Source organism: Agelaius phoeniceus, chromosome 3 (assembly GCF_051311805.1).
Source record: "Agelaius phoeniceus isolate bAgePho1 chromosome 3, bAgePho1.hap1, whole genome shotgun sequence".
Classification (NCBI taxonomy): domain Eukaryota; kingdom Metazoa; phylum Chordata; class Aves; order Passeriformes; family Icteridae; genus Agelaius; species Agelaius phoeniceus.
In genome coordinates this window covers 36,908,697-37,052,575 of record NC_135267.1, presented here as the reverse complement: position 1 = coordinate 37,052,575, position 143,879 = coordinate 36,908,697, and the positions used below count along the sequence as shown (strand labels likewise).

The window sequence follows — 143,879 nt, the reverse complement described above, 5'->3', positions numbered from 1 at the left end:
ATGTAGAAGTCAGGTTCTATTTAATTATTAAAGCCTCTGTGGAATAATAAGAAAATAGATTGATCAACCAGATATTTAACAGTGCACAGGCACTGGACAAAAAACATGCTCAATAAAATATATTTAACCCTCTGTAGGCACGTGCACACTTTCACATGCTGTAGCAAGCCCATAAGAGTGCACCTTCACAGCCTATTAAAAAAAGCATTTAATTTTCCAGCTTGTGCTGGCAATGGACTTTCTTGCCATTAGTGTTCAGTGCTTGGGCACTTCTGGGCAAGGAAATTAACAGTCAACAGGTCATAGCTCATACCCAGGCATGTAAATAAACTTTATACTTTTCATGTGTGTTTCTTACGGAAAAATGTACTTAACTTTGACCCACAGGAATTTATATTTAACTACATTTGTATCTTGAGGATCACAGGCAATTTCTTTTTTCTATCGTGTATGCAAAAGTATTAGGAATATTAATAAAGGTCACAGAATGATGTTTGTTAATTGATCTGTTACAGCTTTAGAAAGCAATTTTGTGCACAAAAATATAAAGAGACTAAAACTAGGATTTGCTTAATATACAGGATTCCATTTGCAGAAGTGTTCAGTTGAACTATATGAGTTTGTGTTTTGTTTTCTGAGGTTGACAATGAAGAAGCAGGTTACATTTTGGTCAGAGGTGAAGGGCTGTAAAATACATCTTTCTCCTTTTCCACAATACTACTTGATTCCTCTGAACTCAAGCATTCTAAAATTTTTATCTCATTATGATTAATTATATAACTGTAATTCCAAATAACATTATACTAATATTTATATGGAAAAGCAAAACAGCTGCTTTTGTTCAGAATTCAATTTGGCTCCTTTCCAGCAAACAAATTGAAAATTTTCAGTTTTCATTAAATTTTCCCTTTTCTTAGCTATTACTCATTTCAGCCTTTTTAATCAAAGACCTTCAGTTTCAGAATATTTTACTTAATTTCATTAAATCTTTTAATGTACATCTCATTTGACTAGATCTAAATAAATTGCTGAACTAACAAAAAGACTAGATATGTAAGGAAATTGTTTCCCTGAATTTAATTAGAGATACAGGCTTCCTCTGGACATCCTCCTCTCCACAAAGTACCTCCTGGAGTGACTTCACTCCACTTCTATGTTTTAAATGGCCAGATTTTACAGGATATTCAAGTCACACAATAATAGAGTCACAGTCTAAATGGGGGAAAGTAATTGGGCAATTGTTGTTCCAGATGCTTGTATAGAAATACATATTAAAAGAAATACAGATAAGGAATATTTAGCAATATTTCCTCTTATTTGTACCCAGAACTTGTTGCATCAGCTCAACAGCAGTAAATTCTTGCTTATTGCCTAGGTCTCCTCCATGCTGCTGTAACAGAGGATCACTGCAGTTCCTGAATAAGTGGGTTTCAACTATACCTTAGACTGTACACCCAGGACATGATTTAATTATCCTGCAGTATGAAAGTCAGTTTTAATACTTTTAAGAGTGTGGATTTCATAAATGTGAAGGCATTTAGATGTTCATTGGGACTTCCAAAAGCATCTAAGCATATGAAATTGTCAGGAGTTCAGTCCTCCTACACAACCTGCACAGCACCCATCTGCTTTGTTAGGCACTGAAATCCTTGTTAAAGTCTTACCCCTTGCTAAGGAAAACCATGGCCCAGAACTGATTTTTCAGCCATTCAATTGAAGGTAATTATTGTGCCAGTACTGTAGCTCACCCACCTTCCAAAGTACTGCTAGAGGTGAAAACTCCTTCCTGGATGAGCTTCCAGCCTGAACACTGAGAATGATGGTGAAGCATTAACATAACTTCAAATACCAGGCAGAAATAGCCCAAGCCCACTGGTGTTAGGCTGACCCTAGGCTTTCTAACTACTGATAAAACAGACTCTTCTCCTCTAAAAGACACTAGGACATATTTAATGAGGATGTTTTGGGTTTTCTTCCACTGCATAGGAGTTTTGTCCCAGTGAGAGCACTGACAGCTCTCTCAGCAGTAAGGCCTGAGCAAAGCTTGAGACTGACTGGTATTTGCAGATGGATTTAGCCAGGATGGCTGAAAGAGCCCCTGACCTGCTGCTCCCAGGGCAGAGCAGCAAGGTAACACTTGTGTTCCCCCTTGTGCAGAGCAGCAAGGAGCGTCACCCTGTGTATCAGCATGGCATAAAGTGCACACAGCTGGCACTGGTTCATCAGGCTGTGACTCCTGGCCTTTGGAGGTGCATGAGCATCCTGTTCAGCTTCTCCTCCAGGGACACCAGGCACTGCAGGAGGAGTGGTGCAAACAGTGGGAATGGCTGCAGCTACACCCACAGCTCTGCCTGTGAGCACAGGCAGCAAATGCAGCAGGAACACATGCAGGCAGGGATGCAACAATGACCAGACTTCAGAGATATGGCTAAGAGGTTTTTTAAAGCAGCATTTCTCAGAACAAGAAAAATGCCCAGAATGGGAATGAGTCTTAAAAGAGATATGGACAAGTTCTTTCTCCTGCTGTCCCCTGAAATGAAGAGCTGGTAAGGAACAGCTGTCCTCTGCAACCTAAACTAAGGATGAGGGACTTTTGGCTGCATTAATAAATTAAATAATGCTGGAGACCAATCCCTGGAAAACTTAAACGATTGGAGTGGCACTGCAATGTCCCCAGTGTCAAACTGGATCAGGAGACTTGTTAACAATTTAACTGAACAGATGACTGGGCTACAGTGCTTGTATCTGCCATAGCATTTTTTTATCAACTAGAAAAAACAGAGTCCTCACAAAATCCTCTACTGATGTTCCTCAGTGGGCACTAGTTCACAGGAGTTTTGCAGCTCCAAAATCCATTCTGTTCATGGTTTGGGAACTGTCTCTGGTGTTTGCTGTAGTCATACTTTCCTGGTTTCACACAAATTTCTGCAGACATTCAAACCTAAGCTGCAGGCACACTTGCTCAGTCTCTTGAAAAAGAACCCCACAACAAATTACAATCCCCTCCACACAGCAGGGCCTGTTATTACTTCACTAATCAAAGCAAGTACCATCAAAAGACCTGCAGAAAGGAAACTTGCATATATACGTCAAGCTTGTTCCAATTTTAAAAATCACTCATTGCCTAATTCATTAACCAGTAGGAAGGAGAAATGAAACGTTAAATTTAGCAGAGATGCTACTGCTAATTATTAACCACAGTCTCTCATTAAGCACTTGCCTATCATTCTAATATACAGTATGAACAAAAGAGGATAAAATATAGTCTATCATTAAATTGGAACCTAATGATATCCAATTGAACAAGCATGAGGTCATTTTCTCAGATCAACCAGTGGCTTTCTCTTGCTATTGTTAATTAACTGGGGCCTCGTTGTCTGGAAATAGTGTGCATTACTTCCATATCACATTCATTACTGTCACAAATAAGGACAGAAGTGTACTTCACACCTGAACAAGAAGCACTGCCACAGGATGTAGCTTCAATTGCTATCTTCTGTACTGCTTTATTTGATAAGGGACAATTATCTTTACAGGACAAAATCTCCCTGTGTGACTCAGGTTTGACTCTTCTCGTGGTCAAAAGAGTTGCTTTGTGTAGACATTACACAATTAACTGCTCTCTTTGCTGGGTTCCAAAGCAAAACTGTGCAACTCTTAATTGCCATACTAATCAACTCTGAAAGGCAGATCAATATCCCATTGCTCTGTCCTGGTAGCAAGTTAGTCATTTAGAAACCACCTATTCATGCTTGTGTTGAGGCCAATGTTTCTCATCAAAAATGATGAAATTGCTAAGGTAAATGCTGCCTGTGTGGAACTCAAGGTAATAGCTCACAGCAATATTTGTCACTCTTCCCAAGAAAATGCAGATTATAATGGCCTATGATTTTTTCTGTGAGGCTTGAATCAAGATGAATCCAATGGATAAGATCTTTTCTGTGGCTTTCTCAATTTTTCCATTTAGCTTTGCAAATCTGAAGTGGGTACTGGGGAAAAGAGAAACCTTGTGATCTGTGTGAGATTCTTTGGCCTAACTCAAAGAATTCCTAGGAAAGCATATTCAAATTTGAGCTTGCTTCTAAAAATACACAAATGGCAACTGCCTTCCTCTCAAATCCATTCTCATCTTCTACCATTTAGGAAATCAACTACAGATGAGCCCAACTGTGACAAACCATGTGAAAGTAAAAGCAGTGAGATTTAAATGATGTAATTATAGATGTTGGAAAGTTAGCTGCCTAGGTGTCAACTGCCATGGTCAATCCACAATCAAAAGGCAACTTCAAAGAGCAATTCATTTGACCAATCTCAGCCTGAGAGAAATTGCCTTCTGGAAAAGCCTAGTTTTATCCACTGACTACAAGAGTGTCTCTGCTAATTATCTTTGACTTAGCCACCTTTTTGACAGATAGTTGAGCTGTATGTCACCTTATGTGCCACCTTACATCTACCATTCACGAAATAAAGATATTACATATTGATAGTTTTCAATATGTTAGAATTCTGGGTTTCCAAGCCGCACAACTATTTTCTAGGCTGCCTCCAGTATTTCTGCCTTTGACAGGAACAAATGCCCCTTGATTTTCCTTTACTTTTCAGCTCCCCTGAAATGCAATGAATATTTGAATACGGGTTTCACAAGAGTTGGAGGGTTTATCAGGTAGCTTTTAAAAGCCCCTATCCTGCATTGCTTTGTTTTGCAGTTGTGAGCACACAGCAATTCCCTACAGCTAAGGGTTATCATTTCTCTTTGAACCAGAAGTTCATCTTAAGACATATCAAAATGGCTAAAAGAACACTTGAAGATGGTCTTTTCTGAAAGAGATTATTAATTTATTTTCTGATTTTCCGTGTTTGCTAAAATCTGCATTGCTCTTTTTGCTAATTCCTCATCTTTCCACCTGCCATTTAAGTTTGTGCCCTTGGCCTTCAGAACCAAACCTTCCTCTTTCTTGATCTTGCAAATAGGTCAAGGGGCTGGTTCTTTAGTGCTTTCTATCACTCTCATAGACTTCACTACAAGGAAGGCTTTGAAAACTTCTTTGAACAGTCAACATTTTCCCTGGTTATTGCTCCTCTCCTTTATTAGCAGAAAATTTCAAAATTTATTACCATTGCAACACCTTAATTTCTGTTAGATTTTGTGACTGTCTAATCAGCATTAGCAATTTAGTATAAGCTTGTCCAAAAGGTAACATTCATCTTGTGAGGACAGTTAAAGGACTAAAAATGAAAGAAATTGTCTTCAATTACATATTACATAAAGATTTGCTGTGAATGCTGCATTCCTAAATTAAGCTATTCCTACTCCTTTCCTCTAACAAGAAAGGCTGTCATAGACTCCCAGTCTGTTTCAATATTTTAATATTTTCCTGCAACACATTACAAAACAATACAACCCAGTGCCCACCAGAATCTTCCCTGCAGCTTTTGTCCCCCATCTCCCTCTGCCAAGCACTCAAATTTGTACCCCTTGTTGCCTGCTGCCTTCATCTGGCATGGTTTAACCTATAACCACTCACATCACTGCTGATCTCACCACAGATAGATCATGTTACTTGGCCATTGACTTTACCATGCCACCCAATGCCTTGGAAAGTAACTTATTGTCTCCAAAGTGGGATATTTGATTGTGGTTTTAACAAAAGACTATCAGTTTTTCAGCTATGCCTACTTTGGAATAACACTGTTCAGCTCCAGTCTGACCACATCTGTGAGTAGCAGTGTTCATGTATCAGGTCTGGAAAAAAGCATTAATAAAAGATGGCAACGATAAGAAAATTGAATAGCAGGATTATGCCACAGTCCAGACAGCCACGATACACAGAGCACCATCATAGTTCCAGAAAGCTTCAACCCATACAGACTAACACCAAACCACATCAGAAGACTTCAGGTATCTGCCCATACAGAGTAAGATCTCATCACTTCAGAAGGCAGCAAGTATCTGCCCTTCTTGTTCTTTAGCCCAACCTTTTATACCCCTCATGTTCATTCATTCCACCTGGTGCCCTCTGTTCCCTTTGGTGGTTGGTCAGTGCACCTGGGCACTCCATGGCTCATTGCTGTCAATGCTGTTCACCTGCTTCTCACAGCTGTAGCCCATCAGGGATGAGGATAGGCACAGCCCATTCCCAGTTACCACAAACTGTACCTACAGGATTATACAAGCAAACCTAGGTATTAAATCATGGGACAGAACTGAGCAGTAATGTCTTCATGGCTCTCAGTGCCTCTCTGCAGTAGGACAAGATTCCAGCTCCACTCACACCAGGGTCCTGTCTCTCTCCTTGGCCTCAGAGGCCCTGCTTGCAGTTGAACACTATGGCCATTGGGTATGTGCACACACAGGGAGGAATTTGTCTGGACTTATGCAGGTGGTCCTTCATCTGAATCAGTCAGCTGTGCTGCCATCATTAATGGCATGTAGAAGTTTTAGGCTGTGATTCATCTGATTTATTTAGATATCTGCTTTAAGATGACATGAATCACATCTTAAAACTGCCTGTCTCTCACCACAGAGCTGAGAGTGACAATGATTTAAATGTATATAGAGACAAACACCTAGAAGTAACATCCATACTAATGTTGTAAACAGTATCAGGGCCAGGTGGCAGGAGCAGCCCAGACAAACACTCCACCTCCAAGAAAGGATGATGATGTGTGACCTCTCCATGGGAAAAGTCTTGGATCCCTTCTCAGTTCTTCTCATGAGCTCTTTGGGGGACTGCTAATTGAATGAGACCAAAACCATGTCAATGACTTTTCTAGCAAGTTTACAGCACAAACAATCAAGTTCACAGTCCTTGGTCCATTGGCACTCTTGATTTAATGTATGTTCCCAGAGTGTCATTGCTACTTTTTAACAGAATCCTGATACCAGATACAGAATCCTGAATCCTTATAAGTTTCTCTCTCAGCTTTAAATGCTAAAACTGACTTGGGACCAGGAAATTTTGGTAGCTGTATTATTTCTCTCTTTTCTCAGGACACCTAGGAAATTTCAGGATCAACACCTTCTCACAGAGTGTATTGCTTTGTTGAACTGCTTTACTGTTAGACAAATCACAGTTTAGTATCACATGCCATCACCCGGTAACTTCAACAACTGCACTCATCTCCATCTGTTGTTTAATGTTTACTTAAGCCTGGAGGGAATGAGGTGCCCAAAGACACAGACACACAGTGGCAAAAAACATTACTTTGTGATGCTGTTTCCATCAAAAAATTTACTCAGCCCCCATCCACAGCAGTTCTTCGACCTGTTCTACAGGATGGGAACCAGAGCTTCCCTGCCCACACGAACCTGCTGTCTGCTTATCCTGCCCACCTACATATGAACCTTCCAGCCCCTTGTACAAGGAGGAAGAGCTCCAATAGGAGGGGTTCAGCACCCCCTCTTTTTCATCCCAGAACAATGTAGCTCAGTGCTTAGTTTCCATACATGCAACATAGGTCTGAAGCTGCTCAGTCAAAGAAGATAACAGAATAAATAAGCTCCCATATTCTGTTTTATTGCTTTGGTTAGACTGAGCTTTATTGGGCATCTATTAAATCTGCAGAATTACTGGGTCTTGTCAGGATATGGTATGAGACAAATAACTCTGCACAGCCCTGAAGAAAATAAGGTTATTCTGGTATGCAAAGAAGGAGTCCCAGCTCTTGCTGGAGCTGTTACAGAAAACTGAGCTGCCTGTGAAGCTCAAGCATCTCTGGCAACAACCCCATGAGAGTTTTGAAGATTTAAGTCTTTGATACCGAAGATACAGATTAAGTTGGGTTTATGCTCAAAGGTTCAGTCATTTGCCCAATAGAAAAAAATGTCATTTCTCATGGTGGTATAAAAGGCTGACAAGGATAAAAAGGCTGACCCTGAATCTTGATGATATAGTGATAACTGTGGGTTCTCTGTCTTCCAGCAAGTTACTTGGCTATGCTTTGAGGGTGGAGGTGATCTTGGGCCACTGGAATCCATTACAGAATCCCTAAAACAGTCTTTATAATGATTTTTCAATTTGTATAATCTGATGTTTTCAAGAAAGGCAATTTGAACATACTGAATATCTTGATGCAACCTGGTAGCAACATCATAGCAGATGTTTCACTGAAATTTGTAATTAATGCAGAGCTCAAACACCTTTAGTTCATACTTTAAGATTAAATTTTCTTTCCATAACCCCTGCAGTAATTCTTCAGGGGACTGTAATATCATCTGTATCATATTTTTAGAAAAATATTCCCCCAACTATTGCTAGGGAACAATTTAAATTTCTCTGTCCTGGATTTTAGTCTCAACTTTAAGGATTTCTTATCATCTGCAGCACAAGCTGCATGCACTTTTATACCACTTCTTCAAATATAAATAATCTTAAAATTCATCCACAAGAATGTGACCTCTGAATGTTTACCTGGCACAAACTCTAGAAAAAATTTTCCCTGTTGGGAAAAACTCAGACTGGGAATCATTCCCTTTCTGACAGAACAGAGCACCAAGTTCACAGCCTTTGTTATTTTGCGACCTCTCTATCCACGAGAAGTTCTCTTGTGCTGCCCTCTTGCTTGGCCTCAGGGAATTTAGCAGTGAAGAGTCAGGATTTAGCCTCTGCCCCACTAGAAACTACTCATTCTCCCTTCTTTGTGGCTTATTTCAGATGCAACCTCAGCCTATAGCAGCTTACAAGATTCTCACTGAACTGTCTTAGGAGGAACAAAAAGTAAGACAGGGGCATGGGGATGGAAACAGTGGTTGCAGCCAGGCTGCCATGCAGACTCCCACACCCATAGGGTGAGCATGATTCAAGCAGCTTTGACTCTTTCCCCTTTCAAGCAGGGAAATAATATGGTAATAGCTCTGTTCATATAAGCTTGTGATTCTAGAAGGTTACCCAGTTTTTTCCCCCTGATTGGTTGTCATTTGGTGTAGAGTTTTCCATATTCCTAATCATTGTTTCAGATTGAACCATTACCCTCAGATCCACCCCTCAACTGACCCTATATATGTAGCCTGGCTATCCTATTCTGGGTCTTTGGAATTAGTCCTATACTATTGCTGGGCTTCTCCTGTTTGTTGTTTTCGTCATTAAACCCTTTTATTTTTTGGACAATACCATTGCATCCATCCCTTTATTTATCACCACCTTAGTCCTGACTGACACGGTCTCAGGGTCATGGAGCCAAAGCCATGACAAGCTGCCTTTGCCCACCCAGCCCAGCTGGAGAGCTCTTCCTTGGTTCCTCACAGCATGAACAGGAAGAGGTTTTGAATGACATCTCTTTATTTCCTTATCTTCAGAGTTTGCTTTAATGAGATATGCAGATTAGCAAACCAAAGTTAATTATTTTCTGACACAAATTAGGGGAGATGAATCACTGATTACTAAAGCAACTTTGAGATGTCTCTTTGCATGGCTTATGTAAAACAAAGGGAAAAGTGACAACCACACAAAGCTCTGGTGACGTCTGTAACACCCTTGAGGAAGTAAGTAGGGGTAGATATTTCCACAAGTATATTTCACAGCCACCAAAATCATGGAATCATTTGGGTTGGAAGGGACCTTAAAGATCATCTAGTTTCAATGCCACTGCCATGGTCAGGGAACCTTTCACTAGACCAGGTTGCTCAAAGCTCCGTCCAGCCTGGCCTTGAGCACTTCCAGGGATGGGGCGTCCACAAAGACTCTAGGCAACCTGTTAGGGTGTCTTATAAAAAAAAAAAAAAAAAAAAAAAAAGGTGAGTTTCCCAATTCATCTGCCTGAAGGCTCAATATGGCATTCAACCAGGTTCTTCATACAATTTCTGATAGAAAAAACCTAAGTTTTTTCTCTCTTAACTATAAAGGCAGCCTAACATCCCATCATGGTTTAAATAACTGTTTGACATAGAAGTCAAGCAGACAGCTCCCATTCTAGACACCTTCTTTTCCACATTTGTCCCCTGGGCTTTTCTAATCACTCTGACAAATGGCTTTAAAAATACAGATTAAGTGTTCTTATGAAGAAGTTATTGGGTTTTGTGGAAGGAAAAGAGTCGCATGAAAATTTAGCTTTTCATCTTGTCTCCTGGCTCTAGAAGTCATGGATGAACTATACCCCCTGCAAAAAACAACTATGCTTGAACATACAGGACTCTATTTGTATTAATAAATTAAGCTAGAGGCATAGGCCTGACCAGTGGATTTTCTAGAGTGGCTACATCATTAGAATAATCCATGGCATAATTTTGTCTCAGGTCAACTAGCGCTTTCCTACACAATCCTCAGGTATGGTTTTGGAATTAATGTAAACCAGGGATTTTTGGAGTTAATACAAGACAGGGATCAATCAATAAACACTCAACATTTTTCAGAAGCTAAAGAGCTCCATAGTGTGGTAATGGCCAGATAAGGCCAGCTGGCTTCAAGGCCAAAAAGGGCTCCAGGTTTTGCTGAGTTTACCACTGGCAGTATAACTGCAGTATATCAATAACCCAAAGCAATGAAACCAAAAGATCCATGTTGTCCCCTTAACCATTCTTCTGAAATTGCAATGAACTTAATCCATTTGTTGGTAAAAGGAAAAAAACTGGCATCATATGTTTAAGGCCAAAAATATAACATAAAACTAACCATAATTTATTCCCCTTGGTGAAATCTAGACTCTGGATTTTGTGCTCACTGTTGGTGCCACTGTTTTCACATGCAGCAGTGTAAGGAAAGTCTTTGGGGACAGTTTTATTTAACTGAAATAATCTGGGCAGGTTACTGTGATATCAAAGAGTTGGGGTGTAACACCAGAGCTGCACTGGCTCAGAGGTTCAATCACAGGTTTTAACAATAGTCATACTTGTCCAATTTGTATCTTGCTTCCTGATAATGCATATTTGCACACTGACCTTTCACAAATCACACTGCCATGTGTGGCCAGCTGGTATGATTAAACTGTTTACTTCTCATGTGGCACCTCCAGATGCTAAAGACATAAATTTGAAATGCAGATGTTATAAGACAGGCCTTTAAATCCATCCACTCTGTCTACTGTATTGCTGCCTTCTCTGTGTGATTTCAGAAGCTTTACCAATGCAAGAGCTGTGAAAAACAGGCTTTTGCTCAGTGTACTGGAGCCTTGACATCTGAACAACCCCAATCGAAGCACAGTACATTTTGTGATACCTAAAATCAGAGTCAGCCTTTTCTCCTCTGCTCTGTGGAAAGGCTCTCAGGTGGCTGCTCACCTGAGAGCCCAACATAATAACTGCAAAGTTCTATGAAGTCCAAAGGTGAATATGTGCCAATAAACACAAAATCAGCATTTGTGAGCAACTGTGACATGCAGGTCTCAAGTAGTGAAATGTTCTGTAAGTTTCCTTCAAGACCATGCTTACATCAGTATCAGAAAAAGTCAGCAAAATCTTTACATCTTGTAGCCATGATATTTGCTGAAAAATCTTTTACTTATTATTTTTTCCCCTGAGAAGCTGAGAGGCTTCAGGAACAAAATGTAAACAATGGTTATCTGCTGCTGTGGAATGCAACAGGTGGAGCTTTGATTGGTCTCATGTGGTTGTTTCTAATTAATGGCCAATCACAGTCAGCTGGCTCGGACTCTCTGTCCGAGGGGCAAGCTTTTGTTATCATTCCATTCCTTTTCTATTCTTAGCTAGCCTTCTGATGAAATCCTTTCTTCTATTCTTTTAATATAGTTTTAATATAATTTATATCATAAAATAATAAATCAAGCCTTCTGAAACATGGAGTCAGATCCTCATCTCTTTCCTCATCCTAAGACCCCTGCAAACACCATCACAACATCTCACCCAAGTAACTCTCGTAAGCAGCAAAGAATGTTGTGGTCCTAAAACTTCACATTTCACAATAGGAATACAGACCAATTTTGATTGTTCCATATACATGAACTTTCAACTACTCAGTGTTGAGTCTCCTTCTGAACCTCTTAGCTTCCATTCAGGACCCATTAAACAAATGTCCTTCAACATTTAAGAAGCTGCTTGTTCTAATTTTAGCAATGTAGCAAGGACATGTTCTTGCATTCCCCTTCATTACCATATTGTCAGCCTCCCAAATTAACACTCAAGATCTTATTTCCATGTCACAGACAAAGGTGACAGGAGAATTTATAAGGTTTAATTTGAAATATTGCCCTGTTCCCTGCAATTAAGTTTATTTCTCTAAGTTGGATGAGAAGAAAAATGTCTTACTCTGCTACATCCATTTCTGTTATACGTGGTCATTCTGTACTAGCATTTGCCTCATTAAATTGAATGTCCCTATATGACACTGATGATGTTAAGATTTGGAACAGAAACTTTAGGATCCATCCCAGTAGAGAAAGATGATAAATGTCTGGATGCAGATGCACCATAATGCATGGAAGAAGCAGGGTGTAAGAATGGCATGTGTTGGCACCTAGATTAGCTCATCATCAAGTTCATAGCATATCTACCAACAGTTTCTGCATGTCTCACACCCAGTCTAGGTTAAAAAAGGAGAGCCTAAAATAAAGAACATCCTACATCAAGACTAAAACAAAGATTCAAGACATTACAAGATGATGGTAAGAAGATGAGGAACCGGGAATTTCATTTAAACATAAAAAAACCTTTTTTACCTGAAGGGGTGTTTAAAAATGGTAGTTGTGGAGTCTTCACTCTTGGAAATATTCAAAACCACACCTGGTATGGTCTAAAGCAAATTGCTTTGCTTACCCCTGCTTTGAGCAGGCGTATTAGAATTGATAATCTTCAGAGGTCCCTTCCAACCTCCACCATTCTGTGATTCTAACAGGGCTGGATCCTGAAACCCTCTTCTTAAGGAGACAAATAATCATGAGCAAATTCTCTGAATGAGATGCAATGGGATAGTGAAACGAGATCGAGGTCATCAGGTCATCATCAGCTTCTGTAGGTGCAAAAATGCTTATCTGAAATTATCAACCGGTCATCAAACTATGGAGAACCCAGGAAATTTGATGAGTACTCAGTAATCAGAGTCCTTTGTATATTTTTCCTCTACAATGCACATGGACCAGACTACCTTGCCTACCTGATCAACTTGATCATCTCAGATGCCTGAATGGTGGGTATGTGACTTGGAGACACATGTCTTAGTGCTTGAGATCATTCAGGTATGAGGGTGGAAGAAAATGAGATAACCTTTCCTTCCATATAACATCTGCCTCTGAGCTTTATAAAATTGTTTCTACAATGGTGCAGCATTATTTCCTACAGTGATGTGATGCAATATGTGGCAGTGTGAGTGACCTTTTTCTTCCACAGAAGCACTGTAAAATTCAGTGCACAAGATTTAATGTAACATTTCCTCATATGGGATAAATTAATACTGACCCAACTCCTGACCTTTGTTCATTTTTAAACTGCTTGTCTAAAAGATGTGGGCTAGTTCAGCTACGGGAAGCCCAAGGACCTTTGTTTCAACCCAGGTCAGCTCACACTATCAGAATTAACCCTTCTTGCCCCAGAGTTGACAGCTACATTAACTTATGAGTACTCAGTTAAAAAATACAACACACATTATGTCTAATTTTGCACATATGATTTTCCATTTTAATACTAGCAAACAGTGGAAATTGTCATGTCAATGCAGTAGCTCAAACTAACCTTGTTTCTGGCAGCTTCCATCAAAATCTTAAAGACTGTAAGACTCACTCCTGTTCAACTCCTTTTACTCTTCTTCTTCCTTGATCTCCAATATCAAGCGCACAACACTTTTATGAGCAGACTGTTTTGACAGTACCCACAGTACAATGATGAGATATGCTGCATGTCAAAGGCAAGCAGCACCATCTGCCAGCTCTTTCAGAGCACTGCAAGGAGCAGCAGGCTTGCACCAAACTCGGGCAATCCTGCAGTAGAAGTGGGTGAGAAAAGGAAAGATGATATTTCTCACACACTCCCCAATTCTCTATAAAATTATACAGTAAAGATAACTGTTACGTGCCATTGAATCAGTTCATGACTCAAACTAATCAAGATTTTTTTGAAATAGACCAAACTACAACATATTTTTCTGAACTTTGATTTGTTGCAATAAAAAAGCATTCAAAGTAATATGCTACTTTAATTTAAAGGCTTTGGGCAAAAAGTTTCCTAAGGTCCAAGATGGATATCTGGCAAAAGAGACCTGACCAAAGGCATTCATATATAACCAATATTCTCTTATCTTAGATGATCCTCTAATATTTCCCCCAGAGAATCTCTAAGATAGAGTGAAGGGGCTGTCTCTAGTCCACTCATTTATATTCTTTCACTCCATTTGCTCTCCATCCCCTTTCCAAACATGCATCTGAATTAATATGTCTCCCTGCACAGGGACAATTGGCTAGAGACTTTTCAAATGTTCTTTTTAAAGAAACTTTTGGGAAACAATGCTTTTTCTGGTAGTATACAAGCAGGTTAGTTATGAAAACAACCTCCTCCTCTGAGGAGGAGTTGATGCAAGACATGCTCCCTGATAAAAGATAAAAAAAAAAGATAAAAAGTAAAAACAAGATAGTTCTCCAGACCTCTAGCTTCCAAAAAATAAACACATGCCACAGCTCTGATCTCCTAGAAATACCCTTTCCTCAGACTGCTCTTCTGTACAGTAGCGGGAATTAGCTTTCTGATGGATGACATGTTTTAATTAGTGACAATAGCAGACTGAGTGAGGGGAAAGGAAGGTAAGTTAGTCTGTAGATTTGCAAGTTCTGGCACAGAAAACATGTAGCACAGCAAGATCTAAAATCCAAAAGGGTCCAAATACTAACACAAGGCAAACACATGCATTTTTAGATGCTTAATACAGATTTCATATACTTCTAAAAGCCATCAGTCGAGTCCAGACAGAGTACCAGCTGGTGTCTGGAGATAAGATGTTTTGACTTCTAGCTTGTCACTCATTTGTCACTCAAAGGAAAAACTGCAGAACTCACAAGATGACTAAGACAATATTTGAAAAATAAAGGGCATCACTCCAAAGACAGTATTCCACATGGTAAACCAACAAGTGTAGGCAGAGGATCAGCACTGAGTTGGTAGCTGGTTCTACTCATATAGTATAAATCAAGCTTGTGAAATACTAAATAAAACAGAGTAGCATAAAATATGCATCTGGGATGACCAGCTTCTGGCTCATCACACAACCTGCCTGGCCAGACGGGCCAGTGACAAGACAAAAGGGACCCCCTGTGGCTTTCAATCGTGGTTTCATGTTCCTTTGCAACCTTGCTCATGCTGAACCTCTCTTTCCATGGGAAATCTGCAAATTGCAATGTTACTAACACACAATTCAGTATATTTAAATGTTTTTGTACTAGAAAGACTCAAGTGAAACTGGCTGCTGTTACATTTTAGCATCTTTCCTGATAAGTTATGTATCTTCCACATCTTTGTCACATGCACAGGGCTGCCATGTAGACAGTTTCCTGCACTGTAATCCTCACTATCCCTACACTTACAAAGATGAAAATGTAGGAAATAAGGCTAAATACTGTTGTGGTGTGTTAGGTTGGTATGTTCCATTCCCCCCTGTTTTGTAATGGTTCTGCCCTGGTTATCCTCCCCTCCCAGTTTCTGTCAGTCTTCCTAGCTCCTCCCCAGTTGCCCTGACAGCGAATGTATCCCCTCCTGAACCCCTCCCCAGTCTCCCTGGAGACCAATGTATCTTCTTCCAAACCCCACCCCAGTTGCCTGCCAGTCACTCTGCACCCCTACCTTTTTCTCTGGAACATTCTAGCTAGGGCGTTGAGTGATTGGCTCAGGGGCCGGGGCCCCTCCCTTGGTTTGCCACTATTGGTATTCCTTCTAAGTCAATCTCTTGTATCCCACTCCCCCCTGGATTCCCATTTGTTCCTGAACGGTTCCCACCCCTACCTCCCACACCCTTTATAACCTGATGTGATCCCTCCCCGTATCCTCTTCGGTTCCTGGCCTTCCTTGGATTTACAGTAAACCCAGACAAGCCACAACTGAAGAGCACTCTCTTTTTCCTGCGGGCTGAAGCTCTATGTGGCCACGTCCTCGCTCAAGGCAGCACTGCTACTATAACGTAGGGTGCTGACCATAGGCGCTGTGCTTGACATCAAAGTCGGGATAGTGCCCCCCTGGCTGCAAGCGGTGCTGGCCCACTTGACGGGACATCTCTAGCCAACGCCGCTTCAAAATGCAAAATGGAATGTGCATAGGAGAAAGTCACAAGAGTCTTCACATGAGAAAAGCAATTTTTTTTCTCTTTTCCAATTTAAAACATGGATATATTCTCAGCTTCTTGATACTTATTAGCTTGATAATGAGTAACCCCACTATTTGCTTCTGGGGTTGTTTTATTTATTTTGCAAGTTCACCAAGTTTTGCAAATTCTCTGGAACTCAACGCACATGCGCACATTCACACAAGTCTGTTACAAATTCTTCTTGTCACAGATCCACCAACTGAAGTGAATTAGAGAAGCTAATTTGATCCCCATATCTAAGTGGTGTGAGAGAACAGCTGGCACTGTGCCACTGCAGAATCTGAAGGGCAGACCTGTCCTATCTCACTGATACAAATCTAACTACAGTACAAAGGGCTGCCATGCAGAATCAGACTCCTAAGCCTTCTCCACCACACAATTAGAGAAAATCATCTCACAAAAATCTATGCTATGCCAAAAAGATGGCATATTTTTCTGCAGAGCTTTTTCCCTCATCTCAGAGGATGTGAGGAATGAGCTAGGAAAAGGGAAAGGCAAATTTGCAAGCAAAAGAGCTCTGGGGGGAAAAGCGATTAATTTGTTTTCTTTTTTTTTTTTTTTTTTTTTTTTTGGTAATGCCTACAGTGTGGAGTTCCTATGACTCATAACTGGCTTTAAATTGGCAACAGCAGCAAAGGTTGTTACAGAATGGTAAACTGCAATCCTTGGCTGGACCTTAGACAAAGTGCCTGAGCCTTTCCTCCAGCTACACAGTCCCCATGGTATAGATCTTTCTGCAGCTCCAGGCTTTCTTTGGCAGCCCCTTTCCAACTCCACCCCAGCTGCAATCTCTGGGATGTCTTGGTATCTCAGCACCCAATACTAGGCTGAGCCACCAGCCATAGACCACTGTTATAGATGGATAATGAGATGATTGGCTCTCGCAATTAAAAGATAACAATTGTCACTTTGTCTAAGGTCCAGCCAAGGATTGCAGTTCAGTACAGAGACAAAAGACAAAGCTATACCTGTAAAAAGGCTGGAAGGTTTCTTTCCAACTAAACTAAAGACTGATGCCAGAAGTCACTTTGGAAGAGTGCCATCAGCCCTGCTCCCGGAGCTCTGGGCTTTCTCTCAACCCAACACTGAAGTAAAGCAGTGGCATTACCAGAGCTCATATCCAAAGAATTCTGATTGGGAAAGATCACTGGCCTATGGCTTACCTTATTGCTTGGGACAGGACTAGATCTGAGAGCCACAGACAACAGTAGGAGCAGAGCTGGAAGATGACAGAAAGGACTGCTAAAAGTATCTTCTTTGGATGTGGTGTAACTGGGAGAAGGTTTGAGCAATCCTGTCCAAGGGACACTCTAGGATTAGGTTTAGGGTCAGGTTAAGAGAAAAAGCCAGCACAAAACTACAGCTGTAGGGACCCAGGAGAGTATATTCCAAAGCAAACTAAGAGCTAATGCCCTAAATCTTCTCTAAGGAATATTCAGCCCAGAGGAAACTCTTAGCTTAGCGGCAGTGTGGTTTATTCTCACCAGAATTTTTTAAACCTCACTCACTTTTTGATTTAATAGTGACTAAAGAGGCTGCATACCACAGCACTGGTAACATCACTAGGAGATAACATCACAAGGAAGCAACATGAAGCACTGTTGATTAGGTTACAACACAGTAGAGGGTGTCATCTATAGGGGTTTTTGTTTTAATAATGTTTAGGTGCATTACAAAGCTCTTGTGTGTTTGTGTCCCTATTCACTGGCCCTGAGTGCAGGTTTTACTGACTGTCCCCATGCTCACAGTCACAGGCAATGGCAACTCAAGCTCAGTACTGATCAAGAGGAGCTTATAGAAAAATATTGCAAACTTCTTACAGAGTAATAGCCACTGCTGCTTTCTGTTGTATAAGAACTAGACCCAGTAGCATAACCTCAGTGACAAATAACCTTTCCTGCTGTCTTCTCTGTCAGTGCTGTCATAAATCTCTGTTGGATAATATGCACACAAAGCCACGCACACACATCTCCAAGTGTTCTGCTGAGATCCCCATGAGCTCAAGGCATCAGAGCTGCCACTAAAAGGAACATACTGTGCTCGGGTCTGCAAAGGGCACGTAGTCTTACACAGAGAAATGGCACAGTGGCACCTAGTGGTTATCACTGCGTTAGCTGATACCAAGCAATAATCCTTGATTCATTAGGGCCGTGCCCTGCACCAGTGCTCAGACAGGGAAATCTAAAAACTGTAGGGCTATAAAAGCTAAATTATAAAATACAAAAGCTAAAGGGCAGGGGAAATCTGGAGGTCTGTCTTTCTGCCTCCCTCTCTCCTGAAGAAAAGCCTCCAGGCATGACGGGCCAACCCCAGGCTCAGTCATTCTCAATAGCTCTTCCAACAAACAGCTTTTATGAACTTGTCCTTAACTTCTTCTCAACTCTCCTTCATCTGCTTCCACATATTGGAAGCAGATCATGTGGATATTTGTACTATACAGGTATTTGTCATCTATTTTCATTGTTTACTCATTACTAGGAAACAGGTCACTCCAGTTCTTTCTAAACCTCTGTCACCTTGATGCCCTTCTCTAAAATAATTTCAATTTATTGTTGGGATTTTGTTTAGCAAAGCAGTTCCATTTTTTTGTCACAGTGCAAATAAAGGCAAGCTTATCTATTATTCAGCTAATGAGGGAATTTATGTTGTCCATTAGCAACTCAGGCTAAGAAACTCCAGAAAAGCAAACAAGGTTGGTGGTAACTGCCCTACAGAAGCTTTTTTTTTCAATCCCATCCCCAAAATAATCAATTTCTTAATGAAAGCTAGATAAGCATTTGAAAAAATAAAACAGCAATAGGAAATCAGGCCAAATAATCAACAAGACTGTACCTTGGAAGAAAACTACTGACCAAGCTGAAAGGAGAGGAGCATGACAGGGCTGCAGAACCTTGTCCTATCAGCCAGTATCCCCAGGGATGCAGGTACCACTAGAGCTGCCTGGAGGTGCAGGGTCCCCCTTCCAGTCAGACTTGCTTCCACCAACCTGAAACAAACAAACAAACAAACAAACAAACTAGTAGAGATCTACATCGATAACACCTAATAAAATACCCCTTCACCACCACTCACAGTATTTTCCCCTTCTTTTTACAGTTTCCCTTGGTGTACATACACTGCTGTACTTTTCAACTCCCTCAATATCTGCTCTCTTAGTCTTGTTCCATCACTTCTCAAATATCCTTTAAAATCAATGCTTCTGAAAGCTTCACTAAAACACAGGCAAAGCCAGGCTGGCCTGTGTTTATTGGAGTTTAAGGCAAACCCTCCTGTTCAGGGGTAGAAGGGAACTAGTACAGCCCAAAGCAGCTAAATGAGGAAGGTTTCTATATTCAGTGACTTAGTAAAGCAAGACACCAGGAGGGGAAGCTGAGGTGGACTCACAAGCTATACATGAGATGTCTGAAAACACTGATTTCTGCTGAAACACGTATTTGTAATAAGATCATACAGCTTCAGCCTTTCAGGAACAATTAAAAAACATTTGACTGGTTTTAAACTTACTTACAGTCCCTCTAACACAATCTGACAGGAAGGTCTGTGGTGCTGGCTCTTAGATTTTCAATGGGCTGATGCTTTGACTTTCTTGAGCAGAGATGTTAAGTGTCCAAACAGATGCTGCAAACACATGCAGTGCTTGTCTAGCAGAGTTACAGTGATTTGATGTGTAGAACTACACATAGCCATTAAGCTTGTGTGGCAAAAGCTTACCTCAGCAGACAGCCTTGCACAGAAATAATTTGTCATGCAAAAGAAAGCATTAACTATGCTAGCAATGCTGTGTTCACTGTACAAGTAGGTGGCAAAGATGGGCCTTCACAGAGTCAGGAACACTGGAGGTGATCCTCAGAGCCACAGTTAAATCTGGGTGCTCAGCATCAAATTCAGAGTTTTAATATCTCCAGGGATGAAGGTTGCAAAATCTTTGTGTGCCAGTGCTCAGTCACTCTCAAAGCAAAAACTGTTTTCCCATCACATAACCATTTCCTTTGTTGGAATTTTTCTTGATTGAAACATTCTCCCTGGTCCTTTCTCAAGACATAGTGGGAACTCAGGCTGAGGACACTCTGAGGAGGCTCTCCTCGCCAAGGAGAACAATCTGTGCTCATGGGCATTCAGAGTGACTTCCAAGGCTTTTCTATACAACAGGTCAGCCTATATGTCATACATTCAAGTCACACCTACTTTCCTTAATGAAAGACAGCTATTCTTACTGTATTACAACAGATTTTTCTCCTTGGGACAAACGGTCAAATAAAACAAGGCAGTCATTACTCTGAAAAACATCAAGACACTTACTGGACTTCTGTAACATTAATTATCCACTATACTTGTCTTTTCTTGACAATCCCAGGGTGACTTCCAAAGTGACAGACAGCGTGGCCTGCCATACAACTACACATGACCTAGTCAGCCCTGAGATTCATGAAGAGACTGTAATTCTATGTTGAGTACATTCTATGTTTAGCTCAACTGGAGATGCTCCTAAAGGATCTTCTGAACTGCAACACAGTCCTCTGTGTTGCACCAAGCATCATGTTACTTCCTGAAAATCTTACTGGTTTAGTTGAAATGGTTTTGTATAATTTTTTTTCTTTTAATGCAGAATATTCTGGTAGATCTGCCAGAAGAGGCAAAGGATTTTATTTAGCTGCTGAAAACACTGTTTCTGTGCTGTCAAGCCTTGTTGGATACTTCAAGCTAGAAGGCTGGAGACTTGCTGTGTTTGTAAGTTGCTTGATCAAGTTGAAGAAAACAGGGAAATGGACCCAGAAGCAACTCTTTCTCTTTTTTCAGCAAAACAAGAATTTATTTTTCCATTCTGTTCCTATTCCCACTTTGGAAATGTAGGCACAGGAAGAATTGTCATTATGTACTCTTTGGGACAAATTTTGGGAAGTCCTCTCTCATGTAACTAACTGAATTTGAAAGCTTTTCATGCTTCTAAACTGAATGCTCATGCTTGCACCCTCTCTGATATTCTGGTATCTGAGACTTCTCCTCTTACAACATGCATTCTTTTGCTTCTCACAAGTTCAGCAGCATCCTCAGCACAGAGGCATCCTCAATAACCAACACCTTATTGACTATTTTCCTTTTGCCACTGAAATCTGAGGGCTCAGTCTATGCTAACTTAAGCATAGAAGTCAGAACTATTGGGGTCCTGCCAGACTCTTGCTTCTGAACCCTCCCCTTCCCTTGTGCAGATGTTTCAGGGAATTTAGATCGATTAAATTTAACTGCCAAATACAAAACCATGAGCTGTAAGCTGGGTCTCCCCACATTCCTACTGTCACTGCTTCCAGCAGCACCAGAATGAAATGGTGTCAACACTAGTAACACCTTCATCAAAAATGGCCAGTCCTCCCAAACTTCTTCATGGGCAACAGTAAAAATTGGTCTGGCAGCTATTAATGTTAGAAGTACTAAAAAAATATTATTTGCTGCTATTTTGAAGGAGTGGGTGCATCAGATCCCAGGAGAACAGAGGCTTCACAGCTCAAGGGAGGGACCTCTGACAGGTATCCTACATCAAACAATATTCTAGAAAATGCCACTAGAAATCCTTCTGATGCATCTTGCAATCTCGCTGTCCCATGAGGCCCAGACAAATGACAGGTGATTTTCCATGTCAGGGTGTGTCACTGTTCCCATCTCACTTGCTATCAGGATATAACCTAAGAGAGAAGCATCTGGCAAACGTGGTACCTTCTGTTATCAGGCATAAAGAATAAACCTCATACTGCAGCAGTCTGAGCTGTGGCTGCATGATCAGGTCAGACTGGGTGCCTCTAAAACTACTGGGTTTTCAATGCCATTTTGAGAGTACAGAAGTGATGACAGAATGGCTGTGAAAGAGGCTAATCCCAAATAAATTATGATACAAAGAAGTGGAATGACAGGTCCCCCTGGGAACCTGAATGACCATGATAGTAAAGAATTGGGAGAGAAAGGCATGGATTTGAATAGGTGAATGCTCCATTTAAGTAACAGAAGAGGACAGATGGCTGATTCTAGCCCTTTGCTAACTCCAAGTGACTAAAATTAAACATATGTTAATAACACAGAAGAAAATTCTGTGAATTTGCTTGTTCCTTCAGACAAAGCATGTTTTACTGTGAACTGCACTACAGAAATACTCAGCCCCATCTCAATTTGGAAGTCAGAAAGCAACCAGAACTTGTAAACTCAGAATGCCTCTGTGTTATACTCTTTAAACTCATCTGCCAAGGCAGGAACCAGGCAAGACCCCTGGAATACAAGATTATTTCTTACATTTATAATATTGATTATCTTGGTGTCCTATGTTCTTCAAACACAGCATTTCCTTTGTCTGGTAACCAATTTCAGGTTTGGTATCAGCTGGCTCCCCTGCACAACTCCATGAGGTGTCCCAGGCTCATACATGTATCCTCATCAGCCTGGAAAATCTGCCAAGCCCCTTCTAATCCTGTCCTTGCAAATATCTAGGGATCTTTAAATGTAGACTCAACAACCTGTCTCGTTAACCTCTGCAGACAAAGTATCTTTCCTCTATTCCCCTTTGTATGCACCATGAGTCACATGAGACTTTTGGGCACTAATACATCAAAGTTCATGCTGCAGTAGAGGAACAGCATCCAATTCTCTGTTGAGACTCCATTCAAGCACTGTCATCAGTGTGACAGTAAAGCCCCATGCGAGCTCATTACCACCCTTAATGCCTTCTTGTGTCTGAAGGCAACTCATTTATCACATAGCCGTTTCCTAACACACATCGTTTCCTTGTTTCCATTGTTATTTATCACTCGACTAATATTGGTGCAGGTTTTATTAGCACTATCCTATGTGTATTTTCAGAACACGCATAAAAAAATGTCAAACTCTTCCTGTAGAACCGTTTCCTGCAGAAACTCGCCAGGAATTTGACAGGGCAGTAAAAATCTATCTTAAAGGTTCTTATTCGGCAATAAGTACTTTAATACGTGCTTCTAGGTGCTATAGAAATGTTAAATACAACCATTCAACTTACTGTAACAGACACCCGTGGAAAAGAAATCACTCTTTTCCTTCTGCAATTCCTATTAGCCATTTTCCCCCCTCACCACCAATTCTCAATTTTCTCTGTTGATTTACACACCATGAAATGATTCCTTTATGATTTCTGGGTTTGAGAATTTTACCTGGAGCTAACGTCATGCTAATTGCTTAATAGTGCCATAAAATCTCATGTTTAGTTTTTTCACCATACCAGTGGAATGTATGAGACATTTTCGAGAAATACTCATTGATGGTCTGCAAAGTAGCTCCTGTTTGCTTTAGGAATCAGTAAAATGACAGACAGGTTTTGTTTTAAGATCTATAAAGTGCCACAAACCTGAACCTGCCTGCTCAGCAGCCTGCCTCTTTTACGGATGGAAATGCCAAGACATCAGTACTTTGTAGCCATTCTGATTAAAACGTTTATTCCGTGTATTTCTGTGTCCCCATTTCTGGAAAAACTTGAGGGTGAAAACGGCTGTCTGTTCTTACCGTGCTAACAATTTCATTCTCTCAAAAAACAGGACTGAACCCTACTGAAAAGTGCTATTTGTGAGCATGAAGCACTGGGGGTGTGGATGGGAATAAAATTTAGACAACTTCAGATCCAGCTGCTGAATAAATCTATTTCAATGGTATGTTAAGTTCAGCTACTATTACTACACTACAAAATTCACAGCTCACTTAATCGTGTAACCTAGCTCTACAAAAGTCTTCGTCTGGATCTGTGCCCAATATAAAGCCCCAAACCCTAGGGCCCACCTGCAGTCTTTGGGGGAAGAGGGGGGCGGAATAGCAGCCTTCAGTTGTTTCCAGTATTTTTGAACTGGGATGCTGATATTTCATACTGAAGAGCCACCTACATGCTATGCTGCTGGACTCAAGCCCTCCCCGCGTCTGTCGGATGCAGGCAGGTTACCCGGGTTTTAACAGCCCCTTTATCAGCATGCACCAGTCCCCTCCCCCTGCTTGTATTTCCTCAGACTGCAGCAGACTCAGCCGGGCTAATTTCTGCAGGCGAGCTTGCGACTTTAAAATGTTTTTTTTTTCAGATCTAGATCCCTGCCTTGGTTTTCACAGAGGCTGTAGCAAAGCAGCTCGGCCACCTAACAGGACAAATCCCTGGCCTGCCTTCCTTCTCCCTAAAGGCCTGCGCGGGTTCTGCCCAGGCCCGGGCACCCACCAGCGCTGAGGCGGGAGCGGCTGGGGGCGCTCTGAACAGGGCAAGACCCACGGAAACTGCTGGAAGCACACTGAGTGGGCTCGTCCCAGAGCACCAGAGCTGACCACAGCCATGCCGCCAGCAGCTCCGAGCCTCCAGCCCCTGCCCAGCTGCCGCCGCCGCCGCCGTCCTCCTCCCCCTCCGCCCCTCAGCGCCGCCCCAGCCCCCCCGCGCGCCGCGGCAGCTGGCGCGGCCGTTCCCCATTGGCTGCGGCGCTGCCCGGGCGCCGGCGCGGCCAATGCGCGGCGGCCACGGCGGGGCGCGTGGCGCGGGCGGGGCGGAGCACGCAGGCCGTGGCGGCGGCGGTGGTGGCCGAGAGAGCAGGGCAGCCATGGGGGTGCACGGCGCGGGCCGGCTGTGGTGGGGTAGGAGCCGCGAGGGCCTGGGGGGCGGTCTGAGGGGGTGGCGGGACACGGCGGGACGCGGCTTCCCTTTCCTCGTCTTCGTGGGCCCCGTCGCAGCGGGAGGGAGCAGGGCCCGAGGCTGTGCGGCCGCTCCGCGGGGCAGCGGGCGGAGCGGAGAGCCTCCTGAAAGGAGGTTGTAAGCCAGGTGGGGATCGGCCGCTTCTCCCAGGCAGCTTGCAGTAGGACTGGAGGATATAGTCTTAAGGTGCGCCAGGGGAGGTTTAGATTGGACATTAGGACGAATTACGAATTTTCTCACCCGTAGGGTGATTAGCTGTTAGAACGGGCTGCCCGGGGTGGTGGTGGAGTCACCGTCCCCGTGTTTAAGGGAAGACTGGACGCGACACTCAGTGCCCCGGTCTGTTTGGCATGGGGGGTGATCGGTCATGAGCTGGACCTGATCTCAGAGTGCTTTCCCAGCCCCACTGATTCTGTGGGGGCAGCGCTCGCAGTCGCGGTCCGGCTGTGGCCGGTCTGTGCCGCGGGGGCGGGGGATTGCTCGGTGCGTTAGAGAAGCACATGAAGAGAGAGCCTAAAGATACCAGCAGAAAAAAAAATTAAAACCCAAACAAAATCCAAGAAAAGAAAAGGATGGTTATCTCTCACCCTAATCAAAGATTTTCTTTGATTTGAGTGATTTGAGTAAGCGGCGGTGTCGTGCGTGCCTGGCTGCCCTGCCTTGCGATCTGGTGCTTTGAGGGCAACAAGAGAGCAGTGACCGAGGTCAAACGGAGGAGTCGATGAGGGCTGGTGTTCCCCGTCCCCTGGCCCTGCTGCCGCCTCTTGTGCGCCGGAGGGATCGGTGAACGATTCCCACTCGGGCCCTTCGAAGGAAACACCGAAGGTGCCGGGAACTCTGCTCGCCGAGCGCACGTGTGCGGGGATGTGGGGCCTCGGCACACCGAGCACTGCTGCAGGAGGGGGGAATTGTAGGAGGAACTTCGCAGAATCTTCATCATCATCCCGTGACAGAAGATTTTTTTTATAATATATCTCCTGACTTGCAACTTAACTGTTCAGTTAGGACTAGTAACACCAGCATGGAGCTGCCTTAGCTGGTTTATTGATGCTTTTGTCTGTGTTATTTGCTTACATTAGAAAACAACTTTTGTAGTCAGAGTATCTATTTATTTTTTCCTTAATAACAAGGACAGATTTGCATTTATCTGGCTTGATTCTTATAGGAAAATGATCTTTTTCTTTGCTGAAGTTGAATTAAACCTTGAATGTTTCACTATAGAAAGGAAAGTTATGCCATCAGTTCATGACTCATAGTTTAAAAAATGATGCAGTGATAGGGGACTAGGTGAATTCCACCATGTACTTTCTTTTGTGAGTTCTCTTTAGCAGGTACATTTACATAAGCCAGAATTTTCTCTCTTTCGAGGAACAGCTGAGTGAATTCTGTCTTTTGGATGTATTCTTCCAGAGATCACCCAAAAGGTGAAGCAAGAATATGCTGATTTCAGTTTAATGGTATTCTGTCTCGAGGAGGTTTTTTCTCTTGAGAGTGACTGTAACATTCAAGAAGCTTTATCCATCCTTTTTTTCTTACTCTACCCCAGCAGGAGCTGCTGCTGTAGGTCATGGTAACATGCTGTGACAGCTACAGATTGCCTTGGAAGTCAGTTTTTCAATGCTGATGAAGTGCTGCTTATGTATGGGTGTACTGAAGGGACATAGCCAATCTAACACACACATCTGGTGGTGGAAACCGATTTTGATCACCCCAAAAGAAAAGGGTTGGGTCCTCATGCTAGAAGAAACCATTAGGATGGGGTAGTGGTGCAGTGGAGAGGGGACTGGTTTATAGTGGCAATTCAGTCCTGATCTCTGCTTGAGTAACCTGGAAGATGTTACTTCTGCCAGCTTCACTCTCCTGCAGAATAGGGCTAATGACACTGGCTTTTGTTGGGTGGGACTGTTAAAGTGTAGGTGATGCTGTGCAGTCTGTATAACATGCTGTAGAGTTTCTGCATCATTGACCTGTTTTTCTCTCATGTTGAGTGTTGAGAGAGAATCTGCAGCTTCCCATTCAAGTTGTTAACCACTTGCAGCAAAGCTTTTTTATGTCTGGTTCTAACTTGAGTGAGCTCTCACTCTGTACAGTCTTTTCGTGGATTAAGAAAAGTTTTTTGCTGGGTGGATTTTGTTACAGAAACGCTTCTCATCTCTCAGTCTCCCTGACTAGGAATTATGAGGTTTTATGTACAAAGTCTCAAGCAATAGTAAGTTCCAGAAATTATCAGAAGTACGAAGCCATAAGAGAAAGCAATTTCCTTCTGTCTTTTAATGTTTTGGGTTTTTTTAGCATTCTCAGGATGCTTGAGTTGTTAACCAGAGAGATTTAGCTGTAATTCTCCAGTCTGTTCCTAAAGACATAAATCAATGGTAGACTAAGATCCTCATGAGCAAGAATGATGCACTACCAGTGCATCAAGTGCTGGTCCTAAAATCACCGTAACTGTACCAAGCCTAGTTGGGACAGTCCTGCATGATGTGATCCTATAAAAGATGTGTTTGAGTACCTGCTGTGCAAGAGGTTTGAACAATTGGCCTAGGAGTCTGTGCTGATGGTGGGGATCCCTGCAGAAGTTCTGGTGGTCTGGTGCCAGCAGGAGTTAGGGTAGGAGCTTTGACACAAGTCTCTCTGGAGAGCCATAGCAGGAGTGGTGTAACTCCAGCTAGCTTTAGGCACAGACCCTATTTTATATGATCCTGTGGAATCATGTTTTAAGCAAGGAGGGAGAGCATCTATCTTGCCTTAACTTCCTTTTTTATCGGGTCTAACTGGAATCCCTTCCCACCACTGCTGATTTGCAAAGATGGGGAGATGATTTAGCCATGGCAACAGGGGAGTCGTAAACGTTCAACAGGACTGCTGATGTCTTTGCTTTTCGTTGTAGGCACGGTGAGCTGCACTTTGTTCCTGGCAGTTAACAGTTTATATTCAGCCAGTGATGATGTGATAGAGCTCACACCAGCTAACTTCAACAAGGAGGTCATTCAGAGCGAGAGCCTGTGGCTTGTGGAGTTCTATGCCCCATGGTAAGAACTGCAGCTGTGTACTTTCTTGCTCGTACAGAGAAGCAGCACAGGAATCTGCTGCTGATAGCTCAAGGTTTCATTCAGTTGTTGGCAGCACAGTTGTCAGTTTGATGGCCTCACGACTAGCAAAATAGCTGTACTTGGGATTCCTCCTTTGAATTATATTCATGAGGGAAAAAGGCAGGAATTGGCATTTCAAGTTTGCAAATAAAACCTAGTAGCAAAACCTATGCCATTTTTCTACTTGATTCATTCTGGTTAAATTAGTATTAAAAATGACTGATTAAAGTGCAGTAGGTAAGTGAGAAAGTCCCTCACTTCTGTGTTTCTGATCCTAATTCTCATGTGAAAGCACAGATCTGAATTCACACTTCAAATTTCCAATTTCCATTTAAAAATACTGGCTTTGTACATCTTCATTTAGCATCCCTCTTTGTCTTCTTTCTGCTCAGGTCCAGAGTATGGCATCTCTATTCCATTTAAATTCTGGTGATACATATATTCCATCTTTGTACAAATCCTCTGTGATACTGCCCTCCAAAGCTCCACATTCTGGAGAAAATGGCCTTTTGTTGGGACAGCTTGACTCTGGACCAAGAGGTTTAGGGAAAGCCTTGCTGTGCCTCTTGTAGTGTTGCTGCAGTCTACATAATGTGGAGGTTTTTCTTCAGAAGTCTGAGTGATGATGTGATCTTGTGGCACAGGCTCTTTTCCTCTTCATGAGTAAATCCTCAGTCTCCTACAGTTTGCTGTGACTGTGAAATAGTTGTCAAATCTGAATGATATTTACCATTTTTTGTTTGTTTGTTTGTTCTTTTTAAAAGGTGTGGTCACTGTCAAAGGCTAACTCCTGAGTGGAAGAAAGCAGCAACAGCTTTAAAAGTAAGTTTAGCCTTTCAGATGTGCTTGTGGAAGTGTATTGAAGAGAATTTGGCTGTTTGACATCTGGATTGGGAATGTGGAGGGGTTTGGTCCTTACAGCCATTATCACTTTAATCATACTTGTCTAGACAGAAAAGTGTTATTCAGACACCTGAAAACTCGGAATTTTTGTTTTGTTTGTTGTATCCTTTTTAAAAAAAGGCATTGAATTGTTGAGGAAGAAAGTTCTGTCCCTGTGAATTCTCATTACTATTTTTGAGGACTGAAAACAGTCAGGACTGAAAACAGACTGAAAACTGTCTTTTTTAATTACAGAAAAATTAGTCATGTTGTGATTAGCTGAACCCTTGCCTATGTGAAATATGTATATTCTCCTTCATAGAAAACCAAACAAAAAACCCCAACTAAATAATGGCCCAAACAATTTAAAATTTATTTTGTCACGCTGAAGAAAGAAGTGGACATTTATAGTGTTCTGTAGTTTGAAGCTTGTGGGGTAAAATACCTCTCTTCTGTTGCAGTCCTAGTAACTGCCCCTTTCTCTTCCCTTCCCTTGTGCCCCCAGCAAGGGAAAGGTGTTAAATTGCTGTAGAAGTCTTGGGTGTCATTTTTTGGTTTTTTTCTGCAGGGTGTAGTGAAAGTGGGTGCAGTAGATGCAGATAAACATCAGTCCTTGGGTGGACAGTATGGAGTCAGAGGGTTTCCAACTATCAAGATATTTGGAGCCAACAAAAACAAAGCAGAGGATTATCAGGGTAAATGTGATGAATTTTTAGATGTTGCATGCCTAAAACCTTCCCTGAATGCAGTAATCATGGTAGCTGTTAATGCTGTGTTGAGTGGTTTTTCCTTCCTGTCTAGTGCTTGTAGTAATGGAGAGACAGATGGGTGGGAGTGGTTTGACCAAACTCTGTGTGTCTTATCATTGTCTAATAGTCCCACCTGCAGTTCATAGTTGTTGGATCTTGACAGGGAGTTTCAAGGAATTACTCCTTTCTTCCTGTTTATTTGGAGCTTGCCATAGAGTCACTCCTCATAAGAAAAGCCAGGTAATGAAAAGGTGTAGTGAAGTCTGTCTTGCTGCTTGTGTTTAAGTCAGATGTCCCACCACTAGTACTGTATCACTCATAGCCTAGTCCTGCTTTTCCTGAAAGACCATTAGGGTGAGGGAGGATTAAGTTTGTAATTAAGTTAGAGCATACCTTAAACTGGCCTTTTGATGGTTTGATCATTTATTTTGCTGCACTGCAGGTGGCAGGACAAGCGACGCTATTGTTGATGCTGCTCTAAGTGCTCTTCGGTCCCTGGTGAAAGAACGTCTCAGTGGCAGAAGTGGAGGATACAGTTCTGGAAGACAGGTATTTGAGGGAATGTGTGTTTGTTTTTCAGCTGGAGAGCTAGCTTGTACAGGACATCAGTGCTCCTACCTCAGTCACAGAATTGGAAGAGATGTCTGGAGTTAAATCTAGTCCAGGTGCCCTGCTCAGTGCAGGGCTAGCTAGAGCATATTGCTCAGATCCTGTCTCCTAAAGTTGTATCTCCAAGAACTGAGACCCCAAATGGACTGCGTTCTCTGGGCTACCTTTTCAGCGTTTGACCGTGTTCACAGTAGAAATCTTTTGTTTTAGGTTACAGAATCATAGAATGATATTTCCTATATTTCAACTTTGTTTCCTGTTGCAGCAAAGAGCCTGCCTTTGTTTTCTTTACTCTCCTGCGCACTCTCATCCACACATCAGATGCTCAAAGCCTTTAATCAGCTCTGACCATTGGCTGGACTTGCTCCAGTGTGTGCGTGCCTGTTCTGTGAGGGAGCCTAGAACTAGACACAGCACTCCAGGTGTTTCACATTGTGCTGAGCAGAAGATTACCTCCTCAGACCTTCTGGCAACTCTCTGCCTAGTGCAGCTCAGGAGGCTGTTGACCACCTTTGCCACAGGATTGCAGTGCTGGCTCATGTTCAGCTTGCCCACCAGGGCACTCAGGTTCCTCTTTGAAAAGTTGCTTTCCAGCCAGTCAGTTCTCAGTGCATACTGGTATAGGGGCCTGTTACTCTCTGGGTGCATCTTCCTTTGAACTTTGGGGTTCCTGTTAGCCCCATTCTCCAGGTTCAGGTACCATTTACCTAATCCTAATCTAAATTAGACAGATTAAGTTTTTTAACTTGGTAGTGTTTTTCTGAAGTTGGCTTGCTGGATTTCTTCCTGAAGGTAAATTGAAGAGCTTCTGGCTCCTACTGCTATTTCTGAGTTGTGGTGCAAATACATTCTCACATCCTTAGGGTGGCCACACAGAAGACCTGGGTGGACTGCCCTGTAGTGTGTATCACACTCCCACTTGTTTGTTTTGCCTGGAAACCAGGACTTGGTTCCAGATGGTGTTGGGCGTTGGAGAGCACTTTATTCATGGACAGATCAGTGCATGAAGAACTGAAAAAGTGTTCCCCCATCTTCTTGGTAGTCTGCTTGACCTGATTTCTCTTTTTTCAAGAGAAGGTTCATTTGCTGTGTCTTGAAAATGCTGCAGGGAGTAGGCTGTGTGTACTGTCAGTTCTAAAAAAGGAAAGTTATATGACCCAACACTGCCTGTTTTGTATCTTGCTCAAATAAAGATCGTTTGTTTGAATGTGACACACACACAGGAGTTGGCCTGTGTGGGAGACCAGTTTTGGTTACTTCTTATGTGAGGGTCTGTTTGTTTCTTACAGAGCCGGGAGAGTGGAGGTGGAGATAAGAAGGATGTGATTGAGCTGACTGATGACAGCTTTGATAAGAATGTCATAAATAGCGACGATGTATGGATGGTGGAGTTTTATGCCCCATGGTGTGGGCACTGCAAAAAGTAAATGAGGTTTTACTTTAACAATTCAGTTCCTGAATTTTGTGCAATACCCTTAATATCCCCTAAAAGAGACCTTGCATCTCAGGTATACCAGAAGTGAGTTTTTTGTAAGGTGATCCAACAAAAATTTGTGGGCTTCTGATCAGGACCCCTTTGTGCTGCTCTGGCTGCACTCCTCCTTAGCAGTAAAATTCCCAGTTATCAGTAGAAGTAAGATCTGGAAGTTATATTAAGCGTTTAATTCCTTCAGATGAAGGACATCAGTCTTGTTTGGATAACCTTCTTAGCTGTCATTTGCAGCAAGAGACTTTTTTTCTTTAGTAAAACATCCTGCATAATGTTGATGTGTGGTATACTTTTGCTAGCTCTGAGAGAGCTTAGGGCACTTGTACTCTCTGTTTTTCAGCCTGGAGCCAGAATGGGCAGCTGCTGCCACTGAAGTGAAGGAACAAACTAAAGGAAAAGTAAAGCTGGCTGCAGTAGATGCAACAGTCAATCAGATGCTGGCTGGCCGATATGGGGTGAGTGTGCTCTGCAGTGGTTACAATTTCCTTTCCATCTCTACCAAATCAGATTTCTCTTCAATCCTTACTGAACTGTTCCTTAGTCTGGTACTACTTAAATATTTGTGCCAAAAATAAGTGACAAATTCAGTTTGTTTCCCACAAATAATTAATGAATGATAAATAAATGGAGAAAGAGTAAAAGAATTATTCTGGATGTTGCTGAGGAGAAAGGCTATTTATTTCCATAACATCTTGTATAGCTTTATCATCTGGAGTGAGAGGTCTCTTTCTTGAGACTGTAGGCTGATTGGGCATCTCTGAAACCCTTGAAAACAGTTATCAGGGATCACTCTGACAATATCAGCTGCCCAGATCAGGTGTGTTGCTCACCAAAAGAGAGTGGATACTCTTGAATTTTTAGTACAGTCCACGGAGCTTACAGTGTGCTGCATAGTTTCCCTCTTAAGTGCACATGGCTGACAACATAGAGGGAGCACTGAGCAAGATTTACTGGAAGTGTAGCAGAAGGAGCTTAAGGTCCACTCACTGCCTTGTAGGCCTAGTGTTGTCCACCCCCAGATAAATCAGGAATTTAATGTTTAATAAATATCAAGGTAAAGATGGTCCTCATGGTGCTTAAACCTGCAGTGCTTGGTGCATCTAAATTGGGGTAAAACCATTGCTGGGTCATCAGGCCAAAACCCCAAACAGCATTTTATTGTACATTCACCTTGTTTTGAATTGTTACAAAGGTAGGAAGCTACAAAATTCAAATTGAGTCAGAACATGTGAGACTCGATACACGCAGATGTTGAATCTCCTCCCTTGCTCTTAGTTTAAAGGACATCAGACAAGCAGATAATTTCTACCATAAATATTCAGGTGTATTTGAGCTGATGGTTTAAACTTGTCTTGCAGATTCGTGGATTTCCCACCATTAAAATCTTCCAGAAAGGAGAAGACCCTGTTGATTATGATGGTGGGAGAACTAGATCTGATATCATTGCTCGTGCTCTGGATCTGTTTTCTGATAATGCACCACCACCTGAGCTCCTGGAGGTACCTATACTTCATTTTCTCAAATTTCTTTCCCATCATATTCTTGGCAGCAGTTTTTACTGGTCTATATGAACTCTAAAGAAAACTGCCTAAGTGTGGTGCTTCTGCACTGTTTTGCCCCAGAAAGTAAAGGATGACAAGCTTTGAGTAACAAAAGGCTGAATGCTCATTTCTACCATCAATTTGTTGTTGTCTGGAAGATGATCAGAATTGATACAGCGAAGGCATTGACAGGATGGTGCCACGGTGTCTGAATCTGCTCTTGAGGAATGAGTGAAAAAGTTGAGTTCTGTTCCCCATCTCTTTTCTTAAAATAAAAGGGCAGGGCCTTGCCATGTGCAAGCTGTCCATTAGGAGATGCATGATATGGGTAGTTTTGCTTGTTGTCCAAAAAACTCCACCTTCTGTCAGGCTTCTTTTTTCAGCTTGCTGTTGGTAGATTTGAAATGGTGATCATTCATCTCCAGTATGCATGCAAGTGAGGTTCAAAGTCTGCAGTGTGCAAAGTGAGGTGCACACAAGACAGTCAGTTGGGATGCAGGAAGGAAAAAACAAAAAAATATCTGTACTATTAGTAAAGATATTTTTATATGGTGCTTATTTAATCTTTTTTATCCTTCTTAATTTTTTATTTTGTATGCATTCTAATATTAATACATCAATACATGTTGATGTATGTGTATATGCATACAATTGATTTATATATATCAGAGGCTGCATGCTTAGAAATTTATTTACTGGTAGGATGCACAAAGGTTGGAGACCACTGTTGTAGGTCACTGGATCAATTCCTTTTTGAGGCAGATCCCACAAAACCAGTGTTGCTGTTACTGTTGCTTGAACATCCTCATCCACAGCAAAGGCTGCCTTCTGCTGGCTCTCTGTGCTCAGAGCATTCACATGGGCCTGGGGATGCTCTTTCCAGCCTTGGGCAAGAGCAGTGATTTTGAGCAAAAAGTGGCATCTGACTGTAAGCCTTTTTTGGTACTGCAGTTTCTTGTTGCTGCATGTCTCAACAGAAGACTTTGTGAACTCTTTGTAAATTACTCTTGTGCTGGGGGACTAGTGAAGTAGAAGAGACTTGTAAGCTTTTGTGTCAAGTTGTTTCACTGCTTACTGCCTTGCAGGATGGAGTTATTAGGCTGTTGGAGAGAAGTACAGTCACAACTGAAGAACCAGATCTTACTGTCATTGACTTTGTGCTGCTTTCTTCTAGATAATTAGTGAGGATATTCTGAAGAGTACCTGTGATGCTCATCAGCTCTGCATCATTTCTGTCCTGCCTCATATTCTTGACACAGGTACACATACAAGCAAGCAGACTTCTGTATGAATTTGTCACTTAAAGCATGTAGTTGTGTATTTTAACTTGTCCAATTCTGTTTAACAAACAGGGGCTTCAGGAAGAAATTCTTACCTGGATGTCATGTTAAAAATGGCTGAAAAATACAAAAAGAAAATGTGGGGGTAAGTGTTATTGTCCACTGGTCATCTTGGAAAAGATGTGCTCATTTCTGGGAGTAAATGGGATAAAATTTGGATGATACTTGTTTAGGCCACAGAAGGGGTTGTTCCCTGTTCAGGGTAGCATATCGTGGTATTTCACTAATTACTGGAGAAGGGAATGCTGTGACTTTAAAATAGCCCTTTTTAAAAAATTTTATCCACCTCTTAAATTCTGAATTTACAAGTGATATCTAAGCATTAATGAGATTAAGCATCTTTTACTCTTGTCCTGAACAGTCAAGTATTTTAGGGAGGTTTCTTTTACCATCTTTTGCTGGTCGGTGAGTGTGCCAGTGTGACTATTGGATTCTCAAAGATAGAAGTAAATTGCAGTTTATTAACATGTTTCATGGTCTCATAGAAACAGCCAGCAGGCTGTACCTCTACTCCTCCTTCTCTTAGGTGCAGGTTAGAAAGTCCTTTTAAACCTTCCCCTTAATACCAGGTAAAGTGTAGCTGTGTGTTCACATTGCTAACATAGTTCTTCCCCTGCACTGTGTTTAGTGGCTGTTCTTATCCAGCTTTTGGTGGGTGTGTGAGGGGGACTGGCCTAGAGGTGCTGCTGAGAGGGGGCTTTCTTCTGTTGTAAGGTTCAGGTTCAGGACTTTCCTTTTCCCTGCTGACTTTGAAAGTGTCAAGGGCAATACAAAACCCTGCTTGAAAATTATTGTGGTGCCTATCCTCATTATTAATTTTCTATTTCATCTTTTCCTCAAGGTGGCTGTGGACAGAAGCAGGTGCTCAATCAGATCTTGAGAGCTCTCTGGGGATTGGAGGCTTTGGGTATCCAGCAATGGCAGCTGTTAATGCTCGGAAGATGAAATTTGCCCTTCTGAAAGGATCATTCAGTGAGCAAGGGATTAATGAGTTTCTCAGGTATGAAATCTTTAAGTGACTTAAATCTTTCTGTATCTAGGGCTATGACTCTTTAGACTTACAAGCAGACTCTCCTGAACCACACAAGACTTGCATGGTTAAGGGAATTAAGATGAGAATTCTGTGGAGTCAGGGAATGTTTTCATTGGCAATTGCAATAAAGCAGTCATTACCTTTTTGTGGTGTGCAGAATTAAGTTGGCCATTTAGACTTAGATAGGTAGTTTTAGTACAATATTTGAAAACAGAAGTAGACTTTGATGTTGAAAAATTCTGTTTCTCTTAAGAAATAACTTAGTAATGAATTCCATTTAATTCAGATAGTGCATTCTGACTAGTCATTAGTAATTGGAAAGTCCCCAGTTTGGGAATCACAGTGGGTGCTGTTGAAGTTCTTGAGGTTGTATATGTTGCTGTTCATCTTTCTGATTCAGTTTGGTCCTCTCTTCCCCCTCCCAACTTTCCATTCTCCTGGCACTTGATAAATTGATTGGGAGAGTTGAAACAATCCATCCAAAAAGTCAATAACTCACTGCTCAGCACATGTCCTGTGAAACTGCCTCTTATGTAGCTGGTCAAGAGCCAGTGCTGAGAAGAATGGAATAGGGAAAGGAAATTAAGAGGATGACAGAAGGTGGCAGCAGCACTGAAACAGAGCAACTAAACTTCAACTGTTACTTTAGTGTGGTCAAAGTGGGAACTCTGCTTCCACATTATCCTGGTTTATGGCAGATTTGGGAGAAAAATCCTAAAGGGGTTCTTTTAGAAAGTAAATTTAAGCAGCCCCTCCCCCAACTCTTTTGGGAAAAGGTTTCCTTGGAGAGAGGTGGAAAAAACCTGTTTATTTAACAGGCAAAGCATTTACCAGCATGAAAAAAAAATTGAACCATATTTAACAATAAAAGCTCTTGCTGCTCTGAAGAGATGACTAACTCAAAGTCCTCCCTGGGTTGCAGTTTGGCTTACTCAGTGTCTTATCATCCCTCCAGTGCTGGAAATGCCATGGCCCAGGCCCAGCCTGGTGGGCCACAGATGTGAGCTGCTGGTTCTCTTCTGGGCTTTCAGTCCAGAGCAGGTTTAAACAGTTCCAAAAAAGATGAAAAACCACAGTCCAGGGAACTTCTCTGCCTTAGCTAGCTAAAAGCAAAGGAAAGTGCTCTCCCACTGTCTGTCTGTTCTGCAGACAACACTGTTCAGGAGAAGGATGTGGGGGAGTAAGTGCAGTTTCTGATAACAAACTGTGTGCTTCTTCTCTCTCTCCCTTTGCTCTTGGAACCACTTTTAAAGGTGCAAAACTTATTTCTGGCCTAAACAGACAAATGGGGATAGAAGCATTATGAAGTCACCTCAGGACACACATAAAGGACCAGCTGCCATAAATTATGCACGAGCCCTTGAGATCTTACATTAGAAGTGTTGTTTCCATGTTTGTCCTTGGAGAATGGCAGAGAAACAGCAAGAATTGCAAAAGCAAATACAACAGCCTCTCCCCACCTTGCCATAAGAAGCACATTTGAATGCAGTTCCTACTGGATTAATGGAATCAGTGCTATAGTCTTACCTGTGAGAGTGATCAGACTTTCTTCTTAATGCCAAAAAAAGAAATATTCTTAGGGCATCAGGTTAAAGTCAGGATACAGATGCAAGAAGAGAAATACCAGGTGGTTTGTACTAATGCACATGAAAGTGTCAGCCTTTGTGAAACATGACAAATTTTCTTTGTCTGTATAGTCCATCTTAGTGAGGCCTCTCCTGGGTGAGGCTGGATGGTGCTTCAAGGACACAACAGCCAATTTAACAGCTTATATTGCATTAGGTAATTGGTTTGGTATTGTCTTATCATGCAGCACTGCTTGCTAGAATAATCTCTTACTGCCAGTTCAGCTCAGGTATGCTGCCTACAGAAAGCAGTATAATCACAGCTGGTGTGGCTGGCCATTCCCTCAGCTGATGTAGGCAGCTTCTGCAATCTAATAAGCAGTCTCAGCAGTGTTGACTACAAGTAAGGAAATTGGCACTATGAAGAGCAGAAAAACTGTGAACTCTATTTGGGGAGGAATGCTAATTCAGTCCTACTTGCCTCTGAAAGATGCAAAGGGATTAGCTCCTCAGGATTTTAATGCTGGGCTTTTTGAGCAAGCCTAACTAGCAAGCTCAGGATGGAGTGTCTAAAACAAAGCTGGTTACCTTGAACCCTGTGGAACCTATGGAGGCTGTCTCCAGTAAAGAAAATCACTGGTGATTTTCACTAACATTTGCAGGTGACTTCCAGAACTGGAATTACAGGCTCCCCTTGGAGTTGCTTTAAGTGATAAACTGTTAAAGAGGCTGCATTGATCTGATTTTCACACTGCTGAACTATGAAAAAGTGTATCTCACAGATGTCTTTGAATCCACTTGTGAATTTTCAATGCTGCTTTAAGGACTCTGTCATTTTCTGCTTCTTGAAGTTTTTGCATCCAGACAGTTTAGATCTACTTAAAGAGATGAAATCTTGAACTTGTATTCCTCTTACCTGAAGCAGGCTCTGTTCCAGGTGGCTGGAGGTTGGAGGAATTCCTTAAATTTAACTTCTATTTGTTTTTTCTCAGGGAACTCTCCGTTGGTCGTGGTTCTACAGCACCAGTCGGTGGTGGAGCTTTCCCCAAAATTCATTCAGTTGAACCTTGGGATGGCAAAGATGGTGAGGTAAGAGATACTCCATTTCTGAAAGTGCTCAGCAATGGTGGTCAGGAGTGACAGATTAGAGTAACTAACAGCTGTCAGTGTGAAAGTTCCTGTTCGAACAAGATTGTAGCAAGTTGTGTTGATGGTTTCCCCTTATCTTAATCCTGCCAGCAGACCAGATGGTACATTGATCATCTGACATTGCAGCCCAGATGTTCCTCCTGCTGTTAGGATGTGATCTGAAAGCTGGATCACTTGAGGCAGAAATGTATTACCAGTGCTGACTAAGGGAGGTGGTAGTGCATGCATTCAAGACCCCCAGTGTTGTGGAGTTCTGAATATGCTGACCTTGCCATCAAGGTTTTAATGCCAGAAAGCTTGTTAGGTAAAGCCTGTGTAATAAATAACATGGTGACCAAGTCTGCCTTCTTAAGGTTCAATATTGGTGTAAAAACCAAAGTTACTGCAGTCCTTTGATCTACTTCAGATAGATAAAAACACAGCATCGGGTAGTAGTTTTGTTACATTGTTTATTTGTATAGCCTTCATCTGGAGTATTTTGATTAGTAAAAAAAACCAACCTCCTAGTCTAAACTCTGATCACTTGTCCTGTGCTTAGTGCACTTGGAGTTCTGTGAATGAAAGAAATGAGAGGAGAGAGCTTTACTCTCAGGATGAAGTGAGAATCGTTCCAACTCAGGGGTCTCCTGGCATTAAGCACTTCTAAACATGTACTTAAAACCTTCCCTTTTTAACAGCTTCCAGTTGAAGATGACATTGATCTCAGTGATGTGGATCTGGATGACTTGGGTAAAGATGAGCTGTGAGATCTTCAGGAAACTTCTTTTCTTGGGAGAGCCTGTGCAGCAGTTTGCAGCTTGGATCACAATCAGGCAGATATTTCAGTGGCCTTTTTCTGGAGAAGTAGCACATGACACACTGTGCTATTGGATACACTGCAGCAGTGGACTGTACGCATCTCAAGAAAACATTGCAGAAATTCTATGAATTATCATAACCAGTAAACTTGATTGTATTGTGTAACAAATATTTTGAGGACAACATGGATATTTCTTTGGAACATCTTGGGTTTTATTTTGTTGATAATGTGCTGTTTGAGTGTTACTGGAGGCTGTTAGTGTAACCAATTTTAACTGTAATTTTTTTCATGGAGGTGGAACCTGCTCAGCTTCTGTTTCAATTAAAGAATAAAATATTTTTTGACACACAGTGTTAGTCTTGTATAGAGTAAGAAAGGTGCACATAGTACAAGCAGTCCCATTTTGGATGACTCTTCAAAGTGAACTTTAGAATAGAGGTTTGTGCAGAGGGGAGTTCTAAACCACCTCCTTGCTGTGAGATCTTGACAGTTTGGCTAAAAAGCTTGATAAGATGGACAATCTTAGTTTAAATGCTCTTCAGTCTTCCTTTTCCTGTTCCTTCTCAGGGGCTTTCTCTTTCTTTGTGCCAGGCTTCATAAGATCATTATAACAATGGAAGTGGGGTTGCTGCTGCAATGAGAGATGCTGGGAGCTGTCAGTCTTTCCCCTGGATTAGTGATAAAGCTAATCTGTGTTTTAGGGCATAAGGATAAGGATTTCCAGGTGCTAACAGACAACCACCCTGGTGCTGTCTCCAGCAAATAAAGTAATATTTCTTCACTTCCCATCTGGCATTGTTTTGATCTGAAATTGCTATTTCCTTTGGAAGGGGAATCAGGACTGTGAATAGGGATATTTACTGCTGCTTTTTTAATAGAAATACCATTATTTTATTGCTCTCCATGTCTTGTGTATGGGTGTCTAGTGAAGTGACCCTGATGTGATCAGCTTGTTTATAAATAAGGAATGAAAGAGCTGAAAGATTCCCCTTCTTTCAAGGAAATAACGTAATGTGGGTATTTGTCATCTGGTGTCTGTAAGAGATTGCCCATAGTTCATCCTCGTGAAAGGCAGTGTCAGAACCATGGGCAGCCAGCAGTAACTGCTGATTCTGTGCAGGAGATGTGCTCCAACTCTTAAATCATCCCAGCAGATGAGCGGTAATGGAACTGCTCTAACTGAAATATCTTTGCAAAAACTAAACTCATGAGTACTTGGGACTGTACGTCATATTATGATAAGTTCCACAGCACTTTCCTCTTAGGCTTTTGGGTTTTTTTGTTAAATTAAAGGAACTTTGGGCTTTGCTCTGATGCTTTCTACTTTTTCTGTTTAGATTTTTTTAAGTTTGCTTTGTTAGAAAAAGAGGACTGTACACACCTAGTAGATCCATTAGCCACCATACTTTTTAATTTGTTTTATTCAAGTCCAGTAGATATTCCATCTTTGTAATTTACCAAAAAAATAAATACTACCATAGTACCTCTGCCTCTGAAATATGTTTTTGTAAAACTATGAATAAGAGATAACTTTTACTGTAGTCACTGTAAAAATTACTAGAAGTGGTAGGAAGATCATCCTGCTACAGTATTTGCATTTTAATTTGACTTTCAGGAGCTAAAGATTATTTTACAGTAACATGACAGTCTTGAAACTTAATAGATGAAGCTTGAGCAATTCTTCTTTAACTGCAGTCAAGAAGACTGAGGTCAATCTTGAAATAGACATAAGGATAGTATTCTTGATTGCTTAGTTGTAACCCAGGGATGTCCATGCCAGGCTGCAAAAGGAAGTAACCACTTTAGTTACCAGTAAACCTGCGCAGTTCCAAGCTCCAGGGGATTGCTTTTGTGCTCCTTTCCCACAGGTGCAATGGAGCTTTGTATGTGCCATGCTTAAGGTGAGGAATTCACCACTGAGAATCTGCTCTGCTTCTTGTTTCAGGTTGCCTAATGTAATTAACACTGAGAATTCATGCCTGTGCTGTTACGAACTTGTAGCATTTTTGCTACAGCAACTCATCTCTGTCTTCCCTTTGTGCATTGGGACCCATGCTTGCTGGTTTTAGGCTGTTTTGAAGGCCTGCTACCTCATTTATTGCTTTAGCCTAAATTCTTTTGAATTGTCATTCAAGATATGGGGAAGGAGAAAGCAAGTACTGCTGCTTGTTGAAGGCCTAGTTAATTATAAATGACAGCCTTTTACAGAGGACGGAGGTGTGACAGTCCTAGGTCTTAGTTCCAAATTAATTTTTCTTGCTTGTGTTGATCTGAATGTTTATAATAGATTTTAAGCTTTTTATGTAGGTGAACAGCCATAATTGAGCAGACCTGTTTTGTTCTGGTAGCTGTAAACATCAGATGCTTCAACAGAAAATATAAGCAATCTCTCTGCATCTGCATCATAATCTGAGCCTACCCACCTAATCCAATCCAGTCTGTAACCAGCTGGCATTAGAGCTGCATCCAGGACTCCTATCATTGCAAGATGGGAGCAGATGCATGCTCTAACCTCAGGACAGTGGAAGTGTTCATTCAGCTAAGCTGAGAGAAGCTACAGCATGTGCACTTGTGGTCCAAATACATACATCCATTATACTTGCTGCTGCAACTTCATCCAGGTGTTTGAAGACCACGTTCAGGACGTCTCTCAGGCGCTTCACAGACTTCCTGTTTGGCTGCAGCAGCATTGCTTGGAAATTCACAGGGAGGCCGTACCTTGGAACACAACATACCTGATCATCTGCTGGGAAGGGCCACAGCTGTCTGCTCGTGCCCTTCTCCCCTTCAGCCTCCAGACATGCCAGGTTGCGTGTTGCAGAAACAACACTGCCTCCTTATTGGAAAGCCTTTTCTTTTTGAAGCCAAAAGTCAACTAAACAGTGTCTTTCTGTTTTCCCCTTCCCTGTAAGTACCCCCAAAAAATCGTTTTTCACCAGATTTGTATGTCACCTTTTTTGTGTTTTGTGGACGTCTATATTGTCTGCTGTGAGCTTCTGGAATGGAGTGTGTAAGGCACACACCTCGAGCAAGATAAAACAAGGTGTGTAAGGGTTCTTCCTACAAAGGAACTGCACCAGGAAGAGAGCTGTACATTTTGACTTCCCCAGGAATCTCTGCCTGCACTCTGTGTGTACTCACCTCAGGACAGATTCAACAAAAACTCTCAAGGCTTTCACATGAATCCAAGCCACAAATGCTTCACTGAAGTTCACCTTCAGCCAGCGCAGTAAGGGGCCCTGTGAGACCAGAACAGTGCTGTGATCCCCTCGCTGAGTGAAGCAGCTCCATAGCCAGCACGGCCACTGAGGCCATCATGGACTGCTGGGATACTTCCCAGGCAGCCTGATAGTAGCTCCCAGTCTATCAGAAACTCAAGTGACCTTGGCCAAATCATTATTATTTTTAATTATAATAATTTTATTATTATCATTATATATGCCTCAGTTTTATGGGCTAAATGGAGCTCACCAGGTACAGTTGGAACCATAAAGCCATTTCTGAGAGAGGTATTTAGGCATCCTGGTAGCAAAGGCTGCCACTATGTGGGCCACCAACTCACAAGGTGGTACTTACATATTGTTGCTTCTTGTCAGAAGCTAATTTCATCAGCTCTTCCTTTTCACATTTCAGTTCCTTTTCATCATAATAAAATTCTCGAACCATGAACCTACAATTGAATGACATTTGCTCTCACAAGCCTTAGTCCAGGCAACGTGAAACTCCTTTCTTTTTTCCGAGGAGAAGCAAGTATGGGAAGTTGCTAGCCATTTAACAAGTTAAAGTATGGGGAGGGTAGGAGTTGAAATCACCCCCAGAAAGCCAGCAGAATGAGAGCAGAAAGGGCAATTCCAGGATCTGTAACTTGGAGCTTAAAGAACAGGATCACTCATTCTGCTACCACAGCTCCTTCCCACCCTGCCTTCTCAATGGCTTTAAGACCAACAGAAACACAAGCAGTCAAGAAGTCCTAAAACCAGTGATGGATTCAGCATCCTGCACACACAACAAGCCTCACCTGATCCTCGTCTCTTGCTAGCCTGCCCTGCCCAGCAGTCAGGGCTTCTTACCTGTTCTCCCTGGCTTTAGCCTTAAAGTCATCCATCACTTTTCTAAATAGGGTCACAGTGAAGAGTCCTCCCTCTGCATCCTCAGCAATCATTCTGTGGGAGGGAAATCCACTGCTGTGATTTGACATGGCAAATCCCTCAACCCTTTTTTACCTACCTCATCTTCCCCTTTTGCAATTCTTTCTATTTTCATTTATGATACTGAACAACACTCTGCTTTTTCAAAACCTCTGTGACAGAAATAGTGAACAACGGCTTTACTTACACTGGCTACTCTATCTCAATGTAAAACTCAATTGGTTTAGTTCCTGAGCCCACTGAATACACACACATCCTGCCTGTCTGATTTTTCTGTGTTTCCTGGTAACATTCCCCCACCTTTACATGCACTTGTGTTTATATCACAGGCAGTAGACAAGACAGCTTGTTTCTTTCTCTATGCTTTCTACCTTCTGCATTTCAGGTAATACCATGGTCAGCTTTTGTGCCCTGGACTGGATTTCATAGTCTGCATGAGCTGAGTAATGGAATATTTAAGTCCTAGGAAAGATTTTTTTACCCAAGGTGAAAGCATGAGTTAATATGGTTTTGCTAGTTCAAATGACAGTATGCTGAATTATTCTATGCTACAACAGGAAGCAATTAAAAATGCAGATTTAGTGTTTCATCTTTTTATAAAGTACTTTCCATAAAGCTCTATATGATTGCATATGTCTGAACTATACCTCAATTAATGTAATAAATTGCCTGTTTTACACAAAAACAAGCAACAGTCTGGTTGAAAGTAAAAACAAATAGATTACTGGAAAAGAAAAGCTAATTGTAAAAAAACCTGACCTTTCTTTCATCTGTACTTTCCTTCAACAAACTAATTTCTATTTGAATTGCAAATACATTAATGTGGAGCCTATGCATTTAGACTAGTGATTTCCTCTAGGATCCACCAGTTTGAGGGGCTGAAACAAGACAGGGATCTCAGAAACAAACACAGAGCTTAATTTGGAATTTCACTTACTTGGTGGAACGAGGTACTACCATATCTGAGAGTGATTCATAGGTCTTCTGCCACTGTACATAGCTTGACCTTTGAGCAACACAAAACAAAGCACAGTAAATAAATACCATATACTGGAAAGCAAATGTTGATATATGTAGTTAATTATGCTAATAACTTAGGGTAGAAGGGTTGAACTCTTTGTGCTTGGTTATGTCATTAAAATGCATTAAGCCTCTCCTTATCCTTTCCTCTCCTAGTCACCAGCTGAGGAGATGCTTCCCTTAATACTACAGCCTCAGTCTTCACTTTGGATCTTGGCTTGAGGAACGGTCAGTATCAGGAAACTGATGGTGGGAAGAATGTGGCATATACTTCCAGGCTGCCACACAGTGTCCCATGCTCCAGGACCCCTGCACAAGCTGCTCTGGTCCATGGGTAGGTGTGCTACATCTGCTATGTGCAATCCCAGAGCTGATCTGGTGCTAGACTGCACTCATGGTGAATGCCAGCCCAGTGAGAAAGGGAACAAGGGTATGGTAGGAGTTTGCAAAGAGAGAAATCTCTTTTTAGTGTGAATAAACTCACATAATGAAGTCAATAAACATACGTCAGATAGCTTTTTGTGACCTGTTTCTCAGAGACAGAAGAGTGATGGTGCTGTATGTGTGTGTTGGGACAGGGCTACATGGAGAGGAAAAGTTTTGTGTAGGGCTCTGAGGAGAACATGGTGTAACTTCCCCATTGTTAGCAGTCATCCTATGTATGGCCACTTAGAAGGGTACAGCCAGCAGAGAGAGGTTGTGAGTTGAACAGGTCTAATTCCTTTTAGAGACTGGCTAGGCTGCAGTCAAAATCTGGTTTTCTTTTAGCTCATACTATTCCTATCAGGAGACTGAGAATCCACTCGTAACCATGAAGAACCCTCGGGCCAATTGTCCCGCTCCAGCTTTGGCACAGTCTTTATCTCCCTCTTTTGTGCTAGCACCACTCTTGGCAGAAATTGTTCTTTCTTCTTTGCTAAGGGCTCCACCTGTCTCCCAGCAGGGCACTCATGAGCTGCCCCAACCTGACCAGGTGTGGTTGTGGTGTTTAGGCCTGGGACTCAGTGCCACCCACTGCTGCCTTACTTTGGCACCACGACGAGCAGCGTGATAAGATACTCAGAATTGAGAACAAAGTCTTCTTTGTGCACAATGTCTGCCAGGGTCCGGGTCAGCAGATTTCCCCTACGGTGAAGAAGACAAAGTAAAAATAACAGTAGCAGGAACTCAGCAGTGGAACATTGGGGTCATTGTGCTGTTGGTGGAGATGCTAATCTATACTGGGGTAGAAGAAGGCCCAGGAAGAGGTGGCTAAAGGACACAGCTACACTTCTTAAATAGCTGTTTTGTTATTTTTACTGCAACTAAAAGACTCAAAAAGTAACTAATACTAAAGGACACAATATTGGTGACTAGCAGGAAGCCAGTTTATGCCCTTTATGTAAAACACACCATTCTGCTGCTATTGTTTTTACAGTAAGGGTGTAAATACTTGGGAAGTGCACATCTGCTCCCAGTCATCACCACATCTTGTGGGAAGCACCTGCTCTCTCAGGAAGCCTGTTGAGCTGCTTGTGTGACTGTGCTGCAGGCAGAGTGAGCCATGTATGTACAGACCTAAGCCATCACAGCAACCTGGCATTCCTGGACTGCTGCGGACCAGCACGCTGAGACACTCCTGCTGAACAGCAGCGAGAGCAGCAGTCTCATGCACAGGTGGGACCTGCAGGAGGTCTCCACACACTGAGCCCACCTGATCACATTAATTCCTAGGACATGTAGATAGCCAGGGCTGGCTGTATGTGGCTGGAAAGCACCAGGTGTGAAAAGGAGCTGCCCTCCCTGTCACTGGGCAGGAGTGAAGAAGGACCTAAACTAATAGGTTTGGGTTTGAGGTTCCCTGGGCCAGTCTAAATATTAACTAACTGGCTGGTAACTTATTCAATGTTTTTCAACCCAAGCTATTTGGCACTGGTGGACACCAGAGTTGAGAGCATTTAAAGATGGATGGAATGATGACAAGGAGGATTGTTCCTGGTCATGAGGTCTCCATTCTTCTCCCTCTGTAAATTGCTGGAGCCCTGGCCAGCAGGCAGCCACCTGTGCCCTGTGCCCAATCCTGAGTAGGAACAATAGTATATACGAGCATGTGTTGGGTGAGGGCTTGCACAGCATCATCTAAGTTGTTTTAAATTTACTACTTACTGGATTTTACCATTCTCCCTAGTAATATCCTAGAAAAAAAACCCAGGTGTCACCACTGACACAGGCAAAGACCATAAGCAGATGAAGACAGGAGAGAGAACATTTGGGAAGCCTGAACAGTGCATTACCTGAACCAACAGAAGAAAAAAAAAGAAAACAAAAATATAAAAGTGGGATGCTAATGAGGTGCAGGATCAAGCAAAACAAAGCTGTTTCCTTTGGGAGCTTTGCAAATGCTGTTCAGAACATAGGGCACAGCTCCATGTGGCAAAGGAACCCACCAGTTGACACAGCTGATCTAATTTCTGACTCCCTGAAGTCCCATCAGAGCAAAACAGTTGACTTTTTCCAAGACTGCCTGCTCACAGTGTCAATGAAATCCTATTAGGAACTTCAGTCTCCCTGAGCTGATTTTGAGATATGCTGACCACACCAGCTACCACCTGTTCTCACTGGATCTCTAAATGCTGAGCATGTTCTGAAGCTGGAAAAGTTGTTCCCACCAGAACACAGCAATGGGTGTGAGCACACACTGCCCGCATTTCAGCCACACAACAGCATCCCCAATGCAAAATACTTACATCGTTTTCTTCTCCAGGTTTTGCAAATTTCCTTTAATGTTGTTGTACGCAGCCGATCGGGTCTTCAGGTCTGCTTCTATTTGAGTCACTTGCTAAAACGAAGTGAAAAAAGGGAGTCAATGCAGTGCTTGAGGCCTTGTTCTCACCTCTGTCCCACAACTACCACCTTAACACAGAGACACAGCTGCCAGCTCTCCTAAAACCACTGGCCTGTGGCCAAGACAGCCAGGGTCAGAGCTCCCCTGGGACAAAGGCCTCTGCAGAAAGTAGGGTTCAGTCAGCTGTTGCTGTTGGTGTGCTAGAGCTGTACCCAAGGGGCATGTTCATGGTTTTATTTGTTACCTACATTGAACAACAACACATCATGCCTTTCTGAATGAACTGACAGTGTAAATAATTCATTTAGCCTGAAGGCTTTTGATTTAATGTCAGACTAACAATTTCATGAAGAACACCTCTGTAGTGGAGAATATGGCAGTATGTAAAAAAAAAAAAGAAGAAAATGACAATGGAGGGGATTAAAGCGCACAAAACATCAATGTACTCTACTGAATCTGATAAAGGACCATATACTTACAGACTGAATAGATTTCAATATATGTATCATTATTTTAATTTTTACTGCAATAGTAATATCAACTGCTTCAGTACAAAGTGTGTGCTTCTGAGCTTGTTCCTGCCTAAACCAAAGGCAAAGGCTCCTCTCCCACCATGAGGGGAGGGATCACAACCAGTCAAAAGACACACTTCCCCATGCTGACATCTTAAAATCTGGAGTACAACTTACCTTTGCTAATGCTTCTGATATATTCTTCAGCGGCTGCTTTATGGGGTATTTGGCCATGTCCCACTCAAACCGTGTCAGGTAGCTAATGAGGTCAACTGAAAATAAAAAGAGATGCATGAAAGCAGATAGTGTACCAGATGGCAGGTCAAGCTTTGGGGAGTAGTCCCCAGCTATAGCTTAGGCATAGCTCTGATTAACTTTAGAGCATTAACCAGAAGCCCATTTCTCAATTCTTACAGAGATTTGATCTAGATCAAATATGCACAGATCCTATGCCCAATCTAATCAACTTCCTAAACATCTTCAAAAGTTAAAAGTTAAACCAAAAATCTTTTTTGCATTACACCTAACAGTACAGAGAAAGTGTAAAATTATCTGTATCAGTGGGACACAGCAGTGTACAGCTACTCTTCTGCACAGTAAAAACAGTTCTGTGTAATCTCAATCTAGATTTCTGCAATATGCCTGAATTTAATCCCAGCAACAGCTATCAGAAAAATACTTTGTGCCTGGGATCAGCAGTAATATTCAGGGTTGCTGAGAGCCTGATCAAAGGTACTAAGACCATAGCAGATGTCACTTCTCTGTGATTCAGTCAAGTGCTCACTAGAAATCAAACAAATGCAGGTGTGATGAGGAATTCCTCATTGACTTCGCACACAGAGGTCCCCATTTCACACAAAGCTAGAAGCTATTTATATAATAGATAAATCCAGTCTCAGCATCCAAGAACAGAAATTCACAGCAAGGACCTGTGCATGCAATCCCCAAAACAAAGCACCCTTGGACCACAGGGACCCACAGCATCTTTCCAGAATGAAGGGGAAATGAACACATACAACACCCAGCTCCTAGAACAAGGTTTTCCTGTTTCACTGTTTGAAGATCAAAAGCTCTTAATGTTAGGAAACATTAAGGCTTACATTATGGTACCAAATAAAAAATTCTCCTCCAGCAGCTCATGAAATCAAACAGCTCTTTGTCTGAGTCCTGAGAGCCTTTGGATGCTGAACTCACCACTACAGAGTGTTCTTGCAGACCTTTCTAGGATGGGGTAAAGTCATGCATCCTGCCACAATGAGAAGGGCTGGAACTGCCCCCCCAGAAAGTTAGGGAGACAAGGGGAAGGCAGCAGGCAGGGTCTCAAGGTCTAGACAAGGAGGCCAGAAGCATGTCACCTAAAGGGTGGGCTTCCTTCCAGACCAGGAGAGTAGATATGGAGAATGTCTGGGAAGTTGCTCTAAGGCGATAGGGAGCAAAACAAGGTCAAGGTGCCAAGTAAAAGGACATGCATGCTGGGGCACTTCAGTGTTCTTTGCTGCCTTGTTCAGAGAGTTAATTCAGTCCCACAGCAAGGTCTGAGCACAATTTCTTATGGGCTAGACTTTGAGGTTTAGGGGAAAACTTTTTGAACCAAGATGCCTGAGAAGGAATGTGAAAAACTGTGTAATTGCCATACTACCAGGCTGAGGGTACTCTGCAGTCTCATGTGATACTGAATACCCTTGGCAGGAGAGCACTATCCTTTCCATGGGCTTCTCTCACCCCACAACAGAGTCAGTTTACCCTATTAGATTTCCAAAGCATGGAAAATCTTATGTTAGGAGAAATAGGCTTCTTAGCAAGAGATAAACTGCCTGGAAGGCAGAGAGCACTTGCCATGGCAGTGTTCTCCCCCTCTTGCAAAACCACAGCTGTGTCAATGTCCCCCACATTCAATGGTCAAGAGTCATAGGGCAAAGAGCCAACCCTTCCTGCTAATACCCCATCAGGAATGAGCAAATTTTCCTGCACAGGGAAGGTGTAGAAAAGGGGCAAAACAGAAGAAGACTGGGAGAGCTATGACACAGCTGCTGCATGCACAGTTCTCTGTTGATGCTTGCTCGTGATCTCTGTGGGGAAGGCAGACAGGTCAAAAATACTTCAGCAACAAAGTTCACACAGCATTTTCAGCATAGGGTACACAAAGATTTCACCCTGCTGCCTTTCTTCTAAGCTTGTGTGCTCGGGCTTTGCAGACACAGGCTCTTTAAAGACAGACACTGACCGATTTATAGCTGATGAGATATAAAAGTTCCCTGAAGAACCTCACATGTCCTTTCTATCCTCACATTCCTTGAATCTCAGCAGCATCCAAATGTTGGGCAGTTGAGCACTGCATGAGTTCTCAGCCCAGTTTTTCAAGCTCACTCCTGAGTGAGCCTGCCAGTGGTAGCTGGCACTGGTGCAGGTTAGTTAAGCAGCCTGATCCTGGGGATGGAACAAACTACTGTGAACTGGCACAGCTGTGTTTAAAATGCCAAGCAGCCCCAGCACCCTGATGCTCCTGGAATGTCATCCCTCATTTATGGAACCTGTTGAGTCACTTCTAAAAGGCTTCACACAGCTGCCCACCCAGGAGAGATTATTCCTACCAGCTCACAGCTGCCCAGGGAACCCACAGCCTGCACGTCTCACAATCTAACTTACATACCAGCTCTAAAACACAATGTTAAATACTTCCTCTCCAAAACACTCAATTCTTCAAAATTGTTATGCTTCTCATTTTGCTTTGTTTTGGGCTCACTATAAGGAATGGCTCCACCACTTACCAAATTTTTTAATTCATTTAGGTTTAACATTTCCATAAATGGAAGAGAATTTGGTACGAATCTTTGAAGGACAGCTTTACTTACATTTCAAGAAAGGTTGTTTATGCTGTAATGATATATTAAAAGTTTCTATATTACACAAGCACACATTTCCCTCTATAAGAGGAAAATTTGCATGTGGTTGCTTTCAACTGTTATCCACTGGAAAGTTGAGTGTGTGTGTGCGCACACAAGTTCATGTAACTAAAAGTGCTGTATTTTCTACTATTTTGCATTTTTGTTCCTAAAAATCTAGCAAAAAACTTTTTAGACACATAGCCACTACCAAACTGCTATTGGGGTTATATACACGTGAGCTAAAGCCAGCGTTACTTAAAACAATCTTGGGATGGTCAAATAGTATGAAATAGGACTGTGCAACAAGAAATCATGTCTTATAATTTTGTTTCTGATTTCACAGCTGCAAGAAAGTGTTCACCTTTATAGTTCTTTTACTAATCAGAAAGGGAAGGAGGAAGAATTGGTCCAGTAAAGTTGCTGATGCTTATGAAGACTGACACTGGAATATATTAGGGGAATCCTCATATACTAAAGCTAACTTCATTTTTTAAGATGCCATCAGTAATCTTAAAAAGATTAATGCCCTAATTCAATATGATTTGTTTGGATGACCAAACCCAGGCAGAGAAATTAGTAAGACATGCGAGTAATTTCCATATCCTTCTAATAGAACACATGCAGAGCTGATAGGGAAAAATTGGTGTAAAAAGGGGAAACAAAGGAAATAAACGAAACCTGTTGTTTCTCAAGTCATAGGGATATCGTGATCAAGCTATGAGGTTGTTACTTGAGAAATCCATCGTAACCTGATCACTGTATCTCTACAACCAGACCAAGACTTGTGTCTAGCACTAATATACACAAATGCATGCATGTAACAACACCACAACCATCAGTCCTCAACATACTTTGGAGACATTTCATTTTATCCTTTAGCCCTGAAACACAGTAAATGGGATTATTGTATTTCTTGAACATTTGCAGCCATCAAGCATCAGTTTTATATCATTCAAGGACATTTCTAAAAGAACTTCCTCCCCATCCTTTATTAATACAGGTCTGAAGTACAACATTGCAGACAAAGGGAGATGGAGTGTACACTCTTACTTTATCCAAAAGCATCATGCTGTAAGTCTGTAATCAGTATGCATACCACATCCAATTTTGTTGTATTTTTCCAGAATAGCTGGGGAATGCAAATTACTGACAGATCACTGACAGTTGTCACACAACCATACAGAATGTGATTTAGGTGCCCTTAAGAAATCAAGCCCAGGCAGGGCACAGGAGTGTGCTAAGTCATGTTAGGAGTGAACAAGGATGTCTCTTACTTTTATCTTCACTCCAAAGTCAGCTTCTGCTGAGAAAAATAGGAGCAGGCTAGACACGTTCTTATAAAATGTTGCTGATGGTTGTCCTTTCTGAAGTGTGAGGGTTTCAATTCCACATATTCATATTCTGAAGCAAGCAAAAGCAGCATCAATGCATTTAAACCCCCACATTCACAGCACCTACCTCCATTGGCCAGAAGATTTTCCTGGACTTTGTCTTTTGAGTCCTCCATAACTTCTCCTATGTACTGGGCTATTTTCTTTATTACACTTAAGTGTAACAAAAGAAGCTTTGTTAGCGAAGAAACAAAATTATTAAAAAACAGTTTCACAGTGATCTAATAAACACAGAAATGCCCAAACAAAACATTTCTGAAGAAAGGCAGGTTAATTTGCAATTCAAATTATAATAAAAAATCTAGGACACAATGCAGAACTAAATGTCTTACCTCTAAATACACTGATCTCTGCAAAAACAGAGGTAATGTCATTTTGCCTGTGTTCTGGACTTAGAGAATATCAAGATTCAGTCTTCTGTACACTCATTTTATGCATAGGAGAAACCAGAAGGCAAGAATGGCAAGAAACTCATGTTTAAAACCCCCAAGGCAATGAAGGCAAAGGAGGCTACATAGAGACACTAAAGATCTGTTCCATAGGATGCTAAAGAAATCCTTAGAGCTCCCTGAGAAAAGGTTCTAGAAAATACTCAGGGGAAAATAGCAGTGTTATCTTGCTTGATGGGGAATTTTTTTCTTATTCCTTTTCTTTGCAGGACTCCTTCTCTCTTCTCTTTCAGCATGGTGGACAAGACACTCCTTTAAAGTGTAGGAGAGCTAGATTCAAATCCTTCCACCCAGGCCAGAGTAGTGATTTGTGCAGAGACACCCCCCCCCCCCCCCCCCCCACCCAGAGAACACAGTCTCCACTGTGCCATGTAGGAGGATATAACATAAGTATATAAAGGTAGTATAGAAAGTAATCTTACCCCCTAAAGAGTTGCAGCTGAGCCCCAATTATTAGAGATTGGGAACAGGCCTGATTTTACCAGGCCACAGCTGTAGCCAATCAGAAGAGTGTTATAAAAGAGTGGATCGGTTGGTTGAGGGGAGCTGGAGTCAGTTGGCTGCTGTGAGGACAAGGATGGGTTAGTGCCTAGAGGAGCTGCCTACAAGAAACATCAAGGAGGTATGCAACCTTTGCAATGTAATGATAATAGAACGCTTGCACTATAATGACAACAAATGGTGATCCTGACATGATTTGAGAAAAAGAGCTTAAATACTAAACTATGTGGCTCTGTAGATTCAGGGAAACAGGATTCAACTATATAACCCTGTAGATTTGGGGAAAGGACTTGAATACTAAACTATTGGTAAAAATGTATCAATTGCAGCTATTAGTATTTGTTAAATATGAGTATAAAAGATTTTGAAGATAAGTACTTTGTAAACTGAGAAAAGCTGCAAAACTGAACCAACACTCAGAAATATATATATTTGTACTATATATAATATGTTGTCTGAACATTTGTATAGCTCTTAGTTCTAAATGAAATATATGAATGTGTCATAATGTTAATTTATTTGAATATGTCTTTCTAGGAATGCTGCAACTCTGTAATTAAAAGAAAAAGGGAGACTTGTAGGGGGATGGAGCAAAAGTAAATAAAGGGAGTATAGAAAGTAACCTTACTCCCTAAAGAGTTGCAGCTGAGCCAATTATTAAGGATTAGGAGCAGGCCTGATGTTAACAGGCCACACCTGTAGCCAATCAGAAGAGTGTTATAAAAGAGTGGATTGGTGGGAACTGGAGTCAGTTGGCTGCTGTGAGGACAAGGAAGAGTCAGTGCCTGGAGGAGCTGCCTACAAGAGATACCAAGGAGGTATGGAACCCTTGCAATGTAATGACAATAGAACTCTTGCACTATAATGACAACAGTGCTACTTGTTCTTTGCTCATTTTAAGAAATGGATTAATCAAGTCCCTCTAGGAGTAGCTCCCTCTGTCTCTAGTCAAAGTACCTGTCTCATACAGGCTGCAAAACTTTCTGTTTAAGTATCCTTCTGCACTCAAAAATATTCACAGAATTTGGCCTGTGGTTCCCTAACTGTCCTAGGTTGACTGCACCTTGTAAAGAACCCAGAAGCTACAAGGTTACTGCCTGACCATTAAATTGGTGGAAACACAAAGTGGACATAATCCTTGGCCTTGTGACAGGGAGTGTAACAGCAGGCTTCATTTCCACTTTATTTCTCTTTCTTTCCTTACTAAGAGGAGACTACTACAGCTGCAGATGAGCTGGAGACTGAAAAGGCATCTACAGTGTTTGGACACTGTTATGTGGATGGACCATGTGGTGTTGTGACCAGTCCTGTGGTTTTCAAGAGCCGAAAAAGGACTTTGGGTAAGGTATATATACCAGGAAAGCATCAAAAAAGAGGATTTTTCTTTCATGTGCTGCAAAGCAGTTGCATCTATCTTTGTTACTGTGAAGAAACTTAGAGTTTTGGGAAAGGTTTTCCAGTCCTATGATAGCTAGGAAAAGTCTGAGACTGCTGATGCTGCCAAGAATGCAATACTCAAAATTTGTGCTGTTTGGGGTCAATTCAGTTGAAAGAAGAGAAGATCTTGTGGCTTCAATATATAAAGGGCTCCTATAAGAAAGTTGGACAGAGGCTTTTTACCAGTGCCTATAGTGACAGGACAAGAGGCAACAATTTTAAACTAAGAGAAGATTTAGACTGGACATAAATTCTTCACTATGAGGGTGATGAGGCATTGGCACAGGTTGCCCAGGGAAGTTGTGGATGCCCAGCCCCTGGAAGCATTCAAGGCCAGGTTGGATAGGGGTTTGAGCAACCTAGTTTAATGAAAGGTTTTCCTGCCTATGGCAGGGGGTTGGAACCAGAGGATCTTTAAAGTAGCCTTTCAACTCAAATCATTCTTCCCATGACCCTGGACAGAGGCAGTTCAGAGTGCCTGTAGGAGGAATCTATACTACTGTGCTCCAGTTCACTTCCCTTTCTCAGAGCTGCTGTATTGTTTCACCACCTGGCTGCAGCCCCATAGAGACCCAGCTGAGGCTTGTTAGGGTACAGCACCTGTTTCCCACACTCAGGCTGGGGGGGGGGGGGTTTGAGGGATCCAGGCAAAGCTTCCCTGACAATTGCAACCTTACCAAGCACTTCTGCAAATTTCAGCTTGTAGATAGAGCTGGGTTTTGTCTCCCAAAGAACATGTAACAAGACAGCAGTTGGTAAAACCAACAGCATAGCAGAGGTTAAAGACATTATGGAGAAAGCAGTTCACAGGGACATGTATAAACCAGGAGCTTCTCCAAAGGGCCTGAGCTGCTTTCATGACTCTTGAGTGCATCTGGTGGCTGACAGACAGGTGGGAGACAGCTCTGGCCTCTCTCCATGGATATGGGGGGGGACAGGTGTGTGCTCTCATGCACCTGACAGTCCTACCTGCCCAGGCAAGGCTTGGCTCCCTTCCCACCCACACATCCTGTGGTCCCTGCAGCAGGATACAGCCACACTGTGTGTAATACACTGTGCCAGAGGAATGTTCTCCAGTCCTGCCTTAGCCTCTGTGCCTTGCATTGCATCCTGTGAAAGCAAGTGGGATTCACTCACCCAGTATATTTCCCATGCAAAGACAGAACCTATCCCCTCCACACCACTGATGTCTGGAGCAAATGACAGGAATCAGACCCCTGGAGGAGCCCCACTGACATCCAACAATAGACAGTTTTCACAGCCAAGTATCAGATCTCTGCCTTTAGATAAGATGAATCCCATCTTGAGCAAATATCTTGATCAAATGATGCATTATAAAAAGAGAATTTCAGCAAAACTGCTTCAAGAAGTAGTAATAAAAATCTGTAAAGGGAGTAACTCCATTTAACCTACCATTATGTCTTGAGACTAATGTTTTGCTTCTGCAATGGCTGCAATGTCTTTAGCTTCCAAAAAAAAAAAAAAAATCTAACACTCTTTAAATGATACTGAGAAAGAAAGGGTGCTACCCACCAGGCCTCCAAAACACTGCAGGGAGCAGAAGTCCTGCAATCTGAGGCCACTCCCAGGTATGCCACTGACCTAGCACCAGAGAGAACCCCTGGGTAAGAGTGACCGAGGAAACTGTCAGCTTTTGAGAGAGCTCCACGCTACCACAGGATGACATGGAAAAACACTCCTCCTCCCTGTGTAAATAAATAATAAAAGTATGTGGAAACAATAGCTCCTGCAAACTCTTGCCCCTTCTCTGCTGTCCTGGCAGGAGGCAGCGCTGACAGGTTTGCACTGCCTGGCTTTACTGGCAGCTGTGTTTATCCAGCAACAGTTCAGCAGGCAGCTCTTTCACAGAACCAGGAACATAAATGCTCAGGTCATCTGAACAGGCTTGTAACCCTCTGGATGCCATTTACTTCAACCAAGTGAGAGTGCCTGGCATTTTAACCCTTGAATCACAATTTAGACATAAAACCTGAGGCATTTATTTAATGCAAAATGCTTTTGTATGCCCTTGTGGGACTCAGTCTGCTAATACATCTGATTCTTCTGTTATTCTCTGTTACTACTCTAATGTATTTTTCTTATTTTTCCAAACATATTTCTTATTGTTAAATCTTGATTTTTCCTGATTACCTATCTTGACAGGCAAATGAGACAAACAGGAAGAGTCCTTGCCTTAGCAGATTACAGTGGATGGGCCTCACTGACCCCTTTGCTCTGTGTCCCTAGAGCCCATCAGAGGGAAAGAGTCATTACTGGCATTAAAGGGACAATTAGTGGAGTAAAGTGGTGTTCAGCTTGAACAAGCAGCTGTATGGTGCTGGCAAGTAAAGACAAAGATAACAGGAGCCAGTGAGCCAAAGGAGCTCCTACTGACATTTCACTTCTAACTGCCCTCCACGATCTTACATGGATTCTGAACTCAGCTTTTCAGAACTCCTAATGCTTCACAAAGCTGGGAATTAGTTATGCCTTTCTGAAAAATCAGTTCTGATAATTTCTGGCAGCCCTCAAACCCAGAACACACAGCTGCTTCCTATCCGCTACCCTGATTAGAGAGACAGAATCACAGAATATTCTGAGTTTGAAGAGATCCACAAGGATCAGCAAGGATCATCCAACACTTTCCATTAGAACAGATAGCAGGTATGGGCACTGTCTCTCCCCAAACTTGCCCCCCTTTCCACTTCCTCAAGAATCTCTATAATTGAAGAAACTGGAACATGTTTCAAAGAATATGGGGCAGTATCTTTGGCAGTGTCACAATGGAGATGGTTTGTTGACAAATTAAGTTGCTTTGCCTTGCTTAAAGTCCTGAAGAATCAGTATGGTTTAGTTTTAGGTAGTTCTGTGAGGAGCAGGGTGTTGGACTCAATGATGGTGATGGGTCCGTTTCAACTCGAGATATGAATCGCATCTATGATTCTAAAAGATCAATCTTGTGTGCAACCCAGAATTATCATATGCAATCATTCTAATACAACCCTTGTGTAGCACTGTAGGAAAATCAGAAAAAAAAATCCTATGGAGAAATGTATTCTAGCAGACCAACATTCACCTAAACTGCCTAGCATAGATGCAAACAGTTTATATCAGGGTTTCTGTAGATTTTTGCAACTGCCACACAAAGATCTATATAAGGATTGAGCATATTTAGACAAGAAAATGCTTATCAGTCTGGACTGGGAGAAAAAAGGCAAAAAGACCCAGAGCTAATGCATGTGTCTGTGACCAAAACTAGGTAAGCTGCCAAAGCAAAAAGTAGAACAAAGCAGAAAAACCCAGCAGCTTATACCTTCATTGCCTCAAAGTCTACCTTGTGCTATGAAGTATCTTAAAACCTGTCATTTTCTTAGCTTGCTGTACTACATTATTCTTTTGTATGCCCAGGTCACTTTGTCCCAAAAGGCAAACTTGGTAATTGTCAGCAGGGAGATCATGTGAGTCTTTGCTGAAATAGGTTTGATGCAATATGAGTCAATATTCTGGTTTTTAAGGAGTTTAAAAGCCTGAGAGGAAGCAGTCTGGACTTCATTCAAATGAATATAATCATTAGAGGTCTTCTATCTGGTTGAAAAGGGATAGAAGGTTCAATAGAAATATTCTGTCAAAACAAGATCAGGGAGGGCTTCACATTCTCTAAATGTTGTTTTATCAAGTTTCTGGATGAGGTGGGAGGATGTTCTTTAAAATAAAAACAAAAGCACAAAACAAAATAACCCCACAACCCACCATTTAAAAGTTTCCTTATGAGACACAGCTTCCCTAGCACTGCCACTCGAATGCATGGCTGGGCTGACAAAGCAACCATGGATATAATTCATCTAAATTTTAAGGAATTAGTCTTTTTTTGTGATAACTCCATGACAATCAACACAAGGGTTAAACAAAGCCTATCCATTTTAGTCCAGTTGTAGTCCAGGCTGAACTGAGTCAGACCAAGGTGAACACAAGGACATACCATCCCATAAAAACAATGTCTGTTTCTCATTTGTAGGTGGTATATAAGATCTATTTTACCTTTCAGCAAAGGTATCAAGTTTTCCCAACTCATCTGACAGACCAACAAGAGCATCCAGTGTCCCCACCTGTGCAAAAGATGAGAATTAGGTGAAAGATGCACAACTCTGTCTAAGGCTTTTGTTGGCAGAGCTTTAAGGGGACTGACTTGTCCTTAGTACACATGAATTTAACAGTTTGGCAGAACCTTATTTACTTGGTGGAAAATAGTAGCAATTCCTTTACCTAAGAGCTAGGGCATAAAAAGCCTTTTCCAATACAGGAAAAAAGTATGTGTAATCTCAAGATTACACATCAGTGTCTTTCTTCCTGTTTTCACTTTGTCCTCTATCATCAAGCTCCATAGAATAGTCTTTAACAAGACAAAATAGTGACTGGAAAAGCACACAAATAATGCACAGATACAAACAAGTCAGATGTACTAGGAGAACAAAGGGAAACCACTTATTCAAAAGGGGGTATCTGTCTGTGTTTCTGTTATTACCAAAGCAAGTCTCTCACAAAGTCATTTCTGACCAACATCTGCTTTTTGAATCACTGTCAGTCATAACCCCATATTTATCATATTGCAGCATATTGCCAAACCTTTTCTTGTAATGTTGCCAGCTCAACATTATGTAGGGTCAATCTAAGGGAGAAGAAATAAATTTTACGTGGAACAAATAGAATGGAAATGGGCATCTTCAGATACTCCAAATGCTTTACTTCCTTCAACATAAGCAGATTCTCACCACCACCAATGGGGTAAGGTCCACAGAAGATAAAAATAAGGTCCATGGATGATAAAAATCTTATCAATCTCTTTTTTGTGCACACAAAAAAGCAACACTCTTTTCTCTGTCAGTAGTCTTGCTGCAATGGCTGTGGATAGTCAGCTGCTCCCTTTGCATTAGCAATCCAAGACGTCCCATGCTGTATGACTTTGATGACTAGGAGCACATTGTACATGGAATGCAATAAATCAGCTATTTAACATCTCACTCATGTTTACTCCTTATACATCTACCCTTCCAATGTGAAGAGCAGCTTCAAGAACAATGACTTATTTCTCTCTGATCAATTTTCAGTTGACTGAACACAACTCATCCCCCAACCACAGACTCCTTCTACGCTCTGCATATTATCCCAAATGATAAGTCCCATATTTATCCCAAAAGTCTTTAGCCCTGGCTAATGCTGCTGTTTTGCCCATACACAAACCCCTTCCTCACTTACCTTTAAGTCTGGAATATGGAATTTACTGTTGCTGGACAGGTTGGATTTAGATGTCACAGTGTTCATTCTCTCCCATGCCTGCAGATTTGTTTTGTCTCCTGGGGCAGAAATTAGCCAGAACTCCGACATGATCTAATATTTTCCCTTCACTGCTGGTCACTGTAGAAACTCAAAGCAGGTAAGTGGCTAAAAGAGCACCACAAAAAATGTGTCCTTCCCTAAGAACAGAAAGAGTTAGAACAGATCACTGATTTATTTTCTTCAGAAACACCAGGAGAATTGAGTCAGTTGTGCGTCTCAGGCTGAAATGGAACATGACCTTCTCCAGAATGTCACGGAAAGAGTGTGGCTGTTCCTTCCTTCTCAGGATTGTTCCATCCAGTTTCTGCATGAAGAAATTAAGCTTCCTCCTCCCCTTTTCCCTCCCAGCCTGTTCCATTTGCCTTGTGCTTTAAGTTCAGTGCCTGTTGGGGAGCTTGGAGGTTTCACCAAACCACCCAAAAGTAATAAAGGATTTCTGCTTGATAAATATTCTCTCTCAAATTGTTGGACATTTGCAAGGAAAAATGAAAGCAAGACCTCTGCTAAACATAGAGGCTGCAAAAGATGCCACTGGCAGGACAGAATATTGCTCTCCTCTGTGTTTTTTCCTCCCAGGCTCGATAGTAAGGAGCTGGAGGAAGGCAAGCCCTGGCGTACAGGGACGGTATCGGCAGAGCCACACAGATGGAACAGTAGCGAGAACAGAGGGACAACTACTGTGGTACGAAGCAAAGAGATGAGGGCAGGAGAGCGAGCAGCTGGCACCACACCGCAATCCTCCGTTCCTTCCCGAGCTCCCGCGGAGTATCCCCGCCACACGTCCTGCTCTCAGGTGTGCGGGACAGGGCGGGTGCGGCACTCGCCCCTCGGCACCCGCGCCGGGCCCCGCCGTGCCCGAGCGCTGCTAGCTCGGCTGTGAGGGGCTCCGCGGGGCACTGCCCACTGCTTTACCTGCCTGCTGCCTCTCCTGCCCGCTGCTTTACCTGCCCGCTGCCTCTCCTGCCCCTGGCGCTCCCCGTGCCCGCGCCGCTCCCGGCGGCTCCCGACGCGGCCGTGCCCGGAGCGGCGGCCGGGTAGGGCCGGGGCGGAGCGCAGCGAGGCGGCCGCCGCATCCACGGGTGGGTGCAAGGGGGCCGGGGCTCCCTCCCGGAGCACAGGGAGCTGCTGCGCCTGGTGCCCTAAAAGCTCTGTCACACCTCTGACTAGGGCAGCTTTGCATCTCCTTGCTGTCTTTTAAACTGGCACAAATAATGCAGAAGGCATTTGTTTTTATTAAACACTGACCACCTTCAGCAAGTCTGAATCTTTTGGAATAATTAAAGACTTCTAGGAAACTCTTGTTTCCGAGACTTCCCTAAGTGCTTCACTTAACAAATATGTGGTGTAGGAGTCTGCAAAATAACGATGGTTATGTTCCTGGTGATGCTTCTTCTTTCATGTGTAGCTGTGGCTTTTAGTTATTAGCAACCCTTGAGCTTGTCTTACATTGCCTTAAGCTTGGTTAAGACATTGGGAGTATTTCACAGGTTGTGTGGAATGAAGTCCTCCAGGCATTTCTAATCCAGGTATGCTCTGAAGGTAACAAGTGTCTAAACACTGGGTACCTGCCTCTGAGAGGCATCTCTGCAAGAGAGAGTTGAGCCCCCTCACTGGGGGTTATCCAGTTCTCATCTTCCAGCTGAGTTGTCTAATACTTAGGAGTATTTGTCATACTTAGGCAAACTCCGCTATTACTGGGGGCTTATTTTCTTCCAAAAATGGTCTAAGTTTAACTCATGTTTCTCTGTAAATGAAGCCCCTACAAGAAATTAAACAGAAGGATGCTCTTGGTTTTCCACATGACCTGTCATAAACTGAGAGGGTTTGAGATGCTGGGGACAGGCAGGTCTGGTCATGCACAGAAGCAGAGCTCTTGACACTTCCAAGAACCTTAAATGAAGACCCCTGAAAGATTTAAATGTCTTCAGGACTAGGAAGAAGCAGATGATGTAAGGCATCCTGAATGATGCCATGTAAATAATGCTTTAGGTAGCTAACATGTAGGTCAAGGTATTGGACCCTAAATGTTTAGATTCTTTAGGTTAGCCAAAGATTCCTCCTTTACTTCTCTTTAACATTTTTAGTGATATATAAAAAGCAATTCATGTGTGGAGGAAGCGAGTCTCTACTGAAAGCACTCCAGAAAAAGACACTGAGAAGATTTGTAGCTGAAATAACCATTTTCTAGGGATTTTTTTGTTTGCTTTTTTTTTTTTTTTTTAATTTCTAGGCTAATTAAATGTTCAGCTCTCATAACTGCTATGATTCTAATTCTTTTCAATCATTGGGCATGACAAAGGTCTTCCAGAAGTTATGGGAAAAAATGAACATATTGATCTGTGAGATAGCACTCACAGAAGAAGTAATTATTGTCTAATCCTTCTTTTTTGTTTGTTTCTTAGACTATACATTTTAATAATGAAAACATACTTAACTGGTGTTTAAGTATCTACATCATACATATCTTTACCCAAAGCTTACAGGTCTGAAAGGTACAGTAGACCTGATCACCTAGATAAGGCAGTTCTTTCCCATCACAAACCAAGAACAGTTTTAACTGGATCCTTGTTGCAGTCTCAAGCTGTGGAAATGCTTTGCATAATTGATTTTAGAAATGTTACATTCTCATAATCTCCTTAAATTTAGAATCACATAAGTTGAAACTAGTGCTAACAGATGAGAAACGTTTCTTGCTGCAGTGGTGCTAGATTTTAGGAATGTTTTTCTGTACACATGCTTGTTATAACAAATAAGGTAAAATCCAAGCTGTAGGTTTGTTGGATTTCTGGATTCTACAATATACACTACTTAATTCCTTAACATTTTTATAGCAGGAATGCCATTTCCCCCCCTTTATATAGCTTTTTTTACTATTATTAAAGTGAAATATTTTATGCTACTTATTGTTTTAAAAGAAAACTAACAAGAAAAGAGACAAGAATGATGTTAATGTCTAAGCAATGTCCTGTTGAATGTTTTCCATTATCATATTTTCTCAGTTTACTGTGACTTTTCAAACTTTTTTCTTTTTACCCCATTACATATTTTTAGGCTGGATAAAGCAGCAGTGAAGGTGGAGGGGAAGGAGCAGGCAGACATGCTGTGGGACAAGGATTGTGCTGCAGACTGGTGGTAACACAGCTCTGCCAGCTCATTTCCCTGGCTGGCCCCACATGTGGTGCCATGTGATCTCAGGGCTGTCTAATTCCCTCATGATCATCACGTGTCTTTCTGCTCCCTCTGATCCACCAAAGCAATGAACTTTTCTGTGACTTTGCCTCTCTCAGTAATTGTGAGTTTCTTCAGCTGCCACAGCAAGGGAGCAAAACTCTGCCTGCAGACAATGATTAAGGGTATTGAAATACCCCACTTGAAGTATCTCCCAAGACAACGTTCTCCAACAGATAACCAGAATTAATTACCTAGGCCATTATGACACTGACATTAGAAGGAAAGCTGCTATCTTCAGCATTCTACACCTCTAGGAATTCTTTGTAGGTTCAGACATCAGACGCTGCTGAATGCCTTTTGAATATCCTGTTGGGTCCTCAAGCTGCTGTTCTAGGATAACACAGGTCTTCTGCGCATTCCAAGTCACATTAACCAACCCCCCATGGATGTCTGGGATTGCGGACAAGTGAATTCAACATTTCAGTTTTAAATGTCTATTAACAGCTCACGGTGCTCTAATCAGACTGGGGCACCTGATCAAACTCACCCCACAGAAGACATTCAGTGGCTGCTGCATCACACTCCTCACGCTTAATTAACTGCATTTACCAGGGATGAGATTCAGCTGCCTGAGCTTCTAGTGCCACCAGAGATGTCCCTGCACATCCTTCCTGCAGATTACACTACAGAAGGGTTTGGATTTTCCATTGGTCTTGTGTCAGCCCTGTCCAGGTGCCCTGGATACAATATGGCATCTCAGATGTCACTAGACAACCTACATGTAAGCAAGTACAGCCTTAGCTTTCTGAAATGGGAGCTTAAACACCTAGCTTAAACTTACAGGTACCTGTATTTAGGTGTGCTCATCTCCCAGGAATCTCAGCTCTAACACCCTTTAATACAACACCGAAGAGAGCTCTTTTTAGTCATGATATTGGTATCATCATCGTTGTGATACACCATTCAGGGAACACCATGCATAGACTTATTTGAAACTGCTTCAGTGCCAGAGATACGCATTTTTAAAAATTTAGTTGCGATTTTCATTGTTTCTTCAATATGCATATGGACTGGATACACATTATTTCAGTCCTTGTTTTTGATCCTGTAAATTGGGACAAGAATGGTTGGAATTCTGCATACTGGTTTTCTTTTTTTCTTTTTTCAATAGCGATGCTACAAAGCAATAAGAATGTGTCTTTCTATGGTTGCTGTCAAGGTTCTGATCAGCAAGTCCCACACTCACTGTTTTCCATGGCTAAGGGACACGGTGTGCCACAGGGTGAGAAAATTAACCTCCTCCAGCAAGGCTGCAGGAAGAACTCCTGCCTTTCTGAGTTCACATGAAGGCCATGGGGAATGACGCCACAGCTGCCTGATGGACACTCCTGTCGGACAGACAGGGCTCTCTGTGTCCGGACACGGGCCGGGCCCTGCGGAGAGGGCTCACGGCCGCCCCGGCTCCGGCCCTCTCCCCTCATCCCGAATCCGGCAGCACCGGGACCGTGGGCAGCGCCCAGGGACGAGGCGGCAGCGGAGGTGCTTCGCTGTGAGCTGCGGAGCCAGCGGAGTCGCTGTCCCGCGGGTTTGCTCTGCTTCCCCCGTCATCCCCGGTGTGAGGCAGGGGCAGAGCCGCGGTGGCGAGCCGCCCACCCCGCACGCCGCCGGGTGAGGCCGAGCCGGCGGAAGCGCCTCGCCTTCCGCTTCCTCTCTGCCCGGGAAGAGGCGGGCGCGGCTGCGGCCATGCAGGTCTCCAGCCTCAACGAGGTGAAGATCTACAGCCTGAGCGCCGGCAGGAGCCTCCCGGAGGTGAGGGCGGCGTGGGGAACGGGCCCGGCCCGGCCCGGGTCCCGCGGCGGGAGCCAGACCCGAGCGGTGCCGGCGCGGGGGCCGAGCCCCGGCCCGGCCTGGCTGAGCTGCCCCGGTCCATGTGCGCTTGTGTTGGGATCGTTACCGGGAAACAGCTCTGAGTGTTTCTTACATTAGATATGCAGTTTAAATGAGTGAACCTCTGGCTGTGGCGGTGCTGGTCCACAGACCCGTAAGCAGCACGACCTTGTACGTTTTCTTGGTGTGGAATGGTTAAACTTATCAGTGGAAGGGAAATTGGATGATAATCAAGAAAATAAAAGAATCAGCGGCCTAAATGTCTTCTGTTTCAAATGGTTGGATAAACTTTGATTCTCGGGTTCCTGTATGAATAATGAGCTCAAGACTGATGTATACCTTTGCTTGCAGTGGCTCTCTGACAGGAAGAAAAGAGCTTTACAGAAGAAAGATGTGGGTGAGTTTTCCCCTCGCAGTCGACTACTCCATATACATAACCTGCAGGCCCAGAGGAGACTCCTCACTGACTGATACACAGAATTTATCCCTAAGTCGTAATATAAAAACTACAGAATTAAACTACAGATAGTTATTTTGACTTCTCGTAGAGCTTCACGTGAACTCTGTATAACCAGTGGTGTTTTAAATTTTAGACATTAAATATTTGGGTTGTGGATTGTAACAGAAACATGATGGATGGATTCCATGTTGTCCCTTACATTAAAATCAGACCATAAACTTCTTTGTGATGCTGTGCTAATCTTAGAGAGCAGGACTACATCATTTTAGCCTAAGCTTCTTAGACAAAATAAAAAGGGCTATTTAGATTCACACGAAGTGTTATCCCAGAAACTTAACCAAGAAAAAATGCATAGAGGTAATGGGGTATGGAATACCTTATATACAAGGCCTTAATTGTGAAAGTGTGCAATGAGTGTTTGCTACTATGTTGTATAATGATTTGTTACACAGTTACCTTGCAGTTCTAATTTATTTTTTCACGGGAGTAGTCTGCTTCTCAGGGTTAGCAGACTGTGGAAAACTGCTTATAATGTGGTAGTTATAGTATCTGTAAAGGATATTCCCTATACTCAATTAAGTCAACGGGCTTCTTTAGGAAACTGTTACAGTTTCTTAGACTGATAAAATTGTGCTAATTCTACACTTTTTTTTCTTTACAGATATCCGTAGAAGAATTGAACTTATTCAAGACTTTGAAATGCCCACTATTAGCACAAAGATTAAGGTATCAAGAGATGGACAGTATATTATGGCAGTTGGTGAGTTAACAAACAGTCTCTAACAGAGGCCAAAAGTCCTAGGTAATCTTGGGTGCAGAGTGACTGAGTGTTTCAGGTAGAATTGTTAAGAGTTTATTTTGAAGTGTGGAACTGAACATTCTGCTGGAAGCATACTCTTAACATGTGATAGAACAGCTGTCTTGAGAGTGGTGCTGTGGAACACTTCTCTTTAGAATACATACATTCTTAGAATCATAGAGTGGTTTGGGTTGGAAGGCACTCATGAAGATCATCTAATCCAACTCCCCTGCTGCTAGAGTTTATAATACAAATAAAAAATTAATAAAACAAATCCATCTATAATACAGTTATATGCTAAGTTCTGAATTGCTTTTAGTGTATGTATGTTAAATAACTTCTGAACATCATTGTTTGAGTATTGTTTTATAGGAGGAGGATAATCTGCATTTTGTGACTGTCAAAATGGGATACTTTAGTAGATGTTAATAACATAAAGAGCCTTGGTCTTTTAGATTTACTGGAAGGTTTTACTAGATTCTGTACCATGTATCTGGTAGCTAGGAGAACCTGCATACTAGTAGGGTGCTTACAGAAACCAGGCTGTAAGGTTGTGTCACTAAGAGGTATGTTCTTCCAGTCACAGAGGCTTTGGGAAGGTCAGAAGACTTATAGTAGAAACACAGTAAAGCCTGTATATCTAAGACATTATACTTGAAAAAAATGCTTTTGCGTTATCTTTTTGTTTAACTTTTTATTTAATCAAACATCAAATTACTCTTTCAGGAACTTACAAGCCCAGGGTCCGCTGTTTTGATACCTATCAGTTATCCCAGAAATTTGAAAGATGCTTAGATTCCGAAGGTTAGTATGAGCCATGGCTGTTGGTACATAATAGTACATGTTAGTACATGTCTGTCATACATAATTCAGGTTGGACTCCAGCAGAAATTCTGCTCTCCCTGTGAGGAGACAGAATGAACTTCAGGGGAATACAGGAATCTAGAGTAAAACCATCTAGTCGTCATTTCTGAATTTTCCCCTTTATTCTGATTTCAAAGTTCTTTCCTTGCCTGGAAAAGAGGGTGTGAGGGATGTAAAATTTACCTTGAGCCAGAAAGTCTGGGGCTCCGAGGGTGAATGTGGCTGAAGTCTGTGTTCTATTTGGTGAATGTGACAAAGGTTCAATGGCTGGCTGGTGGCAAGATCTCCCTTCTTACCTGTTCTATGAAGCAGTAAGGTAGGAGAACACACTGTGGGATTGCTCTGTTTTCTCTCTGGAGCCCAGCTCAGTAGGTGAGTTACAGAGTTAAACAGAATTCCCAGGGCGGGGGGGAGGGGTGGGGTGTTGGTTTGGTTTTCTGTTTGTTTTCTGGAAACAAATACTTAGGGTAGATGATAGCATGGCCAAGGCCCTAATTGCACCTTATTTGCTACTAATTTGGTGGGAGAACAACTATGGTGAGGAAAATAAGGAGCTATCTAGACAATGGGAAAGGGAGAATCATCTGGCAGTTAGAGCAGGGCAGGAGCTGCTACAGCTCTGAGCTTTTAGGATGCTTAAATTTCAGTAATTATAAGGTTATTTTGTTTGTTTAGTTGGTTTTTGGGTTTTTTTTTTTTTTTTTTTTTTTTGCGGGGGGGTGGTGGGAGTGTTGTTATTTCAGGTTTTTCTGTTTGAAGACTGATAACTGAAAGCTGGGATGTAGGGGTGACCACAACAATGAGGAGATGAGCACATTCATTACAGAAGAATTGAACTGGTCGAACTTTGATGTGTGCGGAAGTGATGCAAGAAATAAAAATCGTAATAAGAGCATGGGGGTGTTTTTGTGCTCTCTGCCTCAGGACTACAAGAAGTCATGTAGGGTGAAGGAGCAGTGTTAGGCAGGGTTTCAGAGAGGCTGGGGAGAGGAAGGTATGGCAAGAGTGAAACCCTCTTTAAAAGAGTAGAAGTCATTGTAATTATAAATGCTTGCTGCTAATTAAAGTAAATTTTTTTGAACTGGCATCTTGGTAGACTACAGAAGTATGTTTAATTTGAAGTCTAGCATAGAGTCACTTCAGGTAACTTTAAATGAGTTATCTCATTTAAATAGAACTAATTTAGCTGAAGCAGCTACTCCCTAATGTTCCCAACTCAGCTCAATTAAAACTAGGCAACGTTCAATATGGCAGTGTTCAACGTATGTAGTAGCTTTCACATTTGTGATTTTTTTTTTTTTGAGCCTTAACTTCTTTTGTGAAAGTGCTTACCCCTTGGAAGGACTGCATGTGCAAGTTTATGCATATATGCCAAAAACTCGTAATTTTTTATCATCTTTGATGGATTACCAAGCTCCATGGACCCCACACTTACTGAAAACGATTTGATTAGACATTTCCCACACTGATAAACTACGTGGTTGAGCATTGTGTTGAGGAACGTGTTAAGTATACAAGAACAATAAAAAGATTACAGGATGCTTCATATGTTTCCAAAGTTTTAGAAAACTACTTATTGTTTTGCAAATCAAGTTACATAATTGGAGATCTTGCTAAAGATTAATGCCTGCATTATGCATTGACACCTGTGGGGAATACTTACATGACTAAAGATTAGCATGAGTTTAAATGTTTTCAGGATTATGCCAATGTTTGCAAATAACTGCTTGCTTCGTTGACTCAAAATTCTCTTACTCTCTCCTCTAGTGGTTACGTTTGAGATTTTATCAGATGATTACTCAAAGGTATGTTTAATACTTTCCAGTGTATAAATAAAAAAATTGTTTAGTATGTATATTAAAATGCATTTTCATATATAGTAAAGGCAGTCAATCAACACAGCTTTTGGAAGAAAAATGTTTTTTTAAAAACAGCAAACAGGGTAAACATTTTTGCGCCTTTAAAATTTTGTTTGTTTTCTTTGTATCTTTGTACTATAATTTACTTTACAACTTTTAAAGTCTTTTGTCTGTTGGAGAGAAAAACCTCAAATAGTGATCTATCCTACAAGCAAAATAATGTGAAAAATGGAATTAATTATTCTTTCTGAGCTAACATTTAGTCACAATCCCTTGTGCCAAGTGATGCACGCATACATTGTTTTTCAAAGGTTAGATAGCTATGAGTGAGTTAACAACCTGATTTGTCAGTGTTGTTATAGACATGACGATGAGCATGTGAAGCAAAAATTGTGGAGAGAAGTAATATCTTTTTTCTTTAGTTTTATTTTTAAATGAAGTGCTGTACCTGAAGGAATCACCCAAGTGTTTATTTTATGCTTTTTTTTTTCTGTGAAAAGATCTTACCATTTCAGGTATAGGTTTGTTTTAATAAATACTGCTCTTTGATCAGAGACATGATCATCTAGCCTTATAGCTTTTTTGCATTTTTCCCATGAGATTTCCAAGGAAGTGCATGAATTCAAGTAGCAGAAGGTAATGGCTGATACTTCACAGTACCTTCCCACTTGTCTATCTGGTGGAAAATGTTTCTGGCTCTACACACCAAATAGTCATTTGGGAGACTGAGGAACATGCTGTCTTCCCAAATTTTTCTGACTGATTATGAACAGAAAGGGGTGTGTTTTCAGCCGAAATGGGTGCTATATTTCAGGCTGAAGCCCTACTTTTTCAACTTCATGCAATCTTTATGTTTTCAATTTTATTTTACTAAAACTTAAGAAATCATCAGAAAGAAAAATAAACTTCAAGTGTCTGTCATAGTGTTGTGGACATGTTAGAAAGAGGGAACGATATTCGAGGAATTACAGTTGAAATTTTTAGAATTATAGAAGTATCGATTGGAATGGGTCTTTAAAATATCATTTTAATGCTTGAACGGTTCTGTCAAAATCTACAGGCATGGTGGTTCCAAAGATTTACTGAATAGTTGCAATTCTGCTTTATATTGTCATAAAGAATTTTTAGTTCCTGCCCAGGAAAATCTTGAGTTTTTACTGTTGCTATTGGAAAGAGGGATTTTTTTTGTCCTGGATTCTGTCCCTTGTCAGTCTTGGTAGCCCTCTTGGTGCTCTCAGCGTCCTTTCATAGCCAGCGAAAATAGTGTCTCTCCAAATCTGTTCCTGCCATCCCTTTAAGGCTGCATTGAGGCTTATTTGCATTTTCATAATGAGAGCACCTTTTTTCTTTCATACAGATTAGTATGAATCTGTAGGAAAGAAAAGGCCAGTTACATTTCTGTGCCTTTCTAAGTTTTAGGTTTAAAAGTCTTAGACTTGGACTAAGTTTTAGACTTGGGAGAGAGTGTAGTATATTTTTTCCCACAGCCTTTTGCCAGGAGACCTGTATTTCCACATAATATTTTTGCCACACACCAGTGCCAATGCATTTGCTACCGTTAGTTGTAGTTTTCTGGTGGTGACCAAAATTAATTTAGTAAGAAGAAAAGACAAACACAATTTACAGTGAGCTGTATTCACTACTCATGAAAGAGAACATTAATATATTCAAGTCCAATATTATAGAAATTTGTGTTTAAATAGAAAATTATTAGCGGTAAGACAATTATACAGATTTATAAATAAAGATGACAGATTTAAAGTAACTTTAAATAAAACTTAACTTAAGCTTTAAACTTAACTTTAAACTTAAAAGTCACTTCACTTCCCTGAGTTTCTCTTCCTTATTTGCATTGCTAGCTATGTAATTCAGCACTAGAAAATTTTAGATATTTGCTCTGTACTGTTTTTAGAAGATGCATGTACTACACAGGCTAAACTAAAGTATCACTTCTCTAATCCAAGCTAAATAGGGATGAGGCTCAGAGACAAAGGTTTGGCTGTGGTTATCATGCATGGCATGAGTTTGGGCCAGGCCAGCTGTTCCTCCATTGCTCAGTGCCTGGCCATAGTGTGAGGTGCAGCACGTGATGGGGGTGATCCTGTCTCTGGGGCAGGGGGGAGGTGGGGGGGAAAGAATCCCTTCCTATGGATATGTGCCATGTTAACCTGCCACAAGGAGTGTAACAGCAGAACCTGGCCTATTTTATTTACTGGGGTAGATTGAGCTCTCTAGTAATGCCTCCCTGTAGCTTTTTCCAGGAGTGAGATGTTTGTCTAAGTTTCAGAAAGAAACGTTACTCAGTTGGCAAAGAACAAAAATGTAGAAAGATTGCTGGTGTCATTTACTGGAATGCTGCTGTGCATCAGGATGTGTAGCTCATGTGCCTAGTCCATGTGAATGTACTGGTGTTTGCACAGCTTTGTACCTGGAAGAAATCACTAACTGCAGTATCTTGAAGGAAATAGAAATGTTAATTTTGGTGCAGCAGAGTGTGAAATAACTGTGCTGCTTCTGACTGCAGAGTCACTTTCAGGGTGTCTCATTTACTCCTGTGAATATTCACATAATGTATATTAGCAAAACTCTGCTGTGGCTAGTGAGAATGATGAAGCACTAGTTGATTCTGTCATTTTAGTAGAAATTGTTTGAATAAGTTGTGATAAGCCTTTATGAGTTTGAAAAAAAAAATCACTGAAGTTTGTGCTAAAAGACAAGTTGGGGAGATACTTGTCTGTTTCTGTATATTTCAATGCTTTCTATTTTATTTTCAGATTGTCTTCTTGCAGTGTGGCAGATTTGTGGAGTTTCATTCACAACATGGCCATTACTACAAGACAAGAATACCAAAATTTGGTAGAGATTTCTCTTACCACTACCCATCATGTGACCTGTATTTCGTAGGAGCAAGGTATTAAGTGGACTATTTTGTTTCAGTTTTGTTAGCAGTGTTTTCCAATAATAAAATGAACATTAAAATATTAGAGAAGCTAAAAAGTGGAAAAAGTGCCAATTCCTTCCAAAACAATAAGGGAAATGGTGAAGGGTGGAAAATGTGGGAAGATTAAAATTAATTCAGTTTCCCATGCTATTTTTTTTTTTTATTCTTAAACCATGTATATCATGTATTTGCAAATTTGTATTAAAAACTGCAGGTCAGTGTATTGTTTTAAAAAGTGTATAGCATTTAAGGAAAATTAAATAACTTCCTATCCTTGTTGGTCTTTTATTGCTGTGAAGTGTGAGTTAAATCATATAATTGTGTTTCTGAAAAGATATGGTAAAAATAAAATTAGATTCTTAGGGTTTCAAGCAAAGTAAGTAGAAATTGAAGATGTAACTTAAATCACAGGAAATTAAAAGGTCTTGAGAAATGAGTTAATGTATCTTTTGCCTGGAAAAATAGTAATTGGTAGGATATTGAAGTATGATAAATAAATGGTGAGCATGCACATTTTTCTCTGTATTTTGAACACCAAAATATATATTTGTATTGTTGCAAATTGTGAATTCTGAAAATTGTATATTTGAAATTAGACTGTGAATAAGAATCTTTACAATGCCTCCAAATTTACAGCAGTGTTTTTCAGTATTTGTTAGACACAAGAGTAATTTTGGGTTTTTCTTTTGTAGTTCTGAAGTGTACAGGCTAAATCTGGAACAAGGAAGATTTCTGAACTCCCTGCAAACCGAAGCTTCGTAAGTCCTGTGTAATGCATGACCTCTGTCTTCTTTCCACCAGGTGGAAGCAGACTTCTAGCATGCTCACCACCAGTACTGAAAGCTGCCCAAATGCTTTGCACAGTTGAAAGTGAACATATGCTGAGTCTGAGTCTCATTTCATTTTATGTTCTGTAATTTTTTTGTTCTAGTTTTTATGTTTAATTGAATTTTCTTTTGTGGATGTTTTAAAATTGCTTAATATGGACTTAATAGGTATTATATAACTTGATCTTAAGAGCATTTCATTAAAACTTTGCCATTATTACTCAATTTAGCCATCATATAGAGATCTACCCACAGGGTATGTACTTTCCCAGACATGTCTTTGTCCTTCTGCTCTTGAAGTAGCCCAAAGAGAATTTTTATATCTCCAGCATGTGTCGGATTCTTTTGAAAACCCTACCAGAGTAGGAACTGAGCTTTTTTCATGTGGGGAGAGGCAGACAGACTTCACTAGATAGAGTGGCTTGTTGGTGGGCAGCAGCTGGTGGGCAGAATAGCTTAATGGATGAAGAAGTATTTGGGAAGGCACAATAAAAAACTGAGCAACTGGAGTTTAAAAAAGGGAAAATCCTGGAATGGAAGAGGTAAGGGTGTAAAGTAAAATCTGGATTAGAGAGATGAGACTGAAGTTGTGGGAAGGTTTTGAGGTGAGGGAGTTGGATGAGTTACAGAATTAGAGGTAGAGAGCTTTGAATAGAAGAAGTTGGAAAGTGCTGGGATAAGTAGTGTAGAAAGGAAGAAATATTTGTACTTTGGAAGAATTGTTGTCGCAATACAGGGCTCTTGGGTGCCCTGTTGAGAAACAGAATACTTTGGTGAGAGAAAGGAGACCATTGGTCAGACACAACATGTTGGAGATGTAAGCTTTAGAACATAAGTAATCATAAGGATCTTTTGACATAATTAGAATCAGAGATTCATTTAGGTTGGAAAAGACATCTAAGATCATCAAGCCCAACCATTAACCCAACATGGCCAAGTCCACCACTAGACCATGTCCCCAAATGCCTCATCTACATGTCTTTTAATTATCCTCAGGGATGGTGATTGAACCACTTACCCTGGGCAGCCTCTTCCAGTGCTTGGCAGCCCCTTTCAGGGAAGAAATTTTTCCTGGTATCCAATCTGAGCCTGCACACCTTGAGGAGATTTCTTCCAAGAACTGTTGAGTTGTTTAAGAATACAGTGGAGCAGAGTGATGTGGCAGGGCTTGGTGGTAGGTGTTGGATATGGGCAGAGAAGTGCAGAGAGACTCAGAGCCCAGGCTGCTGTTCAGGGCACAGTCTCATGAATTCAGGTGAATTTTCTCAGAGGGGTCTTGGAAATTCCAAAGATGGAAATTTCTCAGCCTCTATGATTAACACATTCCAGTGCTTAATTATCCTTACAGCATAAAAATATTATCCTTAGTTCCATCCAGTTGGAACTTTACCTGTTTGAGGTCATCAGCACTGTCTCTGCCTCCAGATTTTTAGCAAGCTCCCCTTAAGTATGGGAAGCTGTTGCCATTTGTCCCTCCCTCCCTCCGTCCAGTTTTTGCTTTTCCAGGCTGAACAATAGTGTACATGATTGCAGAAATCTTATTAGTTGTTAATGTGTTAAATTGTTCTGAGGTCATTAAACTTGCTCCTTTTTCTGTTGTAGAGAGAGTAATGTCTGTGACATAAATCCTGTCCACTTCTTGTTTGCTATGGGGACAGCTGAGGTAAATGTTTGCATTCCTTTTATGAAAAGGGCAGTAGTGTTTGTTGCATTTTGTAATTAATTTGCAGGAGGAAAAGAAGAAATCATGAACCTAATTAATTTAATTGGTCTCATTTGCTATGGTAGATATAGATAATGTTAAAGATGACTTTTCAGAGCATAGTGCAGATAAAATATTGGAGTTACTTGGTTGCTGAGCACTTGAGATTTTGCAGACGGGAGCAAAAATAATGTTCTCTTATTTTGCAGTGTAGCCATCTGTAGAAACTAGCTGGCATGTGTACCCTATTAATCTTGAGAAAATTAGTGTTAGTGATTTTCATTTAGATTACATTGAAAAAACTACAAATGAAATGTGTGCACCCTGTATGTCATTATTAGAACAACTCATGTCAACCTAAGAAATTTTGTTAATTATTCCTTAGATTAGATAATTCATAATTTTATTTAAATGTTTTCAGACTACCAGGTATCTGCTGCATAAGCTTGAACCATATTTTCTAAACTGTTTAGGGAAAAGTGGAATGCTGGGATCCTAGAACTAGAAATCGAGTTGGGCTGTTGGACTGTGCATTAAGCAGTGTGACAGCAGACACAGAGTAAGTAAAGGCTTCCTTTTCACTGGATTTTTCTGAAGGTTTTGTTGTTTTAGAAATAAATCCCACTTTGCTTTAAAATGACCTGCCTGTTCCCTTGTCATTGCTAGTGTGAATAAAGGATTTTCGTAGTCACAAAGAAGTTCTCTTAGACACTGATCTAAGTAGTAGTGGCTATTTTTGTATACAAATACACATTGTGAATGTAAACAGTGCAGCTTTTTGAAGTACTATTTCTGAGTGAGACCTGTGAATTATTTTACTTAGCTAAGAATTAGCTTAGCTATTTTTTAACATTAAAAAATTATTTACAGGCTTTATTGAAAGTATGCCTAACTGTAAATATTGTGCTTTGCAGGATAGAAGGTTTGCCATCCATTTCAGCACTGAAATTTGATGGGGCTTTGAATATGGCTGTTGGAACTTCTACTGGGCAGGTAGATTTGACTTCATGTACCACAGTTCTTAGGAGATCCTGCTCTTGAAATTCCCAATCCATGTCTATCAATACATTGAGTGCAGTATATATCTATTACTGCAAGTATTTATTAGTCCATAAGTTACGGGTATAGAGTAGTAATAGCCAAACTGCAATGTAATTTTATCAAATGCTTGTACTCTTCAGAATTTTGTAGGTACCACTTTAAATCATTGTAACCTACATACTCTACAACTGCAAATTTGCAGTTGACTTATGACTTGAGTCAAGTGTGTGGGGAAGTTGCTGCTTTTTGGGGCTATGAGTACCATCTCAATGCAACATATGTGATCTCCTTCGTCTTAAGGTCTAGAAAACCAGAAATTATTGTCTTTCAACTGTTATTTTTAGTGTCTTATCTTGACATGAAGACTAATTTAAATTCATTTGTTGTTGCCATCATATTTGTAAAGGGAAGTGTGGGGATTGTTTCCTGCCATCATGTGTTTAGAAAACTGTAGCTTCTTCAAGAACAGATATGTGTGTGAGAATTGTATTTGCTATGTTAGTGTACAAGTCAGACAAATTTTATTGCAGATGGTGTTTCTGATTAAATAAACTGATAATATTATTTTTCCCAAAGATTATTGTTATTCACACTTTACATATGAAAGATTTAATTTTCTCAAGTTCCATAGGAAATTTTGGAGATAAAATACAAGTTTCTGGAAGACAGGGTCTGTACTCTCTACTTTCCTTGACATAAAAAAATTACATTCTGTGGTGTTCCACTGAGGGAAAGTTAAATTCACTGAATCTGGAAGGGAGTCTGAAAATTTAAACCATGTAACAACAACACAAGAATCTGAAAGTGAAATATTACTAATTATGAAACACTAAGAGTATTGAAAACAAAAAAAAAAAAGGTTTATTTTTTTCAATAGAAATTAAAAAGTCTTTAGAAAGATGATTAGGTCTTAAATTCATTAATTTTTCTTGATGGAAGCATGCTGATGTTAAAATACCAGGTTAGAATAAAGTGGGCTCACTTAATAAGTTGTTTTCAGAATTCAGAATTAGTTATTTTATGTAAATCCTACCGATGTAAGTAAAATTTCAAGTTTAGCTAAATGTTTAATGAAGATCTGATGGGCATGACTTCCTCATGGTCTTACAATGTTATAAATTTAATTTGTCTCTTATTCTTCAAGGTCCTATTATATGATCTTCGGTCTAGTAATCCATTAATAGTCAAAGATCACCACTATGGCCTGCCTATTAAATCCATTCAGTTTCAGCATCAGTTGGATTTAATTATCTCTGCGGATTCTCGAATCATAAAAATGTGGAACAAAGATACAGTAAGTAGTTTTATGTTACTGCATTCAGATTTTTAAATTTTTACTTTATTTGGGTTGGGAGTTTTGGGGGATTTTATTTTGGCTTGTTGTTTTTGAGTGGTTTTTGTGCAGCTTAATTAATTAAGCTGAAATTCAGTGTAAGAAGTTGAGGTTTTAATGTCTCTTAATTTACACAGCGTTTTGTCCTGTCTGAGTAAATCAGCATCTGGGAAGTTATTCAATAGCCTGTCAGGTATAAAGATGTAGTCTCAGGGGGTTTTTAGCTGTTTGTACATGTCTGGCCAAGAGGCTTCTTTCAGGCGAAGGATTTAAACATAAAAAGTAGTATCTTAGCCATTGCCTTGGTTTGTATATTTCTCACTATTTTCTTGAATACATCCAGTTAGGTTTTTCCACCAGAGAAAACATGTTCATTCCAATTCCCTGCTCAAAATAGGGTTTATTTCAAAGGTAAATCAGTTAGTTAAAGATCTACTAAAATCAGGTACTGCTTATTTTCACAGGATCCTATTTGGCTACTGAAGCAGATACTATGCAGGGAGCCAAATAACAGTGTGTCTTAATAACACTGTATTAGGGGATTATGTTGCAATGGGCAATGTCTTTATCCTTGCCCTTTGCACCTCTAAGTGAAATTGTAAGCTCTAATTTTCACTCTTTCACTCTCTTTCACTCTTTTCATTATATCATGCTGTCCTCTTTCTTATCTTTCTGTCAATGAACCTTACTATGACTCTGTGGGGCAGCATATTTTGTTACCCCAGAGATTCATAGTAACACTATTGTAACTTGTTTTGCTTTGAGGGGATGTCTGTAGTCATTGTATTCCTTCTAAAAAACATGCTCCATTTATGCTTTTCTAACTTTATAGTGAAACATAAGGAGAGTTGTAGTAGAGGCTTTTTTTCCTAATTATTTCAGGCAGTCACTTCAGTATTGTTGTGCTGCCTCATGAACTTTCAACAGCCTCATTTATTTTTTCTGTGATCGCAAGTAGTTTTTTGTAAGCTCCTCTGCAGTTAATTGTTACTGTTTGAAAGAGCAAATAAATTATTGGTTATTATTTAAAACATCTGCTGTGGCCTCTCTCCATTTTTCCTAGGTATGTATATTTCCCTCCTTGAGAATGAAGCTCTGTAAGGTTTGTCAGGTGGCCTCTGGTGGGAAAAGGGAGGGCTTCTCACCGCTGGAAAGCAAAGATAGCTTTGGACTCTTTCCTAGAGTATGTTCCAGCTGGCTCCATCTGTCCCAGCTGCTGGTTCCTGACTACCTCTGGCCAGGAACCAAGTGCAGAGGCAGACTGCGGGTGGAGAGCATATGGCTTTGATACCAGAATAGCCCCATGCTGAGACGTGCCTTGGGGTGGGGAGCACCAGGCTTTTGTCTGCTGAGGCCAGGGTGGAGGAGGACTCCTCTTAATCATCAGGGAGAGACCAGAGGTGGGTGGGGTAACAGCATGTAACTGGGAGGGAAAGGAAGGGCCCAGAAAGGTAGGTGGGATTGCTGCAGGGAAAGAAAAAAAAAAAGAGGAACAGGATCAAAATTTACCTTGTTCCTGTCCCTCATTTAGAATTGTGTAGGCATGTAGTCTCATGCTTCAGATTATGTGGTCCAGTTGTTAGAGACTGTTCCTTTACTGGCTGTTTTGTGTGTTGGCTTATAAGAGCACCTGTATTTTGTCTGGGTTTTTCAGACTGTGTTCCAATTATTATTTTGAGAACATTGTTTCCTGCTTTTACCTCTTTCTTAAGTAACCTTTATAACTTCAATTCTGATCTAAGCTAGATACCACTGTATGCTCTTAGTGCTTTTATTTTATATCAAGACCTCTTTAATAATGAGTTTATAAATCACAAATAAAGTGCTGAGCTATATTTCATTTCATGTAGACATTAGTACAAGTGGAAGAATCAAGCTCCAGATTCAAATTCTACTCCTAATCCATTTTCTCAGCTAATCATACTTAGCAAAGTAAAATTATTTAAAACTTCCACATTCATAGTTGAATAAAGTGAGGGTTACACTGACAGCGTGCCCAGAATTTGTGGACCTCAGCCTCACTTTTGCATAAAATAAAGTAAATCTGACATATATTTTCAATACAGAAGTGTAAGCTGAGAAATTATAGGTGCCACTGTACATTGCTGTGTCTTCAATTACCAGTAGGCTGCACTTCCTTGTAAGAGAATGAATCAGAGATAAAAGACTATACTGTCTTCCTTGTGTTATGTTCAGATATTAATAACATTTTATTGTTCCATCTTTATTCCATCATGTTTCTTAGCTTTTATAGTAGTTATTATTAATGTTTAGATTTACTGAATTTAATTATATTGTTTGGAGTTTTTTATGATTTATTTTCTTCCTACAATTTCAGGGAAAGATATTTACTTCAATGGAACCAGAACATGATATAAATGATGTCTGCCTTTATCCAAATTCAGGTATGTTAAGTATATTAATGTCTTGCTAAATTCAAAAGGAAAAGCTTGTTAACCCAAGGTGTGGTCTTTGTTTAGGTGATACAATTTAGGTCTACTTTCCTCCTTATGGGAGAACTTAGAATAAAGGGTTATTTGTCAGTTAGTGTCCTTGTTTCCTTTGCATCTGTATTATATAGTAGCCTCTTTGCAGTTAGAAGCTGCTGTGCTGTTAATTGAGTGATTGGCCTCTTTTACTCCTTCAAATATCTGAAGTGACTCATTTTATAATAAGGAGTTTTGGCCTATTGTCTTGACTAAGTCCCAGATGGGTTAGAGCTTGCTTCCTAGAGGTAGGAAAAACCTCTTTACAGCAGATTTACACTTTTTTTTCAAGTGTTTCAAGAATTTGATCTTTCGTTGATTTAAATACAGCACTTAAATTGTGCCATCCCTTAGGTTTATTACTTTGGTTTTAAGTGTAGATTCCTAAGTGCACAAATTTGCATGGTTTTTGTGATTTTTTTTCAGATTTGTTGCATCTCATAATGTTATGTTCAGAGATCAAAACTAAGGATCACTTTTAACCAAGGTTTCTGGGACTTTAATTTATGAGTAAAAATATTTTACAGAGTTATTGAGATAAGATCCCAATATTACCGGGTGGAACGTGCCTGGGCTCATCTGGCACTTGCTGCTTGACCAGAGGCGGCAGCTGAGATAGTTTTCACCCCAGAGACACCTTTGGCTGGCTGGATGTGGCAGCTGGCACTTGGAACAGGCCCAGGCATGCAGGAACTCAGTTTTACCTCTGGTGGAAAGGCTTCAGGCGATGGTGAAGGAAGAAAGGAGACGGATTCTGCCAGAGGGTTTAATCCAGAGTTTTATTCCAGGGTCACAGACATCTGAATGTTGGTAACAGCTCCAACAGAATGCAAACCGCATGGTCCCCGTGTCTTTTAAGCCCGGGGAGAGGGGGAGGGAAGGGGTAGGTGTGCCACCAACCAGGTAGGAGGGGGGAAGTCTCAGGGGACAAATGACACTTGGATGGCCCAATTGTCCCCAGGGCTGAGAGGCATCTTTTGAGCTTCACCAATACTATGTCTTTGCTGGCCTACTGAGATTGATGGACAGCTCTCAGCAGGAGGCAAGGGGAGGGAAGGGAGCAGGTACTGGGAGCAGGGGAAGGGAAGGGAGAAGGTACTGGCACACCTGAGGGAGGAACTGGTATAGCTAAAACAAGATATTGCATCACACTGCAACACAGAGTGATGGTTGTATGTGCATATATGCTTTGGTTGTACTTCAGATTGCAACTGGACTTAATTTTCTTGCTTAATATGAGTTGCTTTAGTTCTTAAGTATGGTGTGATGCCTACTTCCTTTTTAGAAAGCAGTACTGAAAAGGATGAAATAAGTTAGGGCCGCTAGGATGGCACAGAGCAAAAGTCTGGAAACAGACAATGCCTGAGTTGCAAACTGCTATTATCTTAATTTTAGAGAGAGGTAGCAGTAAAGACAGAGCAACTTGGACTTTGATTCATACTAGCAACTCAAATTTAAGATTGTAGATAAGTGAGTGTGAGATTTCTGGCAAGTTAAAACTTATCTGTCTTTTCTGCCAACTTCAGTTAAGAATGGGTTGGAGGTTTTTCTTTTTTTTTTCCTTTTTTTTTTTTTTCCTTTTTGGGGTAAGATGAGCAATTAATCTTATCCCTGATAAGATGGTGGGCATTTTTGACCTTATGAGCAGAATACATGCCATGTGCACTGGTTGAATGTAGGAGTTCAAGTGGGTGTATTGAGAATTATTGCATGGTGACAGGGTGGACTGTACACCCTGGAGATGGATAAACCCTCATCCATAGTGGCTGCAGGGAGAGATTGTTGGAGTGACTGATTTTCAGCCTTTCACCGAGGTTTTACCTGTGAGCTTATTGGTTGCATCTAAAAGAGAGCCCAGCAGCAAATTAACATCCACACAGCATGAATGAAGAGCTCACCACAGGGAATGGAACAGAAAAAATTTATTTGTCAATGTAGAATCATAGTGTAATTTAGATTGGTAGGTACCCCTGGGAGTTGTATATTTCCTACCTAAAGCAGTGCCAACTTGAAGTTAGATCCAGCTTTGAAGTCTGATCAGATTGCTCAGGTCAAGCCAAGTTTGAATATGTCAAGGATGGGCATTACTCAGCTGTAGATAATCTGTAGCCTTTGTGGTATGTGGGCATGACTCGTGTGCTTTTGCAGAAATGATTTTCATGAGACTTTGCACGACAAATCTTGTAGCACAAAGAATTGAATGCACACATGTCCCTGATGTTGCTATTGGACATTGCTTTTCACGAGTCTGTGACTGAGATCTAGATTGTGCAGTCCAGTTCTGTGTCCTACATCTGCTTATTTTAGTGCTGCTTTTCATATTGTCTGTAGGGGGACAGGTTGATGGTTTTGGTAAGAACTGTTGTGGGAAGAAAACTGGGTTGTCCTTTTTAGTCACATGGAGACAGTGGGGTAAAAACAAGAGCATGTTGCAATGGAGAGATCAAGGGTAAGAGGTGGTGCATTACATGCTCATCATAAGTACTGTTGGACCAGCACTTAAGATGCCTTAGAACCACCTCATGCTTGTTCAGAGTTTAAGGAATAATCATGACTGAAGATCTGAAAATAAGGAAATGCTTTCAGTAAAACAGGCTTGCAGTTGTGGAAAGGTGGAAATATAACATGATTTCAGTATCAGTATGGTTTGGCTCAGTGCCCTTACTGGTGCCCCAGCATTCTCAGAGCCCCTCTAGATGCATGGCACAGGAAAGCCAGGAGATCTTTGCCCAGCTTGTGTTTTAACACTTCATGTGTCACTGCTGCTCAGAAAGGCAAAATACCCCATTTTCACTCTCCTATTGGAGAGATAAGGATTTGATGGATGGACTATTCAGGGGATGAGGAATTGGTTGAATAGTCTCATCCAGAAGGTGTAGTGGTTAACAGTTCCACGTCCAAGTGGAAATCGGTGACAAGTGGTGTCCCTTAGGGTTCTGTACTGGGACAAGCTTTATTTAGTATCTTCATCAATGACATAGAGAGTGGGATTGAGCTGTCTCAGCAAATGGCAGATGACACCAAGCTGAAGGATGTGATGCCATCCAGGCACACTTGGACAAGCTTGAGAATTGAGCCCATGGGAATCTCATCCAAACCAAACTGTTCTATGGTTCTATAATTCTATCAGTTACTGTAAACTCAAGATCAGTATACTGTGAACTGGGTTTTTTGGTGGTATTTTGTCATAGCTAGGCATTTTTAATTAAATTATTTTACCAACCAGCTTCAGTATTAGTACCTTTCCTGGGAAGCAAACCCTTGTATATCTTTGACCAAACTACATGATGACAAATTTCAGTGGATCTCTTAATAGTTGAATATCTTCCTCTAATCACAAATGAACAGAATGGGGGTAGGGGAAAAAGATTTACTTACTGAGTCCATTTAGCCTTTAGTCAATTTAAGTTGTAGAATATAAATGAAACTTGACAGTATCTCCAGTGATAGAAATCTGTGTCCAGTTACTGTAAGAAAAATTAAAAGGTAAAAATCTGCATTTTCTAAAACTGCTGCTCCTACATATTCTCACTTCATACTCCCATTTTTATTCTTTTACATTCATGATACTTTATTGCAGACCATTTTCCAGAGATGGTCTTAGTAAAACTTCTGAAAACAGCCTCTCCTTTATTTCTCTTCTACAGTAATCAAACTAGGCTGTTATGTAGTTTGTTAGGGTGTGGTTTCTCTTCCCATAAAAATTGATTAAAAGTAACAAGCTAAAGCAATAAAAATGCATGGAATAGACTTCTCCTTTAAGAGTCCTTAACTTTCATTCTTTTATTTCCCTTGTAGTATACACTCAAATACTGTTCAGAAGTCTGTTTTTGTCCTCCTTTGATTATTGGTGGAAGACTCTCAAAGAGGAGGTTTTACTTCACTGTCATCTTTGAAGCATCTGCAGAATTAATTTCTGTCTTTATTCCTAATGATTCCTATTCAGTCAATGGAAAGATGCTTTGTCTTATAAAATAGTAGTGAGTGTGCTGTTAGGGAAGCATGCATCTTGTACACTATACTGGAGTACTCTGTGTGTGTATTCAAGCATATGCTGTAAATTCTTGCTTTTTCCTTAAATTGTCTGCAAACCTTTCCAGGCACAGTTTTTTAGTCTGTTTGCTGACTAAGCTTTCACAAATATTTTGCTTTGCTGGGAAAGCAAGCCCCCTTTTTTCTGACATTATAAGTCCAGCTGCATTGTGTATTTATAATAAAAGGATTAGGTAGGAAGGATTACTCCACCCATGGTAATTGCATTCCTCTACTTGGGTGTAAATTAAATTTCTGCCCTCTGGGTGTGTAGTAATTGACCCAATTATTCATAGTCTCAGTGGCATATGTTACAATTCTTTCAGATCAGAATGTTACCTAATTTGATGGCACTTTTCTTCTTCATAATCAATCTTTTGTATTACCTGTTGATCGGCTACTTTGGAACGACTGAATTGAGATAAACATAAAAGTATATGGCAAATGTTCTTATTACTCTTTTATGTAGGAGGAAATTGAGAGTGTTCTTCATTTTGAACTTACAAGAAGTCTTGTGGCAGTAGGAGATTTTCCACAGATTTTAGTATTCCCACAGTATTTTTTTTTTATATTCAGAGTATGTAAACCCCTTATTCGTGGTGTTTCTTGGGTATATTCATAGATACTTCAAGTTCTACATTTGCCCTGCTTGGTTATAGGACTAGTATTACTCCTTTTGAAGCCACAGTGTCCTATATCTCATTTTGGGTTGAGAAGCTGCTGTTGTATTTATTTCCCCAGATGAAATATGAATGAAGGTGTAAACCATGTTATGATTTATAGCTCTGTTGAGGTGTGTTAAAAAAAAACCAAATAACCACATGTTCTAATACCAATGTATTAATAATGCAATTTTATGTCCAATGTGGTTTTGAACGGCAATACCAATGTATTAATAATGCAGTTTTAAGTCCAATGTAGTTTTTAACTGCAATACTAAGTGGACTTGTTCTAAACAGTATTAAGGGATGAACTGTTCATATTTGTTATGAAAGTTGGCAGCCTGCACTTGTCAGAGCTTAGTGGTGTGCAAAGTGGTGCTGAACAATTAAGATAGAAGACAAAAGGGAATGAATATATAGAAAATTAAGCTTTGTTAATTAGGCTGATACTACACCTTTCTTTCTGTGGTATTTGATGTAACAATTTATTACAGATCTTGATTAATGTCCATTGCAAGCCAAGAATATGTATTTTATGAGCTTTTTTTAAAAACAGTATGATTCTCTTCTGATCAATATTTTAAATGTGGAAATCTCTTTTTAGGAATGCTAATGACTGCCAATGAAGCCCCTAAAATGAATATCTATTATATACCAGTAAGTAATACAAGTTGTTACTGATATTGCTCCTAAAGACACAATTGTTTGGTGCCATTCAGGTATTTCAGTTGAAATTCATATCTACATTGTCTGAGTTGTCACAGTAAAGTACATTTAGGGTAACCATAATTTATTAATGTAACACGTTTAATTACTTAAAAAACCTGTAATTTGCTTTTTGCTACCAGTTTCAAAACTGGTTAGTGGCTGCAGAAAATTCAGGTAGAGCTTTTTTTGATAGCTGATGAAAAATAGGATCTATGTTTTTCAAGATAATAATTTTGCTTTGTTGTGAAATATTTTATTAGTGTCTTTAATATGTGGTGTACAGTGACATAGTCATAGCAGTAAATATTCTTTGTTCTGACAAAGTGATGCTGTGTGACTTCAGGTACAACTCTTGACTGTAGCTTCTGCTCAATGCCCTTCAAATGCAGTTTTTCACAGGATAAGCTTTCCACTTGAAAGGCTTAACTGTAGGTTTAACTACATGTTTTATCTCTGCAGATTGGTTTTAGCAGCAAGCCTTCTGGTGTCAGGGAATTATACAGAAAATTACACCTGAATTTCTCTCTTGGTTTAGTTTCTACAGTGTGTTCTCTAGAGGTTTTCTTGTTCTGATAGAAGATAAATAGTAGGATACCTATGTAAATTTTACATGCAGAATGGCTGACCAGATTCTAAAAATACATAACTTCTTAATTAATTTTATTCACGTTTTGGACAAACTATAAAGTTTATTAATATTGAAATATATATTTTACTGTTTTTTAAGTGAGCCAAAAAGTCTTCATTTAGCTAATCGATTTTAAATTAATTTAAATTTAATCTTTTTCAGTTCATTTCTGGTCATCCCCCACTCCCATATCCACTGTGTATGATTTTGATTATGTTCAGGATAGATATTTATGAGTTTACATTTCTCTTAATGAAATAGAATATATATACATGTTGTATTTGTGTGTCTTAACACAATAGTATACCCCTCTAAACAATTCTGTAGTCTGGTATATTTACTTACATTATTAGGTTTTTGCATTTAAAGAGATGTGGCATTTTATACATGAGTTATGTCAGGTTGTTCTTTGGTTGTGAAATGCCTGTTTCTGTAATTCAGCTCTACCCAGCTCACCTTTTGTTAACTGCAGTGTTCCATGCTTTGAGTGAGAAAGGGAGACAACAAATATTTTTTTATCTATGACAAAATATTAGCTGTATTTAGAAGATGAACACTTTCTTTCCATTTACCTTGTCCTTTGTAAGGTTGAGAAAGTAGCTCTCCAAGCATTTTTTTTCCTTTATCGTCTCTTTTAATTAATGGATTAGGGAACACAAACTCACGTATTTTTGAAATCTGATGAGAGTTTTTGAAACTGGAATGGACTAGTTAGTCAATTTAAATAATCCAGATGTAAAAAGCATTCCTTCTGTCACCAAAGGTAAGGTTCAGCTTCTCTCTGAAAATTGTGCACTGAGATTATGTTTTATGCAGGTGTGCATGATACATGAACCTGACAGCTATAGCACATGAGCAGTTCACATCCAACTTAGCCAAAAATTTATTTCATTGTCTTGATTGTCACCAGTGATGAATGTTTGTTAGAACTTGTTCAAGCTAGCATTATTTTGAGTATTCTTGCACAAATTGTAAATCAAAATGAAAAAATACTTACTTTTTGCTCTCTCAAAAATCTCTCATAGAATCTTCTGTGAGTACTGAATTTGTGTTTCTGAAGTCAGACAAGTAATTTTTAGTTAAGAATTATAAACATTCTGTATTAGATCTTAGATCATACCTAGAGACAATATTGCAAACTTAAATACTGACTAATACTATCTAGTATTTTTGCAGCATGTAGGTTATTCCAGTGAAGATTAACATAAGTCTTGCCCTAAACCATCTTCCTGTGTGACCATCCCCTGATTTTTGTTACCTGAGTCTGCCTAAACTTGTTTGGATGGTCCCTTTTTATGGGTTTTACACTCACAGTGACATGAGTATACAGATGGACCCAAATGATGAATTAAAAGCATAAATCCAAATATGAGTTCTATATTTGAAATATTGTTGTATACAAGAAAATTTAAAATTTATTTTAAAGGCTACTGCCCAGCTTAAATTGGCTTTTCAAATAAGCTAAACTTCTCCAGTTTGTGTCAATGGCTTTGAGTTTGAAGGCTGTTGAAAATACCTGAAGTACTGTTGTTACTTTTTTAGTTGACAATCTGTAGTTCATTTCAAAACATGTAATACTTACTTTAGACAATAGAAAAGTTAAATAGCAGTGAGAAGAAATTACTTTGAAATAGAGACAGAAATATCACACGCTGGTCTGATTTTTTTACCCTGTGCCTTTCTACAAGCAAGACAGAAGGGGCTGGCACAGCCAGTGTTGCATAATTGAAGGGTGTTTTACTACATTTCCTAAAAATCCCTCACGAAATCTGTGTTTGTTGGCTGTTTTGTTTACTTTTTAATCTACCTTTTAAATGACGAAAATATGAAATGGACTACTTGTGTCAGCCTTCAACTGCTCCAGGGCTTTTTTTATTAAGGAAAACTTAATGTTATTAATATGTTCATGTTACAGTTTTATTCCTTGATCTTCCAGACTAGTTATTTGAGCTCAGAGTAGCACACCTGTCCTTTGGTTTCTCTGTCAGTAGATGATTAATACGTGTGTTTTTTCCATCCTTGGAAGACTTACTAATTTCTTTGCACAGGCAAAGTTAAGTTTAGTTATATGGGTCTTTGGAGCAAAACTTTGAAGAACTGTATTACTTGATCTCTTTTCATGGTGTCATTTTCTATCTTTTCCTAAGAACTAGGATTCACAATTTTTTTAATGAGTAACTTAATTTTCTCTTTGTTTCTTTAAGGTAGACTTGAATAGTACTAAAAATGTGTCTTTTGTCTTTGAGATGTTGACAGGAACTGAGTTACAAGTCTTGTTGATTTCTGCAACAGAATAGATGCCTGGGAGAAATGCTACTAAGTGCAAAGGACAGTTATGTAAATAAAATCCATTCAATTGCCCGTGCCCGTCATTGGCCTGTAGTGCTAATAATTATTCTCTTGTTTTAAATGCTCCTTGGAACAGCTATAAGGAATTGCCTTGCCAGCTATAAGGCTATGATCAAGGAGGATACTTCAAATCCCAAATGTATGGTCCTGTGCTCTATGTAAGGAGAAAAGAATTCACAGCAGTAGGAGTCTTGCAGAGCAGTGTATGCATAGATGGGTGCAGACAGACCCAGCATCCACTGTCCATGATTGGAGTTGGCCAGACAGTGCAGGACTGTGCCCAGCCCAGCATGCCCAGCCTCTCAGCAGGTTTTATTGGTGTGGGCACAGTGCTGTGCTAACACAGCTCATGACTGGTGAACTGGAGCTGGCTCATGTCCGGCCAGCTTGGAATGTGCTCTGGCTGAGCTCATGTCTGACTGAATTATCTGTGTACGTGTGCCCGTTCTCTCCACTGTTAACGCCAAAGCTAAATTTCCATTTCAAACCCAAAAAATTACTCTTGAACTTCAGGATTATAAGAGTTTTGACAGTCAGTATCATAATATTACTTGTAAAAGAAATGGCATGCATCAGCTTTTCCTGCAGGAGTTTCATCAGGGTGGGTATGACAGTTGAGACTAGGAATGTCTGAGAACATCGCGTTTCTTATAAAGAAGTAAAAAATCACTGCAGTTTTTTCTTTTGTGTGCAAAGCTGTAAGTAGAGGAAGTACAAGGTGATTTTTTTGTTTTCTAGAAAAGACAGGCAGGTTTGATTTTCAATGGCAAGATACCTCATATAGGTACACAGTACAGAGTGACCAAAAAGCAAATTGAATCTGACCCTTGAAATGACATGTTTGTGTTACATAGGTAACATTAGTGGCTTAGCTTAGAGACTTTGTTTTTGTTTTATTTTGCTGGATTTAATGAGGGCAAGTGCCTCTGAATTCCTGACTGGAATTGGGCTGTTTGCCATTAGTTTAATAGCTAACTTGCAGTTTATGCAAACATTTGGAACCCGCTTCTTGCCAGCTGGCTTCCTGGTTCATCACTTTGATGTGTGCCTCGAGAAGGTTGAAATGAAAGTTGTATGTGCCTTGGGATAGTTTTTAGACTACTGACTCAGAAACATAAGTTGATTCAATAGTGCAAGCAGGTCCTGGCCAAAGAAGTGAAGAGAGTAGAATTTCCATTGACACATGGTGGTCCCTGACCTGGGATCTAAGATGAGTCAGATTCTCTTTAAGCTTAATTGAGGCTGTCATGTTCCATAACATACAAGGTTCTGTTTGAAGGTTGTGCAGAAGGTGCTCTGGGTGGAGAGCAGGGGGCATAGGTTTTACTCTTAGTGTTTACTTCTGGTTACACAAACTTGTCTGATCTTAGCACAGATGTTGCAAATCAGTCCTGTCTCATTTATTGGACTTGAAACTTTCGGCTACATGAACATACTGAAACTGAAACTTGCTCTATTCATTAGGCTGTTAAAAGAAGAGAGCAATTAAGCATGTAATTAATTGAGTGTAATATTCTGTGTTCTGGATTTTTTTTACTTTCCTGCAGTCTTGGCAGAACACTCCCTGTTGAGGCTAGAAGCAATGTACTTTTGGTGTAGTGAAGATATTAAGCTCTTAAAGGAAAAATAAATCCTGGAGCATCTCTGGCTTCTTTTCAGGTGGTTTTGGAAAATAATTTGATATCCTAGCACTCCTCTAGTTCAGGGCTGTTGGAGTTATAAACTGGAAATGTTTCAAGAGCAAGTATTTCTTGCCTACTCAATGATTCAGTTTCTCCAAGAGTATAAGGGTTCTGGTTTCTCATACAATACCTACTTTGGATATGTGGCTGTCCCTATTGTTAGAAATATGAATTTTGTCCTCTTAAAATCATGTGGCTTTTCAGCTAAACCAGCCATTGCTTGCCTTTCATACATTCTTTAATTTCTTTATTTGATTTTGTTTTCCCTTTTTTTTTTGACACTCCTCTAGTCTAGTTTAATTACTGTTTATCAGCATCTTTTTGTTTCGAATATGCATCAAAAATGCTTATCCTTAAAATTTTTTTTTCTTGGATTTAGAAAAAAAATAGTTTTACAAGACCTGAGAAAAACTAGTTTTTCCTAAGTGGTTAACCCTGAAACAACATAATCACTGATCAAGGCAACAAATACTATTAGTTTACATGTTTTCATTTAATGCTCTGGTTATTTGGTGAAACAAATCTGTAGAGGGAGCTTGTACTGAAGGAAATACAAGTCAAAGCAGTTTTTTAGTACCTTAGTTTATCCTCTTTATTTCTTTCTGGATATTTGTTTGGAGTAGTTCTAGAATGTAAATTAGGGATGAACATGCTTTGATTATAGGTGCCTGGATGAGCTGCTTCTAAATGGCTGAATTGGTCAAAGTTGTGTTCAGTTCACTCACAGACAGAAAAAGCATTTCTCTGAAATAGGGTAGGTATTTTCTGTCAGTCTGTGACAGGGTGCTCTCACTAGTTCTATACAAGATGTTATGAGCATCAGATACCTGTCTTTACAGTCTGTCATTTTTCACTTTAAAAAGTGAAACAGTGGGAGGTTTCCCCTGGGTTATACTCTCCACACTTAGCTCTATGATCACAGACTTTCAGAACAATTTTATCAATCTGAGACTTACATTTTATCCATTTGGGATCTGCTGATTGTCTTTTTTTCTCTTTTGGGTCTTTATATGATAGGAATACAAACCTACCTGTCTACATCTTGTATTTCATACCTTTAGGGCCAGTGTTCTGTATAGTCAACTGTCATTCAAATAGTTTGTGGATGCAGTTACAGTGAGACCTTCTGTACAGATTTTTGGCTAGTGTGGTAAAAGCAATGAATCAAATTATGCGGTTCTTATTATATTTGTGTTTGGCATTTTGACACTAATAGAACAGATTTCCAGTAGAGTGCAAGATTTTGATTTCTTTTAGAATGTTTTCATGTCTTCTGATTGGCAGTATTAGGTCATTCAGTATAGGTGCTGCCTCAAGTGTTGTCTTGAAGATCAAATGATGAGGCTGTGTTTTTTAGAAGACCAGAGGACAGTTGTTCATCCTGTTCAATACAGCCCTTCCCTAACATGTTTTTGGTAAAGTAGAAAACAACCATGAAACTGGCTTGTGCTAAGAGATTTTTTTCTATCCTGAAATAATAGGTAATGTAGAAAAGCATTTCATAGTCTGGGAAAAAAGTATAGTAAAATAAAATGGTAGTTGTGACGTAAAATGGAAAATGTTGGTCTTAATCTTAGTTTGTTCATTTTGAAAACTGAAATGACTGGAAAGAAGGGTTGTTATGAAGTAATGTATTAGGTTGAGCTTTAGGGCTGCCAAGTGTCAAAAGAAGAAAGTTTCCATTAATAAAAAGATACTTGAGTGCATCTTTGGCCTTTAAACTAATTTTGAGTTTTGATATATCAATCTTGCAAAATTGTGTTTTCCATCCAGAACAGTCTAATCTTTTACACAAAAAAAATGTCTGGTGAATGATACATTACCTATCTCACAGTATTTACAAGCATAGGAAAAAAGTTGTTTATCTTCACAAGCAGAAATGTGAGCTTCCGACTTTTAACCTAAACACTTTCAAACTTAAAAATAACACACTGGGCTTATTCCCAACAAAGGATATCCTCCATTTCCCATGTGCTGGCTGAGAGACACAGTACCACTTATCACATATATATAGAAGGAAAACACCAGTGTGTGATGATCAGGAAACAATTTCTGATCTTCCTGTAAAACTTGTTTTAGAAGTTTCTGGTGCTGATGATGTACTAGTCTAGATTATAAATGTGTATGAACCCTGCTTAGTGCTGTTGTGGCTGTTAGTGTACTAGGCAGCACTTCTTCAGTATTTTTTGACCAGACAGCAGCACACTGACTGTAAAGTAATACGTATAGTTTATGTCAAACCCTTCATAGAGCACAGGAGAAAACTCTTAAAAGCAGAAGTTGTATGGAATTATACCAGGTGATTGCTCTTACCACTGAGAAAAGAATCATGCGCTTTTTAGTGTTGTGACTGTTTCTCAAGCAATTCTGTTCTTGAGTTCTTATTTTAAGAAACATGTTTTGAGGGGGGAGTGTGCTCCCCTTGTTTTAAGCCTTGAGTATCTGAAAGATATTTTTTATTTCTTAACTTGCACTTGTTCTTTCCTTTGGTCCATCTATTCTTCACTTGATTTCTGAAAATCTAGAGATGCAGTTGCCTAGCTTCAGTCAGTGAAGAGAGAGGCAGTCACAGATAATGAATATGTGTAATTGCTGAATGGAAGTTTTGTACTTGTACATGTACTACATGTCTATCAGCATGTACTAAGAACTGGAGTGTTTTAGCTTTTGAATCAGAAAAGACAAAGCATGTGAGAATTTTCTCCATGTAGTAATTTCAACTCAGTCTTTATTTCATTGCATTTGAAAGTACAACAGGGTAACTGTCATCTTCTATGTTACACTCAGAATTAAAATGTCTTGTGAGTTATGACTATTTTATGCAGAAATAGTGATATTTACAAAGATCTAAGATTTTTGTCAGAGAAGACCTTAGAAGTAAATAAAACTATCATGTATGTGAAAGCTTTCGAGTATTTATTTGAAAGCTGCTTTCTCTTTAAAATTATTTCCTGAATTATGCAAAATTTCTTTAGCATTATGCTCTTCAGTGAAGTTGGTTTTTGCTGAGCTTATCTTCATTATCTGGAGGAGCTGCATATTCCCAACAGGTAGTTGCTTTTCCTTCCCTTTGTGTTGTCTGGCAGTACTTGCATAAACTCAGAAGTCTTCCTCCCAGTTTTGCAAAAAGCAATTAAGCTGCAATAGTAGGGAGTTATTAGAAACTCACACATTCCTAGATTTCTGGTAGTTTTTCAGTTATGTAAGGTACACAAAGAGCTGGATTTGCCATTACCTTTATATCTGTAGCATTCCTCAAATTTCCCTAAAATACAGATCATCCTCAAGTATGTGTTGTTTTAATGACTGTAAAGATATTTATGCTGTAACATTTCTTGGCATCTGGTGTGTACTGTAAGAACTCTGTTCCCAGCTACTTAAAAGCACAAGAGGCAAGATCCTACACAGTGAGACAGTTGAGGAATTTTCCTGTCCCATCAAAGGAAATTGATAAGGGCACTTGTTGGGATTTCTAGCTTATTTTTGGTGGTTCTTACTTGTTAATTTAGATTGCCATCAGGGGCTGTTGCATACTTACTAAAACCAATGCATGTGTTACTCTCATCTATGTTAGTATTGGAAGTTTTGTCTGTTGATGACCTGTGCCCTTTGTATGGTAAGAAGAATGGCATATGTGCCATTATGTTTTGAGAAACAGATTTCTGAACATATTAGAACAGTTGGAAGCTGTGTACAAGTTCTTTCCTTGTTAAAAAGGAAGGCCAAGACATTATGAAATTTCCTACTTACCATTTCCTTGTCTGCCTCTACTGTAGTCCCAGTTGTAAAGGCAAGGGAAGAACTTTGCAAGGAATTTATTCTTTCTAATGTGTCATGATGGGATGGAGGTTTTTGTTAGACTGTGTAAACCATGAAGGTGGTATTGTTGTGAGGGAGATTGTGCTGGTTCAGTGACACAGAGTCACTGAACAGTAAATTGACTTCATGAAGGTTCTGATGAGTACCAGAACAAAGGAATTGGTAAGAGCACTCAGTGAAATGTGGTAGGGAATGGAAGGTGTGGATGGCCAGAGTAAAATGTGGTTCCTGACTTACTGTCAGCAAGGCATTAGATCAGCTGATCATACCTCATCTGCACTTTTTTTTTCATGGATAAAGAAAGACAATCAACACATGTCCATAGGTAAATAAAACCAGCGAAGAGAGTCCCAGCTGAACTTACTGCACAGAATTAAGGCAATTCTCCTAGTTGCCTCTCTTTGTACAGCTGGTATGCCATAGAACCTGCTGTGTAGAGTAAGGACAGACTTTTGGTAACTCTTGAATTATTTCCAACTGGTATTTTTGGGAAGGTGCTTGAAGCGGGTCATGGTTGTAACAGATGCTTTGAGAAGCCACTCTCCCCTTACCTTTTGAGCTTCATTTGATTAGTTGACTTTGTGTGAAAGTAGTGTCTTCTTGTGCTTCAAGTTTCAGTGTATCTTTCTGACTTCACATTATCTCAATATTTAAAACCTGTAGGGAGTCTGATAAATAACAGATCTATAGCAATAGTGATGAAATGTTTGTTTTATGTATGTCAGAACATGATAGGGACATTGGTGGAGGCATCAGATTCTACTCTTCATGCCATGGCTGGTAAGTCACAGGTGACTTAAGAAGTGTCCCTTTTTAGTTCTGTCTTGTGAGGAAAAGAGCTATTCTGGTAACCTTATTTACAGTTTTAAGGAGTAACTTTGTTTGCTTGAGGGTGTTTTTTTCCCAACATTATGAGCAACCGGACCATCGTCTCCTTCAAAAGATAGAAGGAGCATTCACAGTGAGAGCAGACCTGTGACTGGTTAACTGACTGTAGTACTTATCAGACCAGAGAGTATGAGATTAAAAAAAAAAAAAAACCAAACCCCCAAACCACCACTATAAAGCCAAACTGCTTAGAATTAGAAAAAGAAGTACTTACTATCTGATAACTACCAGGGTGGAAAGATTTAGAATCTCATTTCTAGAAGACGCATGCAAGTTCCTGCAGGAGTTCTTGTTTAACACTGGGAAGGTCTTAAAAGCAATGTTTCCTTTAACGTGCTCTCTAAGGAGTAAAACCTCCAAATAGTTGATTTGGCAGCTTCCATAGCATAGTGAAAAGTATTCAACCTCACTGATTAATGAATGTGCCAAAAATGTCTGGATGTGCTGGAGTTAGGATGAGAGAAGGAGCCAATTCATTGTATAGTTCAGTGAAATTTATGAGTGTGTGGGCTTAAAACCAACTGCAGTGCTGCTGTCAGTAGTATGCCAAAAGGGGAGAGTGTGCTATTTAGTCTCTCTTGGTCATGTCTGTACTCCACTGAGCTACTTGATGTCTTTAAAAGCACCAAATTTACACCATATGATGCAGGGTGAATGAAAGCATGAAATTATGAAGAATATATGGGAAATTTGTTTGGAGTTTATTCCCCAAACCAATTTAATTTAGAGAATCAAAGAATTTTCTTCAGTCCATTAAATAGAATTACAAGATTAACAGAGCATAATTGGAGTTGATTGTAGAGCATTCACAGGAAGAATGAAGATTACAAAAGAATGGGGAACTCAACATTACAAATTGTTTGGAGCACATTGGTTGCTATGGGAATTTCTGTGTATGGAAATGTGGACAGAAACATAACAAGATAATGTGATCCCAAGGCTCCTTCCTAACAGGAGCTGATCTCTTGGGCTGGCTGTGGTTGAAGGCCAAAAGCATAGTAACAAGAACAGAAGCTGCAGCTTTTCTCATCTACAAGCTAGAAAAGATCCATTGGGTTTTTTGAGTTACCAGTTGCAATTGATTTAATGTTAACTGTTAACAAGGTGCAACGAGGTGTTCTTTCTTCTCTTGTCTTCTCAATGCATCTAGATGGAAACTTTTCAAAGTTACTACATATTGAGATCTGTCTAATTCTTAAAATTAGAGAACAAAACATTGAAAACAATATTCTTAAAATGAATAGTAATTAATATTTCATGTAATTGCATTAATTAAACTTGGCTATGCAATTAGGGAGCTAATTATGTTTAAAATGCAATTGCACATTTCTATCACTGCTCACACCCTGGGGATCATAATTTTTTTTTTTTTTACCTCTCTCATTAGACCTTCTGTAATCTTTCTCCTGTTAAATGGTGTGATTGAAACTGAGAATATGCATGCATAGATGTGCATTTGCTTTCTCCAGCAATTATATCCTGTTAAAGGTTTTAAATGCTTTATATTGTGCCATTTCATTAACAAACAAACAAAATTAAGATTTTATTGTTACTATTTGTCTTCTCCAAAGAATTCTTTTTTGTCCTATAGGTAAATATGTATGTGAAGTCTTTGAGTTGGATATATAGAATATATTTAGTTTCAAGAAATTATAGTCTAGAATATAATCTCTCCTTGTTAAAGTGCTTTAAGTTTTATTTTTTGGTTTTGTTTTTAATTGGGAATGGAGGAATGGATGAGCCACCTTGGATTGTGAAGTCAAGTCCCATCTTATCACAAGCACCCAGATTATATAATGTTTTTCTTGAATATTTCAGACTTCATCTGAAATTTGTTTGTTGTTCCCCATTATTGCCGCTTAAAAAGCTGTTAAGAGTCACACTCTTCTGATGCTTAACTCAGCTCTAGTTTATAGTGTCTCTGTGATGTATTTATTCTTTTGCAAGCGTTACTGTTTCAGAAATCCTCCTTGCTGCTTTTCACAGTCCTTGCTACAGTTTGCATTCACATGTACTGGACTTGTTCAAAATGTCTCCACCAACTCATTACTAATTTTTCACAATATACTGTACCTAGAGATCTGTTGAAGACCTTAAATATATGCTATTTTTGTTGTAATCACCATTATTCAAATAATATGGCAGTGAATTATTTAGTTAGTACATTTTTGCTATTTAGTAATGGTCTTAGTCAAAATGTGTGGAAGGTACCACAACACATAGATTTTTGATAGAAGGTTTTACTTCTAAAATACAAAAGAACAGTGATAGGATGTGTTTTCATGCTTTTTTGTTACTAGCTCTATCACTATGGTGTGGCATGATACAGCCTTACAGAGTTCATTTTTTTGAAACTGATATTTTTCTGAATCTCATGCAGCCACAGCAAACAGTGCCTCTGCTTTCCAAAGCCTCTGGAACTGTGTGGTTAAATGCTGTCCACATACATTAAGTTAGTCTTCTAGAGAAAATTTGGACAGTCTGAACTTTCCAAATTCTACTGAGTAATTTTCAAATCCGATAAATGCTGTCTGTGAGCATTTTGTGTATTTCAGATTGCTAAAATAAACCAGTGAAGATTGGGAGGGTTGAGTCTTGCTATATTTGACATCTTGTTTGTTGCTGAAGAGTTTATCACTGCCTTGTTTGAAATCTTCCAGGAACTTGCTGTTTAACATCCAGAAAAACAGATTGGAACCTGTTTTTACTCCCTGAGAAGAAAAGAGTGACTGTTCAGTCACTCCTGTAGAATTGCTCTCAGAAACCTTCAAACCGATACTTTACAAAGCTTGTCTGGATGTGCATTCATAGTAGTTTAATTTAAATCTCTTGTCATCTGACTGTGGAAGCTTCTACACATCCTGGGCTTCTCTTAAGTAGTTGAACATGTTTAGTACTAGTTAGGATTAGGGCAGGTTTTTGTGGCTCTAAGAGCTTTGCAGAGCTGGCTGTCAAACTGTTGAGTGGTGTTTAAAAGTGTACAAGTGCTGTCTGGTGTTTCAAATGAAGATAAGTAATGTCTGTTGTGGGCTGGGCATGATACCTATGCTGTTCTAGAGTTCATTACATTCAGGAGAATTACAGACCAGTGACAGGGTGATATTTCTACAGAAGTGCTCAGGAATTAGGCATGGCCAGAAGAACATTCTGTACCATGTAAGACTTGTGGTGCCACAAGATTATGAAGTCAAACATCTTGTAGAATGGAATACAAAGAACTGTGATTTTTGAAGGTTTTTTACAATATTTAAAAAATATTTTTCTGTGAACATTTTTCTCTTCTAGGACAGTTTGGTCTGCATGCTAGATGACTCCTCATATTTTGTGTTTTCTATGTGTAAAGTAGACAAATATTCTAATGTGTGTAAGAAAAATCTGATATTAGGTGGCACAATACTAACAATTATTAAGTCCGCATTTTCACTTCCTATGGGTTGGAATAAGATGAAAGGCAGTGGTGAGGTGTCTGCATTGCCATGGTAGTGGTAAGTTTTGCTATGGGGAGGAGGCACTGGTGTGACCCATCTGTCACTCTGCCTTGCAGTGTGGTGGTAGGACACTGAGGGACAGCTGTGCTTTGGTCACCTCCTGGGTGCTGTTTCCAGTGCAGGAGGAAGGTGCTGGGAGGGGAGCAGAGCACCCCCTCACTCACTGCCAGCTGGGCCCTGCTGGTGGGTGAAGCTCCTCTCTTGATGGGCAAAAACATTTTCAAAGCAATCTTAGTGACTTCCAGTAGCAATTGGCAGAAATTGTCTCTAGAAGTGGTTATCCTACAGAAAGCAAAATAATAATGAAAACAGAAAAAAATATTAATTTGATCACTGTTGGTGTTCATGTCTGGTTTTCCTGTGCTAAAAAGTATTTGGATAAAGGGTGAGCATAGATGTGCACTCATTTAATAATGATTTTCCCATTGCCTGAGTGCAACTTTTCTAAAACTTGCAGAGAAACCTATTTGGTATATCATGAATATTGTAAAAATTATATCTGTCACTTAAGTTGCATGCAATTACCTACCTCATAGCATTTTCTTATTTGTGCTGTGAATTTCAGTGCATTTTTCTCTGTGAGTTGTGGTAGATTTGTACCTTTTCACTCCAAATTGCCAGTATATTACTTGACCTACACAAACTCCACATCTTTGCTTTGTTCTGGTGTCTTTAACAAGGACTGCAGGCCAGGCTGAGGTGGTGCCAGTGCTGGATGACAGCAGCTCCAAGGGGTCCCACTTGTGTTGCAATGTGGCCACTGCATGGAAAGTCATGAACTGGGGAAGACAGGCCAGTTTCACTTCTCCCACCTTGTCCATGGAGGCCCAGTGCACACCAACCCTGTCAATTGTTGCTTTTGTATCTGGGCACAGGAATGGTGGAGCCCTGGAGCCTCACATTCTGGAGTGCTTTCAGCATCATCATGGAACAGCTGTTGTTTGACAGAGGACCATTAAATCCTGCAGTTAAAAATGCAGTAGAAGTTAAATTATGTGAAGAATTACTATCGCAAAAGAAGGGCAAAAAAATTCTTATTTTTGTTCTTGTCATTGTGGCTGATACTGTTTGCTGTTTCTATTTTTTAATTTCTTCCCAAGCTTTAAAAAATGTTTCATGTTTTAATGCATGAAGCAGAGCTCCTAAGGTGTCCTAGAATAGATAGGAAAGTGGTTTCAGCAGGGTGGGAGAAGGGGAAATAAGGTAATAAACATATACAGACATCTCTGTAGGGTTTTTCTTTCTGTCAGTTAACATGCAAAATTTTAATAATGGTTGGACTTTCTATTTTTTCCTGGTATTCTGCCACCACTTTTTCCCATTAATTATCTCATTTTCCCCACTTGGTTTTCTATGATCTGATCATCCAATTCAGTCCACAGATGATTGTGAATAAGCAGGTTTTTTGCTTCATGTGTTTCATGGCAGAGATTATGCCCCGTGAAAGGTTTTTCTCTCAGTATCAGGCTTTGCATATAGGAGAGAATGTTGTCCTTAAATTTTATTACAAGAGAAGTTTTGTTTAGTTAGTGAGCAGCTTGGGAGTTTGTTTTTTTTTACTAAGAAGGACAAACTGTTTCATCTAAAACAAAATTGTAGGTAAACTTAAGGTTCTTCCACACCAGTCATGTTTTGATGGTCTGGTAATGAGGCACAGATAACTGACTTCTTAAGGGGCATGAAGACATTTAATAGATCTAGACTGCTTTCTTTTTAATATAAAAGCTTTTTAATATATAAGCATAATATAAATGTTTATTTAAATAAGTGGGTTGGGGGGGAAATAAAACAAAAAATTGAAATCTGGATGGAGACAAGATGGAGACAAAAGCTTCTGGAATGTTGGCAAGGAGTCAGTCTGAATGCTATATATGTCATTTATTCCTGGAGCAGACATGGGGATTTTGGTTAATTAAGTAGGTAAAATGTTTCTTGTTAGTGACATCTTGGGTATTTCCTTGGAAGTGCTTGGTAATTGGAATGAAATATGCAGCATGGTAAAAAAAGTGCACTTTTCATTTGGCATGTAATGGTTTCAGCGAGGGCTGAGATCTTAGGAAGATAAATCGTATTTAATACAGAAACAGTAGTGGGCTAGAATAAAATATTCTCTAGAGTGTTACAGGCAAGAATATGCTAGATAAAATGTTATGGTCTAGAGCACAATTTTACAGGGTTTTTTGAGTGTAGTTGTCTTCAAAATAAGACTTTTGAATTAGAAGAAACACACTTTTTAAATGAGCAGCATTATCTCATACAGTTAATCAGCAATCAAGTTAAAACAAACTATGTATATGTTAAATAAATAAAATAACTTCTGGTTGTTTCTCTAATTGAATAGGATCTTAAAATGCTGTTGTATCACGAGCATTCCAATGGTTGACTGGAGTTTTTAACATGAATTTTTAGCAAACAAATCAGAAGCCTCGTTAAGAGTCCCACTATGGGATGTAGCTGGTCTCTTAACATTCTAAAATGTCAGCTGATTTACACTAGGGAGAGAAATGCAGTGTTAGATTTTTCCATGCAGCTAACTCACCTACTAAAATAAGAGTACTGGAACAGCTGAGTGTGACTGCATGAGTCAAGATGGAAAGGAATCTCAATCAGAACAGCAGGAGGGAAAAGTAAAGGGAGCTGATTTTTAACTCGGGGAATTGGAGGAAACTTATATGGAAAAATACATTGATAGTGCTACCTAATACTGTGCAAACAAATCTTTTGCCTCATCATGGAAATATGAAAGTATTCTTAATATTTCCTATTATCTGTTCATACAGTCTGGGTTTATCCCTGAATAAAATCCATTAAATACATCTGTGGTGTTATAATTAAGATAAACAGGGTAGAGTAGGATTTAACATGATTGCATAGTGAACCTAACCTAAGTTAAAGATCCAGCAGCAATTTACAAATTAGTTGCTATCTAGTGCCATTAATTTGTAATTTCTTCTATAATGTTTGGCTCTAAGCTTTTAAAAAATTAATGAGACTGGGACCACTTGAAACAGTTAAAACTTGAAACCTCTAGACTGGCTGGTCTCAAATGATCTAAATTAAAATAAAACATAATCTATAGTACTCTTTGTTGGTAATGCAAACAGTAGGTTTGTGTTCCCTAAGTGCTGTGGGATTAATTTGTTTGTAGCATAGTAGCCAAGAGTCTAACTGTAGGCTTTCTGTACGAAAATGCAATGTTATAACTTTCCATATATCCACAGGTTTTAGGACCTGCCCCAAAATGGTGTTCCTTCTTGGACAACTTGACTGAAGAACTGGAAGAGAATCCAGAAAGCACTGTTTATGATGATTACAAATTTGTTACCAGAAAAGACCTTGAAAATTTAGGTAAAACAGTTATATACACTTTTTGGCTGACTTCTTTGTTCAGTTTTTGAACAATTACACATGTGATTTTTGTAATTTCAGTGTGATGTATGAGGGCTGCTAGAAATTCACTGACAGTAGTTTTCTCTTGTTTTCTTGGTTATTAATATTCCAGACTGATGGCTCTAAGTTCTTTGACTCCCAACCAGTATAACACAAGACACTTGTGTTTCTCAGATTTTTATCTCAAGAAGGTGATTGATATTTGCTGGTGTAATACATCTGGGAATCTGTTGTGCTTTCATATGCCACATGGAAGGCATTGGAAGAAAAGTTGGTTTAGTTGTCAAAATATTTTTGAGGTGCTGAAATAGAATTTGGAACTTGCAGCCAAAGGCTACCCTATTTGAATGTAGTAATTTTCAGAAAATGCAAATCATTCTAGGGCTAATAGTTTCAAGAAACTGAAATACTGAAAATTATATAGCAGAGAAGGTAAGCAACCTTGTCCTGAGGAAGTTAGTCCTTTTTCTGTCCATTACATGGTTTGATTGCAATGTTTTGCTCCAGTTTACTTAATTTACCTCTGACTGTGAGTGTTGGGTTTGACAGAGGGCAAAATTCTTTAATGAAAAATCTATCACACTAAAAAAGGGATTATCAAACACCTATGGACTTCCCAAAAATCATCCTCTGGAATTCTTTGTGAAGTTCTGTAGAGCATAGTGCATGTGGGAATTTTTAAAAAGCACTTAGTAATGTGTATTATGAAAAGAAAAGTGGATCTGGTTGCTCTGAAGAAGCTTGAATTTTTTTGCTGGCTGAAACAATTCTTATTCCCACTTTTGCTTAGTCTTGATGTCATGATTGTGACCGTTAGATTGATATTTTGCATTGGCAGCATTTGTTTGTCTTAAGGAAGTGAAGTGGCTGTCTTGGAATAGAAGTTCTTTATATGTGAAAGTTCTTTGAAATTCTCTGGAATTTTTTTCCTAGGCCTTGCTCATCTCATTGGATCATCATTGCTCAGAGCATATATGCATGGCTTCTTCATGGACATAAGACTTTATCATAAGGTAACTGGCTGAATCTTATCAATTTTTATTCTTAACAGTAAAATAAATGTGCTGTGGGTTTTCTTCGTCTTTTTGTGGTTTTTTGTTTTGGCTGGAGTTTTTTTCTATCCAGATAATAGACTGTGTCCTGTATTAATGGTACTTTCTTTTTACTTCCTCTTGTTTGTTCAAAGGCAAAAATGATGGCCAACCCCTTTGCCTATGAAGAATATAGAAGAGAGAAAATAAGGCAGAAGATAGAAGAAACTCGTGCACAGAGAGTTCAATTGAAGGTAAATCCTAGAAATAAATGGTATACTTTGGGGAAAGCTATTCATAAAGAGTAATATATTCCTAAGTGTATCTTAATCTTAGAGATGTAGTGACTTAGGAGTTGAATCCATTTATCATTGCACACACAAAGTAATTTATAGAACTTGTTGAATAAAAACATAAAATTCCCATGTGTGGGATTTTGAAAGGCTGATACCAAACTAAAAGAGCAGGTCTCATCTCATTTGCCACTTCAGCAAATAATCCACTGGTAAAACTTTGCATTTTCTACTTCTGTCATTAAATTACTTAAGCCATTGAAACATGATACTCTGGAAAGAGATACATGAAAATTGTATTGTGTTTATAACTAGTAACTTTCTAGATTGGATCTGTTCAACACAGAAGGAGAAAGAGTTGCTTTTAAGGTTCTAAGGCTGATGCATTAGAAGTTAAAAATAATATACAAGTTCTTTAATCTTCTCTAGGGGCAGTTGCTTTACTAGTACCTAGAGATATTTGGAACCAGTCAAGGAGCTTTTCTGAAACAGTTGTAAGTAAAGCATGTAGGTTGCATGTGTAAAAGGCTAATTTATTAATTGCTTTCCTCTTTTTAGAAACTCCCAAAAGTTAATAAAGAACTTGCACTCAAACTGATTGAAGAAGAAGGAGAAGAGCAACAGTTTAGTAAAAAAAGAAAACAGAAGGTGAGCTCTTGTTTTGGTGAATTCTCTGGCTGGGAGCACAGAACTAGCAATGCTTACAGGATTAATTTTTTATGTTGTTGCTGTTTGGCCAAAGAGATTCAAAATACCATTGGTTCTGTTTATTCTGGTAGGTGGCTTTAAGGTGTATTTGACTGTAGCTGCAGCACAAAAAAAAAAACATTTAGTAACTTGATGCTAAAAATGATTAAATACTCACTGTGAATGTAATATGGGTTTCACAGAACTCCAAAAGCTGGTTAATGCAGCCTCAACACCACAGCTGTTCAAACAAGACCTGATGTTGCATATGTTTTTGGTATTTTGGTGGTGACCATGACAGGATAGATGTTATTTATAAAATTTAAGATACAATTGCCTTTTTTGTATATACAGTTAAATATATTTTGTAGAATAACCAAAATGGTTTGCTTTTATGCAACAGGAGTTCTTCTGGATGTTAAAAGTAGTCCATAACTCTGCTATGAGAAGTTTTTAATTGAAGAAATGGGTAAATGTTTAGTATCTAGTGGGAGGGGAGGCTTTTTATAGTGCTACCCATATAAAAGTGCTACCTTTTATATAGGTAGCACTTCATAGGTCCTCATTCTTACAGGAATATAGCATTCATGATAGGAAGACACTAGCCTGCATGTGATAAATAATGAAATCTTATGTCTTGAGGTTAGAGGAAGGATGAACTTCTAAAAAGATAGGTGGTGGTGTAACTTAAATGAGAGTTCAGTAGATGGGGACTAATTTGTCTTGAAGTACCTAGAGATTGTGTTATTAAGTGGACTAAATTGAGTGTATATAAAAATGTATATAGACATTATTTTTTTGAAACAGTATTAGAGTCCTATGACAAGCAATTTATTTCAGGCTTTGGGATTTAATTTTTGTTGTGGTTGAAAGTTACACATTTGCACTGGTTTTGTGTTTGAAATTTATTCTTGTTTTCTGTATCCTTAGTCCCACCCTCCTTTTCTTCAATAACAATGAAAACCTAGTGCAGTGGTGGGATTAATATGCTGGTATAAGTTGAGCAATGTTAAAAAATTAACATTTTGTATTAAAAAGCTATGTATGCAATGATTTTAAAATTACAGTAACTGGTCTTCTCCTAAGATGAATTAGAAGCTTGAACTGTTCTGAAGTCACCAGCAGCATAATTTACACTGAGTTCATTTTACTTTGACATGATTTAAACTGCCTTTTACATTCTGTGTGTGAAAGTAGTGAAGAAAAAGTGTTATAATATGTATAACAACATTTCCTCTTAAGTATTTACAGTAAAATAATAGTAGCATTACATAAAGATACATACCCTTATAATTTGTTTTACATGTTGTAGACTCATCCCCATCAGGCAGTATATTTGCCTTGCAGGTACTGCTGATTAGTCAGTAGATATCAACATGTCTCCAGACTAGCTGGCTGAATGTATGAGAAACATTTATCTGAAAATATTAGTAATTGTGTATTTAAAGTGTCTGTACTGTGTATTAAAAAAACTCTTGCTTACAGGTAGCTTAAAACAATCTTTGTTAAAGTACAATAAGCATAAATCTTGATTTTTATTTGACCTGGAAGGATAAAGCAACTGGCATTTCATATGCTGGTTATTAATTTTGTTTAATTAAGAAAAAGTGTTACGTATTTTGTTAATGTCTGTTTCAGAATTGTCTAACTTGCTCATGCTTTGCTCCTGTTCCAGAATCTGCCCAGCCTTCTCAAAGATGATCGTTTTAAGGTCATGTTTGAGAATCCAGATTTCCAGGTGGATGAGCAGAGTGAAGAATTTAGGCTACTTAACCCACTTGTTTCTAAAATAAGTGAGAAAAGAAAGAGGAAGCTAAAGATCTTAGAAGAACTGGAAGCACAAGGACAGGTAAAATATTTTCCATTTGGATTAAGAAAGCCTATGGAGTTTTCTTTTCCTCTGTTTCAGGCTTTCAGACTTTTCACCCCAGAAAGATGGAGGCAATGCAAGAATGTCTTATCAGCAACAATAATTGTCATTTATAATTTTAATCTAGTTTTTAGATGTAATACTGTTTTTGCACAAATACAGGTTTGAAAAACATAAAATATGTAGATGGTAACAACTTTGTAATATATTTTCAGCTTATTTGTTGTTACTGCTTTTGTTCAAAAGTTGTAGTTCTCTTCAGCTGTATCTGTGTAAAAGCTGTCACATACTCTAATTGCAGGAATGATTTGGAAAGAAAATTCGTTGATGATTTCTTATTTTATACTATTTTTGTCTGCAGGAAGAGGAGGAAGAACCAGAAGGAAAAGCAAGTGATGCAGAAAGTTCTGAGAGTTCAGATGATGAAAAAGGCTGGGTTGAAGAGGTCAGGAAACAGCGCAAGCTTTTACGCCAAGAGGAAAAACTAAAGCGGCAGGAAAGGCTCAAGGAGGATCAGCAAACATTACTAAAACCTCAGTTTTTTGAGATTAAAGAAGGAGAGGAATTCAGAAGCTTCAAAGACTCTGCCAAAAAACAAAAATTAATGAAGTAAGACTAATGTTCCTATTTTAATAGGTGGGGGTGGATGATTCTTAAGTATTTCCCTACAGTGCAGGCCCACAGTGTTTTGGCTTAGAAGCACTTGCTAGTAAAGCTACATTTGGTGATCCAAGAGTATAACTTAAGGTCACATAGTCATTGCATGCTTTGTTTTATAGATAAACAAATACACTATTTAAAGTAGGACAGAGACATAACACAAATGAAATTATTAAGATACTCCTGAGTCAGACTGGGGGATCCAGTACTCAGTGTTAGTGAAGTGCTGTTCTCACAGGTAACAGTGATGTCTTGTGAGACTGGTTATATTTCTCCACCAGTGTCAGTATGAGGTTAACAGACTGGATGTTTTTAATCTGACTGTCCAAAAGGGTTTAGAATGCTACATGAGTAGTCACTGTTTTGGGAGTAGGATCAAGATGGGTCAACATGGTGAAAGAAAAATTGTTCGGGTATTTTTATGGCATCTAGAAATTTTCAAAATCTACACTGTCCTTATAATGTCAGGACTTACTATTTCTCTTTTTCGTTTGGCAGTACAAAATGCCAGGCTAGGGGAGGGTGTTTGTTAAGTGTAGTTTGTTTGGTTTGGTTCTTTCATTTCCTTAAACTGGTGATCATCTGAAATAATGGGTACATGGATAAGCATTTCAAACTAAAGAAAGAGCATATTAATTAAAGGACTTGGCTTTGAGGTGCTCAGTGGCTGCAAATCTCATTGATTTAGTTTTTTTCAGAGGTGAGTTGAGCCCTTCAGAAGATGAGATTTAATAGAATTTTATTGTTTGGAGCACAGACACTCATTAAACCTTTCAAGACAGTAGCTTCAAAGTTCTTGCAGCACAGCTGGTGCAAAACAGAATTTTGACTGATGTTGGAAATGGGTTGTTGGGCTAGATGGATCTCATAATAAACATTTTGGTTTTATTTAGAATGAAATTATACAGTCAAAGGAAAGATAGTTAATAATACAATGGGGCTGTTTCTTTACGTCACTAATGACTACTCTACAATCTAGTTGTTTTATGATGGGAATTTTTAGGAGACACATAAAGAAACACTTGATAAAAATTCAACCTTTTAACTAGAATGCTCATGTAAAATGGATTTTTAAGTATTAGCAAGACAGTGTTCCTATGGTAGTCAGATGGTCTATGATTTCCATATTGTACCTGTAAGACCTCTTTTAAGTAGAAATAGTGGTATTTTATAACTAAGGGGTTTATAGCAGTTCAGCAAAACTGATTGCCATGTTTTCCTTAGCTGTTTTTATCAGCAAGTAATTTCACACAGGGATTTTTCTTTCTTCTTTTTATTGAATATGCCCACTTATTCTGAACTTTTAATTTCCTTAGATGTTTCCATTAACTTTCTTCTGATTATTTTTCTTTTTACCTTTGTTCCAGACGCTGAAGCAACTTTTTAATTTTGTCAGTTTTTCTTCTTTGTCAGGAGAAAATCTACTCTGGATACTCTGGCAAAGTATTATAGGTTAAAAATAATATTTTACATTGTGATTAGGTTTATAGTCATATTAGCTGTAACTTGGAAGGAGCCTGAAACACTGGTCAAATGGCACTGTATTCTCAGTGCAAGTGAAATATTTCATTAAAAGGCTGTATGGCTGCAGACTACTCATATACTGTTCTTTTGCACAAATTTTATCTGGTTTTAAGGGAGAAAAATAATTTCTTCACCCCAGGAAAAGCAAAAGCATGTACCACGGACCTGTGCTGTAGGGGAAGGAATATCTATGATGACATAAACCATCAAAAGACTTTTAACAGACTGCTTGTAAAGAAAGGAGAATGTCTTAAGATTTGCTGCTAAGAGATATCCTCTCTGGTAGATGCACAGATAGCCTGTTATGTAAAATGTAAAAGAAAAAAAAGGAGAGGAATTTGAGGACAGACCAGGATGACCAAAAAAATGAATGTGGTAGCATCACTTCCTTTGTTTTCTGAGTTGCTGTCATTGAATTGACTTACATGGGGGTTTTTTATCATTGTCTAAACAATTAGCTGTATACTCACTGATCCCCTTTGTGTTCATCCAAGCATTGTTCTCAGTATGGAGTTTGGTGTTCGTCAAATTCTTAAAAGAAATTTAAAAATCAACAGCTGATATCTGTTTCATATAATGCATATCTGTTACCATTTTGTAGTCATAATGATTTAGCCTGTGTTGAGCTAACTTGTTTGGTTAGTAAGCATTTTTACATATTAGAATTTTATGGAGAAAATAAATATGTTTTGTGCTGGCCTCATTCAGTGATAAATAGTCAGCATAAAAGTAATTAATTGAAGTAGGATACTGAAAACTGGAAAGACTGTAGTGGCATGTACAATCTGGTGAAGCTGGCATGTTTGTCTTTGATTTGATATATCCAAGTTACAGGATGATGGTCTGTGACCAATATAATTAAGTACCTTAATACCTTCACTATGCATTTAATGGCTAGATGTTCTTTTTCTCTCTAATCATATAATGTTCTACCTGAGGAAACAGTTTATGACTTATATAAAACTGGGTGTTTCTTTTGACATATTCCTGACTCAGCACGGCTCCAAGCCCAACTTTTAAAGCAGTGATGCGTACTATAAATTTCTTTCTCGACCAACAGTCTACATACACATTTTTCTGTCCAGGAAAGCTGCAAAATTTACTCATGGTTCTATAAAACCCCTTGTTTCAAATCCATCTATGTTTAATTTTCCCCTTTTGTACTCTTAAGCTTGTACAACAAAGCTGCAAATCCTTGCTTTCTTTCCCTACAACATAAGTTTCCTACCTAGTAACTTGAAAGGAAACCATAAAAGGAAAGGATTTTTATCTGTGTGCTAAGATGTTTTTTGATACACTTGATGTCCCTTTAAAGAGTATGTTACTAAAGTTAAAAAATTTCAAAATCAAAAACTATAGTAGTCATATTTTATAAAAAGTATGACAGTTAATGCATGTGTCTTCAGAGGTGGCCAAGAAAGCCAACAAAATCATAGTTGATATTCCTTAGTATTGGTAAAGAGATATTCCTGTTTTACAGCAGGAGATGTCCTGAAAAACTGTCCTCTTATAATGAGGAAAAAAAAATTGCATGGGTAATTTTTTGTTTGGTTTTTACATTAGGGCAGGGGAATTCGCTTCCCATAATGCTGTGAATGTATCCCTTGAATTAATTTGTTCAGGAAGATGTAAAAAAACCCAACCAAAACAAAGAACCCAGCTGTTGTTTGTTTATCAGTATGTACAATTCACTATCATTTGAGGTCTGCACATTTTCAGATAAATAGAGCCAAACCTATGTTTTTTTTCAGTAAGATTACAACCCCACAGCATGTTGCTAGTACCTACTCATTTTAATTTTTCTCCTGACTGAAGCAGTGTCTAGGCAGTCATGCTAAATAATTGCTGGGTAGTAGCCATATTTCTCCAGTTCACTTTCAAAGGGGAGAAAATGGGGCTTCACTTGAATGTAGAAATCCCACCACAATGTTGGTGACTGATCTTCTGCCACAGTTAGCTCTAAGGCTTAGCTTGTCTTTCCGATTCGCACAGATGGAACAAGTTTTTACATGTACTCAATGAAAAATATACTACAGAAAAAAATACAAAGTACCTAGTCATGAGAAATAAAGTAGTTCTTGACAGTAATTTTTCATTGTTATTCTGAAAAGTCTTTGTTACATAAAATGGCTCATTAACCAAAATTGAGTGGACTTCAGAGACTTCATGCATAGGCCACAGCCATGAGTTCTTCATACACAGTAAAAGCCGTTGACTTTGGTGGCTGCTGTTTTTTATATATGATCTCTATTTTTATGATGATTTCTTTTCTGCTTTAAAATTTGTACAGAAAAGGTCTCTTGGACATCTTCAGAGAGAGCTAATGAGGCACTAATAGAATCTCAAATTGCAGAAACTAATTTTGTTTACAGTAAAGGGAATGTTTTCTAAGCACATGCAGAGAGTGTGATCGTAAAAGCCATGTCATATTCTCAGAGGGTGCTACTTGAATGATAGGACCTACATTATAGGAGAAAGATGAGCCATGTTAGGACTCCCTGGTGTCTTTAGGGAGGCTGGCTGAAGGCAGCACTGTCCCTGGCTGCCTGCCTCCCCCTGAGCTGGAGGCTGTGTGGGAACAAGGTGTTTTTCTACTCCTCAGCTGTTCCAGTTTACAGCCCACCTTAACTGAAGTTGGCAACCATGATACTAAATACCAGCTCACAACCTGGAGCCACTGGGGCACATCCATGTGGCTTGCTTTTGCAGGGCATTAACTTCAGTGGAGGAGAGCTGAAAATTGTCAGTTTTGTCCACAGCACCTACCCCCTTGGCCACAGAAATGCTGGAGTTTGGTGCCTGAGGGAGAGACTCTACACCAGTTTGCTTACAGAAACTCAGTGATAAGCGCTGGGCTTGAAGGCATATGCTTCTGTGGAGCTCCTGTCTAGGTCCAGGGTCTGTCTTTATCACATTCTCCTGTTTATATTGTTCTTTTATTCAGTAAACTACTTAGACTGTTGTGGGCACAGTGTCCAAACAGTCATTTGTGCTTGGATTAAATAGTAAAGTGATTTTGTTTGGAGATTAATTTGTTCAGGTGTATAGTCAAGATTACTTCCTTCCCTCAAAAGTGTTTCCAATGCAGAAATTATAAGATTTCAAGAAAACTGAATATATCTAGCATTACTTTTTTTATTTGTGCAGTTTAATATCACCAACTTTACTGGATATTTTAGAGAAAACTATAGCAATAGAAGGGTGTGGTTTCTTTCTCAACTAGAATCATGATAATTTTTAGCAGCAAAAACAATAAACTTTACATAAATTTTAAAAGTTTTTCTACTGAAAGCAGTGTCTGGAGAGAATGATTTGAATTTATCTTTCTTTCTGTTTCCTGAATGTTTATTTTTTTAGTTATGACATTTCAGGGTTTCAGAGAAATTGAGATTAATTTTGACTGCATTATCTTTTATTTAAAAGATAAGTAAAAAGATGGCAAAAATAGGGACTAATGTTAGTTTTTCTCTGCAGGAAAACTCTTGAAGACCGTTTAAAGCTTGAAGAAAAACTTGGCACACTCAATGTGTCTGATACCACAGTAGGCAGCAAACAGGCAACATTCAAATTAAAGAAGGTGAGCTATATGTGTGTGTATATGTATGTATGTGTGTGTATATATATATATATATATATGTAATTTTTAAGACAATGCACAAGTAACTTTAGTTTTTGCATGAAAGAACAGGAAACCATCAAGCAAATGTCCCTCTTCATTTCTTTATAAGCTGCCAACTCTTCAGGTTCTTGCCAAGAAAATGAAAGCCTCCCGTAGTACTCTGTGTTTATCCTGTATAACTCAGGCAGCACTCATAAAATCTTATGTTCTGGTGGAAAATAATGGCTTGCATCTTTTAATAGTTTATTTGCAGAGGTACCACCAGAAGTTTGTGGCCTTGCCTAACTTCAGTGCCAGCACCGATCAGATCTCAGTCTGCAGATCCAAATTCAACTTAGGGTGCTGCAGTTTAGGCTTTCTCTTGGTTCAGCATGTTGAAAGGTCTCAGCATGATGGAAGCAGAGCTCTAAACCACCTTTATTATTGACCTAATGTAACACAGGTCACAGGAATAAGCTCTGGTCCTATACCGGTTGTCAAATTCCGTATGGAGTGTGTAGGTGATTATTATCTGTTTGAAGATGTCCTTTTTCATCTATTTTTGATTCCTATATTGCTGGAATTTAAAATGTGGTGACTGTGGAATAAGTTGCAGATTCCTCTGCAGGGCCTTGTAGGGTAACCTTTCTGGCAGTTTTACCAACTCTAACTGCTGGTGTCTTGTAGCTCATTAAATGGGCTTTGCAGGGCTTCAAAGAAGATCTTTTTTACAGTAGCTTCAACTTAGAAAGTGCAAAGCCACAAGGTTTCTTGCAGTTGGTGGTGCACACTGTCACCTTTTACTGACAAAGATTTGAGAGCAAAGTAGACAGACCTTGCAGGAAGAAGACAGCAGTGGTTCAGAATGCCAAATTTACTTGATTCCATCAGATAAGATACAGCTTTGAGGGTTTTCTTCAATTATAGTGCTTCTAACATGTATGGATTTTCTTTTCCTGACTTTTTACTGATACTGCTTTATTGAAATATGTACATAGTCATCATCTGCATTAAAATGATTTCTAAAAATCTAATTTAAAGAAAAATAGTGCATCTACAGTGAAGATATTTTCTCCTATTAAAAGAATAGCAAAGTAAGACTTAACAAGTCTTCTCTTAAATAAACAGACTCTGTGTATATCTTCTGAAGTCCTAAGGAATGAGACAGGGAGAGCTAGGAGGAAGTCACGCTGTGCAGTCTTGGCACTCCTTTTCAGAGGATGAAGAGTTAGAATTAACAAGACATAAAAGGGATTTTAATGTCACTTGAAATGTCAGCTTCTGCTTTGTGATGCCCTTTCCTCAAAGGGCAGGTGTATTTAGGAGTAGGTGGAAAGATTTAGTAGGGGAGAGAATTGTCCTTCCATGGAGTCAGTGTCACTTCAACTCCTAAGTCAGTGGAACTGAGGCTGAATTTGGCTTCTGCAGGTGTGGTGTGTTGGCAGCCCCCTGATGCCCAGCTACCAGTGACACATCCAGTGATGGAACTATTTGTCATTGATATTTCACAGTTTAGTTTTTAGGGAATTGGAATATGGTTCCTGCAGTGTGGCAGCTTATTTTTCAATATCAATAGCAAATAGATCTAACAAAATAGTGTGATTTCTAAAATACCAAAGTACTTACACTGCTGGGACAGTATGGAAGACCTTTAAAAACCCCAAACCTTAAAATTTCTGATGCAGATCAAGGTCATTCAGTTTCAGTACACTATGAGTAGCTGTCAACATGAACTTAAGCAAGATTCATCAAGACTCTTTCAGAAGAGGTCTGGAGACAGGGAGAAACTACCTGTATTTTCAAATAGCGGGTTTCTTGTTGCTCTACTTGCAGTGAAAATGGAAATTCATAAATTTCATCAAAGTCTAAAAACCAGTAGCTTTTTCTGCCTTGATACCAGTATGGGTTGATTGCTGTATTTGTTAAACTGGTTTGTATCTCACCTTAGCCAACATGCTGTCCATGCAAGCAAACCTCTAGCTCACTTTAGGTGGTGTGTGAATGGGAGACTGGGGGAGATAAGCTGATGTGAATGATGCTGGTTACAGAATGAGGTGCAGTGGGGATGCAGCTGCATCCACAGTGGTAATTCTGTCACACTCTCAGTGCAGTTAATCCTGGGCTGCTTGAAATTGCTCAAATTGCTGAAGTACTTTTTGACATGGACAGTTTCCTGAGCTTGGCTAGTTCGTCTGCTAGTTACAGTTTCTGCACAGTTGAAAGACAAGCTTTAGTCTTCCAAAGAAAATAATAGTCTGTGGCTCTAAGAACCATTTCATCTACATGGTACATCAGAATATTTTCCAGCATGTTTTTAATTAAGGGAAGAAACATTACTAGATCATGTGCCACAGGAGCAGAGATTTAGAATTACTTTTATGTAGAAAGTCCTTCTAGAATTGCATACAGTCTATCAAACACTTTCAAGAACTCCTAAGAACATGTTTTAGGAAACATGTATGCTTCAGCAAATTTAACTAATTGTTCTGTCTTTTTAAAATTAAATTGTGCAATATTAAGCCTGACAGATTTCAAGAAGCATTTGGACAATACTCTTGGGCACATAGTGTGGTTCTGGCCAGGGAGATTCCTGTAGGGCCATGGGTTGGTTTCAGTGATACTTGTGAGTCCCTTCCAACTCAGCTTATTCTATTTTGTGATTCTGTGATTACACTTAAAAACACTAGTTAACCAAAGTAGATACTAAGTAACCACAAATTTGGATCAATGTTCTTAAGGGTATTTAAACATAAATTATGGAGTGTATTGTTAAGCATTGGTTTTTTTATCTGAAATACATGATTCACTGTTTTTTTTATATCTTTTTGTTAAACATTTGCTTTGAAAAGCTTGTAATGATAATGCCTAAGGGATATCTAGAATTAACAGTTACATCTGACACAAGATAGCGTGAGGCAACTAACTGTAACATTTCCAGATTAACTTAATGGAATTCTGACTTGATATATTGATACTGGGACAATTAGGGTGATGTAGGACAATGAGGTGATGTATAAATTTACAGGAACCTGAGTCTATTTTTGTTTTAATATTCCAGTCAGAGCAGCAAAGGAAACAGCAGGAAGCTGAGAAACGACATCGTCAGGAGAGGAAAACCCTCCGGCGCTCTGCCAGTCATCTCAAGAGCAGACGTGGAAGAGGACGACTATTTCATTGATTTATGTTGGGCTTTTTTAAGAAACCTTTTACCTCATTTTCATTTGAAAAAGGGGCTTTTTCGAATTGGGACACAGTACCAATGGATTTGTATTTTGATTCATTGGTAAACACAAAACCAGAACCTCCTAAGCCTTGTGTTAATTATTGAAAAGTTCATGTAAGTTAAAGTACTGACCAAAGGATGCTATGAATGTGGTCCATTTTGAACTGTATTTGTTCAGAAATCACCAGCAATTGGTTATTGTGTAACCCTGGATGTTTTCTATATAAGAATTTGTGTATACAACAAGGCTGCCTGTCTTTTATTTAACTTAAGAGCTGTGAGTTTTGGTTTCTGAAATCTTTGTGACTGCTTAGATAAAGGATCAAAGGTAAGTTGTTTTGTCTAAAAGCTTATCTTTACAAGGACACAACAAATTTTTCTGATTCTTGAAGGATGACACACAGTTGTATTTTTCAAAAACTGACTTTGGCTTTATATTCTTGGGTTGCTTTTAGTAGCAAATGGTACAAATGGTTGTTGGGACAATTGAGAATGCCTGATTTAGGTTCCTCTGATTCATTCTGTAAGGAAACCTCTCTTGCCACACCACTGTACAAAGAGGAAGCTCAGAAGGGTAGTCCTATTAACTTAGAATTTCTAAGTACAAAACCTGATCCTGATGTTTCTGTTTTGGAAAGCCAGCCATGTTTCAACATAGATCAAGTGGTTTATGTTCATATAACAAGCACTTTAAGACCATGCCAGTAGTCTCCTGTGCTTCAAAAAAAGAGTTTAGTTAAATAACTTTAAAAAACCCTTGAACCTAAGTAGGTCATTATTTAGCAAATAAATTAGGTTTTACCTTTGATCCTAAAGGAACCTTTTTATTGCTTTTTAAAAGCCTTATAAATTACCTTTTTGCTAGATAAAAAAACCTGAACTTTGGTTCAGCTAAAATCAGTGAATCTCCCTGTAACTGTAAATCTTTTTGAGACTCATAGGTTCTTAAGTATTTTGTTTTATAAACCAGAGAGGTATTAATCTGGTCAGGTTTCTTGGACGGTATTTATAGAATATTTGCAATTACTTCAGTTAAAAGCCTTGGTTTCTCATAGCCTGATTTTTTTGTTTGTTTGTTGTTAGATGGTAGAAAAGTTAGCCACATGGATAATTTTTTTTCCTCTCTGACTTAATTTTACCTGCTTTAATTCATGGTTTTAATTATGTTGCTGCCTTTAGTTTACAAAGGCACTTTTCGCCTGATGTTTTCATCTTTAAAAACTTACATTGTATTCATCACCTCTGCCCTTGCATTCAACTAAATGATGAGTCTCTCAATACCTAGTTTTTTACCTCTAGCTGTCAAATTTCTGCATTGTCCATAAGTTTCTCATGCTTTTTATTTTTGCATCTTCCCCCTGGAGCATTATGTTATCTCTTAGAAACTATCTGTGTGCAATTTGGGTGTGCTTACATCATACACAGGGCTGTAGGAATGTGGAAAGCTTAACAGTGGAAACTGGCCTCTATCGTGGTTGATACAAGGGAGAGTTGGGGACTGAGTGGACAGAACTGGCATTTTAAGAGCAGGAATTTGGCAGAGTTTGCTCCTTCTCATGGTGGGTCTAAATCCCATTATACTGATCTAGAACTGCATTTATGGTTGAAGGCATCTGTATTTTACAATGATTTTGTGGGCTGTCAAGGGCAGTAAAAAACTAAATGTGGTTGATCTGCAGGGTGGTAATGCACTGAGTTTGAAATGGTTAACTTTCAGCTTAAAATGACTTTATTTCTTGTGTTTTGAGATTCTTCTGATGGACTGGTTTAAGCCAGTGTTTTGCTTTTCATGCACTTACATTCATAATGTAAGTATTGTGATAGTATTGATCATGTATTTAGGTTGAAGCCTCTATGATTAAAGGAGTGTGCTTTGTACTATTAGATGGAAGGCACATGTAAACTGCCCTTAGCATGCTGTTTATTTCACCTCAGAGGAAGTTGGGATACACTTTAAACACCTCCTTTGACCTGCTGGCAATGATCTTCCTAAAGCACTCCCAGGACACCTTTGTCCTTCTTGGCCACAAGGGCACAATAAGCTCATGGACATGAGCACAATAAGCTCATGGACAGCTTGTTGTCCCCCAGGTCCTTCTCCACAGAGCTGCTTCCCAGCAGGCCAGCCCCAGCCTGTGCTGGTACCCAGGGTTATTCCTGCCCAGGTGCAGGGCCCTGCATTTGCCTTTGTTACATTTGAAACTGTTCCTCTCTGCCCCACTCTCAAACCCATTGAGGTTCTTCTGAAGGGCTGCAGAGCCCTCTGGGGTATTGGCTGCTCCTCCCAGCTTTGTGTCAGCTGGGAACTTGCTGAGGAGGCTTCTGCCCCTTCATCCAAGCCATTGATTAATAAGTTAAACAATATTAAACCTTGGGGGACACCACTAGTGACAGGCCTCCAACTAGACCTTGTGCCACTGCTTATGACCCTCTGGGATCTGCCATTCAGCCAGTTCTCAATCCACATCACTGTTCACATAGGCACCTGGCATGACACATGTTTAGATTGCTGAGATTGTTTAAGCAGATTACCTGTTAAAGTTGTTCTTGAGCAGCTCTCTGGGGAAGATTAAAAGTTTCAGTAGAAGCTGGTGCATTAATGCAGCATCATTGCAAATGAATTAACTTCATCATGCAACCAAAGAAGGCATTTTTTAAGTGTCAGCCAGCTTTTCAGTCCACAGTTACTTCATTTTTCGTACTGCAGGAATCAGTCTTTATCCAGAATTGCATTTCCTAGAAGCTGAGCCGCTTGTGGGATCCTTTAAGGTTCATGACAATGACATTTAAGGTTCATACTCTTAAGGTAAAGTGTAATCAGATGTTGTAGCCTCATGGAAAACCATGTATGATTGTTTCATACATGTGAGAACTCAGTGGTGAGAATCAGTGTTAAAAACTCACTGTAAATAAATGTACAGATAGTGGTTAAATGTGATTGAAATGCTGGTGAGATAAAGGAATGACCTACGTCTGATGTCTCATCTGTACTTCAGTACTTTTTTATTCCACAGGTAGTATGATTTATATCAGTTAGGCTATTACTAATTCAACAACCATTGAACCAAAACTAATTATCTAATGTTATTTCCAAAATTGTGTTACCAAGCCAAGAATCATTCTGTGTTCTTGTAGCTGGTATATTGTCTGAAATGAAGAGCATCTACCAATTTAAACAAAACTGAAAAAAATTTACTGTACCCCACACTGCTTGTTTTTAATATCTGAACTAAAGAAACTTGATTTTAAAATATTACCCTGCATACATAGCAAGTGTGTGTAAAAGGTATATGCACATTTTTGTACTCGTGGGGTTTATGTGTGGAGTTTAAAGCAGGTTTGAGATTGTCAGGCTTCAGGGAGAGTTGTGAGAGAGAATGAAATAGTTTTCAGATTACTCCATCTTGTTTTGCAGCAGCCTTTTAAATTTGTGTTGTTCATGTTTCCAGGTTTGAAAATGGGAAATATAATTTAATTCGAGGAAGAAAGCAGATGCAGATGCAGGAATACAGTGAAGCAGTGCAGCTCCTTGCCTGGGGAGGTTGTGCAATGGCCACAAAAAGACTTGTGATGTTGGATTAAACATCTGCAGGTATAGATGTCTGTGTACCTTCAGGTGTAGTGGAACCTTCCCTGAGGAAGAAGAATGGTTTAATGAACTTTAGAGGACCTCTCCAGCCTGATTACTCTATGAATGTTGTAGGGCATAAGGAGGAAACGTGTATCATTAATTGACTGGAGTAATTTTTCCCCTTTGTCTCATCCTTCCACTGAATCACTCACTAGTTTTATCTTTTTATCTCTTTCTTAAAGATTAAGTACTTCTTTTGGCATGTGTCCATAGCTAATATATTTTGTCTGATCTTGAGAAGTATGGGGATTTTAAACTGAATGAAAGCACATAAATCTATTAATAAATTTTACCTCTTGATCATTATCTCTGCATTTCAAAGCCCATTTTACTCAACAACTGGCTCTTTGTGTTGAAAATGAAATAGTTCTGTCACCAAAATGAACAATTTATAGTAAAACCTGCAGAAAATAATAAGATTTAGCACCACTTATAGTTTACACAACTGGAAGAAAAGGAATTCCTGAATTTTAAAGGATCTCTAGGTCATAGAATCATTGTTTCATTTGGGGTGGAAGGGACCTTAAAGATGATCTCGTTCCAAGCCCCCTGCCATGGGCAGGGACACTTTCCACCAAACCAAGTTGCTCAGAGCCCTATCCAGCCTTGCCCTGAGCAGTGCCAGGGGTGGGGAGTCCACATATGCTCTGGGCAACCTGTGCCAGTGCCTCACCACCCTCACAGTAAAGAATTTCTTCCTAATATCTAACCTAAACCCACCCCCTTTCAGTTTAAGGCCATTCTCCCTTGTCCTATCTCTACACTCAGTACATGCCCATGTGCAAAGTCTCTCTGCAGCTCTCTTGAAGGCTTCCTTTAGCTAGAGCAAGGGGATCTAAAATCACCCAAACCCTTCTGTCTCCAGGCTCAACAGCCCCAGTTCTCAGCCTCGCTTCGTAAGAGATGTTCCAACCCTGTGATCAAATTAGTGGCTCTCCTTTGTTTTTTAATTTGACACAGATCCTTGATGGGAGGATCCACATGGGCTGTAGTTGGAAATTTCTATTGATAAAGTGACATGTTACTTTGTGTTTGTCCTGTAAGTGGCTTTCCATACAAAGTACTTGTGAGTATCCCCTGGTACAGACTGGTTTTCATTCATGTATCAGCAGAGCTAAAATAAGTAGTTTTTGAACAAGTGAATGAAAACCACAACAACCAAACCATCTATATTAGTGTAAATTCAGAATTGTGTCTGCCTGTTGCTGACTGTTTTTCAAGATCTCCATCTTCTGTTCTTTGTTTAGTGTTTTAGACTAAGGAGCATAGAAGAAGAGAAGATCCACCTTGAGCATGTTCAGAAAGGAGAAATTTTTATCTTACTCTTTGAAAAGGATTGATCACTGCACTTCCTTTGATAAATTATTTAATTAGAGTTGAAGGACAATAATTTTGGAGTAAGATCAGGTACAAGTTGAAATGCTCTCATTCAGTGGGGTTATGCTTACCTATAGAGATTTGGGTCTGCTTAATCATGAAGGCAAGTCCTTGTTCCCAGTTAATTCTTCATTGAGTGGGGGCAAAAGTTAAAATTCCATTTCCTCATTAAAGAGAAAACTAGGCAGTTGAAGTGGGAAATACCAGCCCAGCCCTAATCAGAATTTATACTCCCAATTCCTGGAACCACCCTTCCCTTCCCTACAGCAGTTTCTGCCAAAGCTGCTTTCTCTCTCTCCTACTTATTATCTTGTTTGAACATCTGGCTCTTTCTTCTGGAGTGCCTCTCTCTACACCACTTTTTTCTGTTAATATCAGGATCTCTGGTACAAATTTGTACAGCTACGGCACAGATTTGAGAATGAGCACTAGAATGGTAATCGTAGACTGGCTGTGTTTGGGTACATCTTGAGGAGAAAGGATTTCTGTCAGCTTGGAGATACAGAGAGCTGTGGCACCAGAGGGAACTCAGAGAGCTGGTGCATACTCCTGTACATGTTACTGGCAATAGGCAGTAGTGTTGCTTTAAACCCCCCCAAAATCCACTTCTGCTCTGTGTGTATGTGTACTGCTGTGCTAGCTCTCCTTCACTAAGGTCTGGGTGATTTGACTGGGACTGGTGTGTTTTAGATTTTTTTTTAAAGAATTTTACCTGCAGCATTAGTATAATTGCAATGTACATTGCATATACATGTATATGTACATGTATATATACATGTACATTGTATATACATGTATATTGTATACATTATATACATATATACAATTGTACATTATGTACAATTACACAAAACATTTAACATTCAAAAGCATCTGAATAATATATTTTCTGATTTCAAACATGAATATTATATCCTTTCCATATATCAGCATTTCTTCTGTAAACACATTTTCTTCTGTTTTTTAACCTTTATAATATGCCACAAGTGGAGTACATACAGCATGGGTCATAAAAGACCACATGCCTACCTGTGAGGATTTAATCATCTTATGCAAGTGACAGTGTTGTGAAAAGTAATTATCTTGTCTGTTGGGGTTCTGCTGATATTCTTGTAAACTGAATCAAAAGGGAAGTTTCATCATAGGTACTTTTTCTCCTTTCCCAGATGTAAATTGTAGATTGCCCAATGGGACTATGACACTGTTGCACTGAAAATGAGGCAATATTTTAAACAGATCTCCACAGCAAATAAATATCCTCTATCGGAGATATTTTAGGCAGGTTTCAACAAATCACTTTTGCACAATGCCATGGTAACTGCATTGCTGCAATTCAAGTAACACTAGAAGAAGAGGAGTGTAGGTGATCATTCTCCAGTTGTTAGGACGAGGCCTGACGCTGTTCAGTTTACAAGTACAGACACAACCAAGAACATTGTGTAACATCTCACATGTGCCTGTAGTTGGGGACTGGTGTCACCCATATGCAACTTAAGTACTAAGGGAAGACATTAGAATGATTGGTAACTTTAGAGGCAGTTACTCCAGGAGAATGCAAAGGTAACAATCCTTTATTCCTGTAATTCCGTCTCCCAAACCGTGAAAGGTTCCAGTTAAAAACAGGAAGAAGATGGAAATTTCTGCAGAGGTGAGGCACAATTCTGTGTCAGGTATTCAAGAAGTGCTTGTCATCCCTGGAGTGGTGGGAACAAAAGCTTGCTTCTGTGATGGCTTTTGGGATAGATGTGAGGGCACAGCTGCCAGGATATGCTGGATGTGTAATGTGACCAAAGCAAGGAGGATTTACTCTCAAGTAGAGATAACACCTCAGGGTGCTACAGGATGAAATGACCAAACAAGGCAGGTGGCTTCTTCCCTCCAGAGGATCTCTTTCCCTTCTTAAATGATGTGTACATGATGTCTACTGAAATGATTTCTAGAAAGTAATGCTCAAAAGTGGATGTCTGCCTTGGCCTTTAGTGATGTTTACATGCTTCCTCTTTATCACAGAAAATAATTGACCTCTGTTGTCAGTTATGACACACTGTTTTCCCTTGCCTCTGAAGATCTGGAGAATCAAAGATCTTTCCTTCAAAGAGGCCACTTCCCATGACACTGAAGGAGTTTCTCATAGAAAGAAATAACTTGGAAAAAGTCACTGTTTAGTAAGGCAGTCAGTAAAGCAGCTGGAATGGAAAATAATTTTAGATTTGGCCAAATGTTTCTCTCAAAACATGTTCCAATTAAAAAAAGAGCTTATCAATGTAAATGTCAAATTTTCAAGAGCTGAAATTAATCTGCTCTGATTTAGGGTTTTCAGTGAAAACTTTCAGTGTTTAATTTTATTGCTGTTTTCCCTTAGAAGGTGTAGTTCTGTACTGACCTGGTGTGGTTTCTTGCACTTCAGGGTCTTTTAAAAACTGGATTCCTCCAGCCAGCATGGCAAGGCTGGTACAGGTGGTCAGGTAATGTAAAGTCTTTAAAACTTTTTTTCTCATTCTGCTGCTCCCCCTCCCCTGCAACATTTGAAATTATTGTGGCTTAGATATTTGGGCACTATCTGATCACAAGGGGTAAAGTGCTGGGCTGTCTGAACCCTTTTAATCTTCTCTCCTATGCAGGCATGTTTTTGACACCTCTAGTTATTTTTTCTCTTCCCTGTCCAGCTGAGGAGGGCAGTGATAGAGGAGCTTTGGAGCACCTGGTGTCCACCTGGGGTCAACCAGCCACTCATAGACAATCTCTTCATTTTTTTCAGTCTGTCTTTAGCTGTTAAGTTTTAACAGCCAAACAATTTTGGCACTAAGTGGAAATAGTAGGAATGAAAATTATTGTCAATGCTTTTTTCCCCTAGTGTAGTTGGAAAAAAACCAAATAGGAGCTAAGTGGAAATGATTTCTTAATCACAGGAAGCCTTGGAGCTTCTGGATTTGGGACACCTCTACTTCTGGCTTACTTCATGTATCACTTCATCTAGCTCACTGTATTGAGTATTGCATTTTGGGGCATCTACAACTAACTTCAAGATACAAAACAGACAGATGACCTAGATGGGCTTAAGGAGCTGTTTTTGTGTATGGTGCTTGTACAGTCAACCAAGTTCTACTTTATGAGCTTGTGTTACTCCCACAGGTCCAATTTTCTGCTTCTTGGCTAAGACAAGAATTGGGACTGGCCTGCGTGTTTGCTCAGAGTTCAGGTGTGCTTGAATCTCTGAACACAGCTCACAAATCCCCAGGACGAGGCTGTCCCAAGATTTTGGCAGCATCTATGCCTCCAGCCTTCCCTCTACTGTGCATTCTCTGAGCAATCTTCCTGCCCTTTTTTGAAAGCCTTCTGTATGTCAGTGCATTTTAAAGCTGGTGTATCCAGAAATATCTTCAATATTTCAGCAAGGTACCACAGGCTCGCAGTGGATCCTAGGCAGTGTTCCTCACCACCAAGCTGAAAAGCAATAGAATCAAAACTTTCAAAACATAGGAGATTTAGCTTTCTTCCATAAATATTAAGGGTCTATAAAAGTAAAGTTGGTCACTGGGTTCAGAGAAAGGAGTATTAAGCCCTAAGGCAGAAGGACATAAATATACAAGGGACAGTAACTAATCTGGGGCACTGCAGACAGATTCTAAATCAGATGATGCAAATGCCTCAAAGCAAGAAATTTGAAAGCTATTCAATTTTCTTTGAACACTGTTTTGCATATGGCTTTCAAGCATTCAAAGAGGGAAATCTGTCAATGGGATCTCACGTGTTTTAGCTGGAGAAGCAGTGGTAACATGTGAGTGAGCTGTGGTGCCATGCTCCAAATCCCTCAACAACAGACCTGTATCTCAGGTGAAATAAACTAGCAGGTGATCATTGAGAAGGACTTTTCTCCCAGTTGAAGGTTCTTACTTGGATACATAACTACCCAAAGGCAGAGAAAGCTAATCTGATGACTGGTACATAATTTTTATTGGCTCTCATGGATGCTGTTTGCATTCATTATTGAGAACCTATTGCACAGGATGAAGTATTACTGAATCATTTCTTAGAATTATTAAGCATAAGCCAGCTTTCATCCCACATGCAGGCTTTGAACTCTTACTGAATAATTTTTTTCAATTCATTGTCTTCGGGCTTTTTGTTCCACCTTGTCTTTTCCATCTACACAGCTTCCAAAACAACGGGGTTGACCCTGCTGCTTTGGTGCAAGACACTCTTGCTGGCCCTGGAGGAGCTTTACCTGTGCTGAGATGATGCTGGCTGTATATTTATTGTGACAATGACAAAGCACTGCCTGGCTTACTGGTTGCCTGTTGGTTTGGGTGCTGTTGAGGGGAAGGAGTCATTCTGTCATTCTGGGGTAAGAGGAAGCAGCTGTGTAGCAGCTTTTTTCCCTGGCTCTCAGAGCTGCTGCCCTGGCCCCTAATGGTGGCTGGGCAGAGCAGACCATGGTTTCTGCTCTGCCTCAGAGGCCAAAGTCTAGCAGGGTGCTCTGCTTGGGAAATCAGATCTGCTGTATGCTTTTCACAAACCCACTTCCTGGTGACCAAATAATTTCCCAAAGTGGCATGAGGATGCAGGAACATGCTGAAAGCTGTGTAAGATTTCTGCTGTTCCATCGCTTCATACGCATTCCCAATGTATGTGCTGTGGTAGGTCCCAAAATCAGAATAGATGAGACAAGGACAATGTCTCAGAAGAGCAAGGTGGGACAGAGGCAGAAAGATAGGGACAAACTTCTGAGCAGGGCCTGTGGAAATAGGACAAGGGATAATGGTTTTAAAAAGAAAGAGAGCTGATTTAGGTTATATATAAGGAAGTTATTTACAATGAGTGTGATAAAACACTGGCTCAGGTTGCCCAGAGAGGTGGTGGATGCCCCATCTCTGGAATCATTCAGGTCAGGTTGGATGGGGCTCTGAACAGTCTGATCTAGTTGAAGATGTTCAGAGCTTGTGGCAGGTGGTTGGACTATGGGACCTTTAAAGGACCCTTTCAACCCAAACTATCCATGATTCAATGATTCTAGAAAGTGAAAGTTATCAAATCCATAGACTGTTTCTGTCAGAGCACTGTCTTAACTGCTGTGGGAACAAGCTGAAATTTTGGTCTGCTCTGATAGACAAGACTCTTTACATCTTTGATTTCCTGACAGTATGGCACACCATACACCAGGGAGGTGGTTAAATGCAAATAAATTCTGCTTTAAACAGTAGGTAGGGAAAAAAGGTGCATTCCCTGCTCTGAAATTGGCAATGTAATTAGAGACTGTATGTGTCAGAACATTCCTGCCCCAGTTGCTGTTGCTAATGTTTTAAACCAAAGACATCATTTTCTCTGGAAGATATAATTAGTGAGGAATAAAAAGAATCTTTAAAAATATTTATAAAGAATCAGAACAAGACACTGGGGTTTTTCCTTCTATTTTACTTCTGAGGTAGCTCTGCTGGTCTGAAGAAAATCAGCAGAGTCTATTTTTGTGTACTTTGTGCCTTTGAAACTCTGTGGATCCTGCTCACAAAGATGTTTGGAGCCACAGTCAGGAACAAGTTAGATCTTAAATGCCAATTTTAGTTGGGGTTTATATGTAGAAGGCTTTATATTTTCCCCCAGAGAACAACTTCATCATCTGAATGTGACTGTGTAGGTTTCTTCCATGGTTGTAGGATTAGATGAGGGCAATGGGATTGCAAACTGACAGAGCACCTGGGGAGAGGAGAAAATGCTGTGAACATTTGCAACCTCAGATGAGTTGTTTTTATTTTCATGAGACTTTCCTTTGAGCAATGCATAGTTTTGGTGTAGCCCATGTTGACTCAGACATGTGAGGTGTTCCTACAGGAGCACCTTCTACCTATTACTCAACAAGCTACCAGCACCATTTAGCTTGGGAACAGCCTTAGCTGGAAATGGTTTCTGTATAGTCTTCCAGCTTCCCCTTGAAGCCTGTAGATATTTACTTCCACATCATCTACTGCCACTGCATGGTGTGACTCTTCCTACTGCTAATGCTGTACCTGGCTCCATGGCTTCACCTGAGCTCCATTCCAGCTGTTGGTTTTGAGGAGACAATGAAGCAGCTGTTTGCTTCTCATCCTCTTTGTGACAGTGCTGTTGATTTTGCAGACTTCTTTCATGATCCTTTTCAGTTGTCTTTTTTCCAGACTAAGTCCTGAACTATTCAGTAACTCCTTGTACAGAAGGTGCCCCATGTTTGGGATATCTGTAAATATGCCAACAATTCAAAGTACTTGGCTTTCTAAAAAGCACTTAATACTATATGTTGCCTTTTGCTTAGAAGATAGGCTTGGTTTCTGTCAGTTCTCAGGGGGTAAGAGGAAAGGTCCTCCTGTGGGTTCATAAATTGCTATGCACAGGAAAGAAAGGGTGGCAGACAACAGGCAGTTTCTCTGAGAGGAAAAGGAGAGGGTGGGTGTTCCCAGAGCCCCTGTGCACTTCCATGTATTTGTAACTGATTTAGAAAGATAAATCATCACCCAGGAAATTAAAAATATAGAAGGCTGCACAGAATGTAGGACAATTCAGTAAACTTGAAAAGAAAACAAAGTGACAGCTGTAAGTGTGACATGATGTGACATGGCAGTGACATATCAGCTGTGCAAAGTAATAGGGAGAAGCAGGAAAATCCAGTCACCTGTAGGGTCACAAGAGTGAGCTCTCACCTTGTTGCTGGTATTCAGGAAAGATTTTGGACAAAGTTGTCTGAAACCATTGATTCAGCATTCAACAATAAAGTTATTGGAAATGAGAGGAGAGGAGAGAAATATTAAAAAAAGTAATTAGTATCTGCCCTATACATAAGCCTCAAGAGCTGTACTGTGGATGTTGAGTTCTGGTTAGCTCACTATGAGAAAGGTTGTGGTACAACTATGCTGAAGAGAAACAGCATTTATAAAAAAATAAGGAACTTCCTTGCAAATAAAGATCAAACAGTGGGGAACACTTCAGCTTGGAAATAGAGACAACTGAGCAGTCATATCATAGAAGCCTATAAAATAGTTGGATGGTCTGTAAAGGAAGTTTGTAGAACTACTAAGTATTCTTCATGATGTGAGATCTGCATACTATCAAATAAAATTATCAGGTAGCAGGTTTAAGACAAGCAAGTAGAGTTGCATGTATGATAAACATGTACATTGTGAGATCAGTTACCTTAGGCTATTATGGAGACCAAACAAAGGTATTAGTCCTAGAAGGGATGAGATATCTACAGAGCTCTACTGTACCTCAGAACCTGGATGCCAATTCCAGCTCAAGAAACCTTCAGTGATTGCCTGAAGCTGGAAGGATTTGTTGAGAAGCTCCCTCTGTGCTTATCCTGTTCCTTATGCTTCTCCTTACTTATCTGCAATGGAGCAGGGAACTTTGCTCTGCCTGTACTTGTCTGTGAGGGGGCCAAAAGCTGTGAGATTTCCATCACAGGAGTTTAGGAGCAGATTAGCTGAACACCTAACTGATGCAGGGTAGGTAGAGCTTCTCCTCCTCCAGAAGCAATGCTACACTCAGGGTCCTCCAAAAGTCACTTTGTCCCATTTCCTGCAATTTCATGGAAACAGTGAAAGTGCCTACCTCTTCACTTCCCATCTCTGGGTTGTCATCAGGACATGGCAGAAAGGGGTCCTGGGTGCCAAAGGGCAAGAAAAGCTTGCCAGGACAGAGTCAGCAACAGAAGTGCTGCTGGAATCACAGTGGAGGTGGAGGGTCAGTCACACCTCTGAAGTGCACCAGTGCAGACACGCTGGGATGAGGGTCCAAGGCCAGGCTGAGCTAGAAGCAGGGTCTGTGGGTGCTGGAGCCAACATTGTGTCAGTCTGGTGAGTGACTGGCAGCCTGCCCACAGCAGAATGCAAGGGGCAAAATTAGGTACTTCCAAATTCTGGGAGAAGCAAATTGCAACCACTGAGCTGGTAGGAATGAGCTGCTTTTATAACATCATGGCAGAAGTGGTGACAACCCAGATGAAACATCTGAGTAACAGTTTCACATCTGGCCATGACACATCTGGCCCATGAGCTTTCCATGGGAAAAAGGGCAGAACATGAACAGGCTTACAGGATGGATACCAGTCTCATCTCTGTTCTTTGTTTCTCCTTTTGGTAAGGTTGTGGTTTTGGACTATAAGCCAACCCACAGGGCTCTGTAGTGAGATGCAGGGTGCAGGTGCTGATGCTTGTGCATTTCAGAATGCACATTCTTCAAGAACAATGGACTGGGGAAGTTACCACTGACTTGAGTCTCCTTCCTGCTCTCTCTGCCCCAATGATACCAATCCTTGTAGATACCACTGAAAATGGACAGCAAGGGACTTGAGGAGCTGGGAACAAAACACAAAGAAAAAAAATCAAGAATTATATATTTTCAGTTACAGAGATGAATTGAGCTCACAAGGAATTCGAAGAACAGATCGAGAACTAGCATTTGCAAATCACATCATGCAAAGAAAGGTACAAACAAACAGTAGATTAGTGCATATTCCCTCATGTCCTCTTTAGAAATACCTGAAGATTTATGTATTTATGTGAACTATAAGCTTTTTTTTTTCTCCCAGGGTCTTATTCTGAGGTCTTCTGTTATTAACAGACAAGGAAACTTGTTGCCAGGAAAGTTGCTGAACCTCCGACTTTCAATAGTGGTCATCAGCCTTAAGTCTCCAAGACTGCAGATGCATCTAACCACAAACACCCAAGCCTGGAAATCCCTCCTCAGAGGCAAAACAGCTTCCAGGCTCTGACTAGGTACTGTGAAGAAACCTGAAGATGCTTTCCATGGCCATATCATGCCTGTTATTAGGCTGAGCAGTCTGAAGTGTTTGATGGCTCCCACCCAAGTCAGCCTCATAGTGTCTACCACATATGAGTAACACCCAGTCTGTGAACCACAAGTAAAACCACTTCAGTGTAGTTTCATTAAGGTATGTTCTACAAATAAAAATTGAGAACAGCTCTCTGCAGTCCACAAATGCCTTCTGCTTCTACAAGTCCTCTCCTTTTTCTATGCAAGATCTTTCCCTAATGCTTTTGAAACCAGAGCAACAAAAGAAAATATTTCTAGCTTATTTTAAACTGTTGCTGATAACATCTGAAGTGATTAGAGTACGTTTCATTTGTTTATTTTTGTTAGTTTTCATTCATTAAATGGATGGGGCTTTAAACAACCTGGTATGATGGAAGGTGTCTCTTGGAACTAGATGATCCAGAGGTTCCAACCCAAACTATTCTATAGTTCTATGAAATGCAGGCATAGAGCAAAAAAATTAGACCATAAGGGATCTGTTTGTGGAATAAAATCTGGTTGGAAGAATGCCAATCCTACTGCTAGTAGTCTTGAAGGTGGTATTTCTGTCATCCTGCTGGAAAGTAGAGCCTGACAGGACATAATCTCTGTTGTTCAAAAAGTACTTGTGGTTTTTTTTGGGTTTTTTTCTGTTTAAAAGTGTAGTTTTGAAGTGTTTAAACTCTGACCTGAATTCCCCAGATTTTTTAGGCAGGACTCTTGAGGGCACTCTCTTCAGGCACCACTCACAACAGGCCAGAAAACTGTTGTCTCTTGCACAAACTGACTAGAGAAGCTTTCTGAACCTATCTGGGCAACAAGATATTTTGGGGATAGGACTCGCCTTGCTCAGCAAGCAGGACAGGTGTCCTTTACACAAAATTGCAGCTTGGATTGCAGACAGAAACAAGAGTTCTAGAGCCTCTGCTTCAGACACCCCATTGTGAAGCATTACTCACTTGTACCCATACATACAGCAGAGGAGACTTCCAGAACCAGTTCTCTGTCATGTCTCTTCCTTCTCTCTGTCCAAGCTGTTACAAAAGTTTTGGATAGGTTTGTCAGCTGCACCTGTGAACCTGCCTTGGTCTTTCATGGCGGACAGAAAAGGGAAGAACTGAATTTTCCATTTTCTTGAATTCAATTACAATCAAGCATTTTCAGTTCCTAGCCCACCTACAATAATTTTTGTTCATTTTTCTGTTCAGCATTGCAAGTCCCTTCTCTCTTCCCTCCCCCAGTAAAATTTGCATGTTCCTAATCCTAGGATTTACTTAAGCAACTGCAGAGGATCCTGAAATGGCTTCTCCTCCAACTGCTTTGTTTCCAGCTGGAGACAATTACCAATTTGTTCAATTCTCACCACATATATTATAAAGATCAAAGGCAGACCTCAAAACATTAGTAACTAATTTCAGTGTTATAGTTCTAATAAAATAAAAGCAGGCCACTATTAGGCAACATCTCTTTTGTATGTGGTAACTTCTTCATTGAATTCTGAGGTTTTCTTCCTTCTCAGATAGAATTAATCATAGTTGCAAGGATCTATGGATTACTGCTGGTTTTAAATTTGAAGCCGGGTAGCAGATGGGAATAATTTGGTTATGTCCCCAGCAGGAGCATGGAGAGAAGCAGAAGAGTGTCAATAATTTGTTTTTTCTCATTCTAATAAAATTCTGCATCCAGTGATAGAAACTCTTATTGCAAGGGTCTCACTTTATCACAAGCTTGCTAGAAGATGTTGATTTATTCTATACCAGTGCAAGCAGGAGGAAAAGAAAGTGCCAGAGTTCAGTCTTCTGGAGAACAGATTTGGGCAAGCATAGAAAGAGATAGAAGCTGATTTTACTGTGATGCTTTGCTGTGGGGACCCAGAAATCCAAAGTAGGGGCTATTGAAAGGGTCTGGAGAGGGAGAAGTGAGCACTGATTCCCTCTCTGGTGCAGGTCATCTAAGCCTGAGACTTGCCACCAGTTAACACAAGCAGACAGGAAAATCAATGATGATGAGAGGGTTATGTGTGAAACCACCTTACCTGACTTGTGTCCCAGTGCTCAGATCAAGGCAGGAGTAGCACCACTCTTGCCAGCAAGATTCACAGCTTAAGAGGAGCTTGTCCCTGGGGCAGATGGATGGAGCTTCCCAGGGAAGAGAAGCATTAAAGCTTTGTAAAAGACACAGGCATAGGAGCAAGGTCTAGAAACTGAAAACATATCTTTCCATTTCTCCTGAGGTGTGAACTGGAATGCCTCACTGAAGATGATCACTGACGTTTTCTCTGGCTGCCTGGCTGCTTCTCTTTCAAAATGAATGTGGCTCTGCTTCTTGGGCTGTCAGTGACTTCTGTTGTGGGTAACCCCTCCCAAATGTAACCTTCCTGGAGCTGGAGGCACTATGTGCCATGTTGCCATACCTCCATCAGCAAGCAGTGTGCACTGCAGCTCTTGACTTGGCCAGGGTGATTTTTGTCACTGAATTGTTTTGCAGCGCCATTCTCCCCATTGCCATCCCCCCAGACTGTCAGGCAATGGATGAGGTGACATGGTGGCAGAGTGTGTGGGTGCCTTTATCTGGTCTCAGTGCCTGTGTGTGACAGGCTAATCCCTTGTGCATGGGCTGGGTAGCCGGGGTGCTCTTGTGAGCCCCATCTGTCTGGATGTGCTGCAAGATAAAGGGGATGTCTTAAACCACTGTGGTAAAATTTGTTAGGGCTGTTCTGCCAGAGCCTGGAGTTAAAAGAGACCTTTTCCGTATAGCAATGCCAGAAAAGATGATCACAAACAACTGGCTGTCACGAGTCTGCTCTGAAGTCCAAGTTTTTGCAACACCCCAATTTAAGCAGTTCCATCTCCCAGCGACTCCAAGAGTACCAATCAACTGGGAAAGCATCCTGCTCACAGAGAAAGATTTGCTGGAGGAACTTCTGTCATGGAGCTGCATGTGCTCCATCAGAGCATCATGGAACAAGCCAGCCACTGCCAGAAACTCTGCCCTGGCTGCCTGCATCCACATCAGTTGGGGTGGCCCTTCTGCCCTTTCAGGGTTGGCCATGGAGCAGATCATTCTCTTGAGATTTTTACTTGGACATGAGTTTGACATCACCTCTGTTTGACCTTTAATCTTCAAACAATTTTTATTTACTTTTTAAGCTTAAATAACACATGGACTAATAATTTTGTGAAAGGTGTGGGTCTGGATATCCCCCCTTTTTCACATCTGCAACATTATAGATTGGCTATGACCTACCACAGCCGTGTTGCGTGTGTGGCATCTCGTGTCATTATAGCCCCAGAGGGTTTCTCAAAGCCTAATCTGAGAGCTGATTTATGACAGTCCACCTCAACCCACACGAACCATTAGCTCACTTCTGACTCTTTGCTAGGTTTCCTGACTTTCTGCCTGGTGTATTTCAGAAGTAGAAGGGAAAGGTGGGATTTCTGCTGAATATAGGCCAGCTCTTCAGCCAGTCACTGGAGTTCTGCCAGTTCTTGCCAGATGGAGATTGAGCACTGGCTTTGTCAGATGAAATGTTACCCAGCCAAGATTCAGTGGCATCTGGCTAGATATTCTTTGCTTCCTAAGAGATTTTCTATTACTTATCCCAAGTACTTTGGTGTGGATCTGGTACTATCTGACTACAGCTTTTCCTCTAGCTGCTTGCAGTGAAGCATTTATGTACACACAATCACAGCAGATAAATCTCTTAGAATGAGATAATCATAATCTCTTTAATCAGCACATTGTAGTAATCCCTCATAAACAGACTGGCTTCAGCAAACTTTTTACTAGGTCAGTGTCCTCACTGATCTTTTCCCTCTTCAGTTTTGCTCTGTGTCAGCCATGTAGCAGAAGGTGTTTCAGCAAGATCAGGAAATGAAATGATTGTGTGTACAACCAGGAGCTGATAATATGCTGGTAGTATGATGATAATAGTGCATGCATATGCTATTTGGTGATAACAAATCTAAGAATAGCAATCAAATATATGTAGGAATAATGCAAACACAAATTCACTGTGGTTTAATACATGGGAAATTCCAGTGGCTCTGATCTTAGGGCATTCCCTGCTCAACCAGCATTTACAATATGCTTTTGTTTGTTTTTCATTTACATTTGTTGCTGCTGACACTGCAGAAGTTGTGTTTCTACTCACACACAATGCTCATATATTACTGTAAATGTACCTGTGGGAATGAGTTATTGAAAGAGCAGGGAAGGTGAATTACACATCTGCCTCCAGCAAACTCTCCTTCTCTGAGTTTATTCAGTTGCTGTAGAATCAGTAAAAACATTTCTAAAGGAAAAGTGATTCATCCAAAGTGCTCTGACAAGAGGTCAGCTCTCACTCCAAAAAATGGAGAGGAGTATATCAACAGAGGAAAGCCAGTGGTGTTGCTTGCCTGCAGCCCCTGCTCTGGCCCTTCACATCATGCTGGTGTTAACACTTTTGCATGCGTTTTTTAAAGGAGAGTGCTTCTAAGTACGTGTCAGGTCTTTAGCATGCTGGCTACTGCATTGGAGGGACTCCAGGTAAAGCAAGGAGAGCAGCTGGTGTTTGGGAAATTGGCGGGGCTCTTCTAAACTGTCAGATTATATTCTCATTTCAGTCAAGGGCCAGAAACCCCAAGCTTGCGGCTCCCTGGAGAAACCAAGGAAGTTTGATGGGAATGAAGAGTGCCTCAGGCATCCCAGGATTTGCCTTAGAAGAGAGGACAGTGTACCCATTAATGTTTGTGTTCTTTTCCAATTTATAGGTCAGCTTTAGCAGGCCTGCACACACTTGAAGAATGAATGACAAGCTGCGTCCAGTCCCGTGGGTCTTACTCATGGGACTAGTCCTTACTCATCGTATCGGCCCCCGCAAGGCCCATGAGCCTGCTCCTGTGATTGAGCCTTTTGGCAGAAAGGCCTCTTCATTCCAATGGGGATCTGCTTGTTTTGCACGCTGTAAAAATGCAGACACCGCTGGAAGGCAGCAAGCGTTCTACTTGTGCGAGCTCAAATGGGCAAAGGGCCACCTGGGACAGTCCTGGAGGCTGGGGCAGTCCTGGCACCCCAGTGAAGGTCTGCTAAAAGATGGTCTAAATGTACATCCAGGCACAGAAATTTTTAGTGTTTTTGCTTCTCATCCTGGAGTCTCCAGAGCATTCCTCCTCCTAAGGCTATGACAGTAAATAGGACCTTCATGTATTTTTAGTTGCTGTAGGATGTATGCCATTTAAGTCAATTGAGGAAGGTGAGAATGGAGGCAGAGAGTGCCCTTTCATGTGATGTGTTGCAAAGGACATTTCTCTGTCTCTGTTTTACCTCACACAAGCAAAAATGTTGCCATACTTAACTACAGAGCAGCTGGAATCCAGGAATGGGAGTAAACCATGATGTGGGCAGCTGAAGACTATAAACTCTGCATTGGACTGGTTGCAGGTGCAGAGATCTACAACCTACAACATCCTGGGCATCCCTTTCAATGTGGCATCTCATCTGCAGTGTCCTAGGCTGTGGGTGCTGATGCTAGCTGTGTTTTCACTGTGTTTTCATCTCTGTCTGCAGAGATGGATGCATGGGCATTGCCCAGTGCAGAATAACAGTGGTGCTTCCTGCCCTGCAGAGCAGACAATGGTGGGACACAGTAGCACTGGAAACCTCTTCATTATCTCAGCTTCCCCTTAAAGCAGAGTGTCTGGAAGGAAGGATGATCTTACAGTTAGACCACCGGACTAGCAGGACTGAATAGCTTCTACCTGTACTTTCCTGTGTGATTTTGAAAGTCACTTAAAATCTGCTTCATTTTGTTTGATTTTAGGAATAGGAGCACTTCCCTGTTTCCAAAGTGAAAAAGTTTTGTATTGTGGCTTAATTGTAAAGAAAATGTTTGTGAGAATTTAAAAAGTAACAAATATGAGAAGCTGATAGGCTGTTGCACTTGGGGGTCCTGTTTGATGGTGGTAAAATGTGTCACAGTTGCAGAAGCCTTCCAAGTTCAATGTTGGTTCTTACTTTTCTTGAGGTGTCTCTTACAGATGCACCAAGTTCAGCTTGCTGTAGTTAGAATGATGTTTGAAGTATTCAGCCTAAAAACAAGGAGAGATTTTACCCTGCTGTGTATAACTTTCAGTGATCTGTGTGTAGGCGAATCTGCCCATGAAGAAAAGTCCTTTCTCATGATGGGCACAAGGTTGGTGTGACAGTACAGTCCTGCACCATGGCCATCACTGACAGACAAGCACAGCACTTGGTAATCGGTTTAAAAACACCTATTTAGGGTGAGAGTGCTCTCAGGAACAGGCGTCCAGAAGTGCTGAGCGATCAACCCGGAGACCAGTTGGCTGGTTTGTCTCCACTGTCTTTGCTCCATCCCTGAGGACGTGGAGAGAAGGTGAAAAATACCTCAGAGAGTTACCTGGTAGCCTCAGATGACATTGGAATTTCACAGTTAGTGGTTTTGATTGGGGTTTTCTCATCCATGCTTTTCAATGAGTGGAAGGTGTTTTTAAGCAGGGACCTCTGTCCTATTCAGTAAAACAGTGCTGACCAAATTGAGGTGGGAAAGGCTTTGCTGCAGAGACATGGCTGGACCTCAGAACAAAGAGCCAGAAGGGAATGTCCATAAGCAACTTTGGCTGAGGCATCACAGGATCCTTGGGACCAGCACTGGACTTCTACAAAGCCTTATTCTCAGCCAGTCAAAGCTGTTGGTACTCTTTTCAAGACAGCTGTTCTGCAGAGTGTAAGCCATCAGCTTATAAACTTGAGTTTCTTCTGAAACTTCCTTGGAACTGATTAAATAAGCTAAGAAGGCTCCATAAATACAAACATTTTAACTGAGGAGTTGGACTTGGCCTGCCCATTTAATGAAGTGGTGGGCGTGTTTCAATGAATCTTGACTGAGACTTTTCGGGTGCTTTGGCTGCCCAGCCATCAGCTCCATCCAGCATTTCGGGTTACTCCCCTTAGCTGCTCCAGCAGGCACTTTGATGTCCCAGCTAGGCAGCCCATCTGCAGCTGCCTCTGCTGCTCTTTGAGGAACACAAGTGGGACAAATTTGCCAACACAGTCTCAGAGAAAGATGGCCAGCTGGGAGAGGCAGTGTCTTCTGCAAATGCTCCTCCTCTTTCTAAAGGGAACTGATTTTGCAGTTGGTAGTTAGGGAGTGGCTCTGTATTAGCTGTTAAGAGTTCTGCTTTGGCTTGCTTAAACACATGTTTTCAAGGGCTCTTCTACATGCATATGTCAGAAGTTTGTTGATAAACCAGGGATGTTTTTTGTAGGAGTTCTGAAGCATCTTCCACAAGCAGTTTTGTGCTGATTAACTGCCACAGTTTAAAGCTTATTGATATTGTCAAGTTGATTGGGTTGTTGAAATCAGTTTGAACGTGGTTTTGCTTAAGTCATTTTTTAATGACTTCAAAACATGCTTTGAAAAAAAAAGCAGTCTTTTTTTCAAAAGAAAAAAAGAAGACTTCAAAGCAGTCTTCAAAGCATGCTACTACATTGGTGAAGAAATTTGAGAATAGACATGTTTTTGCCTTTGCACTGTGTGTGACCAATTTTTACTTGAACAACAGTTGTGGTTCATATCAGAGGGTAAATTACTTATTTGACACTTTGAAAGAATTTGGTAAAATCTCAGATCTTGTCCTTTCTATTTAAGAATGTGCTAAATAAAACTAGGGAAGATTGGTTTTAAGAAAGACAGGAAGTCAGAATAAAAAAATTATTCACCTTGGTTCATATGCTATAAAGCAGCAGAAAGACACAATAAATTACAGATACAAAAACAACATCATTAAATCTATTTATCTTTTCAAGGTCAACTGTTTCCTTTTTGTCAGTGCACTTTGGTTATGCTCTTTTATAATCTCTTTTCCACTGCCAGTCCACAAGACTAAACATGCTTTATATTTTTCATGGTACATTTCCTTACTTCCTGTTCTTGCCTCCTCACGCTCAGACCCAGAGATCTGGGATGGTCTGAAGGCAAGACAGAGCTCCTGCTGTGTTTAAAGATAGCTTCTGGTCTGGATGGGTAGTTCACTCTCTGGGTTGCTAATTTTGCTATGAATAGGATTTATAGGCCTCTATGAAATAGAAATAGACTGCTCTTCAGTAGCTTTCTAGTAGGTTTGATACAATTTATTCATGTTCATATCAATCCAATCCCATTTGCCACCACAATGGAGCTTAACCTGCTCTCAACCTGATCTCTACCAAGATGCTCTGAGCCTCTGGATACATCTGTCCTGCCTCTATTTTCTCCTTGTACTGCTGTTTCCTGGGTTGTTGCTGCAACAGTTCTTTTTACAGAAAAATTGACTCAGTGCTTTTCATTAACTAGAAAAGACAAATTTGAAAAGACACCCATTTGAAGGTGTCACTGACTCTTCAGGGTGCAGGTGAGTGTTAGTTTTCTGCAGCTGCCCATTTCCAAAGCTCTGGTGCTGGACAAGACCATACAAACAACCTCTGATCATCTCCAGCCACAAGGATTTGAGGAGTCAGCACTGCTATGTTATAATCTGTGTGACTTTGGGAATAGCAGGCTGGGGAGTCCTGGTGTAGAGAGTTCCTTCTGCTGAGGGATCACAGGTGTGGCTGCTGTGAGTAAGAGGGTGCTGTTGTGAGACACCCTCGCAATGAAAATGCCTTTTTCTGGCAGAGACAACCCTGTTCTCAGCCTGTGTGTGCACTCAGAGGTGGACTAGACACCCTCTCCACTGATGAAGGTTTGCTGCTGCAGCTTGTGTGGTGTCTGTGGAGTGTCTTGTCCTGCTGCTATACCTAGCATGGTTTGGACCTAAGTCAGCTTGGACTTTCAGGCAACATTCATTCCACAGCTTGGGAATTAGCTTGGACTCAGTCTCCCTAAGTGGTTTGGATGTTGCCACCCTGCTGCAAAAAGCTGAAGTGAACTGAACTGAACAGATCAATTCTGGCAGATCATTGTCCTCAGGATCAGAGAATGGGCCTGGGCCCATTTTATTTGCCAGTGTTACTGTCCCTTTGTGCCTCTCTCTACGTCCAGTGTCTGCACCCCGCTTTTCTAAATCCTAAAGATGGCATTGTAATACAAAGGCATGACCTGAAATAGAACTGACCATTCAATACCCAGGCAGACATCTCTTAGGGTTTTCTGCACACCCAAGGTCACCCTGTGCATTCCAGTGCTCTCAAGGGACACAGGAGATGGACTTGATTAGACAGGTGGGACTGAAGCAATGTGGTCTCCAGTCATATTTCCTAATAACTTCACAGGAGTCCCTGCCCCAAGAGGACTAAGACCAAGAGAGAAAAACACAGGGTAACAACAAATAGGAGCTGAAAATTTGAAGTTCTTTTTTGGCATGGCAGAACTTGCTTGTGGCTTTCACCAAGTTTCTCTAAGCTTTAGTGTCTTGGCATTGAAAATGGAGCAAATAAGTTACTCCTGTGGTGTAAAACCAAAGAGTAAAACTCATTGAGGATCCATCAGCACAGTTCATTAGATCAGCAGATGAGAGCATTTGTGTGGCATTCATTATTTGCATCACAGACCTCCCATTTTCTATCCATTTAGGAGGTTTTCTTGCCAGGGTGACTTGTTAGAACTGCCACTGGCATCTGGGCATGGGCTGTGCATTTTGCCTGCTCTCTGAACATTGATCAAAGCCTCTGGGAGGAGAACCAGCAACATACTAAATACATGTCAGCTCAGCTCTTTTCACATGCAGGGCTTTGCTTAGCCTGCAAAAGCTCATTGTCTCCAAGCCAAGTAATTGAAGGAGTCAAGGCCCTGTTTAACCTTTCGGGAAGAGCTGCTGCTTTGACATCCACAAAGAGCTGCTTTGCTTGAGGAGCTAAAGGTTCTTTGCAAGATTAGGCTCAGGTATTACAGCCCAGCACATGGCTGCTGGCTGTAATGAGTAGGTAGATGGCTGGGGCTGGGATGTGGGAGTCCTGGGGCTCGACTGACTCCTCTGCCTGAGGAATCTGAAAGTGCAAATCTTCCCAAGGACATTGCCCCAGCCACCAGGAATGAAGCAGAACACTCCTGAGGGAGCTGGAGAAAGATGTTGCAAGCATTCTGTCCCTCATGTTAGATCTTTTGCTTTTTATAAAGCAATGATTAAGGCACAGGATAAAACCCAATCTTCTAGCCCTGAATAAGCAATTTCAGGCACTGGTTCCTGTTTCTGTAAACAGGAATGACTAATGGTTACCCAAACAAGGATACCTTAGAGTTCATTTTGTGATGGCAGACCTCCACTTTAAAGTCTTGTGCTGAGACAGCAGATTTGAACCCGGAATATTCAAAACTCTGGGTTAAAAAGATAGTAGTGGTTTTCCTCAATGTTTGAGCCTGGGCTGTCTGGTGAATGGGGTGAAAAATTCAGGGTAGAGCAACCCAAATTTTTCCAGGCAATGTTCTACCTGAGATCCCAGGCCCCATCTCCCAGTCAGTGTGCCTGTTTAAGGCAGTCAGGAGTCAAGGCAATATGAATTTTACTCAACAACTGTCCAGCATTCAGTACAGCTGTTGCTTTATACATCATGTTCCATTCTGTTGTGAAATGTCTGTAACAAACATGTAACACCTTTCTTTATTATAGAAGCTATATTCATACAGCAGTTATTTTGGCTCTTTTTTCCCTCTTTAGTTGCCACTGGTGCTGTCTTCAGTGCTTCTGCCTATGTTGGAAGTGAATTTAGACCAACAGACTAAAGAACTGTGGTTCCTAATGCAGTAGCAATCATATTCAGCAATTTTGTGTTCAAGTCATCTAGTTAACAAGAGGAAAAATTAATTTCACCACTTTTATTTAACTTTAATTCCTTTGTCCCCTTTGAGGTTGTTACCATGCAACTCAAGTCACCCTCTGATTGATCTCCATCATTCCTCAGCCTGGAAAAGAGGTTGCTGTTTCTGCTCGCTGCAGCAGGCAACACGTGAGGCATTTCTCCAGTGTCATGCCTGGTATTAGCAAGGTACTCCACAAGCTACTTTGGCATCTTCACCTCTATAAATCTGTCCAGTCTAATGAGGATCCTGGGTTATTTTAGGTCATGGGCTGTTAGCTACAGTGCTAAAGACCATGACTTTCATCTACATCCTTGTGTAAGTAATTCCTCATGTTTGCTGTCCTTATGGACATTGCATGAAGAGAGGAATCTTGGAAGAGCATTTAATGTACATAAGAAACCAATTTTACTTGCTAAATTCTGCAATAAGCACATCTTTTATTTAATTGAAAATGAACAACAGGATCATCCAGGTCCCACATAATGTAATGAATACATTGATTGTAGGTAATTAATAACACTCCTTTTTATTCCAGACCATGGCCAGAAAGCCAAGTGTGTCATTAGCACCTACTGAGGTGCTAACTGGGTTAGTATTTATGTCCAAAGAAAGCAAATAATTTTTGGTGTGTTTGAGCTGTGGAGTGGCACTAATATGTATCCTCACACTCTTATGAAACACTATTTTATGTGGCACACATCGGGATGATCCTTGCTGTCCAAGCCGTGGTACAAGCCATAGAAATCTACAAAGAGCTGGGCCAGTGCTTTGCAATTACACTTAACTCATCCCCTGTTGATGCCTTGGCAGTGAGCCTGGTGTAATGTGAGGCCAGAGACTGAGAATACTTAAAGGGCTCTGGACCACAGCTGTTCTTCAAGAACCGTCTTCCTTAAACATCAATTACCAGAAGATAAATGATTTGATGGGCTGAAATGATTGCAGGATGGATGCTGCTGCATTCCTGCATTTCTTGAGGAGGCTCCCTGCTTCCTTCTCTGCTTCCTTCTGCCTCCTGTTCTGTCTGTGGCTGGTGCAAAAAGCAGAAAGCTCAGGACACACTGTGATGGACAAGGTAGGTGGTCTCCAAGTCACCTCTACCTGGTTAATGTGTTTTCCATCAGGTTTTTGAAGCTGGGCATGGAGCTGTTTGCAATTCTTTTGACTGGCTTTAAGTCTGCTTCATATCTGCTCTGTTCTGAAAAGTCTTATGCACTTATGATAAAGTTAAAAAATCCAGGTGCTTCTGTCCAATGAGTGGTACACAGCCAGCCTGGAGTGTATTTATGCACTGAGACACAGGACAGAGGTCCTGGTGTCCCATTCTGGGAGTGGACAGACAAATGTTGCTTCTTGGTGAATGCATATATTTTCACTACAGGGAGGATGTGCACCCAACGGTGTGAAGAGGACAAAGCTAGATACCTGCCTTTTTTTTTTTTTAACAGAAACCTCCTTAGCAAAAAAAAAACAAAACCCAAAACCACAAATAAGCAAACAAACAAAAAATCCCCCACAAAACAACCAAAAAAACAAAAACCGAAAAGACCAAAAACAGACAAAAAACCCCACCAAACCAAAAAATCAAGTCTATGAGAAAAAAAAATTAAAAATCTCCTGTCTCCTCCAAAAAGGTACTGGAATGTGAGACAAAAGAATAATTTGACTTTTAGGTTCTAAGCAGGGCTTTGTGGTTGACCACTGCCAATTGATGGTGCACAAAGCCAGGACTTTTGAGGCCTGGAAGCAGTGTGGTGCTGGGAAATCTCTGCCCCACCAACCACCTACTGTTTGGCCTTGGGGTAGTCATGTCATCTGTCTCTGCATCTCTGCTTCCTTCTTAGAATAAGCCTTGTCTGTGTACACTGGGTTCTCTGGGGTAAGGACCAGCCCATGACATTTATTAATATAGTGCTTGGCATGCTAGAGCATGACTCCACTGAGGTTTCCAGTTGCTACTGAACTGCAAAATAATTAAAACTGTATGTTGAGGCTTCTTTTATGTAATGCTGTCATCTAGACAGTTGATGCTTATAGGCTTCTAGATTGAATTTGATTTAAACCTCAAAATTATGTGTCTTGCTTCCAAGATTATTTGCTTACTGTGTGCTATACTGTCACAGTTACAACCACTGGAGAAGCCCTCTGCATGTGGAAATGTAGCTGAGCATTTTTCCTGCAGGGCCCTTAGACTCAGACTTGTCCCTGCTTACCCCAAAAGAGCACTCAGCAGAAAATACCCTCACAAGCATTTTAGAAAGAGGTCTCTGAATTTGCAAACTCACAAAGTGAGTCTGCCTTTGTCTCAGAGGCCTGAACAGCCACAAACAAAAGTGCTTGGCAGATCAGAAAACCCTCCACTAGGCACATGATCCTGGCTCTCTGGGGATCTGAGTCCAAGGGAATTGAGTATTTTGCAGATTGATGTGACATGGAAAAGCTCTCCTGTCACCAGCTGAACCAATGCCTAATGAGAAGCCAAGTCATGGTGGTCACAGTGTTCCTGAGCTTTCTGCCACTGCAGAGCCCCAGCTGCACCTGGTGTGCTTTGGCTGCACTCAGGGCAGGAACAGAAGTCACTCCTGTCCAGTGTGAAAGGCTGCAGGGAATACTCCACGTATGTTCCAACGTAACACCAGGTCAGCGGCACCTGTAACAGGAGACCCCAGAAATACTGAGCCAGATTACATAACCTTTGCCAAGGTTTCCATCTGAGACCATTGACAAGTGTTGGGACACCTACTAAGAGCAGGCTTTTCGTTCTTGTGCCACATTATTCCCAGAGCTTTCAGCTCTTGAGCAGGATGCAGTCTTTCACATGCTGCTGTTGGCTGTGGAGGCCCTGGTGTGACCCAGAAGGAGCAGCTGTGGCTGCAGGCAGGACTAAACATGTAAACTATCAATAAGCTCAGCTCTGAACTTCCAAGTCTCCTCTTTGGTGCAGACTGTGTAGCCCTGAAAGGTGCTCTGCCACATCACATGGGTAGGCAAGCAGGGCAAACTGCAGCAATGAGGTGATAATTGTGGCAGCAGCTCTCTGGCCACAGAGAGCAACACACAACTTTCCTAGGCATTGTCCTGGGGAAGGCTGTGAGAAGATCAGAGAAAAGAATGAGAAACAATTCTTATCCTCACTTGCTGCACCTGTTGCTGTGAACATGTGGAATGTGCTATAGAGATTTGTTTACCAAAGGGTGGCTTCTTGATTGGCCAATGGTGACGGTGTTTGGATGGACTAATTGGGTCAAACTGTATCATGACTGTCTGTAAGGGTGATGGGATTCTTAATAAGTATAGCATAATAAAGTGATTGGTCAGCCTTCTGAGAAGCATGGAGTCAATGCTAATTATTACCCAGCTGGGGGTCCGTGGTGACAGATAATCCCCTGAGAAGGAGAAAAAATTAGAGAGGAAATGCTCATTTTGGCTTTCAAATAAAACAACCATGATGGGACAGCCTAAAAAGACTTTTAATTATTCCATTTTACTTCTGCTGCTTAGTGCTTTATGACTACTGATCTTTTTCTTGCTTTACATTTCTTTGCCAGCTTGTATTGTAGCCCAGTAGCCTACATCAGGCTTCAGTAGCAGCAAGTTCTGTTGTACCAGAAGCAGCTTGAAAGCCACCTTAGGTTTTGAAAAACAAAACTTCTGACAAAGGGTTGGTCAGGTACAATGTTATTTCTTTCTCTGTACTCCACTTTTTCAGACATAGCAAGAGGCAAGCCTCATTTGAGGAGGATAACACTGGAAGAATGCTACTACAAAAGCCCAGTCCCACACAGCTGTTAGCAGTACCTCAGGCACCTGTCAGAAGTGCAATGAATTTGAAAGATTTGTGCCTTAGGTTTAGTGTTGGGGTAACAGGCAAGGCACATGACTTCAGGGTGGGAAGTGGTGCCATGATCACATATCCTTCTGGAAACCATGGAGCTCCCTGAGAAGAGGTAAATCAGTGAAGAACGGATGGATGGCACTTACCTGATAAAGGATTCCACTGAACTGATCCTGTGTAGCTAATGGGAATGGCTCATTTGTTCTGCACTTTGCAAGTTCAAGAGAGATCACTTCCTGTGCTGTGCTTTGTGACTCCTAGGGCTGCTGTACAGCACTTGATGTTGCCACGGCCAAGAGCCTGCCTTGGCTCTGAACAATTCACTGAGGTAAGCTCCTCGCTGACAAGCTTGTTTTGGTTGGACTATTTCCTCCTGGCACCAGAAAAATGTAGCAAATCCAAAAGAGGGGTGGGATGGATCAGGCAGGTGTCTGGCTCATGTCTCTTTGCTGCTAGTCTTGCCACAGCCCTGCAAAGGCAGCCTGGTGCATATATCCAGCCCCACATGGTCAGTGGGGGTCAGTTCTGCTGGACAGAGCTGCAGAAAGCCCCTAGGCTGTGCTGGAGGCTTCCAAAGCCAGCCAAAATTAAATGCTGGGCATGGGACTTTCTGAGCTGCCGCCTCTCTCCTGAGGATGGGCGCACACCCAAGGTCTGCTGCCTGGGACTGGGTGCTAGCACTTCATCTCCCAGTGTTGATGGAATAGAGGCCTGGAAAATCTCTTTTAAGTTGATGGGTTTGGGGCTCTTGTATTTGGATTCTCTGTGCTGGACCTTTATGTTTTTCTTGTTCTAAGGAAGCTGCAAGAACATCTTTTTCTTTGCTAACTTTAGCATTGGAATTAAACACTGGATTTCCTACTTACCACAGCCCTTTCCTAGGAAAGGGCCCAGCTGCCTCAGGCTAGTGGAAGCTCCAGCCCTGGCTTTGAATTTCACGTGTTCTGGGATGTGTGAAAGAGACATTACAAGCATTGTAAAGACTGTAGGCAGATATTCAGTGTATACTGAGATATCATGCAAAAACACACACACACATAGGACACGGGTGCAGACAGGACACAGACACACACATCTATGTGTATATATGTGTGTGTCTGTGTGTATATGTATATGTGTGTGTGTGTGTGTGTGTGTGTGTGTGTGTGTGTGTATCTATGTAAACCCATGTGTGGTTCTGCATTCAGTAAATATTCCCCTGGGTATTCACTGAGCTAAGGGCAGTGCCCCTTAACTCATGAAGTCTTTCATCTTGAAGAGAGTGCAGTGACGTGGCTGGACCACTGCTATTATCCTTTCACTGGGGCTGGTGTCTCCTTCTCAGATCTCCCAGAGCTCCTTGGGGACTACAGTTTTCAAGAAGCAGAACTAATCATGCTGCTTTATTCTTTGTTGGAATTACTTGCCAATTTTCATCAGGAAAATAAAACACTTGATAAACGACGCAGGTGTGTTTCAGTCCAAATTGAAGGGGTGGGTTTAACTTGCAAAGTTCATCTTTGGTCTAGGAGACATGGATGACAGAGCCTTGGCAGAGTCATGGATGCATCTGACCAGCCTGAGTTCATGAGCTGTGCAAGGAGAAATCCCTGGGGTAATCCCAGGGATCACCAGGTCACAACTTGGAATGTTGGATCCATTTATAGGTAGCCCTCACAGATATATAAATGCTGCTGCTTTATCCAAAGCCCATTTTTAGTTCAATAGCCTCTCATAAAAATGTTACAGCAGACAAAATGTTCTGGACAGAAATCTGCTGAGCAGAAGAAATCCTTAGTTGGAAAGTACCCTTTTTTCAGTCTCACCCAACCCAAAACACTGGCTAACAAGTTTGAAATTGTATCACTTTTTAATTAAGCACTGACTGATGTTACCTTTAGAATGATGGGCTGGAGACACAGGGTGCTAATGATTAAATAGCTTGATCCCTATGCCATAATCC

At 40.4% G+C, this 143,879-nt stretch overlaps 3 protein-coding genes across 5 annotated transcripts; 2 read left to right on the top strand and 1 right to left on the bottom strand.

Moving 5' to 3' along the window:
* The first annotated feature begins 24,691 nt into the window (after positions 1–24,691).
* PDIA6 (protein disulfide isomerase family A member 6) lies at positions 24,692–39,486 on the top strand. Its single transcript, XM_054629876.2, has 13 exons — positions 24,692–24,833; positions 27,779–27,920; positions 28,745–28,802; positions 29,431–29,557; positions 30,054–30,160; positions 31,510–31,643; positions 32,050–32,164; positions 33,068–33,208; positions 34,425–34,509; positions 34,603–34,675; positions 35,432–35,590; positions 38,181–38,277; positions 39,015–39,486. The coding sequence occupies exons 1-13, from the start codon at positions 24,707–24,709 to the stop codon at positions 39,081–39,083; spliced, it is 1,434 nt and encodes a 477-aa protein (XP_054485851.2). The 5' UTR covers positions 24,692–24,706; the 3' UTR covers positions 39,084–39,486.
* ATP6V1C2 (ATPase H+ transporting V1 subunit C2) lies at positions 39,040–61,485 on the bottom strand. 2 transcript variants are annotated; one of them, XM_077175073.1, is made up of 13 exons: positions 60,582–61,485; positions 59,557–59,774; positions 58,342–58,409; positions 51,984–52,069; positions 47,818–47,912; positions 47,031–47,122; positions 45,331–45,429; positions 44,222–44,290; positions 43,207–43,299; positions 42,713–42,806; positions 42,278–42,375; positions 41,725–41,854; positions 39,040–40,917 (listed from the first exon to the last, which is right to left on the bottom strand). In XM_077175073.1, exons 2-13 carry the CDS (start codon positions 59,683–59,685, stop codon positions 40,822–40,824), a joined length of 1,149 nt encoding a protein of 382 aa, XP_077031188.1. In that variant the 5' UTR covers positions 59,686–59,774; positions 60,582–61,485; the 3' UTR covers positions 39,040–40,821. The 2 variants fall into 2 exon arrangements, with proteins under 2 accessions (XP_077031188.1, XP_054485852.1); XM_054629877.2 differs by lacking the exon at positions 60,582–61,485 and having other exon boundaries at positions 59,557–60,159.
* A 2,981-nt stretch (positions 61,486–64,466) lies between these two features.
* NOL10 (nucleolar protein 10) lies at positions 64,467–117,476 on the top strand. 2 transcript variants are annotated; one of them, XR_013181299.1, is made up of 22 exons: positions 64,467–64,617; positions 65,047–65,092; positions 65,817–65,915; positions 66,681–66,758; positions 68,586–68,623; positions 71,452–71,588; positions 72,311–72,376; positions 74,048–74,108; positions 74,621–74,706; positions 75,062–75,140; positions 76,333–76,482; positions 78,860–78,926; positions 84,306–84,358; positions 100,485–100,611; positions 101,587–101,666; positions 101,840–101,938; positions 102,536–102,625; positions 104,340–104,513; positions 104,896–105,143; positions 110,193–110,295; positions 113,375–113,867; positions 116,247–117,476. XR_013181299.1 is itself a non-coding variant. In XM_054630192.2 (21 exons), the coding sequence occupies exons 1-21, from the start codon at positions 64,552–64,554 to the stop codon at positions 113,492–113,494; spliced, it is 2,067 nt and encodes a 688-aa protein (XP_054486167.2). In that variant the 5' UTR covers positions 64,467–64,551; the 3' UTR covers positions 113,495–117,476. The 2 variants fall into 2 exon arrangements, 1 of the variants encoding a protein (XP_054486167.2); XM_054630192.2 differs by having other exon boundaries at positions 113,375–117,476.
* Positions 117,477–143,879: the final 26,403 nt, after the last annotated feature.

Excerpts from the sequence above, each read along its gene's own strand:
- ATP6V1C2 (XM_077175073.1), bottom strand. The coding sequence starts at position 59,685 with ATGTCGGAGTTCTGGCTAATTTCTGCCCCAGGAGACAAAACAAATCTG. Across the intron at positions 45,430-47,030 it reads AACCTGGAGAAGAAAACGAT|GGGAAATCTGCTGACCCGGA; the intron begins GTAAGTATTTTG and ends TCTTCACCGTAG. Across the intron at positions 41,855-42,277 it reads TTTGTTGAATCTGTCCTGAG|GTACGGCCTCCCTGTGAATT; the intron begins GTGAGTACACAC and ends TTGTGTTCCAAG.
- NOL10 (XM_054630192.2), top strand. The coding sequence starts at position 64,552 with ATGCAGGTCTCCAGCCTCAACGAGGTGAAGATCTACAGCCTGAGCGCC. Across the intron at positions 65,093-65,816 it reads TTTACAGAAGAAAGATGTGG|ATATCCGTAGAAGAATTGAA; the intron begins GTGAGTTTTCCC and ends TTTTCTTTACAG. Across the intron at positions 74,707-75,061 it reads AGTGTGACAGCAGACACAGA|GATAGAAGGTTTGCCATCCA; the intron begins GTAAGTAAAGGC and ends TGTGCTTTGCAG.
- PDIA6 (XM_054629876.2), top strand. The coding sequence starts at position 24,707 with ATGCGCGGCGGCCACGGCGGGGCGCGTGGCGCGGGCGGGGCGGAGCAC. Across the intron at positions 33,209-34,424 it reads CACCACCTGAGCTCCTGGAG|ATAATTAGTGAGGATATTCT; the intron begins GTACCTATACTT and ends GCTTTCTTCTAG. Across the intron at positions 35,591-38,180 it reads GGGATTAATGAGTTTCTCAG|GGAACTCTCCGTTGGTCGTG; the intron begins GTATGAAATCTT and ends GTTTTTTCTCAG.